At 40.5% G+C, this 144,179-nt stretch overlaps 1 protein-coding gene across 1 annotated transcript; it reads left to right on the top strand.

Annotated features, from left to right (window-relative positions):
* Positions 1 to 47,241: 47,241 nt before the first annotated feature.
* LOC128745450 (T-cell leukemia homeobox protein 3) lies at positions 47,242 to 143,943 on the top strand. The gene is made up of 4 exons (XM_053842525.1): positions 47,242 to 47,420; positions 69,590 to 70,035; positions 123,690 to 123,915; positions 143,745 to 143,943. Exons 1-4 carry the CDS (start codon positions 47,242 to 47,244, stop codon positions 143,941 to 143,943), a joined length of 1,050 nt encoding a protein of 349 aa, XP_053698500.1.
* Positions 143,944 to 144,179: the final 236 nt, after the last annotated feature.

Here is a 144,179-nt window from a genome sequence, read left to right as displayed (position 1 = left end):
AATTAAAAATAAAACTGAAACTAACCGGCCATTAATTTTCCCCCACAGTGATAAAATGACGCTTTTAGGTTCCAAATTCAATAGCTACCCCCGCGTGTCGGTTTCCGGAACAAGAAAAACTAATAGAGAAACGTTGAATCAGCATTTTACCAACCAAACGGCCCATAGATTAGCAAAGCAATTGAGCGGAAAAGCAATTTTCCGCGGCCATATTCCACACAATTACATACCAATAAACTAGATCCCCTACATGGTCCGCCGGTATGGAAGGTACCTATACTAACCATCCGTGGAGCTTTGCACATGGTCATGGCTTACGACTGTCCGACGGCGGCGGCACTGCTAATCCAAGGGTCACCATATTTATTTGTATTCGATTCGCGTTTTGATTACTTGCCCATTGTCGTGCTTCCTTCCTATGGCACGGTCGGTCTTTTGAATAACATAAATTCCCATTTGCTGACTAGCGTTAGTTCTATGGGGTTAAGAGTACAGGGTGTCGACTGGAAACGCCTAATCTGACACAGATAGATGATGGTTTACAATTGGGTATAGAATTTGCGATTATCTTAAACACAATATACAGTTTATTGGCAACCAAATGGCACATTCTTAATGCAAATTGTTGTGTGAGCAATCAAAGCTTATTTCTTATTGGTTTAACGTAATTATGAATACTAAATTTATTACACAGAATGCCGTACAATTAGAGTGATTATGAATATTGCGTCGCTATTTTATTTGATTGATACACATTTTGACCACAGACAAACAGACGAGACACTTGGTTTAATTGCAACGTCCATTCAAAAACCACTCAATTAAAAAAAAGCATATTTCGCAACATGGCATACCGCAGCGCTCGTATGTCGCTTCAAATGTTCAGTATAAAACCCTACAAATATAAGCTACTTTGCAACATGCATAACAGAGGGAGTTGGTGTACAAGCAAAATCTGTAGAAACTATGTTTTCTAAAGGATTTTCTTCTATGTGTCGTGCCAGTTCATCAGAGCTTGGACAGTTCGATTGGTACAGCGTAGCACAACGTTACCAAACTTTGTATTAGGGATATAGAGATCTCTGACATTTACCTTAAGCACACCCGCCGCGTGTACGTATTCACGATTTGCATAGCAAAATCGTTTCCCGATGCCAACAAACTACCAACACAGTCGAAATTTAGCGATCCTTATAGGACTTTACTGTTGCCGATGACAACCCGGGCAACCATTTCTTCATGTTTCTTCATTTTTCGATATATCAGTCTTTAAAGACACCAATAGAGAAAATCGATGGCGATCGTTACCATTTCTAAAAGAAATTTCTACAAACTTAATAGAAAATTAAAGTTTATTTTATAAAGATCTTCACCAAAATATCGATATCAACCGTCATCTTCGAAAATAAATATCAATTTCTGTCGCCAATTCGTTATTAATCTTTACGTAATTTTTTTTTGTTTTTATTTTTGGCTCGGGCAAGTTTCGAACCCATGCAATTTCTAAACTGTACCACTAATCCTCAGATCTACGACTACTCTTGAGGAGCTTAGATTAAAATGGCAATCATATTCTAAAGGACCCCATGCATGTATATTAACATATTGGCGAATTCGTCTATTTACGAGAGTCGCGAACTAATTTGGCGAAACGCAGAAGAAGATGTTTGGGTTCAGTGCTCAGTTCAAATGATTTGGCCAACATATTGTTAATTTCGAGTTGAACATACATCATTTATGCACATGTATACGCATCGATGCCATTCTTCATTATCCTTTATCAATGTTAAAAGATACAATGATATCAAAACAGAAGTAGTTTTAGATAAATACCTGCGAAGAAAATTGAAGTTTTTGCGATACTTTCATACTGAACAAAATTTAGTGTAATATCTTTAAAGATTTTTATCAAATTACTGACAAAGAAAATGTTTTAAATGCGAGTATCGCTCTATGAAGAAGTTCAAATATTCGTATCGATATTATTGAAAATTAAACGTAAAGATTTATCGTCACAAAGCTTTATTTTTGTATAAAGAACTACAAAGGAATTTCACGAGTGGTTTACCGGGAAGGGTGTAGTGTAAAAGTGTAGTCTCTGCATCCAAGACATAAACCAACCACATCTTTACTGCATAATGGCGGACCGCATAATTTGTGTTCGTAATATTTGGACAGCATTTTTGACATTTCCTAAATACGTCGAACGTTTTCTTTCCGCACGTTCCTTTAGTTTTACCGTGAACGTGCGGAACGAAGACATGCGATGTATTTAGGAAATGTCAAGAATGCTGTTCAAATATTACGAACACAGATTATACGGTCCACCATTATGGTTCGTAAAAAGCTGGATATGTGTCTATATTGCATTTTATATTGCCGTGTTCAAAATATTTGAGCAGCATTTTTGACATTTTAGTAACACGTCGCATGTTTTTTCCGTAAGTTCCTTTATTTTTACCGTGAACGTGCGGAAACAAAATGTTCGATGTATTACTGATATGTCAAAAATGTTGTTCAAATATTACAAACACGTCCGCCATTATGGCCCGTAAAAAGTTGGACCATACCGTGCAATAAATAACATGGAGATCTTATTTTACGGGTTGTAATTTCTATAACATTTTTGCAATGAAATGGTGAATTCAATCTGCTTAAGCGATTTTCATGTATATGCTTATTCAGCACACTGGCAGTACCGCACGTGCGTCGCCTCTCGTTTAATAATAATATAACTTTCTAAAACTTTGAAGAAAAATTTTTTGTTGTTGTGATAATTTAGATTCACTATGACGGAGATAACCGGAGTGTACGACCAAAACGCCTAAATAACCTCTAAGCCTAGATGCAACTACGTTATTGATAAGTGTCTTGACTGCAATCTGGCATAATTGGTTTGAGTCTTCGCTTACTCCGCGCTGAAGTTTTTACTAGGGAGCTGACATTTGAACATCATTTGGTCAAGAATGTTGTAATATTTATAACACCAACTGCCTTTTCGGGCCCTCAGCAACCCCTGCCTCGAATGCCAGTTCATTCATGAGGCACTAGCACCAATTGCATTTTAGGTAACATGCGTATCAGCATTGTACAAAGCGAGTAAAGAGCGAGCTGCCATTTTTACCACAACCGTATGGCGTCCTGTCAGGCAATGTTGCCAATCGAGCGAGAAGTTAACGTTGTATACTCACACGCGAGTGAGTATGAGAAGCATAGCATTCAACGCTTTACGCCGCACACGCAAGCGTAAAACAAACGGTCACCGTTGCTGTGTGCAGACATTCTGCTACCTACACACTCGCGCACGCACATCCTCACATCGTCTTCCAGCATAGCTTATTCGCGAGTCAAATAACTCCTGGCCGATTCGCTGCCCGTGGTGCATAGAGACGCACTGGGATAAAAGTTTTGCATTACTTTTTCTTCTTTGCCCTCGATTCTACTCACGGGCGGGAGGGCGAGTCTCCCCAAAGAGTAATCGGCATCAGCAGTTCAGGCAGCAACGAAGCTTAAAACACACTCGCAAAAACTTGTCGCAATCCATGAATAAGTACGAGTGAGAGTCCGAAAGGGACGCTTACGTTGGCGCTTTCGTTCTAATGAGTACGCGTGTGTGAGAAGATTAAACCGCACGAGTGTGGACTTCGCAAAACTGCTATCAGGAGCCTGGATTTGATTACAGACGAAATAAGACGCTTATAGTAGTAAATTTAAAGTTTTCAAGAAGTTCATTAAACAAAGGAGTGAAATTGATTGTTTAATATGCCCAAACGAACGGTAGCATATCTCGCCCCGTATAGTGACTATCCCAAGTAACAATTTCAGGCTGATCAAACGCTTTTATAGCTGATTTTATTCAATCTGTGGCTGAGCTAGGTTTTAGGTTTAGAAGTAAAAACCTTTTTAGAACTCTTAAACATCTAGATCTGGTAATTTTATCAAGCTTCGAGCTTGTTAATAGCTGCTTTTGAAGCTGCAATGACGCTTAATACAGGCTTTTGCGCACTTTTAAACAGCCAATTTGCGCAATGCTGTCAATTCTATTTTTAGGAGTTAATAGAGGAGAAAATAGTTTTGCAATATGCTTTTTCAGTCGCCTAATCAACATCTCATCAACATTTTTTTTCAATCTATTTTTAAATTTAGAAAAATGGAACGCGATATTTTTATTTTCCTGTAAACATTGTCGAAAGCGATATTTTTAATTTTTTAATTTCCGATGACTTTAGAAGCGGGTTGTTTACCAGAAAAGTCCGCTATTAAGCCGGTTTATCAGCCTTTGAGAGAGAGAAAGAGAGAGAGAGCTGGTTTGAAGAACTTAAAGTAGTTTAAACATCGTTTTTTCAATCGCCCTAATTTTCATTGAGGCCTCTAAGGTCAGATGAAAGAAATAATAAATAAATAAATAAATGAATAAATAACCATTTAAGTGCTTATTTTATGCAGCTTTGATCGCCTTAAAGCAGCCCGTAAACAGCAATTGCTCTTGCAATTCAGCTACCGATGTTACTTGAGATGACCCTATCACCCGTAAAGGGGTGGTTCGCGATATTCCATTCATGTGTATGTCAATAAATGAACCTGAACTCGAGATCGTAACAAAGGTCATCCGAGTTTCACAATTTATGTACATACAGCACAATACAAATACAGTGACAATACAAAGTTTGCCGGGTCAGCTAGTGTTAAATGAAAGAAAAAGTTTTCACGATTAAATTCCACTTAAACTTCAATTAAACTTAATTAACGACAGATACGTATTTCGCCTACGACTTGCAGCCATCATCAGTGTCTGTTTTCGAGCTGAATTCGTTCGAAGAGCTCGAGATATGCCAGTTTTCGCCAGAAGCCACTTTAGTCAGGATTAAATTTGCACTTAGTGGTATATCTATGTTTTGTCACGGCTCTGGAATCAGGTCTAGAATTTGGATGCAAAATTTGAACAAAAATATAGTCCAAATTCTGGTTTATAATCTGCAGGGAATCAAAAATCACCAATGCACAAGAGACAAAGATACTGTCTCTACTTCAAAATATTGCGACAATGTACGATGAAAGTTTGTCACTATTGCATGGAAGTTAGGACAATAACAAGATCTCGTAGCTGTTTATCGTGGATACAGATGTTTCATGACAACCATGTTGTTGCCTGCGAAAAAGACACACGGCTCTATGCATTGTATGTATTGTACGCAACAAAAGCAATCCTAATCATGTCGCACTGTGTCGGCAGCGGCAGTGTTTGGTAGTTTCCAAGGCAACATTGTACGCCAGACTTTGGATCAAAGCAAGCTAGTTATTTTCTTAAGGTTTTTGCTGTTTGTCCTTTTTGTTTAAGTTGATGATAAAGTATTGTCTTTAACCAGCCGACTTGCGACAAAGACATATTTTATTGTATACCTGCATCACCAACAACAAGCGCCTTTTTTTAAAACGAGTAGGGAAAGCTGCTGAGCACCTTAGAAGATACGGTACTATCAGATACCTGAGAAGACAACTCAGGGAGTGGTGTTTGGTTTGGTGGTCTTTCACAGTGGTGTGAATTCGTCCTATTATTTTGTTATCGTGATACATTCTGGTTGCTACGTAGGGTAGATGTACCAGTAATAGTGGGTGCACCACTAACAGTGATAACACGAATTTTAATTTTAATAATTTTAGCGGATTTTAGAATAATTTCAAGAGAATTTTAATTTTGTGTTGTTAAATATATATTTGTTAACAGTTTTATCTAAGGTACTTGTAGTTAAAATTTAGGATGGTGGTACAGAAAGCACAAATTCCTTTGGAACAGACCAATAAGGTGCAAATGGCTAAAAAATTCGTAGCAATTCATAGCATTTTAACAAGCCTACGCTGTTATCCACCTGCTGCTGTGCTCACTACAAGCGTTACTAAGGGCGGTAAACAAAAGTCCACTATTATAGGTAAATTTTCCACTATAAGGGGAACATTACCGCAACTTTAGGAGCAGAGACTAATGCCAGGAAAAGCAATTTTTGAGATATATTAACCAATGAATGGTATAATTTTGGAATGAACTTAAAACCAACATTATAGGGCACCATATTATCATATGGTTCAATCGAAAACTGATAGATTGAGCAGTCTAATTGTCTTTAAATACTATCCCCTGGCATAATCTCTCCATTACCATTACCGGAGCATCTACCGTACCTATGTTATTTCTGTGTATGAACAATGATATTTTGATTCCCTGATAATCTGGCTCAGTTTGAGAATCAGGACCAATATCAGATAAAAGATTTGGTCCAGAATCGGGTCCAGGCCCAACATCTAGCTTTGATTCAGAATGTGGTTGAAAACTGGTTCCACATCTGATCCGAAATCGGATGAAAAATATGGTACAAAATATTATCCAAAACCAAGTCCAAATTTGATAAAAATGTGGTCCAAAATCGAGACCAGAATCTGATGAAGGTCTAATGTTTGGTTCAAGTCCAAAATATGGCTAAAATATAATCTAAAATTCAGCCCACAATTTGGACCAGAATCTAGTTCAAATCTGTTCCAAAATTTGTTACCGAATCTGCAAAATTTGATAAAAAAAATCTTGTCTGCAAGCCATGGTCCAAAATACGGACCAGGTCCAGAATCTAAACCATAAAACCTGATCCAAAATCTGCTTGGTGGTTTAAAATCTGATCAAAAATCCAGAATCTCACCCAAAATTCAATAAAAATGTGATTCGAATTCTTATCCAAAAATTGGTTCAAATCTGATAAAAAATGTGGTCCAAAATCTGTTCCAAAATCTGGTCAAAAATCTGATCAAAAATGTGGATCAAAATCTTGTCTAAATATGTTCCAACAAAAAGTCGAAAACAAAATGTGGTCCACGACATAGCCCAGGTCCAAAATATGATCCAGGTCTTGAAACAGGTTCAAAGCCAGCTCCAAAATATAGCCGGTGGTTTAAAAACCGATCAAAAAACTGTGGCTCCAAATAGGGCTCAAAAAATCTGATCAAAAATGTGGTCCAAAATCTGGTTTATAACCTGGTTCAGTTCCAGTCCAGTTACCAACAAACTGCCGATACACGCATAACAGTCCCATTTTCTATGAAGTTTCCTTTATAAAGTCCTACAGAAGTCGAAAGACAGTAACAGCAATGCTCTCTGCCGAGTTAAAGTTGAACTACCATATACTAGTGTGTAGAATAGAATATGAATGTACACAAACACCAATGCAATGCATTGCCACGCTCGCACACATCTTGTACCACCAATACATATACACAAAGGTTCAACTTTTATCGGGAGGGGTGCGCTGTTGCTTCTGTTACTTGTCATTTGTATGGGTGCAAGGAAGAGATGTTAGTCTTCTTGATGGAATGTTTTTATGTTGGCTCCACTGATTTTGTTCGGAAACGTCAGCATCGCAATCGGAGTTATAGAAACTTTTGAGCTTTTATCAGAAGTGTGTAATTCGAACCATAGTTAACTAAATTGTGACATTCACCGGCGGTTAACCCCGCCGCGCCGTTACATATCCTTAGCGAAGCAGAACAAGCAGAGCTACAGTTTATTGAATGCTTATTTTTGTTATTGCATTTACTTTTTCGTAATAGTAGAACAGCAAACATTTTACTAATACTATTGCTTTTATGATTTTAAAGTGTTTTTGCTTAGAAACGGAGGGGGTGCATTTCGCCTCGACGGTGCTTATAACCCCAGGACTTCATTGACGTCCCCGCCAAATAGATGGCTGCAATCTCCACACTCATCTTCCCCAAAACTTTACCCTGAATGGCTTCGCGTAGTGGCGCTAGTAGATCCCTAGTAAAAGACTTACAAAAATCGTTGAATTTCTCATTCGCCGTTCCGTAGGTATTATTTTCCGCATTTTTCCAAGCGAAATTCGAAGAAATCGCATCAAACGACATGCTCGCCGGTCCATCAGAAACTCAACTCAAGGCTTCCTAGATTGCACCTGTACCATGACAGAGAATTAAATCGCTATGACAATAGCGTTGAGCTTTAATAAGTTGCTTGCAATTTAAACTAAAAACATTAACTGAGAAAATGAGCGTTCGGCGCGTCAACAATTCAATCAGCAGTCGAAAACTTCAATTTCCCATTATTCGTCACCCTGTTCGCAATGGATGGAGAACCTCCGAAGCGCATTGGCTTTTCACCCGCGCGCCATTCGCGGTCAAACAATCGCACAAATGACCAACCCGTAGTCGTAATAAAGCAAATTAAAATTGATGGACGATTTCGAAATAACTCGCCTCGATAGTCGGCCGCACTAAAACAGGATGGCGGCTGCAGATAATTTAAACGCTTTCCACCGGTGCTTGAATTGTTATTGTCGTGATGATGATTTAGTAGAACTCCGGGAGGGGGACTCCAAGAGTACCAGAAGGAAGGCTCTTTTGAAAAAACGGACCTCCGCATGTGAAAGCGCCGACGAAGCCACCAACGACGGTTCGGGCAACGGGAGAGAAACAAATATTCTCATCCGGTTCACCTTTACTGCCGTCATGTGTTCCGGAGAAAATTACCTCCGTTTAAGAAGGCTGGTGGCCGGACCGGGTGCTGCTAGAGTCTAGGTGGCAATTAAAACCGGGCCCGATTTCGAACTTCCTTCCCCTTTTGAGACCGAGACCTGCTTTGCTATATACATGACAGAAATGAAAATAGAGTTATTAACAGCTCGATCTCAAAGAGTGCGACTGGTAGGACTATACAAAGAGTAATGAGCCTCTTTAGAATCTAGATGTTTTTTATGGCCAATGCAAGGTTTGCCGTTACGCCCAACCGCTTTCGAAAAGTGTCCAATAAACCTAAAATATTGACCTGCAACCTTGGTAGGATTAGGATTTCACAGTCATCGCTAGTCGGGTTTGCTATGTCAAGTGACGATGGATCAATTGAATTGTGTGTTCCGAAAAGTTTTATTACGATTTAAAATTTGTCAAACTATCAGAGCAATACTGAGCACGAGAGCCATCAGCTCGTGCCGAGCAAGGAACATATTTTCAGCGCTTATCTGTGAATTTGAATGCGAGTCGAGACCGACGAGTCGTGTTCGAGTTATAGCTCTTCGCCAGCATTAGTAACATCTTACAAAAACACACACACACTTAATAGCTGCAAAAGCTTTTAACTTCTCTGTTAACAAGGTGTCTTTTAAATGCTAATGAGTAAATCAAAGCAGATTAGGCAAAATCAACTGTTTAGACGAAGGAAGCTCAACGCCCTCTCTGGGGGAAGACAAAAGTTTTCGAGCTGAACTTGAACTTTGTTTCGTTTCTGTTTTTCATCAAACAGAGGTGTAACATGTGACCATGTCCCATAGTAAATGTAAATAGTTAAAAAAATTGTATTTTGTATTGCATGTTAGGAGTAAGGAAAAAAATTGTTTATTTATATAATAAAACCCCCTTATCGAGACGCCGCGGTTACCATTGGCTCCACTGCACGAACCGACCGAGAGCGGAGGAGTTCTGCCGTAACGCAAGGTAGTTCCGCTTAAGCCTACAAGAGGGAGTTGCCTGCGATCAGCAAGGAGATCGGGGCTTTTTGTTCTGGCAAGCGAGGCGATCGGACGTGCCTAAGAGTGGGAGTAACGAGTTGCTACCCCCAGACGGTATCCACGTGGCGGTATCAAGAATCAATTCGTATCGACCGTGTTCCGTGAAGTGCTGTGCGTAGCCTGGAAAAAACCCCCGCTACTTAAATCTACCGCATTACACCCGCGCTGCGTAAATCGTGCGAACGAGTTCTCAACACGATTTAGTGTCGATCCGTGTAAACGCCGAAGAGAGAAGGAAGAATCCGTGTGCCCTGAAGTGAAGTGTGTCCGCGAAAATAATAACTGCTATCTCGATAACCCGTTCCCGTAAAATATCGGCGGGTGAGCCAGTGCAAGGACTCTATTCCAAAAATGTACCCGGGCACGTGGTAGCCACTATAGTGGAAGGACTAAGTGTCAGTCAGTGCGCGAAGAGTTTAGAAAATCCACCCACAAGAAGAGTTTGCCCCGTAGGCGACAGCCTCGTGTCGTACACCTAAGAAGAGCCCCGCCCGCAGAACAACGGTCCCGTGCTCGCCAAGCAGCCAAGCAGCCAATGCGCGTCCGGGGAAAGTTCTACTCGTTTTACATCGGTTAGATAGGAAGCCCCCCTGGGAGAAAACGGTAAGTCTACATGCTCGAATCAAATCAATCATAAGTAGAACCCCTTTTACTTACATTTTGGCGATCCATCGAAAATAAATTATCGATCGATTTTATTCGAGAGTTAATTTTTTTCCCTCGGACGTTGGGAGAGTTCCTATAAGCGCTTGGCGAAATGTAATTTGTAAAAAAAAATAAACTCTCGTTGTGTTAAAATCCCATTCCTTTCAATTTCGACGAGATTTGGCGCAATCGATTTTGCACAAAGGTGACCTTGATCTTAAAGACAATAGATAGTGGCGATATACTGTTGGCTCAGATAAGCGATAGGTCCGATAGAAGAGCAATTCAATTACATACGTTATAATAGGCGATCGTTGTGTGCTACTTCAGAGTGACTGTGCACATGTTTTTTCGTTTCTCGATCGCACTCATTGTTGCAGGTGCAGGCTGTGTGAGTTATTGTTTCACGTACACGTTTTCAGAGTAGAATTCTGAGGCGAAGGAAAAATGCCTTTAAATACAACTTATCTAGATCAAATGTCGGTGGCATGGCTTACCGAAAAGGAGTTGTGCGAATTAGAAACTCGAAATTTGCTTAAAGATGAGCAATATGACTTAAGCGTTAATCGCAGAAAACTGAAAAATGCTCTTCGCGGAAAAGCGAAGGGATGGGGAAAAGTTAACAAATAAAACCCCAAAACCAATTTGCTCGTATGCCCACGTATCAAACGGTATAAAACTAATAAAGATTCTTTTCCTTATTGCTCTTTCGGTCCCGCAGAGGAACATGTGTTAGAAATATGAATTCACTAGCATAAGCAAGAATTGATCGATGATCAATTTAATTTTAATTTGTTGCCATTTAGGCTTTTTCGTGATAGCAATATTTTTTTTCTTTATTCTCTTTTGGCACAGACCATATGTGATCCATAAAGGATAGCAATATTGATTTTATTGATCGTATTTAGGAAACTGAAATATTTAATTTGTCTAATGAATAATAGAAAAGCATTCTGTTTGGCCCTTAATGAGGGAAATGTCCCTTTATTCGTGCATACATTGTGACTAAATAGGTCGTACTTAGTGAATATATAATAATACTTCAACTGGCACAAACAGCAATGCTTAACCACGCGAAAAAGGTAGTGTTAATAGACACTTGGCGCCCTTTACTCTGAGTTTAATAACAATTTTATAACACGTCGTGAATAAACCTTCATATATTTGTGCCTCGAGATTAAAAGGTTTCTTCTTTCCTATGTCGCAGAAATAGTGATATTGTTTTACGTTGCACAGTAGCAACTTGTGGGCGAGCTAATTTTCAAAATAACCGTTTGATATCAAACTATCCAATAGAGGCGAACATTCTTCAATGCGGAACTTTTTCCATGATACTCGTCTTGTCAAGTGATAGCGAAGCATGGACCGAACTCCGATGAAGTTGTAGTCCTTCGGCACCTTGCCTGTCGATCATCTTAAACCCTGCGGCGGGGAATGATAATAATGTTTTAACTATCCATTTTTTCGGACTTGTGTTGAAAAGGGTAAGGCGCAGCACAGTTTCTTTATTCTCACAATATGGCTCAATCACTCTTTTCGGTGCACAGAAAGAGTAAATTGTATGCTGTGAAATGATTATTTCCAATTGCATGTAGCAAGTAGGATTAGAGTAGGAAGTAAACATCTCAGGAGTCGGGCAATTCTGCTCCACCAGTATGGGTTGGGGATGGATAATTACCACTCAGGATTTTTATTCTCGTAAGGTTAGGAGTTGTGCAACTCTGCTTTACCATTTTGGGTCGGAGACGAATAATTGCCACTCGGATTTTAGTTTTCGAACATTTTAGAAGCCGTGCAACTCTGCTCCACCATTAGGGGTTGGGGATGAATAGTTGCATTCGGGCTTTTGGTGGTCGATATAAAATAACATTGATCAGAAATTATATTGAATAGGTTAATCGGTGGTTAGACAAACCTGTATGCGTCTTTTAAAGAAAGACGGAATAGAACACGGTAGTCTAGTATGAATAAGGACCTGTGCAAAATGCGAAAGTACCAATTCTTAGGTAAAGTTGTCAGAATGGATAGTTGCGGTTATAATTTATTGCTTGCCAAGAAGGTTTAACTCTCTCAACACGCCTGATGAGAGCTTGCAGATTTATCAACTACGTTAGATGGGACGAAGATAAATAGTCGACCAGCGCTACTCTGTTATGGACAGAGTTTCGGAAATTCGAATCGCCTCGAGTGAAAACCCAACAAGACTCGCCGTGATGGCCTGCTCCGATCACGAGGGTCACCCCAATGCGCGTACTCGATTCGACGTTCCTTCTAAATAAGTATACTCATTTGTTCAATAGTGTTAATTTTTCTTTCTAATTAATTTGTTTGTTATTGTTGTAAAATTTGACATTGATTTTGATTTGCTTTGTATTAATAGTTTTGGTTTGGTTTAAAAAAAAAATTCATATATTCATTTTTTTTTATTGTGCCATGGGGGAAATGTAACATGTGACCATGTCCCATAGTAAATGTAAATAGTTAAAAAAATTGTATTTTGTATTGCATGTTAGGAGTAAGGAAAAAAATTGTTTATTTATATAATAAAACCCCCTTATCGAGACGCCGCGGTTACCATTGGCTCCACTGCACGAACCGACCGAGAGCGGAGGAGTTCTGCCGTAACGCAAGGTAGTTCCGCTTAAGCCTACAAGAGGGAGTTGCCTGCGATCAGCAAGGAGATCGGGGCTTTTTGTTCTGGCAAGCGAGGCGATCGGACGTGCCTAAGAGTGGGAGTAACGAGTTGCTACCCCCAGACGGTATCCACGTGGCGGTATCAAGAATCAATTCGTATCGACCGTGTTCCGTGAAGTGCTGTGCGTAGCCTGGAAAAAACCCCCGCTACTTAAATCTACCGCATTACACCCGCGCTGCGTAAATCGTGCGAACGAGTTCTCAACACGATTTAGTGTCGATCCGTGTAAACGCCGAAGAGAGAAGGAAGAATCCGTGTGCCCTGAAGTGAAGTGTGTCCGCGAAAATAATAACTGCTATCTCGATAACCCGTTCCCGTAAAATATCGGCGGGTGAGCCAGTGCAAGGACTCTATTCCAAAAATGTACCCGGGCACGTGGTAGCCACTATAGTGGAAGGACTAAGTGTCAGTCAGTGCGCGAAGAGTTTAGAAAATCCACCCACAAGAAGAGTTTGCCCCGTAGGCGACAGCCTCGTGTCGTACACCTAAGAAGAGCCCCGCCCGCAGAACAACGGTCCCGTGCTCGCCAAGCAGCCAAGCAGCCAATGCGCGTCCGGGGAAAGTTCTACTCGTTTTACATCGGTTAGATAGGAAGCCCCCCTGGGAGAAAACGGTAAGTCTACATGCTCGAATCAAATCAATCATAAGTAGAACCCCTTTTACTTACAGAGGATAACGACGATGTTTTATTAATGACGATTATATTTTCATTTGGTGTTTGTCGTTCGACATCTGGCGACAGATCGTCTTAGTGGTTGAACCGGAAAATATTCCCGTAAATAAGCCACCAGTTCAGCCAAAACTGACAAACGATGACAGCTAGCTTCATCTAACAGCTCAACCCAATCGCGTTCAATCGGCCATCAATCCTGAACGATTCACATCTGCCTTTAGTCAAACATTTGCATGTCTCGAAACGGATTTAGGTAACGTAACCAGCGGGAAAATATCTTCAAACAAAACCACAATGCTTCGATTCGCCATTGCTAGGTACTAATAAACCAAAGTTCTTCACAGGTAAAACGAAATATCGAACAAAATGAGACCACTGCATTAGCCAATTTAACTCTCTTCCTCCGGGGATCCCATGTTGGGAAATACAGATTATGACTTCGCTGCATTTCTCATACGCGGTGTTTAAACGAAGCGATCACGTTTTATATTCCTGTAATAATACCAAATTGAGGCAGGCTCCTCCTCTCCTTGCAGAAAAAATGTTAGACCACAAAGAGGAAAGCTGAAAAAGTCACAGATTTTCAGAACATTGCCATCAAACCGTGAATGTCCCCCACCGGCGACCACGATTCGAGCGAATGCATCGCGAAAAAAACGCACATCTGTTTTTATCTGTGCTTTTCATAATGTGATCGCCACTAAAACTATAAGCTATCATTTATCGGGAAATGAAAGACCTGTACAAAGACGATTTAAACGAAAAACGGCATTAAATCACCCGTTTGCTTCCCCTGGCGGCTATTAACTTTTCAGGTTGTACTCATTTACTTGCACCATCACCGACAAGTCGCCTTTGTGCTAAGCCAAAGTAAGAAAATCGATTTGAACCGGCGGAACGAAAGAAAGAATAATAATCAGAGAAATCATAAGCATCGGGTCAAGGAATAACTCTACCATGAGCGATTCCCATGCACGTAGCAGATTTTCTCATTTATTCTTTTAATAGTTTGCTGAAATTTGAAGGAAGGTCTTTAATTCGTCTAAATTGTTAAACCGCTTAAAATTAATGTAAAATGGCGTCTGTCCATTGTTTTTGAATTTATTTCTATCAGTATGATAGAATGCAATTCGTGATTGAAAATTATATTACGCTGAATAAAATGTTAATTTATAATAATTTCTAATCTCATTTGGTTTTAACTGAACCGATCGATAAGCGATAACGATCTCTTTCGAAGATGGAATTGAAATGTGGTTCCCGACCATATGATCGTGACTTGGCCTTATACTGGATGTAACTTCAATATCATATTTGAAGCCATGGCCTGTAAAAACAAAATGCAGTTCAGAAAACCGATCATATGCAACAGCCTATTGTTCGAAAACAACGAATTATTGCAGTACGCTTATACAAGCACCTTAGCAACCGTACACGACCGCAGAAACTGCATTATAATAAAGCGAAAACCAATCACAACAATCTGAATTCTCCGGGCAATTGCGGTTCCGTTGAATGATTGACGTTCCATAAAATAGTAGAAAACTTCTACCGGGTTTCGATGCGATTTTCCGATCACTATTATTATAATCATGACTCTTGCCAATTACAGGATGTATGCAAAAAACCTCACGTTTGGGGTCAAAATAAGATTAAAAAACACGATCCCGTAATTGAGTTCATCATGATACCCAGTGAGAACAGTCCAATTAACAAAAACAAGTTGGATAGGAACAAATTGAAGTTTTTTACTAACACACCACTCAATATGTTTGTTGCATGATACGGTTGTGTCACTAGAATCACGCTACCTTTACATTTTTTTAATCTTTAGAATTCATTGTCTAGGATTAGTAATTCGTAAAACTATCAATTTCATCCTAAAAAACAATTTTAATTAAAATAGAATGAAATCATTGCGTTTGGTGAATTATTTCGTAACGTTACTACTCCTTACTCTTTACTCTTTACTCTTTACTCTTTACTCTTTACTCTTTACTCTTTACTCTTTACTCTTTACTCTTTACTCTTTACTCTTTACTCTTTACTCTTTACTCTTTACTCTTTACTCTTTACTCTTTACTCTTTACTCTTTACTCTTTACTCTTTACTCTTTACTCTTTACTCTTTACTCTTTACTCTTTACTCTTTACTCTTTACTCTTTACTCTTTACTCTTTACTCTTTACTCTTTACTCTTTACTCTTTACTCTTTACTCTTTACTCTTTACTCTTTACTCTTTACTCTTTACTCTTTACTCTTTACTCTTTACTCTTTACTCTTTACTCTTTACTCTTTACTCTTTACTCTTTACTCTTTACTCTTTACTCTTTACTCTTTACTCTTTACTCTTTACTCTTTACTCTTTACTCTTTACTCTTTACTCTTTACTCTTTACTCTTTGCTCTTTACTCTTTACTCTTTACTCTTTACTCTTTACTCTTTACTCTTTACTCTTTACTCTTTACTCTTTACTCTTTACTCTTTACTCTTTACTCTTTACTCTTTACTCTTTACTCTTTACTCTTTACTCTTTACTCTTTACTCTTTACTCTTTACTCTTTACTCTTTACTCTTTACTCTTTACTCTTTACTCTTTACTCTTTACTCTTTACTCTTTACTCTTTACTCTTTACTCTTTACTCTTTACTCTTTACTCTTTACTCTTTACTCTTTACTCTTTACTCTTTACTCTTTACTCTTTACTCTTTACTCTTTACTCTTTACTCTTTACTCTTTACTCTTTACTCTTTACTCTTTACTCTTTACTCTTTACTCTTTACTCTTTACTCTTTACTCTTTACTCTTTACTCTTTACTCTTTACTCTTTACTCTTTACTCTTTACTCTTTACTCTTTACTCTTTACTCTTTACTCACAGCAATGGTCTTCAGTGCGTTCGGTTAACACATTTTTGAGCGCTAACTGACATCGGCAGCCACCGTAGACGAGTATTAAGTTTCCGAAATTACATATAGAGACGCCTTATATTTATTCCAATTGTCCGTGTACGTAAATAAAATAGAAAAGGGAATACGAAAAACTATTGTTCGGCATATTTCCAACGTACCGTGAATTCGGGTGAAATTGATCACTTTTTCGAGTATTTTTTAAATATCTTTGAATAGAAACATATTTAGGAAGATGATTCAATTTTAAAATAAGTACTGTAGTGCTGGCTACACGACAGTATCATCTATATCTTATATAAATAGTTTTATTTTAGATAAAACTTAATGTAATCGTGAGATTGAAAATTTACAAATAACGGGTGAAATTGATCACGTAGAAATCAAGACGATATTGCTATTAAACCATACACTCTGACAGCAATAACCTAACGTGCAGTATAAAATCTGGCGTAATCGAGATATTGCCTGTATGTAGGCAACAATGTCGCGTACAGCAACTAGCACAAAAATCAAACAGTCAGCTCTACATTAGCATGGTTGATGCATCTGCTAAATAAATATGAACGATAGAAAAGATATTAAGCCAATTTTAGCATCGTAATCGTTTGTTTTTGTTTAAACATTGCTGTATATATGTGTAAATGTACGATTTTCGTATACAATCTTCACCAATCTAGTGAATCAAATAATTTAATTCTCCTCATATACGGGAGCTTGACTGTCTCTTTGAATGTGTAGTTGCATTTCGCTATGTAAGCACAAACCGATCTCTTGCACTCCCATGCAACTGCCATATGGAGCGTTTGTAAAATTTGTGCGAAGTATTGTCTGTCTTTTGCACCCTTTTATAAATCTCCATTCTGCTTCACAGAAAGAATAAACTTTCGCAGGTGGCAGCTCCATTTCGCACCTATAGCCATCTAGAAATCTATGTTGCCTCAGTTCATGATGTTATCAATCGTTTTATTTCGTAAAAGGTCAAATCAAACAATTTCTGTCGCATAATTTTATTCATGGAAATTATCAAAGCACAGCCAGATAATTAGAGAATCGAATTAGTTCTATCAAAATTTCCTTCTGCAACGAAATGTGTGTTAACAGCAAGGAGTTTTATCGAGCATGTTGAAAATTGCGATTCGATCAAAATAGTAAATTTTAAAAAATCAAGCATTTTTCAAGATCAATCTTGCTGAAAGCCAAGTGACTTTGACCTGTAACTCAATCTTTATATGGATGGGTGCATATTCAGCTTTATGAATCAGTATAAACGTAGAATAAAGAGTTTTTTACTCGTTGGTCCAAGGTGATCAATTTCACCCGACTGATCAATTTCGCCCGAATCGACGGTACCTTAACGAAGCTAGCATACACGATACCGATTGTTTCCGAAGTATTAAAACTGGTGCCTACAACAAAACATGCGCAGCGCATTTCATCAGGCACGGCAGTCGTACGTACCGATTCAAATAAAATTCGCAGGATTTTCCGAATGCGGCACGCAGTACGGTTCAGTATTTAGACATGCCTGTTTTGATGAGTTGGTTTCAGGGTTGGTTTTCAATATTATCGTACCGATGTGGGCCGAAAGGTCTCAGAATTTCTCGTAATTTCGTCTACGAGCATTATAAAAACATTTGAAGTTTTCTAAAAAATTTTAAAATTTTCTCGGACATTGCAAAAATTATCGGCAATCTAAGAAAAATACCAGTTAGAAAAGGTTTTTACAAAATTTCCCGAAAACCATGTTCAAATTCTTAGGATAATTTTAACAATTTTTCTCTTATTTGCTAATTCTCGCGAAACTTTTCAAAAGGAACAATTTCTAAGGAACAATGAGTGATTCTCTGCGGGTCTCTACTCTATTGCTTATGATGGCGATACAAAGGCACTTTAATAGCTTTAATAGCTTTCGTTAATAAAACTTTGGTTAAAACGCATTTATGACTCCGCAGTAATCAGAAGAGAGGGACACCAAAGATAGTCTCTTGATGTCCTTTTGAAAAGTTTCGTGAGAATTCCTTAAAATCTTTAGATGACGGAAATTTCATTTCCCTACACAACTTTTACTATTTATGTCAAAAATTCTTCACCGGAATTCGGAACCATGCACCGCACAATATATATTCAGTTGTAAAAATGTAAGCAAATATTCTAAGCTATCCACAGTGGTCTAAACAGCGAAATAAGTGATCGTGTGATATAGCGCCGAAACGTGAAGTTTTTCGCATATAGTACCTTTAGGAACATTTCTTGGTATAACAAGCTTCTTCTTGTGAGAGAAATCTTTGGGTGATCAACTCCCTTAAAAGTGAGATACGAAATTTATTTTCTCGTATATTCGAGATTCTGGTTTGATACTTTCGGTGGTTGTAGTAAATATCAATACAAACAGCTTTGTCAAAGACACCAAACTTGTATCTCTTCATGGAAATTGTCTATGAAGCGTTATTCGCGGACAAACCCTTCAAAACAGTTTTTAAACCCTGACTGATTCTGGTAAACTTTTACGTGTTCACAGTGTTCTAGAAAGTTGTTTATCTTACTAAAATCAACGTTAATGTGAAACATTATTATACGCGATTTTCTGCAGTTTCGGAGATTTTGAGCATTTTTGATGAAAAATAGTACAACTTTGAGCTTAAATATTTCCCAAGGTGGCAAATGGTGGCAGATCAAACAACTCCTACTTAAAAGTACAACAAAAAACCTATAAAAGCAAGTGTCAATTGTCTATATCTGTTTGTATCCTCATAAGTTAAAGTTTTTTTTAAAATCCATCTCATTCATGTTTATAGAACAATTAAAATGTACTTCGGATGCAATAAACGCCATTTTGTTTACGTTGACAATCTCTTACTAATAAGTTGAGTTACCAGCAATTTTTTCGCCTAGTTTCGAGTCGAAAATGAATGTAGACTTAAAATTGTTTGACGCAATTAATAAGAGAGAAGCTTCCAAATAACTAACTTAAGTCTATTTTGTTCAATACCTTGGATTGGTGTATTTTCAAAAGATTACACTCATAACGGGCTGGTACCGAATGGCCGAAACACAAATGGTCGAATCACGAATGGCCGAAATCCAAAAGGCCGAATTTCAGCAACAGTCACAGAAGGCCGAATTTTCCGAATTGGCCGAATTGGGAAATATTTAAGCTCGAAGAAATACTATTTTTCATCAAAAAAGCTCAAAATCTCCGAAACTTCAGAAAATTACGTATAATAATGTTCTGCATAAACGTTGATTTTAGCAAGATAAACAACTTTCTAGAACACTATGAACACGTAAAAGATTATCAGAATAAGTCAGGGTTTAAAAACTGTTTTAAAGGGTTTGTCCTCGAATAACGCATCATAGACAATTTCCACTAAGAGATACAAGTATGGTGTCTTTGATAAAGTTATTTGCATTGATATTTACTACAACTTTGCCGAAAATACCAAACCTGTATCTCGAATGTACGAGAAAATAAATTTCGTATCTCACTTTTAAGGGAATTAATCACCCAAAGATTTCTCTCACAAAAAGGGGCTTGTTATACCAAGAAATGTTTCTAAAGAGACTATATGCGAAAAACTTCACGTTTTGGTGCAATATCACACGATCACGTATTTCGCTTTTTGGACCACTGTGCTATCCAGAAAAAAACATTACCTGGAAGAAGTTTTCATAAAATTTTCCTTTACGATGGAAAACTCCAAAGCAAATCGGAAAAACATTGTTCTAATTCTTGAATAACTTTTAAAATATTTTTTCTCGTTCGAAAATTTATTATTATATAAAAAGTTCACGGAAGCGTTATTTTTTGTTCTTGAGTTATTCACTATTCACGAAAATCTAACTATCAGCACGCTGCAGCGACGGCATGTTACTAGTGACCTACGAATGTAGTGCTCATATCTACGGATTTACATAAACGTTACGGAATAGGCTGAAAATTTCATTTAGTTACAAAAATCACGAGTACGCTACAAGCAGTGAACAATATTCGAAAAGCATAACATTATTCTTCCCGAGAAAAAAAGAAACCTTGTTCTATAATGCTCCATATGTTTTTTTTTTACACAATGAGAAGATGAGAAAATACGCAGAAAAAACAACAAAGTGACGGTGACAAGACAGCGAAAGGCTGCCGGAAATATGATGAAAAGATAGTGGAACAATGAACAAAAAATGGCGAAAATACGATGGGAATAACATGAAAAGATGACGAAAAGACGCCAAAACAACGACAAGAAACACAACAAAAACGCAATGAGACGTTCGACGTCAAACAGACGATAAAACATGCAAAAAAGATGACGAAAAGATGGCGATCAGAACGACGAACAACGATGAACGACGCAAAGCCAGATAAAATACAACAGACAGGGCGAAAAATAATGAAAAAAAAACAAAAACGAAGAAAAGACATTAAAACAATAACTATAACAAAAAACGACAAAAACGTGTCGGCGACGTCAAGCGACAAGACATCAATAATATGACAGAAAGATGACAAAAGGACGGCGAATAGACAACAATAATATGACGTTGTCTAGGTGAGATGACGAAAAAACGACGAAAAGACAACAAATAAACGGCGAAAAGACGGCAGAAATATGACGAAGAAGTGAAGACAAGTAGACGAAAACACGATAAATAAAAGACGAAAAACGACAACAATTCGGTGGAAAGACACCAAAAAAAGAGATAATAATGCCAACAGAACGATAGAAAGACTATAAATAGGTATAGAAAAGGGAATAAAGAGATTATAAAAAGACTGCAAAACAGTGACAAGAAATTAAAAAGAAACGTGGTGGATAACAAAATGATAACAAATTACTGAAAAAAGACGAAAAGACATGTGGCGACAAAAGACCACGTGTGGCGACAAAAGAACCACATGTTGAAAATAACGAAAAACGACAAACAAACGTTGAAACGACAACAATAGTAGTGACAACAATATATGACTAAATAATTACAAGAAGACGTATTGTAGACCTCCATACCTGTTTTTTATTTTTAGTAATTAAGTAACCTTCATTAATACTTTTTTGTAATTGTTGCCTAATTTAATTTTTGTTGAAAAGATGAGAGGTTTTATGCCTACTGGTATTGGCATAGCTAGAGGGGGTGCCTGGGGTACCAGGCCCCCTCCAGAATTCTGCAGGCCCCCTCCAGAAATTTTCCTCATTGGAATTGGAAACCGGAAAAAAACTTAGTGTATATGTTCCTGCTGTGTAGATATTTTCTTTTTCACTAGACATCGCAAAAGCGAAGTTGTCGTCGTCGTCAGTAGCTTAGTAGCCATCCCGGCTCATGCTGTTTCAAGCGTTCGTCTCCATTCAACTACATCTCGGGACACTCGTCGCAAATTTCCCAGTCACAGAAGTCGGCCAGTTTCGACCTGGTCGAGCCATCTTGCACGTTGAGCCTCCCTGTTCCTGATGCTAGTGCAGTTGTTAAAGAGAACTGTTTTCGTCGCACTGTAGCCTACTGACTTTCTCCAGATGACGATGGCAATCTCTCCAAATAGTGCTTGTAGCTTATGATTCATACGTCTCCGTTACTCTCCGCTTTCAGTTTGTACTCCGCCAAATATCGTCCGCAGTACCTTCCACTCGAACATAGCGTATACCTAGCGATTTGCGAAGGGCAAAGGAAGCCTAATTTCCCGCTTACATGCGCAACTAGACCCCTTATTAGTGTTATTGTCCGTGTGCACCAGCAATCCCAAATACACGAACCCATCTGCCGCTTCTAGTTCGTCGCCATCACCAGTTACCGTCCGCGAGAGGCACGCGTTTGTTTCTTTTGAGTATTTGGTCTTGGCCGCATTTATGTTTAGAACACTCGTCCTAGATTCCGATTTCGTTGGATCACCCCTTCAAATGCGGTGTTGAATAACATGCAAAATAAGCCGTCACGTTGTCCCAACTTTCGCCGCGTCTCAAAGTAACTCGAAAGTATCCCCGAGATGCACACGGAACACAACACTCTCTTCAATGTAGCTGTGCTCAGTTGCGTCAGTTTGCGCGGACCCTCATCAAGCCCGCCTGGTAGTGCCCTACAAAACCTTGTGCTATCGATGAAGGCCAGAGCAATAAGATCATAATTAAAATTTTTTTGGAAGGCACCCCCTAGGCCCCCTCCAGAGAAATTTGCCAGCTACGCCAATGCCTACTGGAAAAGACACAAAATGTAAGTATCACTCCCGCCGGCTTTTTTCTAATCCACATAAGCAAAACTGTTTAAATAGCGGATAGCATTCGCGCCTCTCACACAGAGGGCTCAGAGGACAGAGGACAAACTATTAATTTCCTTCAAATACAATCAACAACAATTCCTATGCGACAAAAAATTATAAAACGTCCGGACAGAATGAAGCGGAGTTTGTCCGTGAAATGGAACTCTAACGGATGACAATTAAAATTTTGGAATTTTTTTGAGGTCCCTATACTCCACAACAAACGAGCTCAGAGAGAAATGATAGTATGTATGTGTTAGCTCTCTCTCTCTCCTCTTTTTGTCAATATTTTTTGTTTTGTTTATGCTTGCCTTGTTTTGCTTAACCCATTAAGTCCCACACTTTTCCCAGCAGGGGTAGAAAGTTGAAACTTTCAGGAAAATTCTCTTTTAGGTCATCTAAGAAAAAGCCGCTGACATGTATTTTTAATTTTGATCCTGTGTCCCGCAACGCTACGTTGCGAAAACGCAACGCTGAGCGTTAAGAGTATACCGTTTTTGCAAACCTTCATTAATATGCACATAAATACTTCATACTTTTTTACCGTGAAATCAAATTTCGGATTTTTTTTGTGATTTTGAGTACTAATAAAGATTAAATGAACAACTAAAAGTATTACATGTTATGTTTTATGATAGATATCGAAACATTTGGGTTGGAGACCATCTTTGCACTAGACGCATAGTATGCAGTTTGAATGCTCAATACATGTCATCGCAGATAATTAAATGCCTACCAACACGTTCCGGAAAGGTTGTAACATTAAATTTGGGTCCATGAAACTGTCGTTGCTGTCACTCAATTCCTCCAGATATTCCGGATGCAAAGGTACTTTAACAATTTCATTACGCTCTTATCACAACGGCTGCTCCATCTGCCAACAAACGTTCCCGTTGCAAATTTTGAATATCGTTTCTTCCTAGCGTTGCATTTTTGCAACGCAAAGCTTAAAACTTATCTTAAAATTACAAAAATAATCAAAATTACGAAACAAAGTTTTTTTGGCAAGCCACCGATTCTTACTAACACTGATTAATAGGTCAGGCGCTAATAGAAGTAAAATCGAGTTTTATGAGCATTTTTCCTTAATTGTCTAAAAAATAGCAAAACCTGTTGTTTTGTCACAGCTGTAATTATGTTACATGTAACATCTGCCATTTGAGCAAAAACAGGTCGATTAGATTTTTTTCCAATCTTTCTTTGTTTCTCAGGGTCCAAGGTGATATCTTAAACCGGGCCTTCTCTAAAATCGAATCAAATGTGCGTTGCGTTTTCGCATCGCTGGGAGGAAATGGGTTAAAATGACGTCGAAACAAGAAGCATTTCAGGAGCGCGTTGTACATTTCTACGAACTGCCACAGAAATCTCGGCAAAAAATATACGGTACAAAATTTAAAAAGCGAATATGTAGCGGCTTCGACTGTTTATCATATCCTAAGATGCTCAACAACTATTCGCAAGCAAGTGCAAGACCAGCCAAAATTATGGACGCAGAAGGACATCGTTCTCTTTCTCGTTTCTTGAACAATAAGCCCTCTGGTTTGGCTATCAGTTAAGATGCACCAGACAAATGTTTGAAGAAAATTTTGATCCCGTTTCTACAAAAACATGCAGATGGGCAATACGTGTTTTGACCGGATAGAGCATCATCACAGTACGCAAAAAAAACACAATTCGTTCGATCCCATTTTTACCCAAAAACCACGACCCGACAAATCTGTCTCAGTGCGCCCAATCGAAGATTTCTACGGGATTTTGAGTTCCTTGGTGTACAAAAATAACTGGAGAACCACGGATTGCAAAACGTTGATTGGTAGAATTAAGTGATGCTTTCGCAAAGTTGACATGACGGCCGTACAACGCTCCTGTTTCGACGTCAAACGAAAACTTCGCCGAACAGCCGATTGCGGACCGTTTGCAAATGTACACTAATTTTTTGTTCAACAATGGATAATGTATAATATTACTTTCGGCAAATCAGGTCTTCTTGTCTTGTGTATCTTTGTCTTTTTTTGACAGCTTGAGAAAAAAATTCCAAAGTTTTAGTTGTCACCCGTTAGTAGCGCATTGGACGGTATTTTCGGCATGCTGCTAATTATTTGGCCTATTCGATTCTCGTGTAACCTGTAGCTGAAGAACCAATTTATCACCATGAAACGAATGTCTAACCATGGTAGTGTATATTGGTAAGAATTGGTGATAGTTTTTCACCTAGGAAGTGAAGTAAAGAAGGTAGTCCCAACATAGAAACAGGCTGAAAATCTAGTGCCGTAACCCTATATTAGAAAACAACACATATCGAAATTGATTTATACTTTTCAGTAAAACTAACAAGCCTTCAAATGAAGCACAAATGTCAAAAATTGGATTTAAAATTTGATTAAATTTTGCTTGCGAAATTGGGGTGAGGGCACAAATATTAGCCCTATTGCCTATACTGCCGTGAATCGCATGACAGCCCCATTTAAATAGAAAACTCCATAGAAAATGGAACTGATGTGCGATCCTGATTTCACTACAATTAGCTATATCTGTAATGATAAACAATTATCTCGGAATTTTTCTAACCTAAGTGTAAGTTCCATCTATGCTTCAATCGAAATGCGCTTAAAATATGGTTGATTTAGCCATTTATTGCAGATATGGATGATTGACGTGAAAATAGGCTGAAGTTTTTGGAGCGTCTTAGTAGAATACAAAACCTGTCAAGAATAAATAGACACAGTAGAATTAAATTGGATAAGTTATTTAACTCCAGGTGAAAATAGGACCAATATAAGCAATAGGACTAATAATAACGCTATCGTGAAATTACATCTGTAATTACGTTCCCGTTTGGTATCGTCGGTTTGGTAACGGGAACTCAACTAATAAAATTGTGCTCTACACTAAATGGGACAAACCCAATTCGATTCTGTGGACTTTTTTAAACAAAATTGTTAAGTCTTGAGTTTGGTTTTCTCAAAGCCTTTCACAAAGACATCGGGTTAGAACAATAATGTTAGAACAAACTTTCTTATAGATTTGTCGCTTGTGTATGTGTGTGTGTGTGTGTGTGTGTGTGTGTGTGTGTGTGTGTGTGTGTGTGTGTGTGTGTGTGTGTGTGTGTGTGTGTGTGTGTGTGTGTGTGTGTGTGTGTGTGTGTGTGTGTGTGTGTGTGTGTGTGTGTGTGTGTGTGTGTGTGTGTGTGTGTGTGTGTGTGTGTGTGTGTGTGTGTGTGTGTGTGTGTGTGTGTGTGTGTGTGTGTGTGTGTGTGTGTGTGTGTGTGTGTGTGTGTGTGTGTGTGTGTGTGTGTGTGTGTGTGTGTGTGTGTGTGTGTGTGTGTGTGTGTGTGTGTGTGTGTGTGTGTGTGTGTGTGTGTGTGTGTGTGTGATGGCAGAAACTCTGTAATCTATTATATTATGGCTCGAATGTGTTGAGAAACGCAAAATCGTCATTTGGAATGCTTTCAAGGCCAAAATATCGCAGGTTTAATATTACATAGGCTCAGTTTCAAATAAATAAATTACAAAGTTGTTTACAGATTTCTTATCGAATTTTGTGATAGACTTTCCATATAAATACCAATTTACATGTCAGGTAATGTTTCGTCACTAAATGTAGACTTTTTCATGCGTTTTGGAGATAAAGTTTTTGTCGCCATTTTTCCAACTTTTTTCCGCCATTTATCACAATGCACTGTTGAAAATACAGATGAAATGACAAAAACTGACAGATTATATCACACACTCATCAGATTGATGTCTTATCTCTCTTGTAGTGAGATATTAACAATGCTAACTATTGAAATTCAGCAGTAAACAAGTTTTGAAGACGAGGTATGATAAATCATACGCTAGGACATAATGGGTTAAGCTTGTTTGAAAGGTGTTACTGCCTTGTAAATCACTATTGAATTGTTTTGCGGTCCGACGTTTCGTTTAAAAGTTATAAGTAAAACATGAAAATTACGTGACACGTTTTCCTCCAGACCTGATCAACCGTTTTCAACATTTTTAGTATCAAATACAACATTTTGAGGGAAATTTTGTCGAAAATAAAAATGCAGCTCAAAAGTTATGTTTAAAAATGTGTTTCACCAAGTGTCAATTAGTCGTACGTGTCTCCGAGATGGCCGAACCGATTTCTGCACTATTAGTCTTGTTTTAATGGTAATATAGCCTCATAGGTCACTATTGATTTGTTTTTAGATTGGGCGTCTAATTTGGAAGTTGTGAGTAATCGTATGTAACACAATCAAATTTACAATAATGTATAACGATTTTAACCTGATAAATGAGATTTCAATTATTTTAGTATCAAACGAGAGGTCTCAACGCTCTGAACATATCTGCCAAATTTGATGAGAAATAGTCTTACCTACTTACTTACTTATGTGTCCATGTCCGCCGGTCCGGCAGAACAAAGGGATGAAATCAGAGATCTCCACTGCTGACGGTTACCCGCCATGGCTTTTACCTGTCGACAGGACAGGTTCTCGTCTACAGCCCGGATGTCGTTGGCTAAGCTCCGTCGCCATGAGCCTCTAGGTCTGCCTCTTCTACGCTGTCCTTGTGGGTTCCAGTCGAGTGCGTCTCTGCAAACCTCGTTCGCTCCTTTCCTCAAGGTGTGTCCGATCCACTTCCACCAACGTTCACGAATTTCTGTGGCTATCGGCCGTTGATGACACCGACGATGGAGTTCCTCATTGGATATCCAGTTATTAGGCCATCAGGCACGAATGATGTATCGCAGGCACCGGTAATGAATACCTGCAGTTTTTTGCGTTGTCTCCGCTGAGACACACCACATATCGCAGGCATACAGCAGTACAGATTTAACGTTTGAATTAAAGTGATCTGGTTTGAGCGCCAAATGTTTCGCAGACCTGCAAAGGCGCCGCTGATATTCCTGATCCGTGTGGCTATCAGTCTTTGTACCACCATCGGGCGTTGTTTAGCTGCCAAGATATTGAAAGGTGTCTACCTGGTCAACTTGTTGTCCCGCTACTGTGAAGTAGGTGGAATTGTCAGTGTTCACTACACAAATAGTCTTACCGGTCAAAAGTTATGTGTTAAAAATTTTATGAAATTGCTTAAGAAAACTTTGTTGATATGAATCAAAGAGAATGCAGAGCGGGGCCAAACCTCAAAAACACGAGCGTAAAAAATCATGATTTTTCAAGGGGTGTGTCTCTGGAGAAGTTTATTAAGCGCATCTTTTTACATTATTAGGGTGACCGAGAATCCACCTATTAGGGTGACACAAATTTTTGTTTGTTTTTTGTGTACCCAAAACACAAGGAGTCTTAACAAAAGTTGGAGAGCATATTCGGATTCGATTGACAGGATTCGATTATCCGGGGATTCGATTATCCGGGGATTCGATTATCCGGGTTTTTAGACTCAATCATCCGGGTGAAAAAAAAATATATTTTTTCGATGAATTATTTTAAACCTTAATGTTATAGTTTTCATGCTACATGATGATTCTTACTTGACAAGTATTGATTCACCTCCCTAAAGCTACAAAATTCCTTTCTTATATCCCTTTTATCGACGAAATAATTATAAATCAGAGGGGTTGTGTACAAGACACGCCCGCATATATAGGTGACGCAGGACTACGCAAGTCTCTTTGTAGTGATAGTAGCATGTATTCATGCATACATGCTATAGGCAACATATATACATGCTACATGCGTTGTATGTAACATTTATCAAAGTAGTAACATTGCATACGTTCAATTCTCAAAAGATTGTGCATTTGAAAACAATTTAACAAAATCAAGAACACAAACTATTACTTTCCTGCTACCTTACTGAAATTAAAGATTGTTTTTATTATCCATGGTTTCCCACGTTGAAAGGATTTTACCAATTCAATCCTATTTTACCAACAGCACATCTTTTCACTATACTTCTAATGAAACGTCAAGCATGCGTATTCATACAGAGCCGTATTATAACCGAACACTACAGCTGTAGCACATTTTTCCAACACAGATATCAATTTCGCCGGAGTTTAATCGTCAGGAATTTGCAATCTGTTGGGACAGCGAACTTGTGTCATTTTTTCTGGCACACTTCCCTAACACAGACATCAGATTGGACTAGGTTTAATCGCGTTCGTAAGAAATCTGTTAGCACGAGGGGGCTTTGTCACTCTCTCTGGCGTACTTCCCAAGCAAGGACATCAAAATGATTTAGGTTGAACCGCGGTGTTAAGAAATCTTGTTGAAATGATGGAGCTTTGTCACTTGTTTTGGCTTACTTCCCAAGCATAGATATCAAATTGGTATAGGTTTAGATTATCGTAAAGAATCTTCCAACCAATCACGAAGCGAGAATTCTGGTAAAACATAGGTTCATTATTTTCAATTTTTCAATAGTTTAACATCAAGAATCCATACTTTTCTTCATTTGGGTCAATTCTTAGAAGATTTTCCGATCGATTGGTGTAAGAATATTGAAAATCGATCGGAAAACCGCTGAGCTATTAATGCTCAAAACCTTTCATTTTTCGTGACGCTCGCATTTTTTTGATTTTTTGGAATGACACCCTATCTCAAAACTTGCCGTAAAAAACAAACATAAATACTGTGATAATCATCATCATCATCAACGTAATCATTAATTAAAAAAATTGCAAAAAGGTATCTTATGACTTTAAGGGAGAATGATCAATATTAAAAAAATTATTTATATGCAACACCTAAATAATGAAAATCATAACACAAAAAATAATTTTGAACCAAAAAAAAATATCAGTGGAAAAAATTGTAAGAAAGGAATTTTCTAACTTTTGGTAAAATAGATCAATAATAAATAAAACATTTATGATACCTAAAAGTAAAAAACTTGACATACAAAAAAAATTGTTCCAAAAATAATGATTCGATTATCCGGTTGATTCGATTATCTGGACTGAAAATAAAAATGAATACCCGGATAATCGAGTCCGGGCATAAGTTGCGAAATATATTGATATGTTTAAAAAAGCACTTAAGGACTCTACTCTGTAAAGTCACCAAATAATAGAATTTCGTAATTTTTTTCAGATGTTGGAATTAAAGTTAAGTGTTGCGTTTTGTATTTGAGTATGTATTTTGCAATTTTTGGATGCAAAAATAGTCATTATTATACTGTTGGCTACTGGGCGCGTGAATGCTCACTAGAAAACACTTACTTCGTGAAAACCAACGGAGTACCGAAGAACGGATTTGAATGATCATTTCGAAACACAAGGTGAATACCTAAACCTAGTGATAATTAAAAATTCGAAAAATTATCAAAATGGCGTCCTTTGTTTAAAATCGATTTTTCTTCAACTTTCCAGAGTAGCGTGCCTCCTCAAATCTCAATAACTGCTCAATCACTTTGCATACGATTTTTATTGCTTTTATTATAAAGACACATTTTCTACTAATGCACATGCATAGTATATTAAATACGCATTGATAATATCTGACACAACATCAATAAGAGTTGAATTATGTTCCGAAGACTTGTCGATTTCTAACTCAACTGACAAATAAGATGGTATAACAAAGGTTCCTTTCACCAATAGGTGGATTTAATCGGGTTTTACTCTACTCACTGCACTGCACTGTGTCGCTGCAACTACATGTGCGACAAACCAGACTTGTTATAAACACCGTCCGGTGCGACATGGTTGCCACCCGTCCACATACGCACGGCAATGGGTGCTTTCGATAATAGAACGCACTGACGTTGCTACATACTGGCACGCTCCCTGACAACGCGAAAACCCGATAGAAGTGCCTTGCCTTCGGTTAGGCACCAACGAGCACGGTACTAACGACGGACCATATGACGGCTTGCATGATTTCGTTTTTTTGCTTTCTTTCTCATTCGTTCATATTCGGTGTATGTCACTGAGTTGTCAGGACGTTCGGGCACCGTTCTCTTGCCGTGCTTTTGCCGTGCTCTAGCAAGTGCCGGCCTGTTATACTGGCGCGCCGTTTCGCTCGCAAACTAAAAAACCTATATAGGGTACGGGTGAGTATTTCCAACCCATTAAGCGGTAGCCTGAACAATATTCAGGAACTACGTTGAAACTATATTTATTCGAGACAAGATTTTTATACCAGTTAATAAAATAATATTTTCTAAATATCGGCGTGTATTTTGGTCTTAATAAAACGCTACTGAATTTGAGTTATAGTCGCGAGAAATGATGAAGTCGCTGCGACTAAATTGAGCCCATTTTCTATAGTGGTGTCTGTGTTTTTTAACTCCGACAGGCCGAAATAGCTAGCACAGCAATTAAATGCTTTTCAAAAACAGATCAAAAGAGACAAGAAAAGAGAGACCGATAAATAACTCCTCGCTATTGCCTACATTCCGGGCTCATTGAAGATAATTAGTTTTGCAGTGACAACAGCTTGCTGCTGGCGCTAGTGTATCACTGAATCGGTCATATACACTAGCGCCAGTTGTCACTCAAATACCAGATATGTCAGCACATATATTGGTAGTAGTGTAAGTAACGCACCATACGCTGGAATTAAAAACAAAATGCTGCAAATGGCTAGTGAATGAAAATTGATTTATATTTTCATATTAGAGAGGAATTTTTGTGTTCTTCCGTGATAAAAAGAAGTAGAATTGTTCTGTGATAGCATATTCACAGCTGTTTAATTTCTAAAATAAGTAAACGTGATCATAATTGTGTGTTCCCAAACCATCATCGAGAGCGGATACGCGTAAGCGATTGCTGCTAGTTTTTTCAGCCTGGTTACGTGCCAGTGGAAAAACAGTGGTTTTGATGTTTATTGAATAAAATTAAGCAAACTACTTACATTTTTATGAAAATAGTTATAACACATTATAGCCTATGAGTGCTACATTCGTCTCAGTATTGTTATATAGCGGCAAAGTTTTTATTTGGGAAAGTGTAGCCAAAAAAGGTAATGTATGCCGAAATTAGTAGCGTGATGGGAATACCCTCCCGTACCCTAACTGCTTGGAGCGATACGGTAGCGGGTGCCTTCCACAACGCCGTGTTGGTGTTCCATATCCGCTGCTGCTGCTCAGTAAGAATGATTTCGATTCGATGTAATGCTTATTGTGATACCCATAGGAAAACATTTAGAAACAAGTTAATTTTTCGATTCAAGGACAGTTTTTTCTAACTAATTGTTAATTCGTTTATACAAAGCATCAGATTATGTTTTGTTCGGAAATATTTAATGTGCGAACCTGCATGTCCCATGCGGGTTAAAAGCTATCCTACTTTCTTTTATAAATCTTGATTTGGTTAAATTACGCATTTCAATCGAAAACGGGGTTTCAATTGAGAGATGTGAATATATTATTCAAATAAAGTATGGCTCAAAAATTCGTTAATTTAATCTTTAATCGTTTCAACTTTCATGTCCATATTATTCGCTAAACGAAATGTACCTACAGAATGTTTTCGGATAGGTGCGCAGCGCAGATAGCACGAAAGAAGGAAAAAAGCAGAGTATGAGTGGGATGCTCGGCTGTCGGTGTTTCGCCCGGTGCCGCACGGTGCCCACTCAACACATATAAAACCGAACCTAACAAAAAAATTGGCACCGATGTGCGGAGTCATATTTGTTCGTACGGGAGTCAGCGAAGTGCACTGAAACCGGGTGCGTGTGATGTATGAACGAAGGAGAATGTTTTAGCACGGTGTGCGGAGCGGCGCGTGCTTTCACATGTCTGCGACAAACTACTCGATTGATCTACGCCGGCCTACTTTGGCAAACGAGAGGTCTATGGTTTCGATGTATTAAAGGTGTAATTCTCATTTTTTAACTATTTTCAAAGTACAAAAGTTTCAACATTTGCAAATCGCATGTAGTGGCTCTGTTTCAACGAGAATTTCTTACAGCATCTCACAAATACGTGGCAAACATATATTAATGGAGATAAAAACCCGTTTTTTTAAGTCAATTACAAAAACTTTTATTTAATTTTTTAAACTTCACAACAAATTATAAACAGACGAATAAAAATGTGATGAGCAGGGCATGTAGCGAGAATGCCAGATTAGCGATCCAGCAAAGGCTAATGTAATTAAATGTGTGCTGTCGACGAGGAGGCCAACGTAGCGGGTGTCAAGATAACAACCAAAGACCGTGTGTCCTGGACATGTACGCTGAATTCGGCACCGTGTCGTAAAAGTAAAAATCATTTTTCATTAAAACTAATGAATTGAAGTAACGTATTTAACGAGATTTAATAATCAATCAATTCTAGTATTCTAAAAACATCGATTTTCTAACCACCGCCTGCTGCTCTTTCTTCTATTAATACTTTATTTATCCAACCGCCACCTCGACAAATCATTTTGGATTTATTAACCGCCGCATAATTATCTAGGTCGATTTTTTAAAGATAATTTATGTTCGCTTCAATACCACGAAAGCAACTGCACCATCTTTCAACCCTCTTCTTTTCCGTGTACATAGTGAGGTTATGTTTGCATCGAAACTAAAAACCACTAGCAATAAATACAGCAGCCAGAACGAACATAAGCCGAACCAGCTTATACCAGTAGTCGGGTCCGGGTGTGCTGGGCAACCGCAAACATTGCTGCTCGCCGATATTCTCCGGCTGATGTGATGTTCGCCCATGGCAGCAGAATGGCGAATTCTTTATTCCTAACAGCACATTGATTGGAAGAGATATGGCGCCTTGGGCCTGCTGCCGCTTCCCGGGATACTTGCAAAATAAAAGCCCTCGATTCGCTTAGCATTGTTCCGATTTTATTACGCCGACGATACGTTGCTCGAATACAAAGTGTCCTGTTTTACTGTGGAGCACTTTTGTCTTATTGGATGGATTTTTTTTGCTTCGTTTATTCGAACCAAGTATGTACTATGCCTGAATGGTACCATGGAATAAAGAATGTTCACGTACTACGTAAAACATAAGAAGAAAAACGCTGTAATTCCGTTACCCAATGTAACGAAATTATAATTGTAACTAAATCATCCTCTCTTTTTTCTGGCCTATTCTTGTTTGGTAAGTTTTGAACAGCCCTAAACATTAAGCTAGTTCTGCGAGCGAAGCAATACCTACCTCGTTGGAACAGATCGGTAGTTTAGCGTCTCCTTATGCTGGAACGGGAAATCCTGGGGATGTTCCACTGAATGACAGTAGCTGTAACCTGTAAGTAGTCGTTTCGATATATTGTTGGTTCGGTTCCCCAACGAACATTCCTACATAAGAAACTGAACGAGCCGACAGAGTCAATTATTTACTCGAACTCATCGTCATGTTATATTTATTTTCATAAATTTCCATTCCAATCCGTAACGGCATGCACTTTATGCATTATAAACAAAGGCTGCAGAGAACTCATAGCTCACCGAGGAAGGCCGCCAAAAACCGTTGATCTACGACTGAAAATCTTTTTCGTTTCCCATTCTGAAGGGAAGCAAGTTCCACTTTTATGTTCTCCATCAATAATTCAACCCTCGAATTATTGTTATTGCGATTGGCATTTTATTGCTCAGGTGTAGTATTGTCTACCAGCTTTCATGAATTTTTCTTTTTTCATTCTTTTGATAAAACAGTTTTTCTATTCCACCCATCAGGCAATCAACGAGCATAGTCTTGCTGTGTTGAGCAATTTATAATTAATTTGAGAAATGAGTTTAAAATTCATGAAGCTTCGTCTTCACATAAAACAAAGCAAAAAAAACTCGGAAACGAAATTAAACTTATATCACTCTTCATTTGGCTTAATACCTTTTTACAGATTCATTTACAGCCATTTTTATTTGTTCACACGGTCACCAACACCCACAATTAGGTAAATCCGATCGCCCGCCGCTGGCGAATGAACCAACACAGCCATCGAATCGGTACTGCACCGAGTGTCGCACTTACACACTTGCACAGAGTCGTTTGGGTCGGGGTGTATTGGTGCCACTGGAGGGGAAAATCAACCCTACACAGTTTTCCAACCCTCTCTTTCGCGCATTCCCAATTCGAATGCAAGTGTTGGTGCGTGTGCGAGTACGAGTATATGCAACGCGATGGTCAAAGATGTAAGATACAATCGTCGCCGTCGACGTCGGAAACATCCCATCAAGCGAAATCGCAATCGTTAATATTTAAATCGTAATTGAATACATTATTTCATCTTCTCGTTCCGGTATCGAATTAAGGAAAACAGACTTTTATGCACGATAAAATGAAATGAGTTTTGTGTTTCTCGTCGCTCGCCGGTCGGCGGCGGCACACCTTTGAGTGTTTGTTTCGGATTCTCAATAAATGCATCTGTCAGCAACAAAGCAAGCCACGAAAAACCAATTTTCACGCGAAATTACCCCTCGCAAACTGCTACATTGTAGAACATTATAATGTCAGTATTCTGCGCTGGAAAGCCACAACAAAATGGAACCGTGGCAATCGAATGTGCATAAATCAGAAAAATTAGACTGAAAAGCAATTTGAGTACAGCAACAGAAAAAAAAGCACACGACTGGTAAACCAGACCCCAGCCCAATGCCGATCAAAATCAATTGAAATAAATGGCTTTAGCGTGATGAGATATTCATCATCGTGCCAATTCAAGCACATCGAAAACAGACCTATGCACAATTGAATTTCATCGTTCGGTTTGTTCTGCGTCTATCACGCCATCAACCAACCCCGCCCTAGATTCCGTTTTTCCACTCCTCACTACAGTTGCTCCGTGGCCGGGAGCAACTTTGTCTTTACGATCATGCGTTCGGCTCGGTGTAATCGAGGATGGAATTAAACATGAGAAAATATTTCCCATTATATTTATAATATATACCGCTAGCGCTAGTCCGTTCCGCCCCGCCGCAGGGAAATATCGAGCTGTAGCCGGTGCGTGACTTGACGAATGACGGTTCGGTTTCAAGTGGAGTAATTTCCAGCAAAGGATCCTAGATTTTTACCTCAAGCTCTATTCAACCTCCTTTCCTGGGGCCGGTGGGGTTCTTGGAGAGAACGTATTTCACTGCATAGTCGTCCGGCATCCCTGCGGCATGCTCGGCTCACCATACTCTCCCAACTTTCGTCTGGTGTACGATAGGAATCTCTGGCCTTGCCTTGCATTCACTTTACTTCACTTCACTTCACTCCATTTCATTCAAAATTGGTTTGTGTACCAATTTTAAGGCCCAGGCACAGTCTCCATCGACCTCGCCAAAGGGAATCCTCTACCGACAGCTCCAAGCTGAAGCTTTTTGGAAACTTCAATCCCAGCTAGCATCAAATCGTACATCAATGTACGAAAATTTTCGTATGTGCCTCTTATCAAATTCGAAATCGTAACTAAAGCTTAATAAAGTGCGCTCAAGTTGATTTTCAGTCGTATATAATGATGATAACTGATACACATACGATTTTCAGCACAGAATATGGAGCGAGTCGTGCTTAATCGGATATTATCGTATATAACTACTTATTTCGATGAAACGCGTATAAATATTCCTCAACACGATTTATTAGCACTCATATCTGTACGCAATGCTGATTTTTTATTTTTATATACATAGAGAAATGCCCACTAAGTCGCGATAGTATAGCGGCAGTGAACCCAACGTCCGGCCCTCCTTTGGTAACGGAAGAAGTCGTCATGATGGACTAGGAACACCGCGACGCATATTAGAAAGCTTAATGGTGGCCTATTATCAGCCTACTCTCACAGGTATGTACTCAGGTACTCGGGATTCCACTACACCTGTACTTTGCACCTCCTCAGCGCTCTACTGGTTCCAGCGTTGATTTATTTATTCTTTCTTCCGGCTACTCTACCCGAACATCTTCATTTCAGCCGCATTCCTTCACCACGTCTTTACGCAAAGTCAGTCTCACCATAGGCACCGAATTACAATCGCAATTGACTCGTTCCTACCGTCCAAGTCGCGGTAGTCCTGAGTCTAGTGCTTGTGGAGAGAATTTCCAAGCCCCTCTCCATAGCGAGTATCCTATCAGCAACGGGATTCATCGCTCTGACGAATCTTCACTTCCCAGGACGTCAGCCTTAACAAGTATCGCCATATTAGTTATCTCAAATGTCCTGGTATCAAAATGTTGGAGGAATGAACAGCTCTCATGCCGAGTACCAGTTAGCCTTCAGCAATGGCTGTTATGATGACGTCTACGCTCTCACCGAAACCGAAAATCTGGGTTGTGTCGCAATTGAAGCCTTGAGGTAAAATTGTTTATTTGGGTGATTTCAAACTTAAGCTCGATCTGTTGGCAACGCAAAGCCCTTACTTACTTACTTAGTTGGCCTTACGTCTCATCACAAGGCGTGCGTAGGATAATTTCTCCATCTGATTGCGTACATGGCAGTTGGTCTCCAGCTCCGCGGGCACCCGGTGTTCGCCAGACCTCACTCTACCTGGTCTTGCCACCTCGGTCACTGTGCCCCTCTTCATCTTGTTCCTATCGGATTCGATGCGATAAATATTCTTGCAGGATAGTTGTCCGGCACTCTAGCAACATGTTCTGCCCAACGTATCCGTCCAGCTTTAACCACTTTCTGAATACTTGGTTCGCCGTAGAGACGCGCCAGCTCGTGGTTCATTCTTCGCCTCCATACACCGTTCTCTTACACTCCGCCAAAGATGGTTCTTAGCACCCGCCGTTTAAAAACTCTGAGTTCTCGTAGGTCCTCTTCTAGCAGTGTCGACGTTTCGTGCCCGTAGAGGACAACCGGTCTAATTAGAGTTTTGTACAATGTGCATTTTGTACGGGGGCTTAGATTGTACGACCGCAAATGTTTGTGGAGTCCATAGTAAGCCCGATTTCCGCCGATAATATGCCTTTTAATCTCACGACTGGTATAGTTGTCATCAGTTGCCAGTGAGCCAAGGTATACGCACTCGTCGACTACCTAGAACTCATCCCTGTCAATTACCACGATACTGCCCAAGCGGGCCCTGTCACACTCGGTCCCGTCCGCCAGCATGTACTTCGTTTTAGACGTATTTATCTTCAATCATGTCTTCTCTGCTTCGCGTTTTAATCGGGTGTACTGATCTTCCACCGCCTCAAATGTTCCGCCGACAGCATCTACGTCGTCAGCAAAGCAAATACATTGACTGGATTTATTGAAAATCGTGCCCCGCATTTCGATCGCCGCTCGCCTTAAAACACCTGCAAGCGCAATGGTGAATAGCAGGCAGGAAAGACCATCTCCTTGTAGAAGTCCCTGCGAGATTCGAATAGGTCCGACAATCCAGCCGAGATTATCACACAGCACAGGATCCCCGTAGCCGGAAAGCCGTTTTCATCCAAAATTTTTCATAGCTCTTGTCGGTTTACACTATCATATGCGGCTTTGAAATCCTCCCAGTTGGCTTCGAGGTACGACGCTGATCTAATAAGCCAGTCGTCGTATGTTCGATTCTCGACTGGGAGAGGCTGCTAGAGTCAATAGGATCGTAGCAACTGGCCCTGCAATTGTTCTGCACTCTAACAGCTAGCTGCGAAGTCTGTCGTATAAAAACAGGAGGTCAAGTTTCGATAACGGAATGTAGCACGTAGGCTTTGCTTTGCTTTGCTTTACGGCTTTGAAATTTATGAACAAGTGATGCGTGGGGACTCGGATATCATGGCACTTTTGGAGAATCTACCACAAGGTGAAGATTTGGTCCATTGTAGACCGACCCTCCATGAAGCAGGCCTGGTAACTTCTCACAAATCTATTGGCTATTGGCGATAGTCGATGAAAGATGACTTGGGACAGCACTTTGTAAGCGGCATTCAGGATAGTGATTGCTCGGTAGTTCTCACAATCCAGCTTATCACCTTTCTTGTAGATAGGACAGAACACCCCGTATTTCCACTCCTCCGGTAGTCGTTCCGTATCCCAAATCTTGACAATCAGTTGATGCAGACAGCCGGCCAATTTGTTAGGGCCCATTTTAATAAGTTCCGCTCCAATGCCATCCTTTCCCGCTGCTTTGTGGTTCTTCAGCCGTTGGATGGCTTCTTTGACTTCCCTTATCGATGGGGGTGGCACATCTTTGTTGCTTGCTACACCAATGTGGTCACTTCCCCCGCTATCAAGGTCTTCCGCCTGCACGCCATTCAGGTGTTCACCGTAGCGCTGCTTCCACCTTTCGATCACCGCATGGTCATCAGTCAAGATAAAAAAGCAAAGCAAAGCCTAGGTGCTACATTCCGTCATCGAAACTTAACCTTCTGTTTCTTTTTTTCATACGACAGACATCGCCGCGAGCTGTTTAGAGTAGAGGACAATTGCAGGGCCAGTTGCTACGATCCTATTGACTCTAACAACCTCTCACAGCCGAGAAATGTGGTAACTACGTGACACGATTTTCTCCGGAACGATACAACCGATTTCAACGATTAGATTTAGATATATTCAGCCGAGAGCCGGGGTGGCTTTATTCCTGGTGGGGTTAAAGAGAACGGATTTCACTGCACAGTCGTCCGGCATCCTTACGACGTGACCGGCCCACCGTAGTCTCCCAACTTCCGCCAGCTGTACGATGGGAATCTCACCAGGCAGTGCCTGTAGCTCGTGATTCATACGCCTCCGCCACTCTCCGCTATCCGTTTGTTCTCCGCCAAAAATGGTCCGCAACACTTTTCGTTCATATACGGCAAGTGCACGTATGTCTTTCGTAAGCAAAGTTACTGTTTCAAGTACGCAGAGGACTACCGGTCTGATTAACGTTTTGTACATTGTCGGCTTTCTGGGACGGCTTATGCTCCTTAATCGAAGTGTCTTGCGGAGGGAAAAGTAGGCTCGATTCCAAGCTTGAATGCGTCAGCATTCTCCTGCATCTCCTTACTCGTATTACTGTCGATGGTGATCAACCACTTCCAGTTGATCGCCGGCAATAGTCACTGTCCGTGAGAGGCAATCGTTGCTGTCTGTGGAGCCTCTTCCTACCATATATATGGTTTTCGACGCATTGATTTGTAACCATATCCTCTCAGCCTCCGTTTTTAGTCTGGCGAAGATTGCCTTCGCCGTCCCAAGGTTTCTAGTAATGATATCGAGGTCGTCGACTACCAGCGAAGACTAGGAATTGGCTACTCTTGCTGAAGATCGTCGAGCGATATTGAATAAGCTACAGAACAGTCCATTCCCTTGCCGCAACCCTCTGTGCGATTCGAAAGGACTCAAGAGTGTCTCTGAAATACACACGTAGCACATAACTCGCTCCAGGGTAGCTTTGATCATCCACGTCAGTTTGTCCGGAAAACTGCCCATGGATGCATAGTTGACGTAACGACCAGCACCATGATTGTTGAGAAAACGCATTTTTATCGTGAAAAACGTTTAAAGCCATATAATCTTTTCTATAAACTTTGTCAATCGAATAATCTGTCAATTTGGTAGAGTTTATTAATCAAAACAGAACTGATGGGGTTTTATGATTCATTCCTCATTTAGGCTTATACAAATTTGGAAAAAAGTTTTTGTCCTGGTCTCGAAATATTGTTCAAGGGGGGGGCAAGAAAAAAATAATAACACCAAGCCTTCAATAACTAAACAAAGGAGAAGAAACCAGTGTTTATTTTTCCAGATTAATAAAAGTTTAATACAAAAAAGTTGTACAGTACTTAAATTTTAGTTCAAACCAAAACAACTTTCAAAGTTTTTGATCCAAGCACATAAAGTAAGTATTCTGGTAGAGATGAATCAACTTGAAAATAGTGGAGTGCTACAGGATCACCTTAGTGAGCCATAAAAATGTGTAACTTAAGGTAAAATTAATCGTCATCGATTCTGCCAATTTCAAAAGAAGTTTTTTTGTTTGAAACAAAAATTCTGTTCATGAAAATATATTTGAAGTGTTCAGATTCGCAAGAAGAATGGTGCATTTACAATTTTACGAACAAAACTCCGCTTTTGGGCTCAAAAACTGCTTCCAAAATTGGGCTTTCCGAAGAAAAGTTGATGACTGCTAATTTCCCGTTAACCTTCATTTGAATTTTGCTTTTTACTTGTATGTCGCTCGGATTTGGATAACAGTCCAAATCTGTGTCACTTACTAGTTCAGAACTCGGTAACCACGAAATAGTATCAGAATCTAATCTTCTCGTAAAAATGGCAATTTAGGTCCCTACAACTTTTTTACTTGGAACGCATGTTCTATGCTATCGACATTTTTTAAGAAAAAAATCTCTCACACCATTCACGTTTGAAACCGTTTGTTTCTTGGTCAACCTTTTAGTCATACGAATATCAGCCCATCCCCATTCCTCAGTTGATGCTGGTTCTCAACAATAACGTGTTTATCTTTGATATATTAAGGATGCTAACGCACCACTATCAGAAGCGATTGACATTGTTTGACTAATAACATTTGTCCAGTCCGGTGCTGCACTTCGGATGAGGTGCAGTACTGCGCTAGGAGTTGTTTTCCAAATATCCGGGCTTCTAACAGCCCTCCGTCGAAGAACCTTGATCTTTAATTGAAATATTCCGGACATCGGCATAACAGATGTTCCGAGTTTATTTTTTCTGTACCACAGAATCGACATGTATCACCTTGCAGTTTACCCATAAGCTTCAGATGATAGCGGTTTGGACAATGTCCTGTTATAGGATCAGACTGTTTCGACTGCCTAGCAATGAAAGTGTTATTCCAATTTAATTCCACTTTCATACATTTCCATACTAAAACTCCATTTTTAAAGCAGAAGCAGATAAAGCTCAATAAAAAAGCAATATAACTTAACATGACTTGATTTGATGTAATGGTCGGGGCCACCGTTGATCCCAATGATAATCACAACATGACAATAGTCAGAAAAGTTTCGAACAGTTCAGTGACATCCTTTCTGCATGCGTCCAATGCATGGTAAAAAATTGTATCTTTAAGTTTTTCGTCCCTTACATCCAAAATTAGGGTAGGTACTTGGACAATACGGAATAAAACGATCAATTTGGAACCCCGAAAGCACCGAAAGCTGATGTTCCGGAGTGTGTAATTTGATGTATTTTTATTTTAATCTTATCTACTACCTATGACAGCAAAATATAATCCCACAGCAATGCGGAATATCTCCGTCAAAAGTGGTAGCAAATTTCACTAATATATTGTTTAGTTGATTGATGCCTCAATCTAATTCGGTTCTTTTGAAGCAAGTTGAATTAAAATGGAACAAAACTTAAAGTAAATTGAGCCAAAAGTCTAATTCCAAGCACCCCAATTTTCGACGTCGGAACTTAAAGGTTAAGCACAATAGACGCCTGTGACATGTTGCAGGAATCAGAAAGCTAAGATGGTGTAATTACTTCAACTTTGCACGAATTGGGTAATTTAGAGATGTAAACTCGTTGAATTGTAAAAATCTGCTTACCATTAAAGAATGCAACATTATTGCACTTTATTTTTTTGCCCCTTCAAATTTCGAAAATTTTTGAAGGGGGGGGTGACATAAACTTTTTTTCAAATTTGTATAAGCCTTATTGTGTTTAAAAAATGCGAACGCCAGTTTATGCGAATAAACAGACTGTTTTTTTGAACGATTATTCACAAAACTTGGCGTAAAGCTACAAAAACAAGTAGGTTACTACGCTAATTGATTATGCGGGGAATTACGTCAACCATTAGCATTACGTGAAACCAATAGCAGAGTAGCTCAATATTCCTAAATTTCTCGAATAGTTTCGAACAAACATATGTTGTTTGAGTATTATAAGTGCCGGTTTTCACACTCGACCCAGCTAGCTCAATTCAATTTTATCTCAGGGTCGGCAACCGACCTTCGGAGGACTCGTACAACCCGACAACTTACCCGAAACGAAGCGGAACCACCAGAAGGCGTCAAAGAACGGAGAAGAATGGAATACTGACTCTATTTTAAATATAAAAGAAAGGATTTTACATGCATGCAAGCTTTTATTACCGATTCCTCGATGCAGCGCAGGATGTCACATGTTGGGGCCCATTGATGAACAACGAACGGAGGGAGAGGAGACCTACTTAGATGACGGTGGCTTTTTCTGGATGCCCGATCCCGTTGCTCACGGGATGATCGTACCGCTACTAGTTCGAGGATGATTCCGGAGGATGATGTCTTAGTAGGGGACCAGGATACCCGTGGCGAGTAAAGTGACGCCAAATCTGGTCCTGGTCGCGAAATGTTCGGCTCACGTGGTCGCCCGATGACTTTGTCGTCGAAATAAACTTCTCGGCCGCTTTCGTTCTGGTCCACTCGGTAGCACCCGGGGAATTCCCGCTCGTGCTGGTTAACACGGGATTCTCCAGCTCGTGGAACCTCGTTGGTGCTTGAATAGGTCACTTAGCCGCGTAAACGTTGTAGTGATCCGGACTACACCGGATTCTCAGGCATATTTCCTGACACTTGGCACACGTCGAGACTACCGACAGGGAGTTAACGTTCTTCCGTTCCGAGCGTGATAACGATCCATTCGCAACTGTCTCGAGTCGATCTCTCCGGCCTGCGATCAACCCGAACAAACTCCCCTCCTTTCCTCTTGTTTCCAATCTCCCTGCCTCCCTCTCCCTCTGTTATCACCACCGGATACCACTTTTTCGTGCAGACGAGAGTGGTATAATTTTAGCTGTTGATGATCAGGAACGTTTAAGGGGTTATTCATTTAGTGCGGACTTTTTGCCGTCTTTTTCGTTGCGGTTTTTCCGTTACAGAGGGTTTTAACAGGATGTTACCATTTAATGAGTGAGGCTGTCTCTGACTTAGGTTATTTCTTACGGAGCCTTTAAGAGCCTCCGTACTAAACCCCACCACCTGGTCTGGATGTTCCGGGGTGGACGCCGAAGGTCTCTTTTAGGGTCCTAAGTCATCAATCAGACAGTGTCTCCTCACTTCACTAAATGGTAACATTCACATCGATTATTTTTCCGCAAAATTTTCGTAGCCTGATTATCGGTTGGGGAATTTAAGAAGGGTTAGTACGTACTTATTCTATGTTAAACAAAAATACAAAAATATCATCAAAAGGCAAAACAAATCAAACTAACAACAATCAAAAAGAGCCAGTTAGTTGAACAAACAAAACTAATTTATGAATTTTCTTACAAACTACACTTAATAACTAGACTTACACACTACAAAAAAACAAAACCTTGACGCCCTGGTACCGTTTCATTTTAAAATGACCGGTAACAGTATTGGGCATGTGAACAACATAGTTAAGAGTGCGTAGGACCGAAAAAGTACATTTTGGTCATTTTGGTTTTTACGTCAACTATGCATCCATGGGCAGAAAACCGTGCTCGTGCATTATCTGCCATAGCTGTTCTCGTTCTACTGTATCGTATGCTTCACTAAAATCCACGAAAATATGATGCGCGGGCAGGTTATACTCTCGACATTAGCAGCACGGGCCCCCATGAAGCCCGCCAGATACTGCATTACGAATTCTCTTGCTATGAGGGATAGACGACGCAACAAATTCTGGGAGAGCACCTTGTAGGCAGCGTTGATCAACGTACATCCACTCTTCCGGTTCTCCTCCTCCCAAATTCTTGAAAATATCCAATGAAGTGCCGTTGCTTGCGGTTCGTGGCCATTTTTATAGAGTTCTGCCGGGAGTTGGTCCTTTCCGGCGTTGGCCTTGTATGAGGTTTACAACCGACGGAGGGAGGGTAGACGCTGGACGCTGGTAAACGCCGCCTACAAGGTACTTTCCCAGATCCTGTTACGCCGGTTGTTACCGATAGCACAAGCTTTCGTAGGGAATTATCAGGCGGGTTTCATGGGGCTCGCGCAACTACGGACCAAAATTTTACTATCCAACAGATCTTGCAGAAATGTCGGGAGTACAACGTGCCCACGATTCAAAGCAGCATACGATACAGTCGACTGAGACAAGCTATGGCAGATAATGCACGAACGCGGTTTTCCGGACAAACTGACGCGACTGATCAGAGCTACATTGGATCGAATGATGTGTTTCGTACGCATCTCCGGGACACTCTCGAGTCCCTTCGAGACGCGGCGAGGATATCCTGCATGCTGTTCAACATCACTCTTGAGGGGGTGATCCGACGAGCGGGCATCGAAACGAGAGGCACGATTTTTACCAAGAGTAGCCAACTTCTAGGCTTTGCAGATGACTTCGATATCATAGCCAGGAACTATGCGACGGCAAAGGCAATCTACGCCAGACTGAAAGCGGAGTCTAGGAGAATTGGGCTAAAAATAAATGCGTCGAAGACCAAATACATGAAAGGAAGAAGCTCAAAGGAAACAAACGCGCGCCTCCCACGGACGGTAACCGTTGACGGCGACGAACTAGAAGTGGTAGAGGAGTTCGTGTATTTGGGATCGCTGGTGACCGCGGACAACAACACTAGTAAGGAGATCCAGCGGCGCATCTAAGCGGGAAATCGGGTCTACTTTGCCCTTCATAAAACGCTGCGATCAGGAAGCGTACGCCGCCGCACGAAGCTAACAATGTACAAAACTCTTATTAGACCGGTAGTTCTTTATGGACTTGAAGCCGTGACGCTGCTCATGAAGGACATACGCGCCCTTGCCGTGTTCGAGCGGAAAGTGTTGCGGACGATATTTGGCGCAGTACAAACTGAAAGCGGAGAGTGGCGGAGACGTATGAATCACGAGCTACAGGCACTGCTTGGGGAGACTCCCATCGTGCATACAGCGAAAGTTAGCAGGCTACGGTGGGCCGGACGACAGTGAGACGAAAATAGTCCTCTTCAACAACCCCACCGGCACCAGGAACAGGGGGGTCCAACGTGCACGATGGCTCGACCAGGTCGAAAGCGATTTGCGACTTCTGAGATGACTAGGAAATTGGCGGCATGTGGCCCGGACCGAGTTGAATGGAGACGAGTGCTTGAAACAGCACGAGCCACCCCGGCTCTATGCTGCCGAAGAAGAAGAGGGACGGTAGCAGAAAGTAATGAAACAAAGGTGTTGACAGTATCCAGACAGAACGGGACAAGGCGTAAAGGGGAAAGAGCGGAAAATTAGGTAAGGGCGGCTCATTGAACCAACGCTTAACAAGTTGTGTACCGTTCCTCTTTACCCAAACTGGGGGATCCGCGGATCGAAACGAGCTGTAATCGGAGCCAGATTCGAACCTACTTCTCCTCCACAGGGCCAGACAAGCCAGTAGAAGTGATATGACATCTAACACAGCGTTGACAATCAGATGAATTATGTTCCTAACAGATGAATTTTCTATCCTAATAACAAGCAAGATGGACAAACAAAGGTTTCTTTCACCACCAGGTGAATTAAATCAGGTTTTTTTCTTCGAGCAATCACAATACTACCCCCACCGCAGGCATCCGCGATAATGGCAACATTCTTGCAATCAAATAAAAATGATGCTATTTCACTACAATATCATAACCTCGTTCCCATCACGGCCGTTTCCACGTCGTCTCGACTTCGGCTCGGCACAATTGTTGAGTAAAACACCACACCGTACCGAGTTTGTGCTCTGTCTCTGCTCACAGCATCACACATCGCCGCGAGTCAGCTCGAATACAGACAGAGCCATAAAATCCAATTCAAAACACTTTCATCAACAGCGGCTATAAAACCGTTTCTCTCCTGTCCCAGTCACTCGCGCAGTTGCTTGCAACTGACACCCCGCACCATCCTATCATGCCTTCAACATTACGATAAAAAGGAACTCATTTTCAGCATCAACATCACCTTGTCCATCGCCGTCGCGTTCAGTTTGGCTGCTTTTCTCTCTGTCTCTCTCCCATCCCATATCGGCTAAGAAAACGGACATGCACAATTGCTTACGAGTGCAAATCATGCCCTCAAATAAGATACCACGTCTCATCGGTACGCTGCAACCGGTTACAGTTGTTCTTGCAAATCTACTCCCCCGATTGAACCAACACAATCGACACAGAATGCAGCCGACTCGCGGTGACTGAGCAACACAAACGAGCTGCGCGCTTGTGTTTGTGCGATCGCAGCAACCAATCGTGGCTGTATTCTACCGACGTTGTTTACCTTTTTCATCGCGTACACGCGCTAGCGCCGGATGGGGCGTGGCCTACTAGGTGGAATGGCGTGGCGAGAATCAAAATCTTGCTTGCTGTGGCGTTGAAAGCCAATTGCACAATCGTTAGCCCAGTCCGCGTTCGACCAGTCAAGTCAGTCAGTGTTTTGATTGTCACTCGCGTGCAACCTGTTCGGGATACGGTCCGTACGTTTCGTGCTTCCGGGGAAAAAATCTTTCTTCTTTCGATTGTGTAGAATTGTACCGTGTGCGCTGAGGTGAGATTGGTGCTGGTGAAGATTATTTGATTGGATTCGAGGGTTAGCAAAGGTTGCTCTTGGAGGTAAATAATACGGAAATAAATTGACAGCGACACTTTTGCCAGTGTGAAGTGGTTGACTCGGTGATTTTTGCAGCCTGCGGTGATAAGAATGCTTCGGAAAGTGTAAACAGAAGCAGCGGACAGACAACCAGTGAAGCGGTTACTGTCGTGGTGAAGTGCGCAAAGCGAAAGTAACATTAAAGGGGGCTTTCCCGGTTTTTGGGTTGGTATTGTGTGCTGAGCAAACATTCAAAATTCCGCCGCTATCGATAATGTCGTCCACAACGCACGAGGAGGAAGACCTGGACCACGACCAGGAGATCAACGTGGACGCGGATTCGGACTCGCATTCGCGGATGTCGTACAACAGTGGCGGCGGGTCCGAAGATATTGACCTGGATGGCGACGGAAATGGGAGCTCCTGTTACGACGAGTCGGATGTTATTAGCAGGTAAGCCCCGGGCTCGGCGAATGTTGGATGTGGAAGAAAACGGCAGTAATCGGTGCAAAAGCTAAATAATTCGTGATCCGTTTAAAGGGCAACTGCTGAAATTCAGCTCAGCTATTTAAATTGTTCGGAAGATTTAGTGAAATTAAATTTATAATGAGCATTAGAGCAGTAGTTAAATGATATTGCCAGTTAGCTGTTATCCAAGAAAATTTTTGTTACCGAATAACCTCGCAGTAGTTATTACTACTAAGGAAAAGGAGAACAAGTAAAGAGTATAATACACAGAAGCATTTATACAGCACTTAATCAGTTTAATGTCAACGATCCATGGCGGAATATTTGGAAAATGACGATTAGCTACATTAATACGCAGCATTTGCCCCAGAATGTACTCCAAGAAATCAAATGGAACCAAAAGAATACCTAATTCCATTCAACATCTTAAAATCGAGGAAAACGAAGCAAGCCCTCCCGTACTAAACGATACAGTATCGCTGGCGGGAGTATCGTGGCGAATAAAGGTTTAGAGATACTCCGGAACCTAAATGTAGGCAAAAATTATGACCGTCTGCAGACGAGGCGACAAACAGCACGTCCGTATTAAGGCAATTTGTGTCCGTCGCTTTGCAATTTCATTTGCATGAATATGTCTGTATGCTGTATATAGAGGACGCGGCTTGAAAACAAACACACATACCACGCCGAACGCTTTCCTCAGTCTTGCTCTTGACCAGTTGGTTCCATCATTTCTTCATATGACCAATATCGCTGATGATTGATCCCTTTATCTTCTGCTTTCGCTTTATTATAATCCAACACTTCTGTGTTGGACAAAACTTGGAACGATTTGACGGATTCAGCTCTTTTGGGATGAACTGGACTCCACTGTTGTTGTACCATTACAGCCAAAACGTAACCTGACAATCATGACGTCCTACAGGAACAGATTTCTTACCAAATTGTGAACCACTTCCAATCTACTAGGAACCGTGCCGCGTGCCTTGTAGAATTTGAGTTGGAATTTGACTCGAGGTATTTGGTTGAAATCGACTCTGGCATAAGTTTCGTCCATCCATCGCGATTCGTTAGCTAGCGAATCCGAATTCTGGCCGCTGTTCGTTGTTTGACGCTTCGGTTGGGTTGTCTATTTGCTCGGCAACACTTTTCCCGGAGACCGATTAGCCGCACAGTACAGCGGTCAGCATTAAGTTTTTGTGCCAAATCTCAATCCGAGATGTTGGGATTAGCTTTGACTTTCCGAATGACCTTCAACCGCAGTTGACGATCAAGGGTTCCATTCCGAAACTTTGCGGGCTGTCCAGTTGACACTGATGGATTGTGGAGGTGGCTGTGCAGAATTATTTTTCTTTTCTCCACCTGTACAATGGCTATCTCGGAAATAAGTTAGTTTTAAACTTCGAAAAAATATATTAAACGGAACTATTTACAAACAACAAAACGCTGCCAATATACGACTACTGAGGGAAACACTATCGGCAAAACAAAGTGGATCTGTAGCCGCAAGGTTACCAAGTCTGCTTTGCAAAGCAAGTGGTCGTGGACTCGAATCTTAGTAGAATCAGGCCACTCGATGTCGCAGCGACTTTAGCATGGGTTTATTGTCATGCCCCTCATTACCCTTTCTTCATGCTGAATTTTATATTATCCCGATGAAGCCTTTTTGGCAGTGTAAAAGTCACTCTTATTGGTACTGCCCAAGCAGCAGTGTGAGTTATGTTGTACTCTTATGGTGGTCTTCAAGACCAATTTTGGTCTTAAATGCCATCATAAGAGCGCAACAAAACCCAAAATGTTACTTGGGTGGTCAGAGGAACGTAATGAAGATTCGCCAGGGCTACAATTCCAATTGTTCCTAAAGTTCACTAAAATCAATAATAAGTATATTGTTCACTGAAGTAAAAATAAATATAAATTCCCTAAGCATATTATTGTTTGTTTGGCTTCACTCATATCTTAGCGATAGAGTACTACGTGTGAAACTAGGATCTAGTACTTCGTCAGTGTTTAGCAACAAATCTAGAGTTCCTCAAGGTAGCAACTTTGGGTCCTTTGCTTTTCTCATTGTTCTTCAATGATGCTATTCAGCTATTCAGCTATTCAGCTAGAACACGGCTGCAAGTTAGTTTACGCCGATAACCTGAAATTATTTGCTACGATAGGTAATTAGGACGACTGCCGTCGTTTGCAAGATTTGCTCAATCTATTTACTGAATGGTGCAGACTGAGTTGGCTTATTATAAGCATTGTAAAGTTGCAAAGTGTGAAGTAATCAGCTTTTACCGGATTAAAAATCCAATTTGTTTCAGTTATACTATCGACGACATTGAACTTCGCAGAGTGGATCAAGTTAGCGACCTGGATGTCTTGCGGGACACTAAATTTACGTTCAATTTACACCGCGAATCAGTCATTTGCAAGGCGACTCCACAACTTAGAATTATTGCTAAGATTGGACGTAACTTTAGAGATGTTCATTGCCTGAAATCATTATATTGCGCTTCAGTTCGTCCGTTACTGAAGAACTGTAATTTGATTTGGTTTCCCAGTCATTTTACTTGGAAGTAGATGGAGTAGATGTCGTCTACTTGACCTCGATACACTCGAACACAGACGTAAAATGCATCAGGCTATATTCGTGACCAAACTCATCAACCACGCAACAGATTCTCCAAAATTGCCAGCTATGCTTAACTTTCGGGCCTCGCAGCGGATATTACGCTGAACTGGCTTGCTGCAAATACCGTTTCATGGGACCGCGTTTGGAGCTAATGAACCGATTACGGAATGCATCAGGGTGTTCTCAAAAGTCGAAGAACTGTTGAAGAACTAAACTTTTCCAAGCCTTCAATAGGACACCAGACGAACCGTTGCTTTCCAAGAGATGGCGCTTTTCTAATGGTAGTAAAATCAAAATTTCTCACTTATCTATGTTTACCTATTTAAAAAACAATTATTAATCACATTCTATTTGTGGTACAGAGTACAGTTACTCTGTTATGCTTAATTTTTCTAACTTCTGTCTGATTTTGATTGATAAAAAACAAACTTTTCCTATACCTCTCCATTGCATCTTACTACCATTCTTCCGTGAGCCAGGGCAGGTGATTTTTATACCGTTCGAGAGTCGGGAGCTGAATATTGTAGCGACATTTCAATTAGAAGAAATTAAATTTTGTGACATGGACGCGATAAATGAAAATAACGTTTACCAACTATTTGCTGATTCAGGTGTCAAACGTTATATCGCGCCTTTAGCGATATACACAAAAGAAACTGAGATGAACGAGAGTGCTGTTGCCACGCTGAGTAAATTTATTGTCACGCAAAATTGGGTTGTCTTCAATATGTACAATATGCGTTACCAAGTAACGACGTCTGTTGTATTCAACAGAGAAACGTTAATGGTTTCAATCATACTTTCACGCCTGGCGCATGCTGAAGCAGTAGTGCCAACTTCTGTTTTGTATTTTCAGAAACTAGAGACGGTGTCCCATTGCTATTGATAAATATATAGAAAAAATATTATTGCTCTTGTGTTGACCAATGCAAAATGGCGTCTGTCAACAAAAGAATGACTTATATAGTCTAGTTCCTTGAGCTGCCAAATGTCTAATTTAGACTCTTGAACTGTCACCTGCAGAAACTTAGTCAGATCGTGGAGTTTAAAGTTTACTTACGCCTGTCTTCATCGCGCGACCACAGACAAACATACATAACTCTTAGTAGAAAAATCAACAAATATCATCACGCACATTTTGCCTGAACATTAGCACCATCTATGATCGACATTCCCAAATATTAACTTACAACCGGATTATTCCTTGAAAAAGCAAGTATTTTTTATGTGGCATTCCCCTTCTTTCGTTAAAAAGTGCTACTTTAAGGAATACGGAGACATTCTCAACCAACAATAAATTTGAAATGACTGCAACAATAAATTTAAAACACAACGTGCGATGAGTGGGACAGTAAGTGTTATGTCTTTTTGTCTGTGGTGTGACGTTAGCTGCAAATGTTGCGTGCAATTTTGCATTTCGGTCATTTCATCTCAAGTGAACACACCTATAAACTCTATACTATAGACCCGCGGACATCTGACATTTGACGTTTGCGAACCTTTGAATCAGTGAGCCGAAATGAACGAAAGTGGGTAGTATTGCATTGCATTCAACAGTAATTTGAAATAAACTACAAGTAAAGTGTAAAAGACAGGTTTTTTTTCATATGTGGATTCATCACTGCGACCAGTATAGTTGATCTATTGTGATATCGCCCGGGTGTTTGCTGTATGACCTGCAACTGCATTTCTTTTTGCTATAATCGCTATTAAATGAGCGATATGCTTATTAAATTTTATGCGTGCTTGTGTGTATTGGGGTTTACCCTTCCTTCAAAGCTTGATCTTCTTTACCCACTTATTCCTCGCTGCCAGTACTATCCCATATTATAGCCGTCCCTAGCGAGGACTCATTCATACCTCTGACCAGTACCCTTATCTATAGGAGGGACATTTGCACTGTCAAGAGGCGTCAGAGGGTAAATATAGAATTCAACATGAAGGAAGGGTAAATGGAGGGCCTGAGAATAAACCCATGCTAAAATCACCTGACATCGAATGGCTTGATTCTACTAAGATTCGAACCCACGACCACTCGCTTGTCAAAGCAGATTCGATACCTTGCGGCTGCAGAGCCCCCAAAAGACAGGTTTAGTTAGCTTAACAAATGTCGACCAACATTTGAAAAGGGCGAATAACCCAAATGTCAAACAGAACAAGTAAAAGTTCATTTTCCTATGCTGCTCCGGCAAAAAATAATTCTCGCTCGGTCTGTTTGACGTTTGGCTTATTTACCCTTTCCTAATGTTGGTCGACAAATGATTTGTAAGTCCTTTATTAGCGCGTCAATGAAATGTTTTGCATACATGCAACTGGGAGCGATCAGATTTTCACTCAATGTTTACTTACCGAGCTGGACTCAAATTATCATCTCGCGAAATTCAAAAAAATCCTACCACACTGCTGGATAAAACAGTGTTGCGCATTCTACGGCTTTTACATCCGCGGGTCTATAGTACACTCCTAAATTATGCAACTCGTAAATAGGTCGGATTTAGCTAAAGTTAGGTTGAAACTACTCAAAATACCCTTAAAGTGTACAAACTCAAATTTTGAGTAAAAAATTTAACCTCACTAAACGCACTTTCAAGTTCCTACTATCAATTTTTTGGTTGAAAAACTACTCAAAATCTGAGTTTGTACACTTTAAGGGCATTTTGAGAAGTTTTAACCAAGTTTTAGGTAAATTCAACCAATATACGGGTAAACTCATTTAAGAGTGTAAGAGTGCTTGCCGTGAGCAAGAATGGCGGTCGCTTTTGTCATTTCATGCAGGTCAGAATCGGTCGCCATTTTCGCTCATGGAAAACTCGTCTCCATTTTTCTCAAATTGTCATAAAACTATTTTGTGACGTTTAAATGTCTTTAAACCAAATTGATATACTTTTGTCATAGATTTTTGGACGCGTAATCGATTGAGGTTATGATTTTTTTTAATTTCTGACCATCATATCTTTTTTTATATTTTAAAACGAGAAATACAAATATTTCAAAGCACTTCAAATTATATTTTCAGTTCATAATGCTTAGTACAAACTATAAAGACCATTCACAGGGGTTTAAATGACCCTTTCGTTGAAAAGTTGCATTTATCGGAAATACACATTGCAGTATTATAAAATATCTCATATCTCTGAGTTAAAATTTTGATACAAAAACGATTAATGATTGAAAAAAAAATAATTGTAATCTCCTCTATGTATAAAAGTGAGCGTGAGTTTGTATGTTTGTATATTTATATGTTCTGCCATAACTTCAAAACGCCTTGACCGTTTTCCACCAAACTTGGCACACATGTCCCTTGACATAAGAGAATCACCACCCGGGAGATTGTCAAAAGGGGAATCTCCTTACAAGGGGGGAGGTTCAAATAGGTTACAAGAAAGGAGGAGTGGTTATGGAAGGGGAGAGGGTTATATAGAGAGTCTTTGGAGTTTAAGGATTGGTTGAGTTAAACGAATCTACGCAAAATATGAGTGGGTTCCTAACAAGGGAGGCGGCGGCATAACTCTAGAACGCCTTTACCATTCTTTACCAAACTTGGCACTCATATTCCTCGACATATGGGAATCAGAGTTCCTAAGAAGGGGAGAGTGACATAATTCCAGAACGTCTTGACCATTCTGCACCATAATTGGTACACATGTTCCTTGGCATAAAGTAATTGGCACTGGTGGGCAGGGCTTGAAAAGGGATCGCAAGTTGAATGTGACTGCCGTGAATGCGAACTTTCCGCATTCAAACTCCGCTTTTTGAACGATCATTTGACTGTTTTTTCAATCCAGTCAATCTCCCGCTTGCGCTGCTGCCGTCTTACAATTCATGCGGCATCTCAGCAAAAGCAACCAGTCGATCTCCCGTTTTGCTTTGCGCTTTGAGAATATAAACTGCAAACTGACTGGAAGCATACGTGACGTATTTTTTCGTTTCTCTTTTTGTCTACAAATCGGCTGCTCACAGTAATAGTTTGTCACCCGGACGTCGGTCCGACGCAAGCAAAATATTCGTTTGTATTGGACGGAGTCCGACCGACTTCTTCCATGCACATGTAGTGGTTGTTTTTTTGTAGTATTGAATCATACGATTGTGCGGTTGCTTTTCGTTAGCGTGGTGATTGCCAATCATTTGACTGTTTTGCAGTCATTCACTGCTCCAAACGGTAAAGGCAACTTGATCGAAACAAAAATGTCAACAAATTTTAGAGCGCGGTCGTTCTGCTGCGTGCGATCGGCGTTTGACTGAGCAAACTGCCAGTTGTGTTATGCATAGCGTTCGTATTCCACCTCTAAACGGACTGTGTGAACTTGAATGCGCGTTGATGTGACTGCGGTAGAAAAAAAGATCGGTCGAAGCCCTGCTGGTGGGTTAAAAAAAGGGGGCGATGATTTCTAACAAGATGGGAAGGTCAAAATAAGTGCAAGGGGTTGCCTTTGGATCGATTGCAGTTACGCAATAAGGTGGGAGTTATGGAGAGGGATTGACTAAAGGGTGCTGCGATCTCTTGTACGTAGAGGAAGGTTCAAATGGGTAAAGGGGTACTTGTAACCTTTGCCTAGTCGCAAATGTTCTAAGCAATGCTCGACCTGCGGAAAAAGTTCGATTCTTCCGTTATTTTCTGGGGAACTTCAAGGCCACACACAACCTAAGATCAACAGCACACTACTTCTTACCGAAATAATAATGCAATTTAACCTATTCTATAAACTATATTTAAACTATCCATGCTAGGAGAACAGATATTCGATAAAATTCACGAGCTTGAGAAAATTGCTGCTTGTCCAGGCTTCAGACTGTTCGAGAATGTGGAAAGTTTTCATGTCGCCTACTGCGACCACCAAACAACTCCCATTACCAAGGAAACCTGTTGTTCCGGTGCCGGCATGGGGACGTTTACATTTTACGTACTAGTGTCGCCAACGGTGCGCGCTTCTATTGACAATGTATGAAGCCTTACAACAAGAGGGAATTACTGAAAAGGGGATAGTATGGTCATTGACAAGGGGGAGGGTCATAACATACAAAAGGGTTTGTCTCGCTTTATAGAGATTACTGGAAAAAAGAAAGATTCACAAGTGGCTGGTGGACAAAAGAGGGAGAGCGAGCTGACAAACGGAGTAGAGACAGCCAAATGAAGAAAAAGGGGTTTGTAACTTGCATTATGAGAACTATAATTACATTAACAGATGTACATGTGCTGAGTGATAACGAGGCCCCGAGTATAATCAGGTACTCAGCTAGTTATTTAATATATAAATCATTATATGTTTGTATACTTATATGTTTCTATCCACCGCCACAACTCCTAAACGCTTGGACTTTTGTTTATCAAACTTGGCATGCGTGTTTCTTGAAGAAACCCGTAAAGGGGGAGACGGCAGCCAATAAAGCGAGAACAAGAAGAGAAAGCTTTGTTTTTCTTGCCTTAAGCTTAATTTACGGACTGAAAACAATGCAGACTGGGTGCCAAAAAGGTGCGAGCAACCAGATAAGAAGGGGAGGAGTATCAAAATGCGTTGGTTTGGTTTTGTGCATTATGAAAACGGTATTCGGCACGAAGACTGATGTATAAGCAGCTGGGACCCAATTGGGGGCGCTCTGAGCAAGATCGGGCACTCAGCTAGTGTAGTTAAAACATTTATCGGAGCCTTCTGCCGGTATGGTCCGAGGAAGAACTACCGGTGGACTAGTTAGAAGGTTCCATATACCTGATCTACAAGAAGAGCCAACTCGAAAGCAGCGAATATCGAGGTATAACCATCCTCAACTTGAACTTGGCGTACAAAGTTCTCCCCTACATCTTGTTTCAAAGGCCGAGACTGCTATTGCAGAATCCAACGGATCGCAACGAGTCAAACGGTTTACCTTCAGACAGTTAGTTTAGAAATTTTAAGAACTCAACTTGCAGATGCTCTATCTGTTCACTGACTTCCAGGCAGCATACGATACTGTAAAACGAAAGAAGTTGTGGCGAACTACGTTTAAACGCTAGATAGTTTGAAACATAGTGGAGAATTGTCAATTCTACTGTTCTATATAGCATTGGAATTTGCTGTTTGAGATGCCTGACAGAGAGCGTGGTAAGCCAGCGGGTGTTGCTGTTGCGATAGTGCTATCATGAAGACACATTCGAGGTAATCAACAAATTTGTTCACATTGCACAGTGGTTTGAATGCTCGCAATCGTGAACTTTTTTAAGATTTCTTTCCATAGCGTTTTTTTTTCAATATGGCGTCTTCGGAAGAATTTCTTTACATCAATAGACGCAACGACCGGTGGTTAGTATTAGTTCGGAACTCAAACACAGGTGGCGCTGCAAAATTTAACTTTCTAATTTAATGATATAGAGCTATAGTATGTTCGAGAAAGTTGTAGATAATCTTATTTAGAAGGTTTCTGCTGAAAACCATATTCCTGTAAGTATCACAGTTTATGAGATATTAGGCGTCTTTCATGGCGGACCCCCAAAAATCAGTTTTTTCATTATAGCTTCAAAACTTCGTGATTTAGGGAAAAATAATGTTCCGCAAACATTTGCATCTCTTAAAAGCACACACTTTTGTAGAATAAACTAAACACGTATCTTCTATACAGAGCGAGCTAATGAACGATTTAGGTAAAAAATAGCCATATTTCGTATAAAAAATTGCAAAAACTGGCAACCGAGATATAATTAAAGTGAAAGTACATTCAAAACTCATCTTAAAACATGTTAAGTTATTCGTCTCTGAGTATCTTCATCATTTAATTTGGATCAGAAATAATACCTAATTCCATTAAACTCCTTGAAATCAAGGGGAAGGGTGAAAGCGTGGACTTCCCGTACCAAACGCTTCCCATATAGATAATGATTTATGTACAGTATGTACAGTATCTTTGCTAGTAAAGGTTAAGTGATACTCTGGACCCTCGGAATGAATTAATGACATTTAGATCAGAAGTCAGGCAGCAATTGGCCAAGGATATAGCGCCTTATTTCGCTCTCTGAAAAAAAGATTAGTCTTCCAAAAATATTAGTTTAAATAATAACTATAACACTTGAAAATAAAGTCGTGTGGTTTAATGGTTGCCTAAAACTACAGTTGGAAGGTAAGGAACTGGAAATCACACGACCCGCATCTCTTAGCTTGGCTACTCAATTATACAAATTGAAGTATTACCAGGAATGACCACGTGGAGGCACTAGGTAGGAGCTTGGGATGGCTAGAGCTTTGTCGGGCGCTTTTTCCTAGATGCCTTCTTCATTTCCCTCTGATGCAGGTGCATGATTTAAGTGCAAAAAAGGGGATGTTACCATTATAAAAGCCGGGCCACGTAACAAGAATGCCGATTGAACAGCACAAAGCCCAAAAGAGGCCGACAACGACTTCAAGGTAGTCCCCGTATGCGTTGGATGTGCAATGTCGATGAAAATGCTGGAATAACGAGTGTTCGGGTTAATAAGAGCAAAGCTCACAAGACCAAGTGAGGGGAGGCATAGGATAGCTGCAGAATGCGCACAAGTGTTTTTGCTTATGGGTCTGTCCAAACCTTTTTGGTCCTTATACAACAGCATTGGAGAGACTGTTAGAGTCGATAGGATCGTAGCAACTGGCCCTGCAATTGTCCTGTACTCTAACAGCTGGCTGCGAAGTCTATCGTATAAAAAACAGAAGGTCAAGTTTCGATAACGGAATGTAGCACCTAGGCTTTGCTTTGCTTTTGTGGCGTAAAATAGCGTTAAGTAAATTATTGTATCGTAGTTTTGGTATGTATTTTGTATTTTGTGTATTTTATGATGCTAAAAACAAATATTTTTACCAGTTCCAAAATCAGTGTGCGGCTTGAATTCGTTAATTGGGTCACAACTGCACTCCAGCTGATTCGCTAATTGGGTCGACTGACAGTTGTTAGAAATGCGTTAGGTATGCGAACCATCAAAATCCGTTCTAAATTGGAAGAGCTATTAGCGTTCAAAATCTTTCATTCTTTCGTAACGCTGACTTGGATCCAAATTTTGACGTTAACACCCTGCGGTAAGGCGTAGTTCTACGTCAAAAGATGATAGTCAAAAAGTAAATGAAAACTGATAACATCATTCGATTGGGCGTTCGAAAATCTATGAAAAGAGTGTTCGTATATAACTTTACACAATAATTTGGTTTAGAGACATTTTTCACTTTGAGAAAAATCTAGAAGCGTCACTGCAGGGGGGATTGATAAATCCGTACAAAACTTGGGGATACTGAATGTGGGGTCGGATTACAAGCTGTGTGATTACTTGAGACGGTATGACTCATTTATGTAATAAATATTTGGTGTTTTGCGAAATACCTATTAATTTGTCCGAAATGTATCGAAAAAAAAATTTGCCTAATGATAGTCTACAATAATTTATATTTTTATATTTTTGGCTTTCAAACTCACATTTGAAATTCTGCTGAGCTATCCTGCTGAAATAATTTATCTAATCACAGTTCCTCCTAATCATATTGCCCGTTATATAGCGCATATAAATAATTTATTTTTTTATTTAAAGCGCATTTTAATTTTTTTACAGCTTCAGAAAAATAATGAAAATAGAACATTATCTGTTTTCTCATACGTTCAATGGATGATTATTCTTTTACAATCTTTTCATATATTAGCTGACTATAAGTAAATATTTTTTTATACGATGCATTAGTAATTGCCGTTTTTTGCTTTTCTCATACAAATCTCGAACCCCTTCGTAACTAAATTACTGGTAGCTTGTTTTATCGATTCGATTGTTCCGGCTCGCATGCATGGGTAACGAATGAACTCATTTTTTTTCGACTTGTTTGATTACCATTATCTACACCTAAGCAAGCTCTGTAATTACTGAATTTAAACTTCTTCGATTACAATTCAGCCATAATATAGTTATAATATACCAGCCAACGGTTTCTTCCGATTGTGAATAAGCTATATAGTCTATATAAAATCTCCTTTAAGGAAGTAGAACGTTTGCACACACAAAAAAGGCAGAATTGTAGCAGGCAATCGAATAAGCCGAAAAATGCATACGAATTAAATTGTATGTAAATCTAAGCGTGCATTTCAAAGGCTGTAAAGCAAAAGTGCTTTTGAGTTTCAACTGAATCGTTTGCTCAATCTGCATAATTGATGTATGAAAGACGAGCAATTACTTTAGAACAATTTTATACGCCAAACCATTCGAGTACAAATGAAATGCTATATTCAGAGCATCTGGTTATCTCCAGCGTGAATATTCCTACCACCGATAATGTTATTGGGTAATGGAATATGAATATTGTACTGTTTTCATATGTTCTTGTTAATAGTTTTTGATCATTCAGGTAGAATTATTACTTGAAAAATGAAATGGTCACAAAATTGTCACAGAAATACTTTTTATGATACCAGTACGATAAATAATTGGCAAAGATATCAGAATATTGTCATATCTCGTTTAACTTTTCAAAAGGACTTAAGTAACTTTAGAATAATATCTCATGTTCCTGTCTTTCGATTACTACGGCATACATAAATACATTGCAATGAAAATTTTCTTAACGATTAGTTATAGCTAGTGACGCTAACAACCAATTCATGTAAAGCTGTTTTGGTTTTAAAGGATAGTTTAGAAGTCGTGCCTTTTTAAGGCAAGAAGCTGCTGTCTCACTATTAATTACTTTTCCCTATATAACCTCGTTATTGCTTTGTTTTGAGGAGCAATATTCTGAAATTATTTTTGTTATTTTACTACCTATATCAGCAAAAGCAAGATCAAATTTTGATATAAAATTATTTGATTTCCATAACATCTGCTGATATTAGCAATACACTTTCATCTACTTTCAATCAAAATTTAGTCGTTTTTACTCAGAAAAAAGTTGCAGTCAAATGTGTGTCCATTTTTTTTCGAATACAGCCTTTAAGCCCAAAAAATTAACAGCCACTCTCGGAAAAAGAGTAAACAAAATTCATGCTAAGTTTTGCATGAAATTCTTCTTTATAACAAAGAGAACAGACTAAGAACGAGAAATGTGTAAAAATGTTTTTATGTAATAATGCGTTAATTTCTCATTGTTGCACCCCTTGGCCAATAAGTGGCAAACTCAGACATGATGTCGCTGCCATCGCTAATAACTATTTCATACTATTTCTGAAGAGCGTCACCGGCAGATTTTACACACAAAAAACAAACGATAACACTTAAGTTATTTTTTAAACGGGGGATAAGTTCCCGTACAAGAAAACCGAGTAAAAAACCCGCGTTAATTCCAAAAATGATGTATAAAAATCATACATTAATTTAGAAATCATCATAAAAAACCGCGTAATTCAAAAATCGTAAAAATAAACCGTGTTAAAAAATTATATACATACATGCATACATACCCACATTCATACATTAGTCGAATGCAATCGACTCTTTGACTGATATGTCTTAGTTTTTATTGGATATGCACTTAAATATTTAAGTTTGAATAACTTTTGAATGAAACGTCCGATTTTCAATAACGTAGTTTTGTTTAACAGGTCTCTACAGTACTTTTCAAATGACATTAAATTGAAGAATGTTTCTTATTGAATTCATACTTACATGTAACATAAATATGTTATGAATACTCTACGTATCACATTTCTTTGTAACTCTCAAACCACAAGTCCAATCTTTTTCAAATTTGGAAGTTAAAAGTTCAACGACCGAAACTAACTAAATTTTCGAATTTGGCTCTCGACAACTTCACGCAACAACATTAACTGTTTTGCAAGCCCGGAATCTGTTTATCAGCAATCCATCGTAGCCGAGGGTACCTCAAATGTTAGCGTTCCAATAAAATTCCTTCAGGCGAAGAGAAGCCTCTGCTTCGGACACGCTAAATGCGGACTCTTCCAAAAAGTACAACCGGTCAGGAAAAAATAAACGGCAACTAACGACCGTCGGGTTCTTCATCGCCAAACGTTAATAGCGGAACCACTCGTCAGCGGATTATAAAACACGAGCACACGAGCGAAAAATAGAACATAAATTGCTACCCAAGTTTCTCAAAAAAGGAGCCTTAAGCCAACAAGTAAAAAAAATCTATTTTAAAAAAGCGCCCGTTGGAAAGCGGTTTTGTCCTGCTCTAGATTTGCTTTCAATCAGCCTTTGAAAAAAGCATTTAAAAATACAGAAAAAAAACTTTTTACATTTCTTTTAATAAAACGTGTAGAATAATTTACAAAAAAATGGATATCTTTTACATACTATGTACTCTGCCATCCCACACTGAAACAATAACATTTTAGTGACTGTTAATGTTCTCAACAAGCTTTCGTCTCACAGACAAATTAAATTTATTTTGTTTTTTTTTAGAAAAATGTTTTTTTATATAATACCAAACCACGAATGAGTACCCAGTCGGACGGATTTTTGGTATTTTACGATCTGTAACTTCACCTTTTATCTACACTCTTAAATGATTTTACCTGCGGATAGGTTGGACCTAGCTACACACTTAAACAATTCGGTAAGCTTTACCGAAATATAAACAGCTGAACGTTTCGGAGGTGGATATCGACGTTTTCGGATCTTTAGTAACGTTTGGTATCATAAAAAATTTGACCGAATTCGGTACTTCTTTTAGTTATGTAAAACTTGGTTAAAGCTACTCAAAATGCGCTTTAAGAGTAAATTCTGAATAGTTATCGTATCTTTTCGCACCTAGCCATACTGAATGCATAGTTGCAAAGCATAGCCACTAGTAATCTTTAATTTTCAGTAATCTTTAATTTACAGTAATCACAAAAACATGTTCACCAAAAATTATTGGTAATCATAGGCAATCAGTAAAGTGATTAAAGGTAACTTTTTTCAAAGGTGCGTTGCAATCACACCTGTTGAAAACCCTTTGCGTGTACGCATAAAGCCTGGCTAAAAGTTAATTCGGACGCATAGATTAATTCATAACTCGGCACTGGAGTGTCACGTCACAGAAAAACCCATAAATGACAGGATTGCAGTATTTTTATTACTGGCCCTGTAATTGTCCTGTATTCTAACAGCTGGCTGCGAAGTCTGTCGTATAAAAACAGAAGGTCAAGTTACGATAACGGAATGTAGCACCTAGGCTTTGCTTTTGACGTAGGACTGCGTCTTACTTTAATAGGGTGGCATGCTACGAATGCAATCGTGACACGAAAAAGTGATAGATTTTGAACGCTTATAGCTCAGCCCATTCTGAATATATTTTTATAGTTCGCATACCATTCGAGCCATAAAAGATATGCCTTTCGTATACCTTTCGTGCAAGTAACTCCTGGAATTTTCACGTAAAGTTGAACAATTTTTATAAATTCAATACAGTTTTCAGCACATCATTTCATTATCAGTTTTTGTTGCTAAGTCGCTACAGCCACGTCGTTGATAAAACGGAAGAAATTAGAAAAAAGGAAGGACATTGAAAATTTGTTTGAATGAAGCCAAGACTACTTGATCACATCATCTGTTTCTATGCAGCATGTTGCACCATCGCATCGTCAGAATGGCACCAACAATTAGTGACAAATTGACCAAGAAGGGCAAGGCAAAGAAATAAGTCACGCCATAAGGAGAGCTAGAGCAATTTTTTTCAATAGGCAATCAGCAGCATGCAGCTGTTTAATCAATGACATCTTCAAATACACTGCCGCTAGGTTTTCCGGTATGGCTCACTACCAGAAGTGCTTCACGATTACCTCTCGCGGGCTTTAGATCTCTATTAGTTTACTGCCATCTAATGAATTGGGTAAGCTGGTTGTCTCTGAAGCTACCAAGGTTCTTACCAAATACACTTACTCTGAATTAATGATGTAGAATAAGCTCTATGAATTATCAGTCAGCCTTTTCAAGGGCAAAACGGGACTTTAAATTATTTCATTTCTTCGCTTAGCAAAACAGTTGTTTAACCAGGATCAGCTGGTTAAAAAAGTCAGATCCTGGTTAAAAAACTGTTTTGCTAAGCGAAGAAATGAAATAATTTAAAGTCCCGTTTTGCCCTTGAAAAGGCTGACTGATAATTCATAGAGCTTATTCTACATCATTAATTCAGAGTAAGTGTATTTGGTAAGAACCTTGGTAGCTTCCTTATTAAATCAATCAGAAACCCTTTCCCGGGAATAAAGCAAAAGCTGATGCTATCTACCGGCTGCAGTTTCTTAGGAGTCCAAAACCCAATGAGAATTATTTTTTGTAAGGCACTTGTACTTATTATAAGCTAAGTAATTATCCAAAATCTGCTAATTGACCTGAAGATTATTAACGAATCACAACGGGTAAATAGTACTGTAGGCTTTTGTGCTCTGCACCGGCATTTTAGTGCATCAACTTTACGTAATCCTACGTTAAACAGGGTCTTGAAAACAACCTTTCACGTTTTTTACGTTTTACAATGTTACATTATTGCATTTCTCTGGTTCTGATAAAATCTCGAATTTTTTTCTTAATAGAATTCGTCATAACCTCCACAGTGGAAGATGCGTCTGATTCCCATCCCAAGTAACAATTTTAAAGCCACTTGGTTTTACTTGAATTTTATAAAGACTTTATTGCGGTATTAATCATTACCTCTAGTTTTATTGTAGTATTGCGCTATACCAAGACGATACGAGTCCAAATACACTTGGAGCTAGGTATAAAACCAAAATAAAACTGTTAATAAAGCAAATTTATTGTGGTTGCTTATATTACCACGATAAAACTTGTTGGATACACCACGTCTCTTATAAACTTACCATAAGTGTAGCGTAGCAATACAAAATGGCGCACCAATCAAAATTGATCTTATCGCGATTGCTCTGACCACTCTGACCAAACAGTTTTTTTGCTGCTATTATGAAGAATACTAAAGTTCAACACCAAAATCTTTTTTTTTTTGCGAAGCCATATTGCCATATTCTAGTATTTTATTTAAGCTCGCAAACAAAATTTCAACAAAGCAAAGTGTAGAAAGAAACTTATTATTATCGCAACTAGAATGATTTAGCTAGATATTAAGATTGACTAACTGAATAAATTCATTTTGTTAAGACCACCAGTTTTCGATTTGATTTAGCTTTTACCAGAGCAAAAAGCGAAAAGCGCTATTAAATTATGGCAGTGGCTGTCAAGCAGCGAAAGCTTAATCGGTTTTATTGCTGCTTTCTGCAGAGCCGTGATACGACTAGTTGAGCTTATAACCTAACTCTTATACAGCTTATGAAAACATTCTGAGGAGTAAGCCACTTGTTCAGAAAGTAGTTTTATGGCGGTCATCAGAAAGTTCTGGTAGATCTCATAGTTTTTTAGCGGTATTATGAAATTGGCCATGAAAACTACTATACGAACCAAATAAAACTTGGATAACAATTGGAATGTTTTTTTCTACTTTGAACGCATTTCTTTTGCGCTATTGACTGTTCCCTCGCTTCGCCCGCCTTGACCCCTAAATCAGCTAGCTAAATCAGGCCAGAATATTACGTTACCCATAGCACAATCGGTTTCTTCAAGCATGTATAAATTTGATGTCATTGTTGAGGAAGTGATAAAAGACTCAGTCTTCAGTTCACAGCTATACATTCTTTGCCAGATCATGGCCTTTTTTGCGAATTTATCAGCAAACATGAATTAAAACTTGCCAGGTACATCCCCTCACCCAGTTGCAATTGCGATGTAAAATTGTTGACCGGGAAGTTGCTTGAAATCCATTTTCACGTAGGTTTTGTCGTCCATTAAAATACATTCCTTGAATTTGGACAAAACGTGCTCGTACAAACACCTCAAACATCTAGCATGCTTCTTGGCTACCAAATTCAAGTGCCGATTCGGATGTTTACTGACACCGTAAGACCTATAGCTTTCTCGAGCGAGGTTATTCCACGTGGTTTGATAGTTGGCATCGCACTTTCTAGCCATATCCAGGATGGAAATGCCAGGATTGGGCTTAACGCACCTGAATAGCTTCCCCCTCTGCTTCAGGGTTAGGCTTTAGGTTCCGGTTTTCTTAAAAGTTCTTTGTCGCCTTTCCACACCGATGTTCTCCTTATAACCTTCTGGAACTGTTGATTTTGGCATTTTTCGCACTTTCTCCAACTTTGATCCAGAACACTTCCAGATTTTCCAGGTGTTTGTGCAAAATAGTTTTAAGTCGTTCGAGTTCCATTCTGTACAGTTTCGCAACATGATGGAATATTTTGACGAAACTTGCACCAGTTGTTCTTCATAAACATGTAAACAAAGTTATGTCCAATGGTTTCAGTTCCTACCTGAAGCACGAGGGGCGACCAAATTTAGTTTTAGCCAGGCGTTACGCGGCAAAATTTGCGTGCGGTAACTGTCAGCAATCTCTCTATAGTGTTGCACGGGTTAAGCCAACTTCACTTCTTTGGCGTTTATCGGTGGTTTTTTTACATGGACTTAGAATATGAACTAAAATGTTCAAGTGAATATTGTTAGCAGCAGATCTCCAAGAAGTCAAACAAGAAATCGGGTTGCTGAAGACCAATAAAGCCGCTGGGAAGGACCGGCTATCAGCAGAGCTTTATAGACATGGCGGAGAAACGCTAGCAAAGGCTCTACACTGGGTTATTTCAAAGATTTGGGAGAAGGAAAAGCTTTGTTCCATCTACAAAAAGGGTGATCGGTTAGACTGCTGCAACTATCGCGGTATTATGCTGGTAATCGCCGCCTACAAAGTACTCTCCCAGATCCTGTTACGCCGGTTGTCACCGATAACACAAGGGAACTATCAGGCGGGCTTCATGGGGGCTCGCGCAGCTACGGACCAAATTTTTATTATCCGACAGATCTTGCAGAAATGTCGGGAGTATAACGTGCCCACACATCACATCTTTATTGATTTCAAAGCAGCATACGATACAGTCAATCGAGACAAGCTATGGCAGATAATGCACGAACACGGTTTTCCGGACAAACTGACGCGACTGATCAGTGCTACATTGGATCGAGTGATATGTTTTGTACGCATCTCCGAGACACTCTCCCCAAGTAACAATTCAAAGCCACTTGGTTTTACTTGAATTTTATAAAGGTTTTATTGCGGTATGAATCATTACCACTGGATTTATGGTAGTATTGCGCAATACCAAGAGGATACGAGTCCAAACACACTTATAGCTAGCTAGAAAACCATAATAAAACTGTTAATAAAGCGAATTTATTGTGGTTGCTTATATTACCACGTTAAAACTTGTTGGCTGCACCACGTCTGCTATAAACTTACCATAAGTGTGGCGTAGCAACACAAAATGGCGCACCAATCGAAATTGATCTTATCACGGTTACTTGTCAAACCGCAATAAATCTGTTAGTTTTATAGAGCTATTAAAATGGTACCACCCTAACCAAACAGTTTTTTTGCTGCTATTATGAAGAATACCAAAGTTCAACACCAAAATCATTTTTTTATGCGAAGCCATATTGCCATATTCTAGTATTTTGTTTAGCTCGCAAACAACAATTCATCAAAGCAAAGTATTTTGCAAAAAGAAGGTTATTATCAAACGGTTTTCCTGTCAGAGGAAGCAACTAAAATGATTTTGCTAGAAATTGAGATTGACTAACTGAATATTTTCAATTTGTTAAAACAACCAGTTTTCGAAAATTGCAAAATTTCAGTGGCGCGCTGATTTAATCGACCTATCATATCAAAATGCACGATGAAATTAAATGCGCATATAGTGCAAACCAACGAAATTGCTTAAAATTAATAAATATTCTATGGGATATTTTATTCTGGTCGCTATAAACCAAATCGTTCAGAATGATCTGTCAGTAAAACTAAAACTTTTCTGTTCACGGATATATTTTCAAGTTGACAAAGCTACCGAACTTATCTGGCGTTTACAAGTAAAGCGAAAAGCAAAACGCGAAAAGCATAAAGCGAAAAGCTTTTTTAAATTATGGCGATGGCTGTCAAGTAGCGAAAGCTTAATCGGTTTTATTGCTGCTTTTAGCAGAGCGTGATACGACTACTTGAGTTTATAGCCTGATTCTTATAGCGGTTATGAAAACATTCTAAGGCGTGGGCCACTTGGTCAGAAAGCAGTTTTATAGCGGTCATCAGAAAGTTCTGGTGGAGCTCATAGTTTTATTAGCGGTTTTATGAAATTGGTCATGAAAACCGCTATACGAACGTAATAAAACTTGGAATTGTTACTTGGGTCGAGTCCCTTCGAGGGTTGGGACAAGGTGACGGTTTCTCCTGCGTGCTGTTCAACATCACTCTTGAGGGGGTGATCCGACGAGCTGGCATCGAAACGAGAGGCAGGATTTTTACCAAGGGTAGCCAACTTCTAGGCGTTGTAGATGACTTTGATATCATAGCCAGCAACTTTGCGACGGCGGAGGCAATCTACGCCAGACTGAAAGCGGAGTATAGGAGAATTGGGCTAAAAATAAATGCGTCGAAGACCAAATACATGAAAGGAAGAGGCTCAAAGGATACAAACGCGCGGCTTCCACGGACGGTAACCGTTGACGGCGACGAACTAGAAGTGGTAGAGACACGTTCGTGTATTTGGGATCGCTGGTGACCGCGGACAACAACTTACTAGTGTTGAAATCCCTTCGTAAAACGCCACGATCAGGAAGCGTACGCCGCCGCACGAAACTAACAATGTACAAAACCGTTATTAGACCGGTAGTTCTTTATGGACTTGAAGCCGTGACGCTGCTTACGGAGGACAAACGTGCCCTTGCCGTGTACGAGCGGAAAGTGCTGCGGACGATATTTGGGGGAGTAAGTTAGCAGGCTACGGTGGGCCGGACACGTCGTAAGGATGCCGGACGACGGTGCGACGAAAATAGTCCTCTTCAACAACCCCACCAGGAGAAGGGGGGGGGGGGGGGGAACGTGCACGAAGACTCGACCAGGTCGAAAGCGATTTGCGTATTCTGAGACGACTAGGAAACTGGCGACGAGTGGCCCAAGACCGAGTTGAATAGAGACGAGTGCTTGAAACAGTACGAGCCACCCCGGCTCTATGCTGAAGAAGAAGAAGAAGTTAATCCAGAAGAAATCCAGTCGTATTCTACCTAATTAGGCTATATGAATGCTCTTCATAAAAGTAAAAACGCTTTTACGCTCGTACAATTTTTAATTTTATCAAATTGAACATTTTTGAGCTTCAATTTGACTATTTGTACTGGAACGTAGAATAATGAAACTTTCGCGAAGAATTAATATATATATAACTTACGGATCACTTTCTTCGGCCTACTTAGATTTTAGACCTACCCTTTGTTCTCCATATCCTGAATACTTCTTCTATTACTTAAGCAATAGAATGTAAATGTTTACTGTGAAAAATGGAAATTTAGTGCTGTGTTAAGAGGTGCACGCTCAAAAATAACGCTTTTGTTTATTTAACGTGATTCCGTAACCGTTGAACATTTTTATTCATAGTGACAGCATACTGTATGGTATGTGGCAGCCTGTCTGCTGTATGTGGAACACTTAGAATTCACATAATTAAGGTACATAATGAATATCAATGGTCCGAGTTAGCTGCCTTGAGGAATTCCAGATGGAGCAACCAATTCACATGAACAATTATCACCGATTTTTAGTGCTAACTGATGTCCGGCTGTGAGATACTGATGTGAAGTGAGACTCGAGCATAACTTGATTAATCTGTGGCTATCAAAGACTATTTTTTAGACTTAACTAGAAATATTAAAAATTTTACTTTAATCTACTTTGACAACGACAAAAAGATTTTTTATTGAAAAATATGTAAAAAGTCCCCAATTTCAAACTACTTTACAAAATGTAGATTTACGAACCGTTTTTTCTAGACAAATATCAATTGAATGATTAATGACCATGCTATTTCCGTTGACTTTCCTGTTTCTGCTATCTCACTGTTGAAAACTTTCCCCTACATATTTTGATAATGATACAGCAATTGCCGCTATAAACTTGTAACTAGTTTAACCAGGTAAAGGTATTTGTTCCATCCTTCCTTTTAATAAATTTATTCATTGCATTATGAAGTGAATTGTCGTAAATCTTCTGCCAATTGCCACAAAGAAAAATTGCTTTGCAAATTAATCCAACCCTTTAACAACATTGCTACTTTACCCAACGAATTTATAATGTTAAACTGATTCATAATAAGCTCTCACACTCTAACGCTTTACTCGACACACGCTTATTCTCCAAAAAAATAAATACAGTAGTCGCCACGTCCCCTCTGCGAAGAAGATAGAAACCATAAGCCAACGGCTCCAGCTCATCCTCGTTTAAATATTAATCATTTGGCGTGCTACGCTCCCTTTTGCAAAACATATTAGTCAAAACTAGTAGCAAAGCGATTCTCCACGCAAAAGCCCATGCAAAACCCATCCGGCCGCACTATCTATAAAATTATCTAAATTTAAAATTCAATTTATTATAAGCAATCCGCATTAGGAATTTATGAGATTCATTCCGATTTAATTGAGGAGAAAGATTAAAATCTTGTTCGGCGCTTGTTCGGTCTGCCAACGGAAAAGGTGCGTGATGAAAGTAATTTAGCTTCTCGGTTTTTTTTCTCCTTTTTTCAGCGATCATCATCACCATCCACACGACCATCATCACCACCACAACGCCCGCTCCGAGCATCAAATAACGACCTCGTCCTCACCGACGACACGATCACCGAACGAAAGTCTGACCTTCAGCATATCCCGGCTTCTGTCGAAACCGTACGACAAGGACGGCCACCACCGGACGGATCACAGCGGGGGCGACCACCTGTCATCGGATGGCGACGGCGATGGCACCAAGTCGGAACATCACATCACGGCGAGCAGCGGGCTGCACTACACGGCCGGAGCCCTGTACAGTTATCCGATCTATCCGGGATCGGCCGCTGCTGCTGCGGCAGCCGCCGCGGGCCATGTTCTTCGAGTGCCTCCCCAGCGAGGACCATGCAATCCGCTGGCCTGGTCCCTTCCACCACTACATCCAGCCGCTTTGGCCCACCAGGCCGTGAAGGATCGGCTAGCCGGTGAGTGTTTTGTGCGATTGTCTCGGTGGGTTAACGGGAAAGGAACTTACTTCTAAATTCATATAACTTCGCTACTTCGTTTCAAATGTACGCGAGTGTATTTTAAAAATAATTGAGCTGTTTTTGTTCTGAACTTTTGTGTAGATAAACAAAACGATGATATAATCCTCATCTAAGGAGACTCTATTGACCCTAAACAAGCTGAACGTTATTATTACTGCTGTTGTTTCCAATCTCTACAGCAAAAGTTTGCCCGGCCTTTCGACACGGATGGGTGCGGAAGATGACACTAAATTACAGACCTTTGGAAAGACCGTCGGTGATGACTCGTGTATCGCGCCACCGCGCCTCGTTTAAACAGATCCCCGGAACCAGCTGGCGGATATTGTACCGCCGCGCCGTCGTTAAACAACCGGCGTCATGGGATGACAACCTGATGTAAATTGGGGTCGTTTGATGTTCGCTGTCCGAAGGTGGTGATTATCATGATGGAGATGAATTTAATGGCAGTTCGTGTTTTGTTCCGAGATCTGCTATCTGATGTTGTCGGTCAGTCCTTCGGGCTTTGGGTCAAGTTGTTACCATTGCTTTCGGCAGTGACACTGACATGTTCAGCTGGGTTAGGTGTTATTAACTTTTTTTTGGGACCGGAAGTTGACATTCAACTTTGAGCTAAACCATCAACAAGCCGGGAGTTCTTGTCGGTAGGATGAGTCAGCATCCAAACAGCTGATCGTCATCGTCATCATCCCCAGACAGACGCCCTCGTCTGTCCGATATCGAAACGAGACATGATATATTAATTTCAATTAGCGTCAAACATACGTGAACGATAACAGAGTCGGAATTTAAAGCTTGCTGGAATGTTTCAAATTGATCGTACCGTGTGCAAGGGCAGGAATGTGTTGACAAATTCTCAGTTTTATCTTCCTTTTTCGACGTACTACGGCTCACCTCAGGAGGTCATCAGCTAAACGAAACATTTTCTGAATGGCCTGGTGGTTGGCTGCATCACCGGATTGGAAAGTTTTACTCTAACAATGTTGTCCCGATTGATTTTGTGTACAAATCAAATTCATTGCTTCGAGCCGAACATTGAGGTGCATACCCTGAATCGAAACGAGAGAGCAAAATGGGTCATAAAATGAATCGAACAAAACGGAATCTTCAACGGCGACGAAGGACGACACGACGGATCGGTCGATCGGTTTCGGTATGCTATCCGCCACAGTGTGACGAACAAGTTTCCGCACTTAACAGAGATTACGCAGGTCGTTGGGAGAACGCGGGTGGTATATTGACCTCTTCGACATTTTTTTTTGCTTAGCGATCAACGATCCACGACTGCATCTTCTTGGTTCCATTCATAACAACCTTTATCGATTGGTTTTGATTGTTTGGCGTTTTATTTTTCTGCATGCACAACAGCAGAACAAGGACAATGCAAAAATGAAAGTGCATTCAAATGTTGTACGAAATTCGCTCAAGGGTAAGGCAACTATCACCAAGATATAGGCTGAATATGCGAGAGAAATAATGACGATTGTAAAATCCTAAATTACCGTTTGTAAAATTTCTGACCGCGTACAGGCAAATCGTCAATACAGCATTTCAACTTTTTTGTGTGTCTTTCAAGTCTTTTTAGATGGGGGAAAACATACCGGAATTAAACAGTTAGTCGTCTAAAAAAGTGACTCCCACTAGTTTATTCAAAATACATGGTTAATCTTTTAATAATATCTGTGAGGCCTTGCTTGCACCTAATTAAATTTAACTAAACATTTTGATGTCTGTCAAATTTATATTCACACTTTATCGTTTATATACTGACATTATCGTACGTCGCCTTGAAATCAACAAACGAATTGTGAATCTGCAAGTTATACTCCCATCACTCGTCTAGTAACAGACGCAGGATAGACAGCAACTCTCACCAAATCCAGCTGAATATTCACCGACAGAAGACTCCACTAACGGTCCCAATCTACAGAGCAAAAAACAGGAGAGCACTTTAAAGACACAACTGAATGCCTCGACAGTTTTTTCACTGGAGTCACTGGAGATGTTGTTTTTTAAAAATAGGGCCTTCCAACCACTCCCCCGCCATTTGTACTCCCATCCAAATACTGACAATGATCCAGTGGATTCCTTAGCACAGCCACTCGCTCTCCGCTCTTAGAATTTCAGCCGGGATACCAGTCTTTTTCAGCCGCCTTGCTGCTGTTCAGCTCACTAGTTTGCCTTCTTTATCTCCTCCTGTGTTGGTGGCTCCAAAGCTTACCATCACGCATGGCTCCGTGCGTCGTTCCTGACGCGCCTTATACCTAGCGCGATTTTTAAACGGTGAGTGCTTTTTTGGCAGCTTTTTCTCTTCTGACTTTTTGCCACATTTCACAAGCGACATCTTGCCTGGCGCTTTTCACCTGTCACTCTCTGTGTGGTTCGGCAGCAACGCGTCGTTTCTACCACCTCCCTAGCAGTTGCTTCAACGGCACAATGGATGTTCCACCACAGCCTACTCTGCCGTTCTGCAATTCGTTGGTCAAGCTTTCTCTCAGCACGACCATTGGCGACCTTGCACAAATATTTGGAACCCATAAAAACAGACCGTAAAAACATATCGATCTGGGAGCTAAAGTCTCCATTTGGATGCCTCCAGGTATGTTTTGCAATATTCAGACGTGAAAAGTAGCCGCGGTAAAGTTTATGCGTCTCAAACTGCTATCAATGGTCGACAGCTGATGGCTATATGTCTTCCAATGATAGAACGAATGAATTCTTCCCTCCCGATCTGCGCATTCACATCTACGATGACAATTTTTACGTCGTGGTTTTTGTGATGTCTTGGCAAGACCGACCCCGGCATCGCCATTTTTCTGTGACTAAAATCTAAACGTCGAAAGCACTGCGCGGAAAATCACTTCCTAGAAACTCTACGGAGCGGCCATTGTAGTTTGGGGTCCTGCATCGAGGGGTCCATCATTATGGGTGTACTGTCAAATTATATGTGAGGGTGTATGGCTGACACCGAGCTACACACAACTGACTCTCATTCCATTTAACGACAAGGTCGTCACAGTCCATTTCTGGCAGTCAGTATGGCACCGAATATCACCCTTCCCCATTGGCGTAGCTAGGTAATTTCCCTGGAGGGGGCCCAGGGGGTGCCTTCCTTTCATTATGATCCAGTTACGCCGGCTGTCAGCGATAGCACAGGGTTTTGTAGAGAAATACCAGACGGACTTCATGAGAGCCCGCGCAATTACGGACCAGATGTTTATCATCCGACAGATCTTGCAGAAATATCGGGAGTACAACGTGCCCATGCACCACATCTTTATTAATTTCAAAGCAGATACGATGCACTCGATCGAGGCTAGCTAAGGCAGATAATGCAAGAGCATGGTTTTCCGGATAAACTGGGGCAAATGATCAGAGCTACATTGTATCGAGAGATGTATTTCGTGTGTAACTCGGGAACACTTTCGAATCCTTTTTACATACTATTCAACTTCGCTCTTGAGGGGGTGGTCCGACGAAAGCGAAGTCTAGGAGGATTGGGTTAAACATAAGTGCGTCGAAGCCCAAATACATGAAAGAAAGAGGCTCGATAAATCAAACACGTGCCTCACACGGACGGTAACTGTTCACAGCGTCGCTTGCCGGAAGCGGGAGGCACACCGGACAATATTTGGCGGAGAACAAACTGAAAGCGGAGAGTGGCAGACACGAATGAATCACGAGCTACAGAAACTGTTTGGAGAGATTCTCATTGTCATCTGGCGAAAGTCAGTAGGCTATCGTGGGCCGGACATTTCGTAAAGATACCGGACGGCAGTGTGACGGAAACAGCTCTTTTCAACAGCTACATCAGCACCAGGAACAGGGAGGCTTAACGTGCGAAGATGGCACGACCAAGTCGAAAGTGATTTGAGACTTCTGAGACTGGAAAATTGGCGACGAGTGGCCCAAGATCGAGTTGAATGGAGACGACTGTTTATAACAGCATGAGCCGGGGTGGCTATCAGGTTACTGACGGCTACTAACGATGACAACAACTACGCGTTTGCGATACCTAGCAAAAAAGGAAAACATCAACGCGGTGGGAATATATACACTGAATGTTTTTCCGGTTTTTCAATTACAATGGGGAAAATTTCTGGAGGGGGCCTGCAAAATTCTGGAGGGGGCCTGGTACCCCAGGCACCCCCTCTAGCTACGCCAATGCCCTTCCCTTCCCTTCTTCAGTGTACAAACATGCTCCCATAGACTAGGGAAACCGTCACAAAAAAATAAAATTAGTTCAACTAACTTGCTAGCCGTAATAAGACCTTGCAACTCGAAGCACTAAACATTGCATTTTATAGGTTCTATTACTTTTTGGGGCATAAATTACACTAAATACTGAGATGTCTGCCTAATTAAAATGCATCACTAAATTTTCACTTTTTTGCCCTCGATTTTTCATTAATTTTTTCGGCCGTTCCAGACGTTACAGACAGTTCCAGACAGTACAGTTCCAGACTCGCGAAACTTAACTTGAGACAAAGAAAACTTTAATTTACCACCCGAACAGTTATTTGGCAAGATATTATAATGATTTTGCCCAAACTGTTCACTTGAATTGATTGAAAAACTTTACTTCGTTTCGTTTGCAATTCCGAATCCGCGACCGTCGTTTGTACGTTACCAAGGAAACGGGTGTATATCTGGAGTGATGCCATATTTATGTTGAGCATGAAATTGACCAATAATTTTCGCTATTAAATTAACGGTCGTAGAGTGTCGAAAATATACTACGAAAATTCACTGATATAAAATTCACCGTAAACAGCATTTTATGTGATAGAATTACTGTCGGATCTTGTTCAACAGCAAAAATAGATACGCGATTCTACGTTTCATAATTGTTCATAACTAGCAACTCTGTTCTCGTCGTGAAAGTACTGAAATCAGTAAAAAGTGCAACTGGACTCTGACGACCTTCATCTTAAGCTGGCTGGAATCACACGAACCGTCAGCAATCGGCAACAGGAAGCATAACGGAATGGACGCTGACAGTCCGTGTGATTCCGGCTTAACGCGGGAAGCTGTCAACCGAGTCCGACACTTTCTCTCTATGCCGGTAACTAGCCAAATAATGTGTCATTAACACACATCACACATTCCAGGCAAATCCTCTAATTGGCTTTAAATACCAGGATGCCACATTCTCCCCCTACATAAAATGAAAAATTCAGTGTATATTCAAACAGGTCAATTACCGACTATTTATATTGGCTGGTGCGTTGGCAGTCTTCAAATTATTCTTGTTTGTTATTTTAAAATTCGTCAACTCTCATACATAGCTTACTTACTTACTTTATTAGAACACGCATAATAGTCACAGTAGATACCATATCTTGTCTGACCTTTACCTTCCTAAAGTCAATAGTCATGACTCACGTTATTTTACCTATGCAACGTTTTACCAAACATTTGCCTTAGACCCGCCCAGTTAGCTCCGGAATACGATGCTGGCCTAACAAGCCAGTCGTCGTATGTTCGTATCTCAACTGGGAGGTGCCGCTATAGAGTTGGTAGGATCTTTGCACTCTAATGACCAGCTACGAAGTCTGTCGATGAAGAAGGGTCAAGTTCTGAAGGACGTTTATACCCATGGCTTTTTTTTGGCCTTAGACTCATTTCGACTTAATGTTCATAGGAGTTGGTCTTGAGCTTTTCCCGACTCATTCTTAATATATGTTGGTCGTTGAGCTCTTGCCGGCTCAACTTTAATACTTTAATTGGCATGGGATTTTTCCAGTTCTATCTAAGTATATTTTCTCGAAAAAAAAAACCATTACACAAAGATAAGAATTATTGTAACAGTAGAATATAAACCAATATAAAAACCCCAACATTTATTGTCATAAAAACCTAGTTTTGTCCACCATTACCTTCATAAACTTGAGAGACTTCACCACAAAAATGGTAAATCGCCAAGTATCGTAACAATAAAAAACCTGAATTAATCCACCTAGCGGTGTGAACTGGCCTTTCTGCTGCAACAATAATTATTTTTTATTTCTTAGGAACATCTATAGCAGTGATGGCTAAACCGCGTCCCGTGGGGCGTGCGACCCTTCGTGATGATTCGTGCGGCCCGCGGACTAGTTTGGGAGATAACGGACTTATGAATAATTTTTTTGATGACACAAAGGTCACTCAGTCGTAATACCTCGTGCATATTGTAGATCTGATTGCTTTCCAGTTTAAATCTTGTGGTGATGGTGATTCCTAAAAATCGGCTTTTGCTGCCGCCTATGTCACCTTTTGTTATGCGCGAAAATCGTCAGAGGTCATTGCGGCCCGCGGACTCGTGGGGTGATCTGATATGGCCCGCACCACGCCTATGTCTGGGCATCACTGATCTATAGTTAAGTTGACTATATTTTTAAATATGTTCCTTGTTCTTCAAAATCCTTATTTAACAGTGAAATTCATAAGAACGTACTGCGTGCAATATTTTCTCTCCTAGCGTGCGTAAATATTTGTAAGGGTCATTTAATTTACTTTATCAACACCTTATTTAGTTTTATTATAATTAAGTGATTCCTAGAAATATATGGATAATTTTTGCACACTTCAATCAAATATGTAGAAATATACAAATTAACCGTTTAACGGGTAAGGCTTCAAAGCCAAATTCAATTCGTGTTGGGGCAGGTCGAGGTTCACCGTGGCTGAATATCACAACTCAATGTTCGTTTTAACAAAAACGGATTTATTTGGCACAAAAGTTTATTTTCGATTTAACCAAAATGATCTTTCTTCGGTGAGTGCTTCACTACCAGTGATCGGTGGCGACAACTGCAATTGGGCCCACACTGGTGAGCGGCTATATCGGGAGCGAGAGAATTATAATTTTAGTGAACTGAGGGTTCGGACAATATTGTCGAATGCAAAAAATATCTAAATCAAACATCGCCGCCACCTTTGAAATCTTCAAATTTCAAATTTAAACTAATAATAACTTAAGACTATCGAGTTTACAAATCATATAATTATGCACTTTCATTCGTTGGAGACTGTATTGCAGTTTCATCTGGCAATAGACAAATCTTGGAGATGGGCCTCATGAAGGTTCCATTGCGTGTTCGCAAAGTTACGACGCGAACAAGGTTGTCTTTTCCTGGATGTACTTCCACGATGCGCGCGATTGGCCAGCGAACAGGATGTTGGAATTCGTCTACTACAACAACTAGCCGGCCAGGCTGAATTTCCGTGTTCGGATGATGTCCACAGGTATCTCGTTGGAGCTCTTGAAGATATTCCGTCTTCCATTGATGCCAAAAATTCTGGAATAATTGTTGCAGGCGCTGGTAATGATTAAGACGAGTAAATGCAGTTTTCCGTAGGTCGGCATCTGGCAGAGCATGCATGCTTGTCCCAATTAGAAAATGCGCAGGTGTGATAACTGAGAAGTCTTCTGGGTCCTCGGTCATGGGAACAAGCGGCCGCGAGTTCATAGCAGCTTCTATTTCAGCCAGGACTGTTGCCAAGTCCTCGTAGGATAGACGAGAATTGCCCAGCTGTCGATATAACTGTGATTTTGCAACTTTTACGGCTGCTTCCCATAGCCCCCCAAAGTGTGGTGCTTTCGGCGGGTTTAAATGCCAAATGATTTCTTCATCGGCGCAGGCTTGATAAATTTTCTCGATCTCTTTAGGATCAGTCAACATACGATACAGCTCGTGGAGCGAATTCTTGGCTCCAATGAAGTTTTTTCCGTTGTCGGAATGCAAATGTGCTGGTCGGCCCCGACGTGCGATGAAACGGCGAAAGGCGTTGAGAAAGGCTGGTGTCGATAGATCGCTTACCAGTTCTAAGTGAACTGCCTTTGTGGCGAAGCACACAAAAAGACAGATGTATGCCTTCGTGGGCAATGCTCGTTTATGGATTGCTTTGATATATACGGGTCCTGCGTAGTCGACGCCAGTTACGGTGAACGGTCTGCTTGGGGTGATTCTTGATGCTGGAAGTTGGCCGATCTGCTGACGCATTGGGACGGGATTTGCTCGGGTACATTTAAAGCAATTACGAATCACACTCCGTACTAATCGACGACCGTTAATTGGCCAATATTCATCTCGCATAGCAGCTAATGTAAGGTTGACGCCACCATGTACCAATTTTTCGTGAAATGATCGTGCTATAAGTTTGGCTAGGGGATGGAAACTTGGAAGCAGTGCTGGGTGTTTGGATTCAAAAGACTTTACTGCCAGTCTGAGCCGCCCTCCCACTCTCAAAATACCTTTGCTGTCTAAAAATGGGCTTAAAAGTCTAACAGAAGATTGCCTTTTCACAGGTCGGTCGTGTTGAAGGTCTCGCAATTCATCTTCGAAGTTGTCCTTTTGCGCCAATCGAACTAATAAAGTTTTAGCCTGATGAAGGTGTTCAACAGAAAGCAGAGTAGTTGAGTTTGGACCGGTAAAAACCACAGGAACAGTTCGAGCTCTGCAGCGGGTGTTGTCGACAAATCTTTGACAATAAGCTACCACACGTACTAAGCGGTTAAATTGGGAATAGCGTTCAAATAATGGATTGTATCTCGGCTTTATTGTGGCAACGGCTACTAGTATGGTTTTACGTTCACTTTCTGCATCTTGTGTTTCAATTTGCTTAGGGATGGGCCAGTTCCTTTCTGGAGACGAGAGCCACTCTGGTCCCTTTTTCCAGAGCTCGCTTTGCAGAAAAGCGTCAACCTGCATTCCCCTGGACAAAAGGTCAGCCGGATTATGAATCCCTACTACATGATTCCATTGGGCTCCGTGAGTGGTAGTTTGGATTTCCGACACCCTGTTGGCAACGAAAGTTTTCCAAGCATTGGGAGGCGATTTAAGCCATTGGAGGGTCACGGTGGAGTCAGACCAGAAGAAGCATTTACACATTTTGAGGTCCAACGCTTCAATGGTTCGTGTGTAGAGGCGGGCAGCAACAACAGCTGCAGATAGCTCCAACTTAGGTAACGAAAGTCTCTTCAAAGGAGCAACACGGGTTTTTGCAGCTAATAACTGGACGTTCACCTTACCAGTGGAGTCTATAGACCGTACATAAGTGCATGCCCCATAAGCAACTTCCGAAGCATCAGCAAAAGTGTGGAGTTGAATATCCGATTTTGGTAGAAAGGCATATCGATCGATTCTAAACTCCGACAGCCGAGGTAGATCGTAGTAAAATTTTTCCCATTTTAATTTTAACGAATCTGGTACAATATCATCCCATGAACACGCTGTTAACCAAAGCTCCTGCATCAGTATTTTACCTCGTACAACTATTGGTGCTACCAGACCAAGCGGATCAAACAATTGAGATATGGCAGAGAGGATTGATCGTTTCGTCACTAGGTTTACTTCTCGGGTTGCATGGCAATCGAATCGGAATTGGTCCACAGCAGGTTCCCATAAAATACCCAACGTTTTCACCGTTTCATCCGAATCAAATTTCAGGGCAGATTGGGTTCCAAGTTGTTCTGCGTTCAGCCCTTTTAGTAATTCTAATTTGTTTGAAGTCCATTTTCTAATGGGAAATCCTCCCTTTCCCAATAGTTCTGTCAATTCGCCACGCAACCTGTATGCTTCAGGAATGGAATCAGCACCGCCAATAAAGTCGTCCACGTAAAATGATTTGCGCAGTGCATGCTCACCCAGGGGATAAGGTTTTCCTTCGTCTTCCGCAAGCTGCTGAAGGGTGCGCGTGGCTAAAAAGGAAGATGGACCTAGACCATAGGTAACTGTTAAAAGTTCGTATGTTGAAAGTGGTTCAGAATTGCTGAAACGCCATATAATCCGCTGCATAGGTGTATCGTCAGTGTGAATAAGTATCTGGCGATACATTTTCTCTATATCAGCCACTAGAGCTACAGGGTACTTTCGAAAGCGAATTACCAAAGTCAGCAAATCGTCCTGCACGACAGGTCCTACACATAGAGCATCATTCAGAGTGTATCCTGATGACGTTTTGGAAGAGCCATCAAATACGACGCGAGTCTTCGTGGTGGTACTTTGTTCTTTAATGACCGGGTGGTGTGGAAGGTATAAACCATTTACGGTTGTATCGATTTCATCGATAAGGCGCATATGACCCAAAGAAAGGTATTCTTTCATGAATTCATCATAACTTTTTTTCAACATTGGATTATTTGCGAATCTGCGTTCAAGTAACGAAAAACGGCGCAAGGCGGCAGGTTTTGAGTCTCCAATCAGTCCGTCGAAACCTGGACGTTTGGGGTATCGCACAATATATCGCCCGTGCTCGGTTCGAGATACAGTAGATTGATAATGATCTTCGCACGCTCTTTCTTCGTCAGATAGCAGCGATCTGGGACAAAGTTCTTCTGTGCACCAAAAGCGTTCCATACTGTGTTCGAGAGGATCCAATGAAATGGTTACCGTTTTGCAGCACGTAGTATCAGCATTTGAAGGTATGAGATGAGCTCCGCCAGCAACTATCCAGCCAAACACGCTATCGACTAGTACAGGAAGGTGTTGAGGCAATTGTATACGAGTTGCAGATGGAAAGCACTCAAAGAAGTACTGAGAACCCAAAATTATGTCGATTCCATTAGAGCAGTTAAAACTAGGATCAGCCATAAAAATATCATTTGGAATGTTCCAACCGTCCACTGGAATGGTTTTTGCAGGAAGCTTTGTAATCATTCTTTTAAGGATTAGGAAGGTGACTTCGCGGGAGAAATCTCCTTTTCGGGAGCGGATTTTAGTCGACACTGACTCGGTGGAGTGCTCAGGTTTCTCGGCGATTCCTTGTACAAGAATATTAGTGCGCTGACGCTTCAAACGCAATAATTGTGCTAATCGGTCGGATATTAAGTTGGGTTGGGACCCGCTATCCAACAAAGCGCGAGCATAGTGCTCCTTTCCATAGACATCCGTAACGCACAGAATAACAGTCAGCATGAAAACGGTAGGAGATGAATCTTGGACGACAATATTATGTTGCATATCAGTGAACTGGGTTATAGCTGGAGCACTATTTACTTTTTGATGATCATTGGAATAGGAGACATTTGTTGGCCTAGGGTTACTATAGGTAGCAACATTTAATGCTGTTGCTTGACTGTTTTGTCCAAAATTATTGGAATATCCGGGATGTAGTAGGGAATGGTGTCGCTTTCTGCACACTCGACATGTGTAATTAGAGTTGCAGTCACGCGCAAAATGATCTTTGCGGAAGCAATTTACGCATAATTTTTTCGAATTCACTAAACGAAGCTTTTCAGCAATCGGCATGTTACGGAAGTGAGAACAATTCACCAGCAAATGTCGGTTGTCACAAGCATGGCACTTTGGAGAAGTATTTTCGGTAGCAGAATGAGATGACATCCTGATGGGTACGGAATGTTTACGAAAGACGGAACCATTCATGTGCGATGCGGAAGTGGATGGATTGGCATTGTTATTAACGGATATAGATTCAAGTACTCGAATACGTTTCTCCAAAAAATCAACAAGACAGGTGTAGCTTTGATCCTCAACGGTAGCAGCATGATTTTCCCACGCCTTGATCGTATCATTATGCAAACGTGTACACAAAAGATGTTCTAACAACGTACTCCAGGCGTCAGTTGGTTCGCCAAGCTGCTGCAGGATTTTAATATGACGTTGAAATTCATCCAAGGTAGAATGTAATGCTACGGCTGTCTCTGTCCTCATACGCGGGATATCCATTAGGTCCTGAAGATGTCGTTTTTTCAGTAGGTATTCATTTGAGTAGCGACTAATTAGCGATTCCCAAGCAAGAGGATAGTTCGCTGCACTAATTGCAATAGCTTCAATTAGCTGCGCTGCTTCTCCTCTGAGGGCTGCACGGAGATAGTGGAATTTCTGGATCATAGGCAATTCGTCATTGTCGTGGATAAGTGCTAAGAATGTATCGTGGAACGTTAGCCATTGTTTGTAGTCGCCGTCAAATTCGGGAAGTGAAATAGTAGGCAATTTCAGATTAGACAAGGTGGACGAAGCGCGAGAGGGAACGTCTGGAGGGCGGCTGAGTGCAGGAAGAGTTGGAGGAGGCAGTTTAGATCGCAGAATTGCTTTTATTCTAAAAGGCTTTGGTTCATATGTAGCACGAAATTTCAGATTGGTACTCTTACCATCGGTGGATATTTCCAAATCTTCGAGAGTGGATTGAGTTTCTTCGAGGGATGTCCACAGCACGTCCAAGCTTTCCAGGCGAAGCGGCACCTCGAGCTCATCCCGCCCAGCGTCGTATGTTTCGATGAATTTCTCAGCTCGTCCCAGCTGATCTAATAATGTTGTTCTTCGGGTGTTGAGCTGCTCCTTTCTGCGTAGGATATCACTTTCTCCACCGTTTTGATCCATAATCCAATTTCGAGAAATACCTGCCAACAATTAAGACCAGGTAGACCTGGATGCGAGCAAATAATGTGCTTGGAATGGTACTAACCTTACCCAAGGCTTTTTAGTGCCTTGAAATTATTTTTTATAGTAGCAAACAGCAACGATCGACGCCTAGCGCGGCTCGAATGAACGCTCAAAATTTTTGATGCGATGATATCGCCGATACTGGGTGTACAGTCACAATTGGTCGATGAGTGCCGCCACCGTTCCACGAATGAACACGATGGCCACTAGGGAAACAAACGATGACGATAAAGCTGACGACTAGTGTTGGCTCCGATATTGATGACAGCGCACTGGATTGTGCTGAGGTACGATGTGATCGTCTTTTAATTGGTAGAAATCTCAGCAACGATGAAGCAATTGATGCATAGGAAAGAAAGAAAAAATCTAAAAGCACCCACAGGTGTGTTTGCGAGATTTGGACAGGTACTTTACCTATTGCCCAATAAAATTAGGCCTTGTATAAATAATTAGCTGGATCGGTTGCGGGAACAAATGAACTAATCTGGAAGATGCACGCTGGCGTGGTTTGGTCAGGAAAAATGCAATGGCGTGCTCGGAGGAGTGAACAAAGGTGTCACGAATTACAATGCAGCGTCACAAAATCACGATGGCGCCGGCTTTGGCGTCGGTACGCTATTCAGGCGGGTTGGTAAAGCTGCTAACACACAACTTATACCGGATGATGGATTTAACTGGAACGGTGCAGACCTCGATCCTGGTCACGGCACCAGAAATGTTGGGGCAGGTCGAGGTTCACCGTGGCTGAATATCACAACTCAATGTTCGTTTTAACAAAAACGGATTTATTTGGCACAAAAGTTTATTTTCGATTTAACCAAAATGATCTTTCTTCGGTGAGTGCTTCACTACCAGTGATCGGTGGCGACAACTGCAATTGGGCCCACACTGGTGAGCGGCTATATCGGGAGCGAGAGAATTATAATTTTAGTGAACTGAGGGTTCGGACAATATTGTCGAATGCAAAAAATATCTAAATCAAACAATTCGTTTTGAATTGACCATTCAAATTAAAAAATGTGTTCAGAACCGATTTCTTGATATTCTGATATTAATGTCACAACATTATGACTATGCGTCAGAGTTACCATCTATTAAAAGTAATTCAGGAAAATTTTGAATTTTGCTCGGCTGAGACGGTACTGTCGAATGAATCAAAATTGAGTCAAAATGATCGTACCATCCCTGCCTGAAACTAACGATTTGAACGAATCTCTAGCGTTCATATTCGGGTTGTTTTCTACATTTATTCATTCTCGACAATAGTGATTGAACAAAAGCAAAGCCAGGGTATAAACGTCCTTACAAACTTGACCCTTCTTTATCGAAAGACTTTGCAGCCAGTACAGTACAGCTACGAGGCTAACGAATGAAATCGTATGTGAATCATTCATTCATTTTAAACTGTTGACAACGGTATACGAAATTACAATAAACGTAGACATTGATCCGTAAGTTTCATTGATTTCCTTCGACCAGGTTTTGCTTGATTTTAAAAAGTAGGCAGTTTGAAAAACTAAACTTTCAAATCTAAAATATCAGCCCAGAGCGAGTATTGACTGACGGGTTAGCTGAATAATCGTTCGGCACTGCAGAATACCAATGAATTGTTTTGAAGGGTAGCAAATTGAGAAAGATAAACACTGTCAGCAGTTCAGTTGTGACGTCCATTGGCTGATAGATAAAAGAATATTACCAGAAGTAAAATTCCATGCGCTGAATGCATATTATATTCGCCTTCATGCAGGGCAGTCAATTTTTGCGAGTAATGATCCGCAATAAAAGCTATTGTTAAATTTAAATTTAATGTAATTCGACCCGACAGCGATGGCTTTTCGCCGGCTTAACTTTATTCCCAAATGGAATCCGGTCAGCTTCGCTTGTTGCTGCTAATACAATTAATTACCTCTTTCCATGCGAAACGTTCGAGGTTCGAAAAATACAACACTATTCCGGTGAGAAACTATGCTACCACAAAATGTGTAAAACAAGCCCTGTTAAACGCCAGCCAAAGCACTTTCATTCGGATTAACACCCGAATTGCCAATATTTTGCACCACAAAATATATTTCATTTTTCTTACCTCATATTTCATCACTAAATTTATTCCGAATGTTAAATTTGGCAAATAGATCGCCAATGTGATGACCTGCCGTTCGCTATCACACATAACTGACTTGCTCATCCCATTAACGCGGGAGCTGGATGTTGTCAACCGACTCTGATACTTTCTCTCTGTGACGGTTACACGCTACCTGCAACTACCCAAATAATGTGTTATTACAACACATTACACATTTCAGGAAAATTCACTAATATACCACTGTTTGGGCACTCTCCGCTCGAGCCTGTCGTAGATCTCGTTCAAGCAAGCCAGCTAGTGCCGGTTCAGAACATTTCAGTACTACGGAGTATCCGATTGTTATTCTCCGATATGTTGATGTTCTAATGCAATTGATAGGGTAAATAAACCATTAGTGAACTGTTTTTTTTCCTTGTTTTTCCTTCCTTGTGAACTGTTTAGTGATTGAGTTGTTTTCTTCCTTGAATTTATTTAAACTGGTAATGCTAAATGCCTAACCCAGTGGTGCCCAGGTATAAGCGTGGCCAATTCAGATCGCCCGACGAGTCCGCGGACCGCAATGACTTCTGGTCATTCTTGCGCATACCAAAATGTAAAATAGGCGGCAGCAAAAGCCGATTATTAGGAATCACTACAAAATTTAAACCGGAAAGCAATCAGATCTACAATATGCACGAGGTACTACAACTGAACTGAGTGACCCCTGTGTCTTCAAAAAAAATATTCATAAGTCTGCCATCCCTCCAATTAGTCCGCGGGCCGTACGAATCATCACGAAGGGCCATCACTGACCTAACCGATGGCACTAACAATGTTAGTAGCTTTCGAATAAACCTTAAAAATATATCAATTTATGTTTCAAATCTTTATATTTTACATATTTTTAATACAAACTAGAATGTCTGTGTTCCTTTCATCCCAAGCAACAATGTGAGTTTTATTGTACTCTTATTAGGGTTTTCATGACCAATTTAGGTCTTAAAAGGCATCATAAGAGTGTAATAAAATCCATTAATTGTTACCTTGGATGGACCCTTGTGGTTTACAATAGGATAACGCCCGTTCCATTACAGGAATTCTAGTGTATTTTGCATGGAGAGGGTCCACTGATGGCGACATATTTTGCATTGTTAAACGTATAATGGACCCTCACTTGTCACTCACATATATCGATTTTAAAGCATTGATAATCAAAAGTAACTAAAATTTTATAAACTGAAATGTGCGTTATGTTTAGTACTTCCTATTTCATGTCATATATCCTCAGAAATAAGAAGTAAATACCAATAAACACCGAAATTGTCCCAGAGGTCCATTATAGGTAAGGGTTCACTATAGGTTAACTTACCCTACGTTCGATGGATGGTGCTCTACGCCCAACGCGATATCTCAGCTGTTATACCGTCGGAGTCGCCATGCCGACATATCGTTGATGGGACTGCTATAGCATATATCTTAAACACAGCACAAACAAACAGACATAACGCTCACTGTGCCATTCTTCGTACGCTGTAACAGCAATTGCAAATTGATTGTTGGTTGGGAATGTCTCAGTATTGGTGTTGCACCTGAAAACCGCAATAATCGACGTGAGACACTCGGCTTTGTTCTTTTTTTTGTGTCGCAAGTACGTCGCAGGTGGAGCGCTGTATAGCGCTCCTGTTCCGACATCAAACGGAACCTTCGCCAAACAGCCGATTACGGACCGTTTTCAAATGTTCACTAATTTTTGTTGACGTAGGACTACGTCTTATGGCAAGTTTTGAGATAGGGTGTCATTCCAAAAAATCGAAAAATGCGAGCGTCACGAAAAATGAAAGGTTTTGAGCGCTAATAGCTCAGCGGTTTTCCAATCGATTTTCATTATTCTTACACCAATCGATCGGAAAATCTTCTAAGAATTGACCCAAATGAAGAAAAGTATGGATTCTTGATGTTGAACTATTGAAAAATTGAAAATAATGAACCTATGTTCTACCAGAACTCTCGCTTCGTGATTGGTTGGAAGATTCTTTGTGATGATCTAAACCTATACCAATCTGATATCTGTGCTTGGGAAGTAAGCCAAAACAAGTGACTAAGTTCCCTCATTTCAACAAGATTTCTTAACACCGCGGTTAAACCTAGACCATTTTGATGTCCTTGCTTGGGAAGCACGCCAGAAAGAGTGACAAAGCCTTCTCGTGCCAACAGATTTCTTACGAACGCGATTAAACCTAGTCCAGTTTGATGTCTGTGTTAGGGAAGTGTGCTAGAAAAAATGACACAAGTTCGTTGTCCCAACAGATCGCAAATTCTTTACTGCGAGAAGATTAAACCTCGGCGAATTTGATATCTGTGTTGGAAAAATGTGCTACAGCTGTAGTGTTCGGTTATAATATGACTCTGTATGAATACGCATGCTTACCGTTTCATTAGAAGTGTAGTGAAAAGATGTGCTGTTGATAAAATAGGATTGAATTGGTAAAATCCCTTCAACGTGGGGAACCATGGGAAATAAAAACAATCTTTAATTTCAGTAAGGTAGCAGGTAAGCAATAGTTTGTGTTCTTGATTTTGTTAAATTGTTTTCAAATGCACAATCTTTTGAGAATTGAACGTATGCAATGTTACTACTTTGATAAATGTTACATACAACGCATGTAGCATGTATATATGTTGCATATAGCACGTATATATGAAGAATCGAATGATTAGAAGCATGAATACATGCTACTATCACTACAAAGAGACTTATGTAGTCCTGCGTCACTTATATATGCGGTCGTGTCTTGTACACAACCCCTCTGATTTTTCAACAATGGACAACGTATCTTTAATTTTAGTAAATCAGATCTTTTCCAAGTATCTTTGCCTTTTTTGACAGCATGAGAAATAAATTACAACATTTTAGTTGCCACCCGTTATTTTGGGTGATTTTAATTTGAAATTTTATCCAACTACACCCGAAAAATTTGTTCCTGATGACTGATGACAGAGATGTGGTTTAGCTACTCGAGTATGTATATGAGCCATTTCCAAGTATCGCCATCATTTGACTCAGACCTGTGGTGTGATGAGGCGCTAGGTAGGTAGGGATTTACGAGAGTCAGTGTTACATTTAACACTCCTGCCCATTTCAAACAAATGCTACTAACGTTTATATTCATCGCTAGCTATTTTTTCTGTAGTGAAAACATCATTACAGCCAGATCCACAAAAGAAATAAATATCGGATTCTTTGTTTCATAATTTTCATACGGGTAAAATGCCCGCTCGTAGCAACCTGCTCTTTCGGAAAAAGTGTCAATAAACCATTTTATGGAACATTTGACACAGACACGTTATGGAACAACCATTTTTTATGGAAATTTTGACAGAAGACAGTGGCCTAATACAGGAAAGCAATATCAACATCAGCGAATCCATTGTCTGCTGACGGTTCGTAAAATAGTCTAAAGCAAAAAAACAGCATGAAGCATAAAGCAAAATACACAGCTGAAAAGAAGTGGGTTAAAACATAGGCCAATAAATGCTTATGAATTTTCTTTAACGATTTCTTAACTAGTACGCACCTCATAAAAACGATACTTCACGTGCAAGTGGCGCTGTTTTACATGCAATTAAGGGGGTATTGGATTTTAAGACTGCAAAAAATCGATTGTTTTATTGATTATATCAAAAGATTAACATTAAGAATAGGTATCTGAATTCGTTTGTTTGAATAAATTCGAAACTTTGGCAGCGTTGCAGCGTTTTGAAATCATGCCATCTCCTTCTGCTAATGCAGGCAGGAGTGAGGAATGATTACGTCCATCAGTATCGATTGATCGGACCAGTGGTACAGTCAGTAGACATATATGATTTGACATTTGTTTGTCACCCCTGTTTTGTACCGAATGTGGCGCAAGCTGTTATACAGCGAATGAAAAGCAGTTTTTATGATTCATGTTTGAACCTTAAAATAATTCTCATTTAGGTAAGAATTGCCACAAAAATTTGATGTTGTGGAATCACTTTTCAAAGTGTATCGAATCAAATCAGTGCCTTTATCGATGAATAGCACACTGCCACTGGTTGAAATCATCTGAAAGTATCACCACTGATGAACTAACATCATGACACATAGAAGAAAATCCTTCAAAAAAACATCGTCCTACTCATTTTGTTTGCACCCTCTGTTATGCATGTTGCAGAGTAACTTATATTTGCAAGGCTCAAGCGCTGCGGCCATGTTACGAAACATGTGTTTGCGGTGGTTTTTGCATGGATGATGGAATTAATGCAAGAGTCTCGTCTGTTTGTCTGTGGTCATAGTATTAACGAGTACTCGTACTCGTCTACGTTGTAAACTTTCAATTTGACAACTAAGTTTTGAATTATAAGTTGAATTTACCTTCAAGCTATGTGCCGAGTTCTTACAGTTTCGGAAGCAAAAGAATAATGTAATGTTCGGAGTTAAAAACAGAGCAAAATTAAAACTAAACAGCATGTGTATAAGAAAACCAAATGGACTTATTTGCCAAGCTATCGACGTGCAATTAAAGTAAGAAAAAAGTAAAACAGAACGATTTATTATCGAAAATATGTAATGACAAGCTTAAAGCGTTGCCGCATTCAATGGCGATTCTTCTCAGGCTCCATCTTTCATTGGACTCTAAAGTGTTGTAAAAAGAATTCTATATTGAATTTCCGCTTTTGTAGTTGCAAGTTTCCCCACAAGTGCCAACTCCATCGTGGCAACTGGAATAACAACAAACCCAGATGATTAGCGAAAGGTACAGTAATTTATCATAAGTGTTTTGATTATTTGCAAGGGACATCAAAATTCATGTCACATTCCCTCTAGGAATATCAAATGTCAGCCTACAAATGATGGCAGCAATTAAAATAGTCGGCTTTTCTAGTTTACAATGATGATAATATCATATCGTTTTTATTAGTTATAAAACTTGATCATGAGCGGACCTAATAATGTAATGTAAGTGGACCTGTTTTCTAGCGTATTATTTCCACTCTCAATTCATTCCGAGCCCAAGTGTGAGCCCATGTTGTGAACTCGACGAGATCACAAAATCACGGAAACTGGGCACTCTAGAGTTGCGTTCTCTTCGTTTAGAACCGAGATTCTTGACAAGAATGTTTTAAACTGGACGAGGCTAGGAAAAAGCGACCTAATTTTTTATGCTGAATGCTACGCACCAAATCGAACTCACCGAAGATTGTAATTTAGTTTAGTTAAATAATTCCATTTCTACGTAAATATTGTATTTAAATAATATTGAATTCAAAAACTATCCAAAAGCAAAAGTGAAAACTAGATACACAATGCGGAAATTTTAATGGAAGGAAATGGTAAGATTTTTATAAAATATTATTAGTTCCCTTCAGTAAGCTTAAAATAGTCTGTTTTACTAGTTGGCTTTTGTTCTTTGGTACCTAGTCTACGTTTCGTTTTAATGTTCGGGCGCATTTTTTCTGTTCCTTCTTTTGTATTTAAATTAAATCTGAGTTTACGCTTTTTCAGCAAATTATCAAAAATCCTAAAGTAACAATCTACCTGTATCAAACTGTAGTTGCAATTATCTGGGACAAAAATTCAATTTAATCCCTGCTATGATGTAACTCTGTATGAAACAGTGGAAAGGCGACAATAAACCGATAAAATTAAAAATAAACGTAAAAGCAAACACACACACACATGTTGGAACGAAAGATTGGACAACCAATAAATTTAAGTTAAGGAAAAAATTAACTTTTTAAACTTTTCCGAACAATTAACTTTTCTTAGAGTTAACTTTTTCGAGAGTACGCTGTATTTCCAGAAAACCATTGACATCTGCTGAGCAAAGAACCAGGTACTTGTCACTTTTTCTTAGCAAAATAATTAAAATCAAATATGATTCTGCGTGTTAAAGAAAAGTTTCAATTCAATTGCACAGAGAGCAGCCCCACCTGCACGTGAAACATTATTTCCTGTGAGGTGCGTACTGGCTAAATGGCTAGGAAATCGTTAAAGAAAATTAATTTCTTATGCATTTCTTGGCCTATCTCGTAACCTATTTCGTTCGAGCTGCGTACCCTGTTTAACGCAAGAAGAGAGGGCTAATTATTATCCATTGATTTTCTCTTTGGTTAACAACCATCGAAACATTATTGAATGCAAAAGGTTTCGAACTGGTACTTCAGCTAATAAACTTAATGCGATATGCATTTGTGCAAGCACATTATTTATAATAGAAAAAATTGTTGAATGGAAACGGTCCATAATGAATTTTCATTTCAAACATTCAGTTCCACTTAGAAGAATAACGTCATAAAGCTTTGTTTGCAGATCTAAAAAAATCAGCTATTTGCCAAAGAAATTTAGACAACTGCAAAGCAAACAACTGCTTATCAATTTTTAATAAAAATATCCAAATCAGGTTTTGATTTAGCTACATGTAAAACTGCACTTTCTGAACGCAAAATATTTCCTGTGAAGTGCGTCACAGAGAACAGACATTCAACTAAAAGGTCGCCACTTGGATAAAATTAGCTGGGAAACTATAGTGATAATGTCGCTAAAAGTGCATAAAACAACAGCCACCTTCGGACGCTAATGTAATGTTTATAGTCCATATATATACTAGTGCCAATAACAGGATGTTGCAAGTGTGCGAATCATTTAGTTGCAAAACTATAGTGATGATGTCGCTAGTATATAAGGCGATTCGCTCCGCTTGGAAATTTGACTAAAACGCAAAGCCGCTGCACAGTGGTCCAAAAGGGAGAAAAGCAACTTTTTTCCTAGTGTTTTTAGCTTTCATTTTATCTTTTATGGTCTTAAGCACTTTTGTTCGTATGAATATCCCCCTTAATTTAAAATTCTAAATCTAAAACTTTACACTTTAAAAACTGGTTTTTCATACTTAGCTTTTCTTAGTTGCATTTTACAAGAATACAACGTTCTAGGCAATTATCGAAGCTCTCAAAATACATGTTTTTTCAGTATACCACAAACCTCTTGGACCTTTACTTGCTGAGTTATCGCGTATTCAAGCTTTAAATTTCCATAGCTTCACGAGCCCATGGGGTAAAATGGGGCAAGCGGATTTATGAATTTCAGCGCTTCACTTTAAAGCTAAAGTCAAGTACTATAAACTTGTATATGTTCCGCTTGTCTCCAACCACCCAAATGAGAGCACGGTAAGCATACGTTTTATGTGTTTCGCGTTCGCGAAAGGCTCGATATACGTCCATTCTTTTTGTGTTCGCAGATAGAGACATGGTTTCTTCGGCAAAGTTATAGAAAATATAAAGGAAATCAATTTTCCTAAAGAAATGACATTTCTCTCTCTATCGAGTGCAAAGTTATATAGCATTTCCTCTGGAAATTTTTTAAAAATAAGTTAAAGAAGTTTTAAAGAATATGTCCTATAGTTCAGCACTCGATAAAGATAGAAATTTTATTTCTTCAACAAAGTTGCTTGTTTTTATAATATTTACAACTTTGCCGAAGAAACTATGTCTATATTTCCTAACAAAAAAAATTATTTTTTTATTTTCTTTACTTTTCGCCACTTTTCACCCTTTCGGAGTACAGTGCGCTTAGCAATAGAAATAATAGTACTTGTTTTTGCTTGTTTTTTACGCATCACACACACACACACACAACACACACACAACACACACACACACACACACACACACACACACACACACACACACACACACACACACACACACACACACACACACACACACACACACACACACACACACACACACACACACACACACACACACACACACACACACACACACACACACACACACACACACACACACACACACACACACACACACACACACACACACACACACACACACACACACACACACACACACACACACACACACACACACACACGCACGCACGCACGCACGCACGCACAGAGAGAGAGAGAGAGAGAGAGAGAGGGGGGGGGGGGAGGGCAAAATAAGATAGATTTAGAAGCAGGCTAACAATACTCTCCCGTTCACTATCCAGCTTGTTCCGAACCATAATGGCGGACAACATAATCCATGTTCGTATTATTTAAGCAACCCTTTGGACATTTCTGTTCACACCGCACATTTCCTTTTCCCTCGGTCTCACGGCAAAACTGAAGCAACGTGCGGAAAGACAATGTGCGATGTAAACAGAAATGTCTAAAAGGCTGGTAAAACAATACGAACACGGTTTATGCCATCCGCCATCATGCATGGCTCGTAAAAAGCTGGATACCATGGATCCCCGCTAATTTGAAACTAACTAACGGGCCTCATTTTCAATTTGAACTACTGGCTATCCTAAACATGCTGAAACTTGTACGATATTGCTTTTCTGCTTTTGGTTATTGTCTCGGTGGTTTGATTTATGTAGATGGCGGTTGCGAACAGCGAATATTTCATTCTTCGATCGGATTTCTATTAGAATTGCTGAGAAAACGGAATGCAAAACAGGTTATACACACTAGATCAGTACACACAACTCATGCTTATGTGTATTGTCTTCATACCAAACGATGTCATGTGTTGATTTGAACCATTTTTTAATTTTCACTTCGTGCAAACAAAATGGGAATCAAACTAAAAAGTGATCAGATTAAAAACGGTCAAACGAACGGGAGCCCACGATATATCTATTTACAGCTTTATACGAGCCCTAATGGAAGGCGGCATAATCCGTGTGCGTAATATTCGAACAGCATATTTGACATTTCCAGTAATACATCGCACGTTTTCCTTCCGCACGTGCCTATGATTTTACCTTGAACGTGCGGAAACAAAATGTGCGATGCATTACTGAAATGTCAAATATGCTGTTCGAATATTACGCACACGGATTATGCCGCATTATGGCTCGTAAAAAGCCATTTTATCATTGAAGATGCTGTAATTTTATTGTGATAGCTTATATTATCATACCACGAAAAAAATAGTTGGCTGCAGCACATCTCTTATAAACTTTCTGTAAGTGTGGCGTAGCAATACAATATAGCGTACCTTTACAAAATTTATCTTATAATGGTCTTATACTTGTCATATCGCCAGAGGTTGGAAAATTCGCAAAATGAATATATACGCCAAGCATCGGCAAACGGTTTAATCATGTGAAAAAACTACAAGGTATACAGCCCTAAGGGTTGTTCGAAAAGCTGATATAGGACTATATCAGATCATTAAATCAAAGACTAATGTAAACTTCATTTCTGGCATATGTATGTTTATAAGAATCTGTGAGTACCATTATTTAAGTGAATGTTTAAAAAAGAAGAGCGAAATATTCAGATTCAATTCTTCATTGAATGCAATTGTGGCTTTGAAAATATGTGGACGGGACCACTGAGACTGGGGGGACGATTGACAACTTTACCGTTGGTTTCGAGAAAATATTCGATCGAAAAATCGCGACGGACGGAGCGTTCGGAAAAAGTGGTGTTGATCAAGCGAGTAACAAATTGAAGGTGAGTTTATTTGATAGTGTGTGATAAGTGATAATTTGCTTAAAGCCAAACGTGTATATAGATTGTATGAAATATGCAGGTTGGCTTATCAGAGGTTTGTGTAGTAGCGGCGTGAAACTAGACAGCTTCGTGAAGCTGAGGTTGTTCGCAGTTTACGTTCCTACATAAGCCTCCCACCAAATTCCGGTCCGGAATTTCATTACCTAAACGCCAAGGTTCAAACTCATCCGCATCCATCGGTATCAACCTAAGTCGTCTAACTCTAAGTGACTCTAAGGGACGTCACTCCATGACGAGTTTTCACGGTCACCACCCTCACCAATCCATCTTGGCCGGGGTGTGTCAGCATAATTCGTCCTAGTGGCCATTGCTTCGGTTTTTCGTTCTCACCAACAATAAGCACAAAGTCTCCAGGTTTCAAGTTGACTGTTGACTTCTGCCATTTTTTAAATAACTGGAGCGATCGAACGTATTCCTTCTGCCAGCGCTCGCGAAATTCTTGTGCCTTCCGTTGAACAAATTGCCACCGAGTCATGGAACTGATACGGCGTTCAAGTTGGTTAATTTCAGGCGCAGTGGTCAATGGTCGTCCAATAAGAAAGTGAGCCGGAGTTAATGGTTGCGGATCCTTAGGGTCGTTGGTCGTGCAATGGGCCGCGAGTTCATACAAGCTGCAACTTGAGCAAGCAACGTAGAGAGCTTTTCGTACATGTATATGTAGTTGCCTGATATTTTCGACAAAAGCTGCTTTGCCACCTTTATTCCTGCCTCCCATAGGCCACCATGATGAGAGGAGCCAGGGGGTATAAAGCTCTATTCCACACCTTGATCGGCGAAAAAATCCGCTACCGTCGTTTTATATTCAGCTGAGTTTACAAGTGCGTTCAGCTCTTTCAGCAGTGTCGCAGCAGCCCGAAAATTTGTAGCGTTGTCGCTATACACACGTGCTGGTAAACCATACCGACTTGAAAATCTTGTAAAGGCAGCTAAAAACGCTGGTGTAGTTAGATCAGACACCGCTTCTAGGGCTACGGCTTTGGTGACTAAACAAACGAATGGAGCGATATAGCCCTTGCTCGAGGCGATTCCTCTTGATTTGCGATTAGTTATGCTGACTGAACCGGCATTATCAATGCCCACTACTGAGAACACAGGTTGCGGCTCTAAGCGATTTGCAGGAAGCTATCCCATTTGTTGGCGTAACGGGGCAGGTCTCACACGAGTACAAGTAATGCACTGCCGACAGATTTTACAGGCAACAATCGTTCCATGGGGAATCCAGAACCGACGGCGAGAGATTGCTAATAACGTTTGCGGTCCGCAATGAAGATTATTAATGTGTTCGTCGTGTAGAATTTATGAAGTCAAAACTGAGTATCGCGGAAGTAATATTTTTTGGTTTGTGTTGTAGCATAGCTTTGACAACCGAAGCCGCCCACCCTGAGGACTCCGTCCGAGTCAAGTTGTGGATCCAGTTGGTAGATGGGACTTCCAGATGCAACCGACCTACCTTCCATTAAGCGCTAAATTTGATTCGCGAAGTGAGTGTGTTGCGTGTGTCGAACGTATATAATTAGAGCTCTATCCAGCTCAGCAGTGGACAAATGTTCGGCACCACGAAAGGCGAAACGAAGAAGACGAGCTGTGGCTCGAGGAAGCATTTGTTTGTTAGGATAATAACGAGCCAGCATGTCGTCTACAAGTTGATTTTTATGGACGGAAAGGAGGCCTACTGCTGTAGCCTTGCGTTCCCGGTTAACTTGACTGCTCTGTGTAGTACTGAGCTCGATGGAAGGTAAAGAGTGCTTCGCAACGCGATTCGCCACGTAGGTTTTCCATTTCGAGGCGCCACCGGCTATCCAAGCCAGTACGACCTGAGAATCACTGTAGGCACGTATCTCGTGGAACTGGATCTGTAAAGATGCAGACACATTGTTGATAAGTTTAGCCAGTATGACCGCTGCATGCAGCTCCAACCGGGGAATCGAAGACCAGTTGTTTCCAATCGGCGCAATTTTGGACTTGGCACAGAGTACATGAGATGAGCGGTTGCCGGCTTCATCAATAGAGCGGACGTAGACGCAGGCGCCCATGGCCCTCTCGAAAGCGTCACTGTAGCCGTGCAGGAAGAGTCTCACCGGTGCTCGTGAGTCTATCACGCGTCTAGGGATCTGAAATGAATTGAGAGACGACAGATTCTGTGCTAATGTTAGCCAATCGTTCATTAACTCACCCGGGGGAGTTTCATCCCAGTCCACCTTCAGCTCCCACAGTTTTCGCATCACCAGTTTCGCCATGACGATGACGGGGGCCAGCAAGCCCAGAGGGTCGAATAGGCTGGCGATTTCGAATGATATGATGCGTTTTGTGGGCTGAATGCTCTTGTAAGGTTGATAACAGAACAGGAATTCATCGCTGCACGGCTGCCAGTGGATTCCGAGGGCCTTTATAGTGTCGTCTTCGTGGAGCTCGATGGGGATCCTTACTTCGAGAGCGGCTTCAGGAACGCCTTCTAAAGCTGAGGAGTGGTCCGATGCCCACTTGCGGAGATGAAAACCCCCAGTAGCAAACAATTCGGAAAGTCGTTGTCGCAATTGTTGTGCTTCTTCGGGGGAATCTGCACCGGTCAAAACGTCATCGACGTAAATTCCCAGCGAAGCTTTCTGGAACGTATCAGGATCTGTATGTGCAATTTGGCTCAACAATTGCTGGACGCATTTTGTAGCCAAGTATGACGCTGGCCTTGTACCGTAAGTGACGGTATTGAGTGTATATTCATCGATTGGATCCTCTTCCTTCTATCGCCATAGAATCCGCTGATAGATTCGATCCGATGCAGAAATTTTCACCATGCGATACATCTGGCTGATATCCCCAATGAGGGCGATTGCCGGAATGCGAAAACGAAGGAGAATGTTTATTAACGAATCTTGCAGCACCGGTCCGGTCATCAAAACGTCGTTCAAAGATTTCCCGCTGGCTGTTTTTGACGAAACGTCGAACACGACACGGCACTTTGTCGTGGAGCTGAACTCCTTCAGGACGCAGTGATATGGTAGGTATACTGCCCGTTTGGGGGATGGGATTTCAGCCAAACTCATATGTCCGGCATTTAGGTATTCTCGCAAAAACGCGTGATATTCAGTTTTCAACGAGGGCGATCTGTTTAATTTTCGCTCTATGTGTCCAAGTCGCTTGACGGCAATGTCACGGGATGCACCAAGGGAGCTAGGATTTTCACGAAATGGAAGGCGAACTTCGAAACAGCCTGACTGATCACGAACGGTATTTTGCTCGAAGTGTGTCTCGCAGTTTCTCTCCTGTTCACTGAAATGAGGTTCCGGGTTGATGTACTCCTCGATTTCGAAAAACCTTTGCAGCTCATGAGAAAGTGCCTCACGCGCTCTAAAGGAAACACCGCACCTGAAGCAAACACCGTGCTAGAACTATTGCCAGAATGCTGTAAACAGGCATATTGTTCACCTAACTGGATCGTCAAAAGTAACTAAAACTTTGTGATTTCTGTGTAATTTCTTCCAATAATATCAAAATCGACCCGGCAACTATGAAAGAGCATTTCATTTATGAGTTGCGCGGTGGATAATTTTCAATGAAACTCACAAGGACTGTTCCGTCCTGGCTCAAGCAAGTTGAGAAACGGTTGTAATCCTAGTAGAAGGCTAATTTTCCCAGGATGATGAAATTGCGGGTCGGCCAAATAAACCGAGTCGGGAATTGGCCAGTCACTGACGTCCACCGGCCGCAGCGGAAAATAAGCCGAAATTCGGTCCAAAACTGCACATGGAATTGTTGTACGATGAATTAGAGCACCTTGAAGCCACGGTGACCGACGTGCCCATGTTGGCATGCGAGCTAGTTGCTGATATTCCTTGGACATCCAAATCGATTGGTGATTTTTCTATACCTAGACGTTCGCAGAGGTCCTTTCTAATGAAACTCAGGTGCGAAGCACAATCAAGTACCGCGCGGATTGCGTAGCGACGACCGTATTTATCGAAGACATCGACTGGGGCTGTCAGTAACAGCACAATAGACCCATCCAGATGGTCGGCTAAGTTGATTGACGAGATAAGTGCTTGAGATGCAGCCGGGAATGTACGATTAACTGCCGACGATGACGAACTATTAGATTGCTCGAATGCTTGATGGAGAAGTGTATGATGCATTTGACTGCACTTTCTGCACGATCCAGCCTTGCATGGCTCGCCGCTGTTATGCTTCAGGCAGTTTTGGCATAGCTTAAGCCTGGAAATCATCGAACAACGGTCAGTTAGGCTAGCGTGAACAAACTTACCGCACTGATATGGTTGATGACCGGCTTTCGTACAAATGCCACATACCGACGATGGCATGTCAGTAGCTACGAGTGCGTTTCCAATTACAGCACCAGTCAGTGTAATTGGAAACGCACTCGACGCGGAATTGGAAGTTGTGGGTTCAAAATCCACCTGGACAGCCAATTATTTTTCACAGTTTGCATATCATTTTTCGCAGTTTATCCAATGTTCGTTCTTCCCAAAAAAAACAGATTTACTACCTCTTTAGAAAATACAAAATATCATGACCAGTATAAGTCGATACAAAAATCATAAAAGTTGCATCTATTTTAACCCACAAAACCGTGCAAAAAAAAGATCTTAGTGTACGCTTAAATATTATTACGAAGAATGCGAACGTTTTGACATAGAAAAGATGTTACTGTTCCGTTTAGTAAATTCGCGTAGTCCGAGATTTGCTGCTACTTTGAGTTAGACGCTGTTGCACGCCGCTCCTAACATGGGAAGATAGCCACGTAGCGTAGGTCCCGCTTCTTAGTTTGCATTCGCCCACCGTTCCCACCGAAACCAGGATGAGATCCGATCTTCCCTTTGCCTGACCATTTCCCCGTTTGGCACTAGGAAGAGATTGAGGCAGCAGCTATTGGATATTTTCAGTAGATATAGCTATCTTTAATTGATACAAAACTGTACGAGGAAGTCATACCTTCACTGACTGTAAGTATTGTTTTAATTGCTTATATTTAATAGCTCGAATTCCGACTGTCCATATCCTGTGGGCGGAGCACTCGATCATCAATGTTTGTGTTGCCCAGACAAAACGGCATAAAAACGACTTTATTTCAATATAGCTAACGGGGCTATCTTTCAGTTTTTTTAATAAACACTCAAGCTACCATCGCCTCTGGCAGAAGCAAAGATACCACAGTGATATCGTAAACATACATATTTACATCGTTAAACAAATTAATGCTCAACCCTACATCGCAAATTCAGAAAAAAAAAATCTGTAAAAATGGGAGCAATAAAAATGGGAGAAGTCACAAAGCTAGGTCACATAGTTTTACTTCAAGAGAGAAACTAAACTGTTATCGGTAACAATTTAAACATTAATGTCGGCATGTAATTACTGTTGCTACTTGATGTGTACTTGTTTTTTTTTTTTTTTGTTGCATCGAGCAAGTAGGTCTTTTGACATTTCCATCGAAGTATTGCATATAAAAAACACTAATGAGCTCTAAATCTTCAAGAAAAAAAATCTTGACTCTTCGAATTTACTGCACCCATTGACAGCCATTGACAACCCTTCCGTACAAATTCATGAATAGGAAGAAAGCCTCATTAGAAGGAAATCCCTAGAATCATTCGATTCATCATTTAATCTATTATCTTTTATTTTCACAATAAACTAAACATTTTCACCTCCTCCACCTGCCTTTTGGGAACGGTTCGAATTGGATTATTTCACAGAAATGTGTTAGCAGCCCATTCATTATTGGCAGTATAGCTTTCAATGGAAATTTAAAGCATTTGCTATCATCGAAAAGATGATTAGCTTCATTACCGGGACACCGCATTTGGTACGAAAACAAAAAAAAACGGTAGCCAAAACTCGTAACACGCAGTTTTATTCGAATATTATTGCTCGTAAAATGCGAATCATAAAACAGGAAACAGACGGCCATAATTGTCGCCGCTGCCGGCGGTAAGCTGTCGGATTTAATTGTCGATTGTACACATCGGAACTGCCAGCCTAAGCCAGCATCACTGGCCGTTGTAGCCGGAGTAGCATGTACCATTCCTGCAGGGGAGCCTGCGCACACTCATCTCATCGGGTGGGGGATGTAGAGAGCTCCGACGACGTACCGAAGCGACGTAGCGGCGTGTCATTCGTTCTGTCGATTGGATCGGAAGACACGCCAACTTTGATAGCTTGTGTGTGCGGTACAGAGCATGCCGTTTTGTTTTTCTTCCCCCCCTTTCGGTCGGTATCTTTATCTGGGGGCGCATCGTAAAAGGTGCTAGTTTTATTTGCCGCAACGGCCAGCAGGAGATTGATCTGGCTCGGCTCGGCTCGGCTCGGCCGAGATGCGTCCCCGACTCGCTGCCCGCGCGGGGGTCTTTTCATTGCTGCAGCAAAACGTTATCCAACCGCCGGCTGGTGAAGGCTTCTGGTTTGTCGTAAAATTAATTTGACGGTAGCTACCGGGTGGAGAAACGAATCGTTTCTATTAAATCGGTATCAATCATTTTGTGCTGCGCTTCACAACTTTATGATTTGGGTGAGCCAGTTTTTTTCTTATTTATTTTCATCAAACAGCAACAACGGCACTTCGGCCGGGACGGTTCCAAGCGTAGGTCCGCAAACAGCGACTTATTAAACCCACCGGATTTATGGAGGTTGTTTGTTTCGTGATAAAATGCGTGTTCTTTTCTGTGTCTTTTTTTCGTTTTCGGACTAATTTGGGTTGTCGCGACTGTCGGACGCCGCTCGGAAGTGACTGTGGGTTGGCGTTGGGTAGCAGCAGTAAGCGGTCGACAGAGCAGGAAAAAGCAGTCCTCGGATAGGAGAAATTATCATCAATTGGTTTTCTTTGCACCTGCGGAACACAATGTTTATAGGAATGATCTAGCTAATTGAAAGAATCAAAGAATGTCCGATGACAATTCACAACTTAGTAGCCCGGGGCATGACACTGAAAAGGCGTTTCTTCGAAGATATTCGCTCGAAATTGACACACGCCCAGAAGTCATCCGTGCATTCCTCACTCGCACGCTCGCTCATCTCATACTCGTTTGTTACTTGTGGTTGTCATCATTACACAGGTTTTTTTTTATTTTTTCTCGTTTACTCAATGTTTCTGTTATTTGGTGTATCATTTACGGTTCGTTATTTTATCTGCTGTGTTTCTGCCCAACCGGTCTTTGAGTCTTTGTTCCACCAGCAATGACGAAGACGACGACGACGACGACGCCGCCGACAACCACTGCACTGCACTGCAACGCAACGACGTCGACGACGTAATTCACCGTCACCGGTTTTGTTTTGTTTCTGCGTGGCCTCTCTTCTTTTAATAAACAGTAGCAAATTAAAACTGGCGGTTCGTGATTAGTTTTATCTTCATTTTTATATTTCGGTTACTCGAGGCCATTTTGTGTTTCGCAAGTGTATACATTTCAGCACGCAACCGAATGTTAGGAACGGTTTTCTCGGAAACGCGATTGAGCGTGTATAACTAACATGTTAGAAGGTTTGAGGGCTTGATTGGTTCGTGATTGTTCGTAAATCGTTGCTCGTTGTGTCATTTGTATCCAGCTTTCCACGAGCCGGAATAGTGCCAGTGCTAGTGATTGGATACTGCCACCCGATTTTTTAACATTTCACGCAGGTGCAATTATTAGCTATAGCTATGCAAAAAAGAAGGAGTGAAGGGTAAAGGAAAAATTAATTGTTTGGTTGTTCAGCAATAAAAAATATTGTAACTTTAATGAAGAGCGAAGCTAGATGACGAATTTATGGTTTTTCGATTGAAAATATGATAACTTTTTAATCGTTATTTTACTTTCAGCAATTTTAAAAGCTTCCACACCTTCTATTTAGCCATTAGCATAATTGCGTCTGCGGCGTATACAGCCATTTTTCATGTTCATGATCTATTTCTGTGCAATAATTTTTTTTTCTAGTAAAAATACCAAGCGATTAACTTGAAAACTTTGAACTTCTGAAGTACATCATGAGAAATTAAATACTTTTTTTCAGTATTTTCCGATTATATCAGCCCCTACGTGAATTTTGGGCTGAAATAATCGGATTTTTTTTTGCTTATAGAATGCCTAGTTTACTAATGAATTATATTCTATCTATTTGCATTATTAGGGTGGCCATGTTTCCACGTATTTAAATGTATACCAAATATACGATGTCTTTATAAAAGTTGTAGAGCATACTAAAACAAGTAACTTTGACGAATATAGTAACTATCTATCTCTTATGGTTGTCGAAATATAATGATTTGTTTGTAAAAAGCACATAAAAATCGATTTGTGTCAATAATCAATAACTATTGCGGATGCAATCAGATACAGACAACTGTTACATGCTTTACAGGTTTTTTGTTGTACTTTCATGTGTCAGTTGTTTGATCAGCCACCGTTTACCACCTTCAGAAATATTTAAGCATAAAGAAATACTATTTTTTACCGAAAAAGTTCAATACAGTAATGTTCCGATTTTGTCAGCTCCCGATTTTGTCTACCTCCCTTTTATCAGCTTTTTATCCCGATTTTGTCAGCCTATAAATTTTGTTTAACTTTTGTGCTTTTAAACATCTATACCTATAAAAATGGATTTCTGTCTGTCTGTCCCTATGTTCCTTATAGAATCGAAAACTACTGAACCGATCGGAGTGAAAATTTGCATGTAGGGGTTTTTGGTGCCAGGGAAGGTTCTTATGATGATTAGAGACCCCTCCCCCCACTAAGAGGGGGGGGGGGCTCCCATACAAATGAAACACAAATTTCTGCATAACTCGATAACTAATCAAGCAAATGGAACAAAATTTGACATGTGGGTGTTTTTGGAGACAAGAATGTTTTCTATGGTAAATTGAAACCTCTCCCCGCTTCAGGAGGGGGGGGGGGCTCCTATACAAATCAAATGCAAATTTCGTCATAACTCGAGAACTAATTAAATAAATGGAACCATATTTGGCATGTGGGTATTTTTGGAGGCATGCATTTTTTCTATGTTGAATTAGGACCCCTTACCTTTTTAGGAGGAGGGGCTCCCATACAAATGAAATACAAATTTCCTCATAACTCGAGAACTAATCAAGCAAATGAAACAAAATTTGGCATGTGGGGGTTTTGGAGGCAGCAATTTTTTTAATGATGGTTTGAGACCCCTCATCCCTGTGGTAGGGGGATAAGGACTCTCATACAAATAAAACAGAAGTTTTTGCGTAACTCAAAAACTAATCGAACTCGAGAAATTTTAGACTCTTTCATAAAACATTAATCAATAACAATACCACGAAAAACTATCAATAGCAGCGATAGATATTTCAGCGCGAGACCGCGCCACAGGCCGCCAGTGTTGCCGGCGACTTGCTGTCGGAAGCGCCGGTCACTGCGGGAGGCAGCCCCCCGTAGAGATCACCTCTATCGAGGTTTATTTATTTTCCTAGATCTGCTGACCTCTATTACTTTCCTTCAGTTGGGTCACCCTTGCGAAATGGTACTTCCTACGAAAAGATTTTCCGTGAAATGGTACATCCCGCGTAAGGTTTTTCGCGAAATGGTATTCTGCGAAGCTCTAAATTCCGCGTTATGGTCAACCGAGAATTGGTGTTCCGCAAAATGGTATTCGGCGAAATGGTTTGTAATGATGGCGAATATTTAAATGCTATCCGCTTTATTTTATCAGGCAAAGCAATGGGGGGAGTTGTTTTCTACTTTGCTATGAGGAAAATTTGTATTTTAAAACACCCATGAACTCCCCAGAAACTTGCAAAACTCGAGATTGTGACGAAGGTTATCCGAGATTCACGATTTATGTACAACACAGTTTAATTTGTGGCAATACGAACTTTGTCGGGTCAGTTTGTGATTTATAAAACTTTTCAGCCTGCTTGAAACTATTCCGATTCTCTGGGAGAGTTTTTGAATAAAATGATGCTTTCCTGCGAGTAATTCGGGGTCAAAATAAGGATATTTTTTATAGTAAAAGTTCTATAGTTCCTAAACAAGCAAAGATAGAGGTATGCTATATTCAGCAATGTTGTATATTGTTACTATTACAAGGTTGTACTTGTAAAACAAGAAAAAGTCATACAAGAACTACAAAAACAGCTAAAATAGAAAAACTGATTTTAACTACTTTTCATTTATGAGAAATAGGATCTTTCAATCAGAGATAGAAGGTTACTGTCTTCAGCAAAATTTCTTGTAATAATACGCTGTAAAACTTTGCAGAACACATCAATGTGTTATATTGAAACTGAAGAAAAATAAATTTTTATTGCACTTTTAGAGGGATTATTCAAAATTTGAATTCCGCTGGACGATAGAACTTTTAATTTTAGGAACTCTTCCAAAGGTTCCATAAACCTAAAACCAAGTTTTCCCGCTCAAAGCTAATGTGCACCAAAAAAGGCTCTGGACCAGTGTGCTGTGCCCGGTTTATTGAGCTTTCGGTTGACCAATTGAGGGTTAAAATTTAATTTTTAGTAGAAGTCTTCTATATTGGTCTTAAGGTCTAAAGTCTTGAATTTTGAAAAAAAAATTCGAAAAAAATTTTTCCGATTTTGTCAGTTTCTCCATTTTGTCAGCCCGAAATTCTACATGGGGCTGACAAAATCGGAACATTACTATATTTCGGAAAATCTAGAAAATAGCGTATGATATTCCTCCAAGATAAGATAAATAACATTCTAGAACACGTGAAGATTGACCAGACTAATTTAGAGACAAAAAACTGTTTTTAAAGGTATGCCCACAAATAACGCCTCATAACTAATTTCTATGAAGAGATACAACTATAATGTCTTTGACAAAATTGTTTGTATTGATATTTACTACATCATGGCTGAACACATTAAACCTGTATCTCTGATATGTGAGAAAATAAAGCTCGTATTTCACTTTTAAGGGGATTAATCACATAATGGTTCCCGTCAAACGAAGGGTTTTTTTATACCAAGAAATATAGCCAAAGAAATTATATGCGAAAAAGGTCGTGTTCCGGCGTAATCTCACGCCGATCACGTATTTCGCTGTTTGGACCACTGTGCAGCCTAGTCTATAAAGGTAAAAATGCCTGAAACTGGAATCAATAAATACCTCAAAAAAAAACAAACAAAAAATTTATTTTTGAGGCTAATATAATCGGTGGTAGATATAATCGGGAGCTGATATAATCGGAACCATACTGTACTAGTTTTGACTTAGGACTTCCGCTTACCGCAGGGTGTCAATTCAAAATTTGTATTTAGGCTGGCATAATGAAATAATGAAAGATTTTGTACGCTTTTTGATTACTCTGCCAATTCTCTGCGGGTTTCAATGGCTCACGGAGAATAAAAATGTAGTTTCAACCATATTTATGGTTGTTTTACGCACAAACAAAAATTTCGTTTTGTTTCAAACTGAAATATATGATTAAAATGAAAATATTTATTGTTATATCAATCTTAACTTCAAATTTGAAAATACTTTACTTTTAATTCAAAACTGTTATTTTCTTGATTCAAACAGAATCTCGTTTTGAAACAAAAATATTTTCAGGTTGTTATAAAAATATTTTTTTGAGGCTTAAAGCAACAATAATTTTGTTTGAAACAAACTGGAGCTTTTTCGCTCCGTGCTTGTATACCAATCGATTCATAAATCATGTAGCAATTCTGCATACAAGAACCCCACTCGTATAAACAAGCCTCTTCTGGAGTTAAAAACCGAACGATCCGGACGGATTCTAAGGTCGTAATTTGCTGGCTAAACTCCGACCGTCGGCGTTAAACCCCGTACGTCGCATCATAGGGTCATCGAGATCCTGGAAGAATCTAATATACGAGAATGAAACTAAATTTCGAGCAAACAAAACGTCACAAACAAGGGTACAAGTTTGAAAGGCCACCCGGATTGAACCTGCTTTAGTCGCTGGTTTCAGGGACCGGAATTTCTGTCGAAATCGCCAGAGTACTGGCTCGCCTCAAGCAGTCAAGTAGAAAACACCACCGAAGAGCTTCGCCCTCAATTCCTGTACCATACCAGAGTCGAAGAGTCGGTAATCAACTTGAGTCATTTTTCCGTTTGACGGAAGCTCCCCAACAAACTTTTTTTGTTTAGGAATAGCTTTTTCAACTATTGTATTGCTAATTTCCTGGGAACAAGTGCTTGATAAGCTATTATACAACAAAGATGTTACTTGGGTTCTTCACTGTACCGCTCGTGTTCTTCGTTACGTCCGCTTTGCCTGCAGTGCGTCTTCCTTGACAACAACAATCTGCTCAGGATACGAGGTCGAACACATGCCTGTCCATTTATCATCAGGGACGTTCGCTCAACCAACTGTTCTCCCTCGCGAACACACAATCACCTGACTGGAACTGCTCGACTTTCGCAAACGCTTCAACCACCAGATCCATCAAACAATACTAAACGAAGCACGACAGCGGTTCTATATTCCCAAATTAAAGCCACTTAGGATAAAGTGGTCCAGAATGCACCGCTTAAGCAAAACGTCATTTTGCAGAGCAACGGCGTGTTTATTCCACGTTTTTCAACTTCTAGAAAACTTTGGGATCTTTTGTACACTTACTCCCGGTGAAATTTCCTAACAAAAACCAGTATTTTTTGTTATTTTTAACGATTTTTGGCAAGAGTCAATATCATTATGTGAGGCAAAACGCCAAAGCCCGTGGACAAAATGCACCAAGTTTGCGCAGCTAGGCGTTAACAGCAATCTTCAGCGACCGTCAACTTTCAAGGCCGTAGCAAAGCGCTTCAGAAGACTTTGAAGAGTGTCAACCAAAAACAACCAAAGTGTTCAAGACACCCGATACGGAATGAACTTTCGTCCCGCCAGCGCACATGAGCGGCGTTTGGGAACATCTGATTTAATTTAATTGATTTTTAATTTCATTTTCAGCATTAATTCATCTGACCAGTATCAGTATCATCACTAGACGCTCCTACTTGAATAAAACGATACTTTACAACTAACTATAGAACATTTAAACTTCGTAAGCAGCGTCTAAAACTATCACTAGAACAATCAAAATCAAAAAGACTATACACACGATTGAACAAGCAAAACATAGCTCTAATTGGCTCATTTTGGCCGTATTCAGTTCGTCGGAAGTCCAGGCGAAGAAATTGCATCTCTCGAAGCGCACGTGGAGTGACATTGAAATTGATTTGAGAGAGGATGTATGGAGAGTCCAATTCTCCCACTAAAACTTAACTGATGAACAGAACTCTTTCAGTTTTTCTCCTTTTGTCGAGAGTTTCAATGCGTAGGTAGGTTGCAGCGGTCTTGATACAGCGGAAGCACTAAAAGATTTCGCCAGGGTAGAAATCTCAAAGCATACCGTAAGAATTTGGCTTGTACTGCTTCCAAGCTGAAGGAACAAATTCCAGTGTAGGGGCTCCAAACTACAGCAGCATACTCTAAGATAGAACGCACAATAGAGAAGTACAGGGCACGTAAGCGATCCTAAATATGAAGCCCAAATTTTGATTGGTTGCAGATATTAAATATGAGTAGTGTTCCCGAAGAAAGGTTCGTATCAAGAAGCACTCCCAAGTATTTGTTTATATATACTCTTTCCAGTACTTCGTTGCTGATGCGGTAGTTCCATATAATAGGCTTTTTCTAAAAGAGATGGCCCATTCTTTAGACATCAGTCCACAAAAATGTCGATTAGTTTTTGTAATTCAGTCTTCAATAGATTTGACCGGCACAAACACTTTAAGATCATCAACGTGCAGCAATCTGGATCCTCGTGGAAGTACAGCACAAATGTCGTTAAAGAATAAGGAAAACAATAGCGGTCCGAAGTTGCTTCCTTGTGGAACGCCAGAATCATTACAAAACTCGCTAGAGGAGACATCGCCTAGTATTACTGAGAGGGGACGATTAACCAGAGTGGACTTTAACCAGTTTACAAAATTAGACGCAGAATGTTAAGTTGAATCTGGACAAACTGAAAAGGGGAAGGCTGCCAACTGACGAAATCCTACACAGTACGCTTTAGGAGATCGAGAATGTAATCGACTCACGACCGTTAACCACCATTGCTGAGAACAACGATGAATCTCCCTTAACCATTTTCTGCAGAGTTTCATCATCAAATACACTGAAACCGTTGGTGCCGCGCGATGCCAATCCCGCTACGCTTCGAAACAGCTGGAAACAGTCACAAATTGTGGCCAAAGAATTCTGGCGGTAGTGGTTAAGAGATTATCTTCCTGTTATAACCAAACGCGTGAAGTGATTCATGAATATGGAACTGATCCAGGTAGACGATACAGTGCTCATCGCAGACCTGAAAATTCCACGTAACAGCTGGTCTTTTTTTTAACGAGTAGGGAAATCTGCTCAGCACCTTAGAAGATACGATACTATCAGACATCTGAGAAGACAACTCAGAGAGTGGGGTTTGGTATCACGAACCCGCTAATGGGGCGTGAGGACCCAGATCCACTAAAACCCTACTCGAGTCTCCAGCCTAGATCCCCCCTGGCACCATCTTATCGTTATTACTTCAGGGAGGGGCTATTGTGCTTAACGCACCCTCTTAGACAACTACTGGACTATGGTAGTTAGGCTATTTACTCGCCGTTGATCGGCTCTCCAGCGGTTTTGTAGCTCAAGTACAATCTGGGTTGCAGCCGCATTGACCGCTCCCCAGACGTCCGAGCTAGAACACATCCTTTGGACTAAGTTGTCCGGCGTAGTGTCCTGTCCGCTCACTAACTGCATGTTGTTTTTCGCGCCCACGAAACGAGGGCATATAAAGAAAACATGTTCTGCAGTTTCTTCAACATCCACGCATTTGGGATACGCGAGGGACTTCGCATGCCCGAACTTGTGCAGATACTGTCTAAAACAACCGTGCCCTGACAGAATCTGTGTCAGGTGGAAGTTGACTTCGCCGTGGCGTCTGTCGACCCACCCGGGTACTTCCGGAATAAGTCGGTGTGTCCACCGGCCCTTTGTGGAATCAGACCATGCCCGCTGCCATGTGGTCATCGAGGCCGATCTTGTGGTACTCCGTATGCCACTAGTTCCACGTTGATTGAAGCACTCAACATCCTCACTGATGATGACGCCAATAGGCATCATACCCGCTAAGACGCAGATTGCGTCATGTGAAACTGTGCGATACGCACTCGCCACTCTCAAGCACATGAGACGATAGGTGCTTTCCAGCTTGGCTAGATAGCTTTTGGGATAGATTTTTACCTAACGCCGATGACCACACCGGCCCGCCATATCTGAGTATGGACTGGACCACGTTGGCTAATAGCCTTCGCTTGCTGCCATATACCGCAGAGCTATTAGACTTCATACGAGACAATGCCGAAATAGCTGTGGAAGCCTTCTTGCAGGCATAGTCGACGTGGCTCCCGAACTTGAGCTTTTCATCGACCATGGCTCGCAGGAGTTTTGAGCACCGCGTTGACGAAATAGTGCAGTCCCCGACGCTGATATTTGCTTGCTGCAGTGACTTGCGGTTGTTCACCACGATAACCTCCGTTTTATGATGCGCTAGCTCCAGTTTCCTGGAGCGCATCCAATCTTCGACAATGCTTATAGAGTGGGCAGCCGTCAACTCAACCTCTCTGATAGATTCATCGTATACTTCCAAGATGATATCGTCCGCAAAGCCGACAATCACCACCCCTACCGGGAACTTTAGCTTCAACACCTCGTCATACATGACGTTCCACAACACCGGGCCCAGTATGGAGCCTTGCGGAACTCCTGCGGTGATTGGAACGCACTTCTGACCCTCCACCCTGTTGTGGCAGGCCTTTAGGACGAGTAACCTGCAGGAGCGTCCCGCGGTAAAATTTGCCGTACTCGGCGTGGGCGTTAAAGGTTAATACACTATCAGAGAGCCTCTTGCGTATTCAGGGGTGGAATGAAAGGAACCTTCCTCTTCTGTTGGGTTGAAGCCACCTCGTCTGTCGACTCACTACGAGTCGGCGTGTTGAGGGTAGACGAAGAACAGGGCTAGGTGTTGCTCCCCTATTCTCCTCGCCACCTCCTTCGTTTCTTTGTTTTTCGGCAGAGAGAGTATGCTCGGTAAGAAATGGTCCACTGCATTAGTGACCGGCTTGATGCAGCAAGGGCAAATTACTGTGGAGGGCGCCCTGGTACTCCACAAGCTCCGTTGCGGCAGAGAATTTATAGAACCCCCTCCACCATTCATCCCTCGGCACGGGTCGCGTCACACTTAGGATTAGGGGTTTATCCATTCAAGTCTTTACGTAATAGCCATGGATATCGGCTATTGAATCCATCCTCCTTTTAGGTGCATTGGACCCTCTGCTTTGGTTCTTAGTAGTCTTACCTCCTACAAGAATCGTCTTGCAGGCGGAGAGTTTACACTCGGCCTTCGCATGAGTGCACCCTTCTCTGTCCGCATACGACCCTAGTTTCCACCGGTTGTCCGATTTCCACTAAGGAACGTCTCCCGGATGGCACCACGAGGAGGTAGAGACAGGAGTTGCTGAATAAGAGGCTGTGGAACTTCGTGGTGGTTCTGGAGCGCATTATTCAACCATTTACCATCCATGCCCAACTATCTGGCCTAGTGGCGTCGCTGTAAACAAACAAAAGGAGCACCCATGGGGAATCCTATGTCACTTTTTCTATGTGAGCTCTTCATAACAACCGATAAGACGAAAAGCCAACTTAGTAAGCAAGTAAAGTTTGAACTGCAAATGACGCTAGCCTCTGTAAAAAGAGTAGAACCGGACCCTCGGCGAATTTCGGCTGTACGCCGTCGAGTTATTCCGGTAGAATACGTGGCCCAGTATATTGGCCAAGCGCTATTGCGACGATCAACGACAGGCGATCGCAAACCTTATGACGTGCATTGCATGTCACGAATTCCACACCAAACTGCCACTAGGAGCAGATGGGAGATATATTTCACCACAGATCACATTTAACGGGAAATTAGCAGTCAGTAACTTTTCGTATAAAAGCCCAATTTCGGAAGCAGTTTTCGGGTCCAAAACAAGGGTTCTGTTTTTAAAAATATATTCGCTGTATTCTCTTTGTCAATCTGAACACAGCGAATATATTTTCATGCATGGAATGTTGGTTTCAAACAAAAAAACTGCTTTTAAAATTTACAGAATCAATGACGGCTAATTTCACCTTAAGGATTTGTTTTCTAATGGCTGAAATTGCTTGTGATTTTTTACAATCGACGAAGGAAACGGAAGAAGAAAGTAATGGAACAAAGGTGTTGATAGTATCTCAGGGGAGACAAGGCGTGAAAGAGGAAAAGAGGAGCAACGTTTAGTAAGTTTGTAAAACATTCCTCTTTACTTGGGGGGAATCACCTCTGCCTAGCTGAGGGATCCGCCGATCGAACCAAGCTATAATTTATGCCAATTATAATCGGTTTCAGGCCTAGCCCCTGCCCCAGCCACGGGTTCACAGATATTGACGAACCTTTGAACCACAGTGGACTGGATAAAATGGAAACTCTACAATCCCCTTATTAGGCGTACGAGTGTTTCAAATTCCACCAAAATTCTACTGAAAATACTACTAAATAGTAATCGAAGAACTATGAATTCTATTAAATTGATAAAATAATAATATATAGTCTTGCGTCAACTTGACATACATACATAACATGTGATGTACACCTACACAAGGACAATAGATTTTATCTACGGTGGAGGGAGATTCTGAATAAAATAGGAAAATTTACAAAACAGAGAGTACTCTATATGTGGTACTTATCACAAAGATTCACAACAGAAAACAATGGAGTGCAAAACATGAAATTCTCTATTCAACCGATTTCTCATTGCTATGCTTTTCCAGATTTTCCTTTCAAATATGCTCCGTTTTGTTGCAATCACGTCCAGAACACTTTTTTCCTGCTTCGACTGTGGGTGTCCACTTTCATCCAAATTTCACTCTGCATCAAAAACCCATAAAGGCATCCTTCTCTGCCAGGTCCGGGCCGGTTTGTTTCCGACGAACACATTATGATACGGGGAAAAACGTGTCAATTTTCATCCGAAGGGCAATCAATAAAACCGGTTGATCCCGCAAACGGACGATTATCGATAATCTTCCCACCGAATTTGATATCCATAAATGATGCGCTTTCTCCGGTGTGGCATATTTTCCCAGTCTCGACCCTACCCAAAAGCAGGGAAAAGTGGGGTTTCGTTTTGATTGATATCGGGTTAGGATGTTTCTATCCTGCGCCAGCTCAAGGCAGCCGCCGGCGGCGGCGGGGCAGAGAAAATAGATCGATTCGACGGGGCGGTTTCTTCGAAGATGAGGATGAAGCCGGTCATAACCGTTAAATTTTACAACTTTATGAAACACTCGTCGAGGAAGGTACACCATTAGAGATATTATATGAATTGGAGCATAATCTTTAAGGCAAATAGGGTACTCTCAGCTTCAGCTTCTTCCTAAGAGAGTCGAAAATGCTCCGCATAGGCTGTGGACCGACCGCTGGCAAGCAGCTGCGTGTCAGGCCAGAACGACAATCTTGAAGGCGCTTTCGCAGTGGAAATTGAAAGGGGCAATTAATTGGGATTACAGTCTCGCTCGGCTGGCTATCGACTTAAGACAGCTAAATGTACCTATCGAGTTCAAATCCTAACGCTCCGCTTTGGCAGACTTTTATGCCTGCGCCACGACACCACGAAGCTACAAAAAGAAAAAAAGCCGGACAACAATATCTCGAACCGACACCAGCTTTGGTCGAGTTCTAATTGAGTTGTACATAAGCTTTTGCCTTTGCTCTCTAATGGTCAAATGCATTAGAGCTTGTCTACAGACCGCGTATTGAGCCCACCGCAATAGATCCTGCCACGGTGAATGGTTGTTCGCGAGGCGTTATCATCCCATAACTATAAATAATATATTTTATTTCGCTGATAAAGCCGGAAATTTACAATTCACTCGCTGCGTGGCACACGATCGGCTGTGAATCTGAAGCGGCGGCTCCGGTGGTAAGTGAATTGATTCCGAACCGCGGCGCACGGACAGCCAAACCGGAGAAGGAGCACGAGTTAGGAAACTTTTAACACGTTAAGTGTTTATAGAGTGAGCAGCAGAATCGAAACAGTTTAGCTTGTATTATTTATAAAATGTTTGCGTACTCGAAGTGAATATTTGGCGAGAATTTATTGGCAGACCCTCGGGACGCAGCGCATTCAAATGTACAGATATCCGTTCCTTCCGAGCCGCGTGTGGTTTATCAGGGCCACTTTTCCGAGGTTGGGAAACCCAACAAACATATTTATTGGCCTGCCGGGCAAGCGTTGCAAAATAAAAATGTGTTTATTTACCCGTTTTGCAGTCGATTTTACGACCCTCCGCGCGGTTGCCGTAAATTCCGATACACAATTCGTTTTGAACGCTCAAAATCCTAGCACCGATTGGGAATCATTTACGAATGACGAAACACGAGTCCGAGTGGGGCTGGAAAGATATGTAGTAAGTGTCCCATTCAGCCGCGCAGACGGCAGGTCAAATTAATTATTGACATGACAGCTCTCCTCCACGTTACTCCGCAGAAAATTTATAACTCTCATTATCGTAATCGGAGTCGTGTTCGTATGCTTTTTGCTTTTTGCAGTTCGATGCATGCCAAGCTCTGAGGCGAACATTGCGGCGCGATGACAGCCGCCGGCTGCCTGCGCGGCGGCGTGGCCCTGCGACGCACCGCAAAATGGTGCAAAAAGGGTGAGCTGTAGATTGATTGTTTTGTTTCTCTTTTTGAATGTCGTGATCCGAAAATGACTGCAAAGTAATTACGTACCTACCCTGGCCGAATGCTGACGTTTTACTGCAACATGGTGGGGATGTTCCCCCCCCATTTCCCCCTCCCACTGCCATGCGAAAGATACTTTACAACATTTCATCACATGTGTTGCACTAGTTAGGGGACTAAAACTGCCAAGGAACCGAGCCAATTACTGGAGACACATTTATTTTAAGCGAACGTTGTTACTGTTTGATAATAATTGATACGAGTGGAATGTGTATTATTACGAGGATTATCAAAAGCTAGTGGTTGAGGTATGTTTGCCTGTTCTTTCAGGAAATACAAGTTTTGTTGGGAAAGAGTGTCAACGGTAAAATTGCAACACATTCGCATTGCTTTAACTTTTGGTTGCACAGTGGTATTAAAGCTCGAATTCGTGAACTTTTTTAATAACTCTATTAATACTGATTTTATTAATATGGTGTCTTTGAAATAATTTATGTACATCAAAAGACGCAACGGCTGATCATCAGATATAGTTCGGAATCAACCCGTCCGTGAATTTTGGGCTGATATAGTAGTAGTAGTAGTAATAGGGGAAAGCCACCATCATTTCAAGGACTTGGCAATGTATGTGGGTAGAATTACAGTAGATCCAAATTTGATTATCAAATGAATTTCACACTAATGCTGTTACAGAAGGGCCAAAAGGGATTGGGCGGACCCACAAGCAGAGGCACTTGTGCGCATTCCGGGATTATAAGAGTCGCCTTCCAGCATTAGGATCCTTCCATGTAATAATCAATTTCGCTGTACCAACTTTAACCCACGTTATGATTTGTTTGTCCGTGAATTTTGGGCTGATATAATTTGAAAACGGATATAATCGGAAAATTTTTTTTTTGCTCGAAGTTAACTAATGAATTATGTTCTTTTAAATATGTACCACAAATATGATGTCTTTACAAAAGTTGTACAACATACTATAATAAGTAACTTGGTGGAATATGGTAAGTCTCTATCTCTTATGGTTATCGAAATATAATGATTTGTTTGTAAAAAGCACTTAAAAGCACATTGTAAAATAACTGTAACTTTCGAGGATACAGATACAAACAACTGATACTTGCTATTACGGGTTTTTTGTTGTACTTTTATGTGTGAGCCGTCTGATCTGCCACCAATTGCCACCTTAAGAAATATTTGAGCTCAAAGAAGTACTATTTTTCAACGAAAAAGCTCAATATCTCGAAAAGTTTCGAAAATAGCGTCTAACGATGTTCCACTAAACATGGATTTTAGTAAGATAGATAACTTTCTAGAACACTATGAACACGTAACCCACCAGACCAGAATAAGTTAGGGACAAAAAACTGTTTTCAAATAACACTTCATAGCTAATTTCTATGAAGAGATACAGCTATGATGTCTTTAACAAAGTTGTTTGTATTGATATTTATCACAACTTTGCTGAACGCATCAAATCTGTATCTCGAATATGTGAGAAAATAAATTTCGTATTTCACTTTTAAGGGGATTAATCACATAATGGTTTCTGCCAAACGGAGCGTTTTTTATACCAAGAAATATTGTCAAAGACACCATATGCGATTCAATGCGTTTGCAATTCAATTTTAGACGTATCGTGTTGAGTGTTGAATTAGTATCTGAAAACTACACGAATTCAAACATCACGCATAGCACTTTAGATCACCGCACCGCGTGCAACAGAGACGGTCTGACACGTATGAAAAGTAACAACAATGTTTTTCATAAACTACGGGTTCGCCTCCATTTTTGCTTGCATAATTCTGCAAAATTTGAGCCGTTTGAATTTATCCTCAGGCAGCAGCTCTTGAACCTGTAGTGTGGAAAGGATGCGTTTTTACCGTGTTCACACGCTCCATACCCTCCATACCCTCTATGTGACACAGAGCTGTGGCGCAACTTGACTTATGCTTGTCAAGTCTTGGGATCATTTCTCACAGTCCCACAGTGATCAAATTTAAAAAAAAAGTGGACATTAGCAATTGGGTAAAAAATGCGTAATTTTTCAAGGGGGATGTCTTCAGAGAAGTTTAATAATAAAATATAGCGCATCTTTCTGCACAATTAGGGTGACCGTAAATTCACCTATTAGGATAATACGAATTTTTGTTTTTTTAAATAAGGCCATTACAAATATTTTATAAAGTTTTTGTCCTTCCGGTGTTCGGCCACTGAAGAGGGGGGGGGGGGGGGAGGCGAAAAAAACAAAGTGAATTTTTTAATCGAGCAAAACAAACATGGATTTTAAGAATTTTTATTTAAGGTTTAAACGTGAAAACCGAATCTATTCTTGCTTATAATATATACGTTATTATTTTTTATGCAAATATATACGAAAAAAGACAAAAACGAAGGAAAATTTTCTTGGACGATTTTCGGAAATTCCATTGTTCGAATTTCCATTTCTGTTTCGTGCTAGAAGCGTTAATTCAACTCGGAGACTCATTTTTCGAGTTTTTCAGACTGTAGAACCCACAGACAATTGATTTTATAAAAAGAAATTTGACTCATATCCTACAAATTATTTTTTCCCCCCGATTTTTCAAGCTAATTTCCAAAGGGGGAATGACAAAAACTTTAAATATGATTTGCAATGGCCTAATACAAAAAAAATTCTTCAAAAAGTTGCAGAACATACTAAAATAAGCAATTTTGCTGAATACAGTAACTATCTATCTCTTACCGGTTGCGAAACATAATGACGTGTTAAAAAGGAGCGCTTAAAAATCAATTATGCTCAATAACTTTGCACACGATTTTTTCACTGCTTTCAAATGTTCTACAAAGTTATTCAGTATGCTAAAATACATATTTTCACTGAAGACTGCTTTTCGTTTAATGAGCTATAAAAAAAATTTATCAAAAAATAACACATTTTTCAATTGATTTTTCTGAGATTCCTTTGGAGTATTCCTGATGGAAATATTTTTTTTTTATAGATAAAATATAGTACTTTCACCTAATGGTTGTTTGGTTCGTGCGAAGCTGCCCGAAATTGAAAAAAAAATTTAAATATTGCAAAAAAAAAATTTTTTTTTTTCATTTATTAAATATGCGTTCTAGCGACAAACAGTCTTCAGTGAAATTATGTATTTTAGCATACTGAATAACATTGTAGAACACTCAAAAGCAGTAAAAAGATCGTGTGCAAAGTTATTGAGCATAACTGATTTTTAAGCGCTCCTTTTTAACACATCATTATATTTCGCAACCGGTAAGAGATAGATAGTTAATATATTCAGCAAAGTTGCTTATTTTAGTATGTTCTACAACTTTTTGGAGAAAAAAAATTTTTTTTTAAATGATTTAAAAAAACAAAAGTTTGTATCACCCTAATAGGTGAATTCATGGTCACCCTAATAGTGCAAAAAGATGCGCTATATTTTATTATTAAACTTCTCTGAAGACATCCCCCTTGAAAAATTACGCATTTTTTACCCAATTGCTAATGTCCACGTTTTTTCAAAATTTGACCACTGTGAGTCCGCAAAATTACATGGTGAATCACTTGTCATAAAAGTTCCTGTTTTAAAATCCTTGTGATAACAAAACGAGTACTTCTGGATTTGTGTTTACACACTTGCATTACAAAATTTACAACCATACACCAACTGGTCTGTCGTTGTTCAACAATTAGCGACGCCCACCACAGCAAAAGTGAATGTCCGCGCGCTTTTCCGGAGAATACATTTTGATGCTGCAATCGTTTTCAGAAACGTCCTAGAGAGACCCGAAAAGTTTGTTTCGTTGTTGTTTTTCATGCGCGTCCGTGACCATGTCCGTCGCACACGGAGATCTAGCTTGCTATGCGTGATGTTTAAATTCGTGCCAAAACGAAACTTTTAATATTAAATTGCAATGAAACTAAAAGAGATAGCCGTTTCACGTCAAAGAACGAATTGTTAAACGGTTCCAGAACTTCAAAGTGGTAGACATTATTTCTGTAGGCGAAATTCCAGGAAATTCTTAGTAACACGTTTATTCGTTCGCTTTTGAAAGGCTACTACTAATTTTACAGTAAATGTCACTCTTATATATACTTCTACTCTACACTATGCCTATTATATCTCCTATAGTTCGGCCATCTTGACAAAATACACCGTCCTCGATGTACATTATGTGATTAGTTGCTGCTCCAACAGTCACACCAGTAGTCGCACCAACGGCTCTGGTTTCATCATAAAAAATAGTCCCATTGTACAAATCTACAAACAATTGCTGCACAATCCGTGTCTGCTCGTCCGTTGTTGATTTTCCGAAGTATTCGAACCCGATGCCAAACCAACGATAAATTGAGTGGTGAATTTCGAAATACATATCACAAATCTGTTAGGGTGATAAATTTTCCGCCAAAGGCTTCATCTCCGTTGACGTTTCATACTAGCTCAAACAGTCAAACGAACAGTTGCATCTGGATTTTCATAAAAAAATAGTCAATAGTGGTGATTTTGCTCCGAATGGACATCTTCCTTCGATTGCCTTGAGGAATTTCCATTCGCTGAATAGCTTTCGGTTCTCAAAAAAAATTCTGCATCGTTGATTCATGGCACTCACGGAGAATAATCCCACTTCTGATAATTGTAGGCGATATTCCAGGAAATTCTTAATAACACGTTTATTCATTCGCTCCTGAAAGGCTACTACTAATTTTACAGTAAATGTCACTCTTATATATACTTCTACTCTACACAATGCCTACTATTTCTCCTACATTTCAAAGATCTTTGCTTCTGAAAAGTTACTACATTTTTGAAGTAAGAAGCTTAAGGACAATTTTCAGTACAAAATTTTCTTCTCAGCATATTTTTTATTTTTTATAACCGATTTTAGGCAAACAGAGCCGAGAACTGAACATGTTTAATAACTTTGTAATGAATGAGATTTCACCATATCCGAAAAAGGATTTTTCGACAAATGTGGTCTTCTATCACCCCCTGAAATATTTGCACCGCATTACCTACCACCCTGTATATTAGTAAATTTTATTTTAGTAGATATAGACCGGACAATTTTCAGGACAGCAGTGAACGTAGTTTTCCACTAAAGTCGCTTTTTACACGGTTTGCTTTTTACGCGATTATTTTTACGCGAATCTAGGAATTAACGCGGTTTTCTTTACGCGAATTTTTTTAATTTACGTCAATTTCGCAATTGACACGGTTTTTACGCGAGTTCCGGAATTTACGCGGTTTTGATTTACGCGGCACGTATCCTTCACGTAAAAAGCGACTTGATTAGCTACTGTATCGACTTTTCATGGTATCCATTCGAGTTATTTGCGGATTAAGAACAGCACAACATAAATCGGTGAGAGACTTTGTGTTGAGCCAAGCTTAATACTGATTATTGGAAATAACAGTGATGGCATTTACATTCAATATTGTATTTTCTTTCTGATCATTTTAATCATTCATTTCTATTTATGTGGTTCATTTAACTATGTATAATATAATATCAAATAATCTATCACAATCACTAAGATGAGAAATGTTCGTTTTTAAATGCAAATTTATCCATAAAGATATTGGAAGAGACAAATGTCTCAACACAATTTAAGATCAGGATAGCAGGTGTAAAAGAAAAATCCGCCGGTGCTGTGTGCAGACATTTCGCTACTCACACACTCGTATACGCACATCCTCATATCGTCTTCTTGCATAACTTATTCCCGAGGCAAAAGAAACTCATACGTAATCGACTCAACGACGAGCGACAACCGTAGCTGTTAGCACACATACTCGCAAAAACTCGTTGCAGTGCATGAATAAATAAGAGGGAGTCTTAAAGGAATGCTTATGTAGGCGTGTTCGTTAGAATTAGTACGCGTGTGTGAGAAAATTAAACCATTTGAGTGTGGGCTTCGCAACACTGGTTTATATATTATTCAGTTGCCACATTTTGTAGCTTTTCAACCTATACAAGTACAAAATGTGCCATTTTTAAGAAGAACAGTCGATCGTAAGTCAAGATGCGGAGAGAAAAAAGCATCCTAAAGTAGTCAAAACAGTTGAATAAATGATTAAAGCATGAGTAAATATGCAAAAACATGTCGATCTTGAGGTAGTGCCAAACCTCATGGGTGAGGTTAAGACCAAAGTACCGGCATTCGGATACGGAGGCGAAATAAAATAAAATAAAGACTCTAAAGCTAAGTTTGATTATTTCATTTAATACCCTGAAAATTTTATAGCGATCGGTTAAAAACTTGAATTTTGCGAATTAATTTCCCTTTACGCCAGAAAAAGTGACAAAACTCCCTGGTCCCAGCAGGTTGGAGATTTTTTACATACGATTAATCCGACCAGTTAGCTTCGAGGTACGATGCTGATCTAACAAGCCAATCTTCGTATGTACGAATCTCGGCTAGGCGGTGCTTGCTAGATAAAGTGAGTAGGCCGCCCCGTAATTTTCCTGTACTCTAACAGCCGGCTGCGAAGTCTTTCGATAAAAAAGGGTAATGTCTAAAAACGGTATAAATCCAAGGCTTTGCTTTTTTAATCCGAGGCCAATTTGATATCTGTGTTAGTGAAATGCGCTACAACTATTGTGTTCGGTTGCAATAATGTATGTGTTAGAGAAAAATTTAGAAAAGTCTTGGAAAAACGCAACTAAATTGTTTCAAACGGAGAAGAGGCGCCAGCCTCAGCGATAGACATAGTTAAGAAGGCCCTCATGCAGCCAAAAAGCTATAAATCTGCTGGAAAAGATGACATCCGAGTGGAGCTAAATGAGACCGGAAAAGCTGGCCACTTGTCTACAGCGGCTAATGGTTAGTATTTGGGAAACAGAACAGCTACCGGAGTAGTGAAAAAATGGGGTTATCTGTCCGATCTACAAAAAAGGCGACAAGTTGGACTGTAAGAACTATCGAGCGATCACCGTTCTCAATGTCGTCTAGAAAGTGCTGTCCCGGATTATTTTCCGCCGTCTATCACCAATTGCGAACAGGTTTGTGGGAATTTATCAAGCCATCTGAAGGACGGTCAACAACGGATCAGATCTTCACACTGCGGCAGATCTTCCAAAAGGGCCTCGAATACAGAAATTCTTCACACCATTTGTTCGTTGACTTCAAAGCCGCATATGATACCATCGCTCGAAAAGAGCTTTTGAAAATTATAAACGAAAACAGCTTCCCCAGGAAGCTCATCAAACTAATTCAATCTACGATGGGTTGATGGCTGTTCGAATTTTGGGCATGAAACGTGGACAATGCTCGAGGAAGATCTGCGAGTGCTCGGAGTTTTCGAAAGACGAGTGCTAAGAATGATCTTCGGCGGCGTACAGGAGAATGGAGTATGGAGACGGAGGATGAACCATGAACTAGCACAGCTCTATGGCGAACCCACTATTTAAAAGATGGCTATAGCTGGACAGTTACGACGGTCAGGGGATGTTGCAATAATGCCGAACAACTACCTTGCAAAGATGATGTTTGCTTCAAATCCGGTAAGAACAAGACGACCAGGGATGCAGTGAGCAAGATGGTTAGATTAGGGGGAGCGATGCCTGGCGGAGTGTACACAGTGTCCAAGGAATCAGCGAGCGGTAACCGCGGAGAAAAGGAAAAAAAATGGTCCCAAGTTACTGCCTTTTAAAAATGTAACACAAACAAACCATTATATTTCGCAATCAGGAAGAGATAGACAGTTAATTTATTCAGCACAGTTGCTTATTTTAGTGTGTTCTACAACTTTTCTGTAGAATAATATATTTTGGACGCTCCTCTTGAAAGACACTCCCTTTGACAAATTACCCAATAGTAACTGATCGCATTTTTTGAGGTTTGGCCCCAATTTGTCAAGCCCAGAAATAAAATCGTTTAAAAGTATTAATTCAAAAATTCAAATAAATTTGATTACACACAGAGCCACTGGGCTATCAGAAGGGCACCAATGGTTGCCCAGTTTATGAAACTAAACTGAGTTGATTGGTATATGTAACACTGTTCTGCCAGTCCTAATTAAAAAGCTTACTTTTGAAGCGAAATTATTGCTCTTTCTTGCTGAGCAAGACAAAAAGGAAGTACTCTGCTATGCACCGTAAATCAACTCGAATGGCAAAATTCCAACTCACAGCGGATTCCTCCGGGCACACCGTGTAGGTACTTCATTCTACTGGAGAATTTAGATATCATTTTTTTTTTTGCAAGTCTATGTCTTCCACTCAACGGTCTATAAAAATCAATGCCGCAGACGAAATGACATCTTTTACTCGTTTAATGCGCCATTTACAACTCGCGCTCGGATCACAGTCCAGCGGGAATATTGACCAACTGTGGCCAGAGGCGAAGAGCTTTTTGTTTCGTTTATTTATTTATTCTTGTTTCCACCACCAATGAGCTGGCGGCAAACAACGAGTATTAAACATTAAACTTGCTGACGCAGGAAAAAAAACATGACCTACAATGACGGCTACTTTTTAACCCATCGGAGAATGTACCGTTATCTATATCGGCACGGAGGGATCTTCGTATCAGGGGTTAGTACGTTGCTGGCTGTTAATTAAATCTCAATATTTCTTTCAATGATTCTTAATTTTTATATTTGGTCATTGCAAGAAATTAGGAAAAACCTATTATGGTGCAATCCTATTCAGTTTAGATAATAAGAAAAAAAAATTGTCGAGGGTCTTGGTGTAATTTCAATTGTGAGCCAATGGAAAAGAATTTTCAGTTTAAAAAGTAAAGGAAAAAATATTTAAACTTTCCTTACATTTTCTTTATGTATAGTATTTCTGTTAAAATATAAACACGAAAATTAAACTCAATAGATTAGTGTACAGCGTGCAAAAACTGCCAGCAAAATGTGCCAGCTTTGTGTGTAAGCTGGTTGTTTTCAACGGGGACCGCCCATTTGGCATAAAATCATTTGACATAATCAAAAGGGGCCATTTGGCGTAACGGCCAGTTGGCATAATTCCTCAAACATCATTTTATGAGCATATGGCCGCTTTCTTAGATGGCAGCCACAGGCCGCAAGTGTTTGCCGGTGACCCGCCGTCGGCAGCACTCTGTCTATTCGTTTCACTAGGTTTACCGACTATGTGTTAGTTTTCCTTAGTCCTCGCATGGATTAGTCTCTGGAAAATAACACATCTACCTCTTGTTAGCAAGACCTAAACACTAAAATCTGGTTAAATTATCAATTATGCTAAATGCCCATTATGCCAAACGACCAGTACGCTCGTCCAGTATCGTTATGCCAAACGGGTTTATGCCGAATGGCGTTATACCAAACAGTTTTATACCGTATGGGGGTTCAGCATATCAGCAAAAATTCCTTCCAATCAAATACAGTCGAGACGAAAATAGCTTTTTTTCCACCGTTTTGCGATAATTTCGGTTTGGATCGTTATGAACAAAAACTAATATTTGTTTTTTAAATTATTCATACATTTAACCCCGGCTTATATTTCAAATAAAAACATTCACAATCACCGGCCATATAGCCTATAATTTACCTTATCGAAACGCCCAACGGTCGCGTGCATGAAACTCGAAACTGTACCGATAAATTACTGCAATTGAAGGGGTTGATAGCAAATTCCGCAATTCCATGGAGGTGGTCGCGACTGTTGACTGTACGTTTGCCGTAGCAGTCACGACAATACGCCACGAATGGTCAACCTCGCGGCAAATAGGTATGTTAACCTACCGATAAAACTTAAACGAGGTTTTAATGAAACGGAGATTTATTTTTCACTCACCGTCAACATCGACCGAAGCACACATTTCCATCATGGCCGCCCGTCGGTCACCCAGCCCAGGTAAACGTACATTAATGGCATTTCCGCACTTTGTTCTTTTATTTTCGCCCCTCCAGCGTTTCCCATTGCCCGCCGGATCGGTCATCCGTACCAAAACCGAACGCCACCGAAGCGGAAAAAGCCCCGCACCTCGTTCACCCGCATCCAGGTCGCCGAGCTAGAGAAACGATTCCACAAGCAAAAGTACCTGGCGTCCGCGGAACGAGCGGCACTAGCGCGAGGCTTGAAGATGACCGACGCCCAGGTGAAAACGTGGTTTCAGAACCGACGGACCAAGTGGAGGTAAGTTTGATGCGCCATATTCATTTCCCATTTAAACGAATCTGATTCTGACCCAAGCAAATCCCTTGCCGACGATTGCAAATCCTTTTCGGAGTTAGAAACAAATCCCCTTCGGAGTTGCTTTCAGGCAAGCATCAACTTTATGGTTTTCGCAGAAATTTTGAGGTTAGCTCGATCGAATCTTCTCTTCGTCTTAGCGTACACTGACAGCGAAGATGAAAGCGCCCGAGCGAGCGGCAGCAAGGGACTAATACCCAAGTTGATGCTTTGAGTCCGTAAGAAAGCCGTCCCCAAGGATAAAACTTCTTCGCCGTGTCTGTTCCTTACAGGTTGTGCCGGGAGGCGAGAAGATAAAATTTAATGTAATTACTCCTATTTAGATAATTAAGTCTGCTTGCACCGAAAAGTTTCCCCAGCCGCTTCGCTGCTGCCATGGTGGTGGTATCGAAAGGTTGTTTTAAAGATGGCCGCCTCCAGCATTCGTAACACGCGGTAGAATTAATTGATTTTTGAATGCCTTCTGAGAACCGCTGCTCTCCGTCATTTTCGGTGTGATTAATTAACGTTACTTTCTTACCCGTTTGCGTGCAGGCAAGAACCGAAAATTTATTAAAAACATCGATTCGACTTGTGCCAGAAAAGGGAACGACCACAACCGCCATGTCGCCGCGACGACTAAAGCAAACTTTTATTACTTTCCGTTTTATTATTATTTAATTTATTCCAAGCCGTTTGCCGAACGCTACCATGTCCTTTATCCTGCGCCATCGCGCGGTAGTTGATTACAGCGAGCACGACGACGCGGCCGGCCATCGACGAGGAGAACATGCGATGCCAACTGCACCGGTCCGGTCGGTCGGTCGCCCGACTCCGACGAAAGCCCAACAGAACAAAAATATAATGAAAGCATGAATTATTCAGAATTCGTAATTAGAAATGTTAATCTCGTAATTGTTGCTCACCTAATTGTTTCGTATAAATTACGTTAAAAAGCCCGCCTTCTTTGTTAATATTTCTCGCCTGCTCCTGCTGTCAGACACAACGCATTCGAGTTGGCCTTTCCCTTGGTTTCACCGCGGCGAACGGCAATGCAATTTGCGTTCTCATTGCTCGCGGGATGTTCCTTTTTGCTTGTTTGCTTTTACGCCGTCATCGTCGTAACCGTCGTCACAACGCCAGGATGCTGACCAACCGGAATCCCGTTTTTTTTTCTGTCGTTTTCTTGTTTCTTCGCGGTGGAAAACCGCCATCGCCTGTGATGCGATTCGATTATGGTAAAATTATGTTATTTTTAATTGAATTTCAATTAAACACAATCCAGTTCGGCTTCCAGGTTACATACCGTCGGGCCGTAGAAAGTGCAAAAACGTGGACGTCGAACTAGAATCTCTACGGAATTTTTAATTGACAGTCGGCCGTGTGAGCCATCGATACGGCTTTGATTGAATAACCGTTGTCCAGTTCTTCCGCGAAGGGAGTTTCGAGCATTCTTCGCGACCGTTGATTTGATTGCACTTTTTCCCGATTTGGCACTGGACTGCTGGCTCTGGCTCTCACCGGTGGTGGTCGAATGGCCGCAAAAGACGACGTACTCCGGGATGCAAATAGAGTACAGACAAACTAATGCTGTTTACACACTTGTACCGCTTGTTAGCTGTCAGCTGACCCTCTCGGTTGTAGTTTCTCTAGCTGTCTTTTGTCCCCCCGGGTGCATGTCACGATAATTTGTCAGGTTAGAGATTTGTTGTGTTAGACGACTTTTTTCTTTGCTTGTCGCTTTCTACCATTAGTTCAATTTATTTTTTGTGTCTCGTCACAATATGGTAATTTTCTTTAGAATTTCCTATCTTAAGCTCTCTTCCTTTCAAATCACATTTCAACTTTTCGCTGAAAGAAAATCGATTCCTGCTTGTCCCAGATTTTCCGACCAACATACTTTAAAATGCACCAACCATAATCGTCCATCATATGCTCGCACACCACCAGCATCATCTCCTGTCATTATGACGTTTTAATACCGAACAATTTTTCTACGTGGGACAGAGGCTGTAAGTGCTCTCTCAACTTTGAGACCCATTAAAAATGCAAAAACCTTTCTTCCGTTTCAGTCCCCGCTTGGCCGCCACAGGCCCCGTCTAGTGGAGTGAAAGTCTTTTAAAGTGTCAAAAAAGTTTATCCAGCAGCTCTCACTTGTTCATCAGCGGAAAATGTCGCCTCCGAATTCCTCCACTCACAGGAAAACCCCAACAACCCCGACTCGCAAAGAAAAATGTTAAAATCATCCTACTTAAATAAAGTGGTTTCCCTCCACACGGGGCACGGCGTCATACTTCCGCAAAAAGTGCCCTGCTTTGAGCGAGAAAAACTCTTTCCTGACGTCCCCGACGCTGAGCGAAAAATCGTTTGACTAAACGAGCCCCACTTAATATTTAATGGCGGCTCATGGTGGCTGGTAGCGCGGCAGCAGCACCGGCAGGATACACCTTCATCCTTAAACGATCGATTCATTCCAAACACCCCCGACCATCGCAAACCATCCACCATAGTCCTATACTATACTCCAGTCAGAATCGGGAAAAAATACCCTGTTAAGGTCCACGCGTTCCGTGTCAATTAACACAACAATGGCGGCCGACTCCGTCAGTGAGTTGAATGAATATCGAATTGCCCTTTGTTCCCGAAGTCATTTCGTATTTATTGTCTAAACGAGCTCTGCTCCTGGTTGGGTTTTGAAAAAAAACAGGCGAATGCATAGGCACATTTGAATAATTTATTAGGGCGCGTTTGAAAAAAAAAACTCATTTTATTACCTCCACGCAAGCGAGCGAGCTACCTCTGGCACGCCCGAAAGACCGACGAAGAAAAAAGCCGAACGAAGCGAAAGCAGAGCATATGTTTACTCACTTGCCTACTGACACAATAGAAGGGAGTGGTTCCCAGCCCTAAGGCAACCAGCAGCCTAAAGAAGAACGGCAATCAGTCAAATTAACCTGAAAAGGAAGGAAACTTCCATCCCAGCAAGTGGGGTCACATACCTACCTACCTACCACGCAAAAAAAAACGCAACCATGTTTCGAATCAGTAAACACGCACAACCAACAACGGTTCCTGATGTGCTGAGGCTGTGCGTAGATCGATGACACTCACTGCTTGGATGAATAAATGATGTCGTTTTAACCTTGAGAGCAGGCCGGAAATCGATTCCGAAGGACCCCAAACTTTTGCTTTCATGTAATTTCCACTTGGCGGAAATTCGTAATTTAATTTAAAACAGAAATATTTTGCATCCGAAACTTTTTAGAATTGAATTCTCCAACATAGATAAAATAATCAATCACTTTTCAGTACAAATGAAATTAAGTTCGATGCACATGACTTAATCCTATCCCAAGTAACATTTTTGTTGTATAATAGCTTATTAAACTATTGTACAGCTGAATTCCGTGGTGCAAGTGCTTGATAAGCTGTTATACAACAAAAATGTTACTTGGGATTATTCTATTCGTTTTCTATCGACATCCTTCCACCAATTACTTCCTTATTTACTTATCCGACGTCTACAATGTCTGCTAGGATTCTACATTCATCTTTATGAAGTCACAGTCTTCACAGAAAATGTGTATTTTAACATACTGAAAAACTTTGTGGAGCAATTCAAAACAATAAATAAATATGATGCAAAGTTATTGAACAAAATTGACGTTTAAGTGCCCTTCAAACAAATCATTATATTTCGCAACTAGTAAGAGATATAAGTTACTATATTAAGTAAAGTTGGCCAATTTCGTGTGTTCAACAACTTTCCCTAAAAAATTTTTTTGGACGCATTCAACAAAACAAAAGTTTGTATCACCCTAATACGTGGATTCACACAAACCGTAATAGCTTAAGAAGATACGCAATATTTTATTTATAAAGCTTGCTTCAGTTAGTATTGGAACAAAAACAATTGCGTGCATTTATTATTGAATTCAAGATCTTTACTTACACAAATGTAGCATTTCCTTCATAGTTTTAAGAAAAAATGCGGATAAAATTATTCGTCACGGTTTCGAAGGAATTCTCGAACTTTTCCTGTAATATGGCTCACTAGGCGGCGCACACTTTCTTCGTCCATCGTTTTGGCTATCTTATTCCACCAGAATTTCATCTGATTGAAGCCTTTGAGAACTTTTCCCTTTGCCTTGAGTCTCCTCTTCATGATTACCCAGTATTTCTCAATAGGGCGGAGCTGGGGGCAATTGGGTGGGTTAGGTCTTTCGGAACAAACTGGACCCCTTTATCTGCAATCTGCATACCATTCTTGATCGACTTTGCTGTAATGACAGCTTGCCAAATCTGGCCAAAACATCACGGTATGGTTGTGGGATCGAATGAACGGCAAAATTAGTTTTTGGAGACACTCCTTTTGGTACAGTTCCGATAGTTCATTGTCTTATTTCTAACAAAACCTTCCGTTTTTCTGCCACATTCCTGCCATTCTGCGAATGCCCTGCCAAATCATAAATTTTCGTGCAAATTTTTCGGCAAAAACAAATTTAAATTTGCTTGGAACAGCCCCCCGAGCCGTTGCCAAGTAAAATGTTTGACCTGGCATTTGCCCGAAGTCAGCATTGACATAGGTTTCATCGTCCATCAGAAGACACCTGCTGACACCGCTGGGTAGTGCGACGGTGTAATCACCCACGGTGCAATCGACTGAACGCGGCTCGTTCACTGACAGATAATAAATAATACAAACAAATGAAGAAAAGTGAATCTAAGTTTTTACAAAGTAGTTTAATAAACTTTATTATTATTTTAATAGTTATTAAATATCCCGCAAGTGCTTTATATATTGAGGAGCTAAAGTGGATAAACCGTTAAGACAGTTTGTGGAAGAAAATAACCTACACATATTAAACTGATCGCTTAGCAATACAGTGTTTTAATAAGCCAAATTAAACTAATTCATTGCTAAATTTAGAAATTGGTGATACAAGTCTGCACACCAGATCAAAGGTTTGAACGCGCGAATCTCGCTGTTCTGCTTGTTACCTAGTCTGAAAAGATAGAAAGATTAATAGGTCAATCAATAAGTAATCGTACACGGAGAATAAAAATGTAGTTTCAACCATATTTATGGTTGTTTTACGCACAAACAAAAATTTCGTTTTGTTTCAAACTGAAATATATGATTGAAATGAAAATATTTATTGTTATATCAATCTTAACTTCAAATTTGAAAATACTTTACTTTTAATTCAAAACTGTTCTTTTCTTGATTCAATCAGAATCTCGTTTTGAAACAACAATATTTTCAGGTTGTTATAAAAATATTTTATTAAGGCTTAAAGCAACAATCATTTTGTTTGAAACAAACTGGAGCTTTTTCGCTCCGTGTACGTACATACCTGAAAAGAAGTGATAAAGTAGATTAAGATGTATTTTTTAAAGTTTACCAGGAAAAGCAAAATCAAGAAAAAGTAAAGGAAAAAGTGAAAGAAGGGATAATAGTCGAAAAAAGGAAATTCCAGTGTGTACGAAGGGTAATAAGGAAATTACTTTTATTGTAAGTCAAAGAATCAAATGAAAATTTATGAAACTGATAGATGTAATACAACTACAGTTTGAGCTGTACAACAAAATACTACTACAAAAAAAGTTTACCGTTCTATCCGAACAACATACGTCGAACTTGGTTAGCACCCGGTCGTATAGTATTCGAGCACGGATTTTGGCCACACTATTCTGTTTTATTATTCGGCTAGCTCGATACGAACTACGGGCAGCATCGAATTTTCTGACCAAATCACGTTCCGACAGATTGGAATTCCTCTTGATGGTCTTCAAAAAAAATCCAACGCAGTTTCCGGTCGACAGTTCTACTCCGGTGATTAGCTTGAGGCTTTCGAATCGTCGTCAATGTTTCCTTATACCGTTTGATAACGTGTTTGATACGGTATTTCTGGACAATTTCAGCTGTTTAGCTAGCCTAGGTGCAGACCACAATGGATTCTCCAAATAACTGCGCACATTTTTTCCCTTCTATCGGCTACCATGTTGTTTGTTTACAAAATACAATCGTTTTGCGAAATGTAAAATATACATAGGTGAAGCTAACAAAATTTCCGACACGTGAACGCCAAGAACTTCCACATCCGTCCACCAAGAGCGCACCAATATGAGTAAAAATTTGTTCCAATTCTAATTGAAGCATGCTTTAGGGCTATTCAAGTTTATTCCCCGGCCTTAGAGTTAGTTTTATTCTGTTTAATGATCAAGACTGCTTCTAGTTGCTAGCGAGATTTCAAAAAACGAAAAAATCTGACAACCAAAATCGATACAAGTGATAACAAAAACGCCGTGTTGATTTTGTGGCTCGTTTCCGTACACTCGTTACAGAACGTTTAAAAGTATACGTAAATGCTCTGATTGTGGCAAAATCACGCAAAGGCGCGGAGATCGTCAAAGAAACGGAGAAAATACGCAAAGTCCAGCAAAATTGTGACAGTGAATGTATGCGGTGTGGAAACAAGCAATTTTTTTCCTATATCGTTCCTCGAAAATGAAATGCAGTTGCAGTTTGATACATCGATAAGAAGATTTGGCGGAAGATTGAGAGTTCAGCTTTAGTTCCAGTAACAGTGAAAGCAAAAACAACTCCGGGAAATGTTTTGCCTCTTGTGGGTGAATTCTGTTGTAACATTACCATTGGAAATAAAACTCGCAATTGGAACTGCTCGGATCAGATTTGATGTATAGTCTGGGACTGTAAACAGCAGGCTTGCCATTTCCTCACTCATTGTGCAAAAAGTGCAACCTCTGCCACAAATGATAAATACATCCACACAAAGAGAAACAGACCAAAAATAAAGAGAAATATGAACTAACTTAAGTTTCTCATAGTGCGAAAAATGAGAAACTTTCGAAATCGCTCGTACTGCAGTTCCTACGTGTAAAAGTGAAACAAAAAGACCAGCGTCAGAAGCAACAGTTTTTTTGTGTCCATATCATGGACAGCCAAAAAGTGTATTAAAATTTTGTTGCTCAGTTCACTCCTCAATGAGTAGAACAATGTGCAGGTTACAGTACAGTTGAAACAAAACGGAGCACAATAAAGCGCGACTGAGTAAAGTGTGAATTTTTCTTTTCTCTTCTTTTATTCTGAGGAGGAATCATCCCCGGTTGACGATGCCGATGAACACATTTTGTCGTTAAGTATCCAGTGCCCCAGTATCTGATAATTCCCTAAAGAAAACATTCCCGAAGTAAAAAATTTGACCTGTGCCAAAAAATTAAAGTAAACCTGGAACTGAGAGATTAGTACAAACCAGTTTTTTCTCGAAACGTCCTGTTGCGTATGCAACAGATGCCGTGAATCTACGGAGACCATTCGACGGGACTGAATTCCGTCTAGTAGCCTCTAGCCAATATCCGTTCCCCTTCCGGAGGACGTTTTCGCCAAGCTGATGAACTGTGAAGTAATTAGCCAGAATGATCTCTCCGACGCTTTCCTGCAGGTGGAAGTTGATGAAGCTTGTCGTGGACTGTTAAAGAAAATCACTCACCGAGGGCTGTACTGCTACAACCGTCACCCACCAGTTATGGAGATCGCTCCAGGATTATTCCAGCAGTTCAAGAAAACATCCGGCTATATGGACGGCGTCATAGTCCCTGTGTGCAATTGTATGGAACGAAGCCTCCAATACGTAAAGCCTAGTAACCGCTGATCCACACTCTGTTAACAGTGATCTAAGCGTCTCCTCACACGTCTATCTCTCCATCAATCATGACCCGCCTGACGTAGCGTACCACTGAAGGCAGCTCATCGTATCTCTACCGGCGTCTGAGGCCTTACCGGAATGCAATGACTCCGTAACCACCGACTTCCCAACCCCAGTCGAGTCATTCCTGCCAGCAAATTACAGCCGTCCCGGTCCTGCGTGTGGGTTTACGGAACGGGGTTCCCAGCATTCCAGACCAGGCAAGTGTAACAACTCCTATAATAATACGTCCGATGACGCAGTCCCCGTTTCCAGCTCTATACCTGACCCACAACAGAACTCCAATCCGCTGCTGATTTACTACCAGAACGTGCGCGGACTTCGAACCAAAATCGATTACTTTTTTATTGCTGTAAGAGGGTCGAACTTCAAATTTCGAGCGCATTTTCCGTCCTTAGAAGTGATCGCAATCAGCAGAATAGCAGAAAACTTCGCGGTGATGCGGTGGTGTGTTGATCGTGCGCTCCAATAAGCAATCGATTACCGAGACGGCTGGACCTATTATCACGCTCGATGCTGGTCACTGCTCTTGATGTTACATTGAGTTTGCCAAGCGTTGTCGTGTTTGAGAATGTTTTATCGATGGCAACGGTTTAGACCTCAACAGAACTGATGGCCTAACTAAGACAATTGCACAGATCGACTGGTGATCCTTGTTATTTTCTCCTGATGTTGATCAATTCATTCATACCGTGAACAGCTTGATCGCCTATTACGTTTCGGTACATCGACCCGCTCGCAAGCCTCCATGGAGAAAAGGGCTTATCCGTCGATTGAAGCGTGCAAGATCTGCTGCTCTGTGCGCATTTCAAAAATCACGTTGTCAAGCTACTAAGTGACATTTTAGCCATGCCTGCAGTGATTTGGCGAGCCTACAACAGTCTTCTATATTACCAATATACCCTACGAATGCAAGGAAACCTTCGCAGAAATCCGAAGAAGTTCTGATCATTTGTCCACTCGAAGAAAATTGAATATGGCCTGCCTGTAGATCTGTTTCTGGCCGATCGTAAAGCCAACGCTGCGCTCGATAAATGCATTCTCTTTGCAACACACTTAATGCAGGCTTTTAATAGTTTTTATGCCTCCTTGACAAATTGCCTCAGCTGTTAGAAACACTCCTAATAAAGTCGTCAACCTCTACGTTTTTCTAGTAACTGAGGAGATTTTGGAGACGTCTTCGGAAAACTAAAATATATTTTGATGGCTGGATCTGAGTGTATTCTATCTTGCATCCTGAGAAAGTGTTCTATTGTTCTCGCTAGACCTATTTAACTATTGTTCAATGTTTCAATCCAACTTCTACCCCATAGCAAAATTCATCTAACAGGTGACAACTAAAATTTTGGGCTTTTTTAGGCTCCCGTACTCAACAACAAATGAGCTCAGAGAGAAATGAGAATATGTATGTGTTAGCTCTCTCTCCCTCTCCTCTTTTAGTCAATATTTTTGGTTTTGTTTATGCTTGCCCAGTTTTGCCTAAAATGGCGTCGAAACAAGAAGCATTTCGGGAGCGCGTTGTACACTTCTACGAACTGCCACAGAAATCCCGGCAAAAAGCATACGGTACAACATTTAAAAGGTGAATATGTTGCGGCTTCGACTGTTTTCCATATCCTAAGATGCCCAACAACTATTCGCAAGCAAGGTGGTGAAAGACCAGCCAACATTATGGATGCAGAATAACATCGTTCTTTTTCTCGTGCCTTCAACAACAAGCCCTCTGGTTTGGTTATCAATTAAGATATGCCAGAGGAATGTTTGAAGAAAATTTTGATCCTGTTTCTACAAAAACATCATGCAGATGGACAAAACGTATTTTGGCCGGATAGACCATCATCGCATAATGCCATAAAAACACAATCGTTCCTGAATACCCGTTCGATCCAATTGTACCCGAAAACCACGACCCGACAAATCTGTCTCAGTGCGCCCAATCGAGGATGTCTTCGGGATTTTGAGTTCCTTAGAGTACAAAAATAACTGGAGAGCCACGAATTGCAAACAGTTGATTGGTAGAATCAAGAGATGCATTCGCAAAATTGACATGACGGCCGTGCAACGTTCCTGTTCCGACATCCAACGGAAGCTTCACCGAACAGCCGATTACGGACCGTTTTCAAATGTTCACTAATTTTTTCAATAATGGACAATGACAATGACAGTAAATCAAATCTTCTTCAAGTATAGTTTTCTCTTTTTGACAGCTTGAGAAATAAATTCCAAAATTTTAGTTGCCACCCGTTACCATTGGAGATAAAACCCGCAATTGCAACTGTTTGGATCAGATTTAATCAACAGTTTTAGATTGTATATAGTGCCGGTGGACATATTTTGTCGTCAAGTATCAGTGTTCCAGTATCTACTAATTCCTTAAAAAACATTCTCGTTGATGTTCAGTGAAAAATTTGGCCTTTGTCAAAAAACTGAAGTAAACGTGGAACTGAAAAAATAGTGTAGACCAGCAATTCTAAATCTCGAGCTCGAGAATCAAGAGCTCGACCGTCTCGAGCAATTGAAAATCATTTTTCCGGTAGATTATTTGGAGTGGGCCGCTTCGATAGTGGTAGTACGCAAGGCAAACGATCAGGATCTACGGAGACTATTCGACTTGGCTCGATTCCGCCTTGCAGCCTCATCAATACCCGCTCCCCCTTCCGGAGGATATTTTCACCAAGCTGGTGAACTGTGAAGTACTTAACCAGGTTGATCTCTGCAACGTTTTCCTGAAGGTGGAAATTGATGAAGCAAGACGTGGTCTGTTAATGGAAAACACTCCCCGGGGACTGTACTAGTACAACCGTCTCCTATTCGGTGTAAAGATCGCTCCAGGGTTATTACAGCAGCCCATCAACACGATGCTTGCTGACGACGTCGTAGTCGATGGTGAAAATGAAGACGAGCACGACCGTAATCTGAAAGCGGTCTTGCCGCGCATAAAGGATTTCGGATTTACGATCCAAGCGGAGAAGTATTCATTCCGCACAAGTCAAATTCAGTATCTGGGTCACGTCACCGATTTATAGGTTTTCGCCCGGATCCATCGAAAATCGAAGCTATCGCCTCCCACTGACGTCTCTGAAGTCCATTCGTACCTCGGTGCAATAAACTATTATGGGAAGTTTGTGCCGAACATGTGGATGTTGCGCTACCATCTCGATAATCTGCTCAAGTCGAAAGCAAAATTCGAGTGGAATCAAGATACTCAGCGGACATTCAGCAGTTTCAAACGGATTTTCTCGTCATATCTGCTCTTCACCCACTACAATCTACACGTAGTCCTACGTCAAAAGTTTCCACTTTACCTAAATGGTTTTAGTACAGTAAAAGCCTAAGTAGTTTCCAGTCTCTCAAGTACTCCAGTACCAGACGGGCTTTATGGCGGCCCTACGGATCAAATTTTTACGCTGCAGCAAATCCTCCAGGAATATCGAGCGTACGACGTGCCCACGCATCATCATATTTTCCTGGTTTTCAGGGCAGCATACGATACAGTCGAGCGCAAATGAATTATCGCAGATAATGCACGAGAACGGTATCCCGGACAAACTGACGCGGCTGATCAAAACTATACCATTAAGCGAGTGATGTGCTACGTATTTCGTATTTCAGGAGCACTCTCGAGTCCTTTCCAATTGCGCAGAGGGCTGCGACAAAGGCATGGACTGTCCTGTATGTTATTCTATATCGTTTTTGAAAATGTGATCCGACGAGCAGGCATCGAAAAGAGAGGAACGATCTCCAGCAAAAGTAGCTAACTCCTATCCTTCGCAGACGGAGGCTAGTAGGGTAGGGTTACAAATCAATGCGTCGAAATTCAAATATATGGTAGGAAGAGGCTCCAGAAAAAGCAACGTTTGCCTCCCACGGACAGTGACTATTGACGACGATGAACTGGAAGTTGTTGATGAATTCGTTTATCTGGGATCTCTGGTCACCGCCGACAATAATACGAGTAAGGAGATGTAACGACGTATTAAAGCTGGAAGTCGAGCCTACTTTTCCCTCCGCAAGATGCTTCGATCAAGGAAATTTGAAAGACTATACTGGGCCGGCCATGTCAAGAACAGAGGGGCCCAACGTGCTAGATGGCTCGACCCGATTGAAGCCGACTTGCGTGTGTCGAGAAACTCCACGAATTGGCGACAAGTAGTTAAGAACCGAGTATAATGAAGACGTATTCTAGTTACGGCAAGATCTACCCGGGCTCTACACTGTTAAAAGAAGAAGACGGATAATATTTTCAGCGAACCAGCGAACATGAAAAAGGAATTCTACTCATAATCAAAGACATAAAAATTCCTCCGAACGTTTTTTAAAGGCAATTGAATCATTTTTTATTTATTTAGGTTTCCGTCAACAATTTTCCAGTTAACTTGGCTGCCGTTCTACATTTGAACTGATTAAACTTTAAAAGAATCGGAACGTTAATCACATTCATCTTTCGAAATTTTGAGAATTCATTGTGAAACATTCCCTCTTGAAAGAAAATATGCACTGTCAGAAATGACTTTTGGCTTCGTTTTAGATGATTTTGGCTCAATCAAAAAAAAGCTCAATTAAAACGTAGCCTAGTTAGGGATAGTTCAACGAGCAAAAATTAATTGTACTTTAAAATAAATGAAGTGAATAACAATTCTGAGCAAAACTAGAGTTTTGTTAGGTATTTAAATTAACCACCGCTTTTTCAGTTTTTCGTGAATTAATGTAACAACGTTAGGGGCGGTTTCACGTTTGCGTAATGTTACTATTAGTTGAGTAACATAAATAGAATAATGCCGGTTGACGTACGGCGAACATTCTGCCTTTGCTCCCAAAGCTGTTGATCGGTTAACCAGTAAAGCAGAGGCTTTCCCTGCCGAAAGTCGAATCGTTGAATTGCGAGAGCCGAATATATGGCCAAAAAAGGCAATCAAATTAATAGGGCCGCCTTTGCGTTCGTTGTGGTGCAAACTTTTTTTCTCCGGCAAAACCACAGCACATGTGAACAATATCAAATCAATCAGCATGAATATTTCACGGAGAGTGACATAATTCGATTAGGTGCTTGCAGTGTGCCGCCATGCGGCTGCAGCACCGTCGCTCGGCACCGTCGGATGGTAGCTGCCGGGAAAACAAAAGCCAAACCATTACTCACTGTGTCACATTGATGCTTGCACGTGTTTGTTTAATAGCTCGCAGAACAAGTACCCGGCTATTTACTTTTATTTAATCACTGAATCACTTGATTAGATCGCTTTCAATATCGTCTCACACAAAGATACACCTACTGTTGTAGAAGTCACAATGTGCTATCTGTGTTTATTTTTTAGCTGTCGAGCTTGCAATTACAGCTGGCATGGTAAAGATTTCGCTCGCCCACTTCCCGCCGGGACCAGACTGCTATATGAATAAATGATGGAACAACAACCGAACGCTACATTCCCGACACACGAGCTATCCGGCTGAAGTGCTGCTGCTTTAGGGTTAAGATGTTGTGACAATTTTCTGCGAGATACCTTCGCCTTTCGAATCCCCCTGACAGGTCGGACTGACGGTCGGAGAACCGTAATTTTACTTATTCAACGAGCTTTTAGAGAAACCTCTAATATCCGGTACCGGTTGGATTCGGAATGGATTGAACGGAATCGGTAGTTGGCGCCTCCCAGTCGCTTACCGTGAGAGGTAATCGATGGCAACCATTCAGTTATTGCAGCGGTTAGGGCAATACAATTGAAAACATTTATTTTACTACCTTGAAGGCGAGTCCCCTTCTGGTCGGGTAATGTAGAACCGAACATTCGGTTCGAGTGCTGGAGGCACTCGTTTTCGTTTCCCAATCACTCGATTCGTTTCAGTTCAGGCTGAAAGGTGTGACAAAACTTGACGCCCCCGGCATGTTTCACTGGGATTTAATGCGATTGGAATCGGATTTGTCAAATAAACAACTCAATTACCGGAGACCGTCCGAACGTATCTGTATCTCTCGTACTACGGAACCTTTCTCTCCTGCTGCGCCCGCGGGAAAACGATGAAGACAGAACAGATCGACCGCCCGCCCGCCTAAGTGACGCTAGTTTTCAGTGTCCTTCATGCATGATGGTAGAGTCGTTAGGTCCGAGTTGTGCCAACTGGGAAATGTAACCGTGACAACTACCTAATAGAAGATTTTCGGTTGTATAAAAAAGGAATCATCCGTATTAAGGCACGAAAATTCGATATCCCTCACCTTGCTTCAAACCATCTAACGTCACACTAATCTAATGTCTCATCAGCTATACTGACACTTGATTTTACATCAAGGGTAGCACTTATCAGCCTAATCAGTTTTGTTGGAAAAACATGTTCAAGCATAATCCACCCGAGCTCGTTTCGTTTAACTGAATCGTATGCCTCCTTAAAGTCTATAAACAAATGGTGAGTCAGCAAATTCAATTCCCGGAATTTATCGTGGATTTGCCGCAAGGTGTCCGTTGGTCCGTCGTGGGTCAACCTTCTCGAAAACCGCACTGGTATTCGCCAACAAAGATTTCCTGCACAGTCTCAGTCTATGAAACAAGATACGGAAGAGAATTTTGTAGATAGGGCATATGAGACCTTCCAACCAGTCCGAGGGAAGCTCCTCCTAAGTTCATACCTTAAGTATAATCTGATGGATTGCACAATATAGCCGAACGCTCCCGACTTTCGTTCGGCAGGGACGTCGTCCTTTCCAGTTACTTTTTTAACCTCAACCAAAGTTGGTGGATGCACTACTTGTCCACCATCTTCAATCGCTATCCTGTTTCTGTTCACAGCTCCATCATCTAGTTCACCGTTCTCCGCCTTCGGAAGAACGCCGGAGTTTCTTACGACGGTGAAGTCTCTTTTAACAGCTCTAGCATCTCGGAATCTCTCTCCTTGTTGCAGCCAATACGTGAGTTCTGGCTCGATGGTTTTTGGCAGCCACTCGCGCACGCTCTGCGTCAAACCACTCACTGGACTGGATGGGGGCAAGCAGCACCTATACAAGTTTATAGTACTTGATCCAAGCTTCAAGGTAAAGCACTGTTTTCATGTCTCCACTTGCCCCATTCTACCCCATTGACTCGTGAAGTTATTGAAAAATAAAGCTTGAATATGCGATAACTTTGTAACGAAAGGTCCTAGAGATTTCCAGTGTTTTGCAAAAACGTTTGTTTTGAGCACTTCGATAACTGTTTGGAACAATATATTCTTGCAAAATACAACCAACAAAGCCTTAGCATGAAAAACTAATTTTCTAGTGAACATGCAAAGAAACTGTTCTACAGCTCTATAGAGTAGGGCGGGGCATAAGTGCGATGTTTGAAGTTGTCATCAATTTTCGTGAGATATAAAGAATATATTTTATAGTGATGCAGTAACTCAATGTCTTCACATTCAACTATAAATCATCTGCGGTAATAGTGTTTTGTAAAATAAATTCTTCTTTCTTCTGATCAAGTGCTGATTCGCACTTTCACCCAACTAGCGGGGCAAAAGTGCGAATACCGCGGGGCAAAAGTTCGAAGCTAGGATCCATGAAATTAGCCCATCAGTAGTTAACAAAACCATATTATCTTCAATCTGCGTTATGGAGAAATCTCGCTCACCGACTTTGAAAACAGGGTTTTGAGAAACGCGCGTTCAAACCCAAGAAACATTTATGCGTTGATTAAACATTTAGCAGCCATTATTATTGAGTCATAGCTGAATATTCATCGAATAAAATTTATGTAAACAATTCTACAATACTTATTCAAATAGGAATAGGAGAATTTATACAACCTATTTCATTTGAGGCAGACAAATACATAAACTCTGTGCGCCTTAATTCCAGCTTTACGCAAATTGGTTATTTAAAAACGCGCAAAAGCCTCTATTAAGCTACATTACAGCTTCAAAGCAGCTATTAGCAACCCTGAAGATTAACTTAGATGTTTAAGAGCTGAAAAAAGGTTTTTATTTCTAAAACTAAACCATAGTTCAGCCACAGGTTGAATAAATTCAGCTAAACAACGTTTGATCAGCCTGGAATAATCACTTGGGTAGCTGCTTTCAAAGCTGAAATGGAGCTTAATAGAGGCTTTTGCGTGTTTTAAATAACCAATTTGCATAATGCTGTTAATTCTATTTTTAGAACGAGAAATAGTTTTGCAATGGTATTTCAGCCGCTTAATCAACGTCTAATCAACCTTTATTTCGGAAATTGAACCGCCATCTTCTGATTCATAAGCACTCACCGTATGATCCGCCCCATTTGCATCTGCAGAACAGACAGTGAAAATATCTTTACACTTGAAGCAGTCGATAATGTCGATAACTGACATATATTTTTACTGCCAGTCGAATTGCGAAATTCTGTGATCTGACAGTATGTGTGCTGTGAACCGAATGAAAGCTTGGTATTAGTTTGTAAAGCCACTTTAACACCCTTAAGCAGCTTTAAAGTAGTTTGAAAGCAGTGAGCCTAATGAAAGCCTCTACTGATTTATAAAGCCACTTTAACGCCTTTAAGCAACCGTAAAACAGTTTGATGTTTATGGCTGTTTAGAAGCGGATTGTTTAGCAAAAGAATCCGCTATTAAGCTTGTTTATCAGCTTTGGAGGAAAGCTGGTTTGAAAAAACTTAAAGTAGCTTAAACATCGCTTGGTCAAACATCATTTGTGTGATGAAGCCTGCAAGTCGTAGGCAAAATACGTATCTGTCACGAATAAATATAAATAGCAGAATTTAATTGGAAAGTTTTTAATTACAGAATATGGCGGCTCAATTCCCGAAAGATGACGCAATGCATTTTAATTAGCTTACATATATGAATTTACGTTATTCGAGATTAAAAATATAGCTTATGACGCCAAAGCAAAATAAATATGACGCGTTCCATTTTTTAAATTTAAAAATAGATTTTTTTTGGCTGCATAAAGGTTGATGAGACGTTGATTAAGCGACTGAAAGAGCATTGCAAAACTATTTCTCGTGCTAAAAATAGAATTGACAGCATTGCGCAAATTGGTAATTTAAAAACACGCAAAAGCTTCTATTAAACTCCAGTGCAGCTTTGAGAGGCGCACAGAGGTTATATTTATTTATTTATTTATAAATTTTATTCGATGCATATTCAGCTATGGCTGAATAATAATGGCTGCTAAAATGTTTAATCAGCACATAAATGTTTCGTGGGAGGGCTGTTATTAAGATGACAAACCGTTTATTCAGTTAGTATAGAACAATTATTGAGAATATTGACGGATTGTGGAGAGGTTGAAGATGCGCCTAATCTGCTTGTGACACTATTATGCGAAGCAACTGATTTACAGCGCATTCGTTGGCTGCTTAAACACTTATAGAATACAGTGGCCTTTGCTTAAATTTATTCAGCGTCTACCACCTGTATTCAGAGTCAAATCAGTTGTAACCAAATCAGTAGCATTGTAATTCAGCTTCGGCGTTTGTTGGGACGTTTCGCGTTCCTTCTTCAATCGCTCTGACACATAGTTACAAATATGCGTATAACTTTGTTAATATTTGCCGGATTGGTATGACATTTTCTGTATGTACACTTAAATATATGTACACTACGAACATGAAATAAACAGAAAATTTATTTTTCGAAAATTCTAACTGCTTAAGTGGTTTTCTCAAAGCCTTCTTTAGTATAGTCTAATAAGTGCAAAAAAATGTGTAAAAATAGGAGAAATTAAGGAAAATAGGGACCTTACCGATGACAAACAGGAAAGGGGTTGGCACCACGCGATTCTCCCGAAAGTTTTACATGAGATCACCTATATTTTATCAGCCTACAGACCGTATCTTAATTGCGTCTGTTTTTTTTTTTTTTGCTCGTTTTTGTCCATAGTGTGTCGATATACGACCTTAGTCGTATTCCGCCTGATACAACGAGGAGGTAGGGATAGGAGTCGTTAGATAAGAGGATGAGGACCATTGCGAGGTCTATTTTATGTCTGAAACATTTATTTCATATGACTATTTTAAGCATGTCAATAACCAATAATTTAATAATTCATATTGCTTCTTGTAAACATAAATCCGTCACAGAATAATTCCCCACAGATTCTGCGCTTGGCTTAGATCCGCATTGCGGGCTGACCACCAACTAATTCAACTAAACGAGTGTCGAATCAGAAATCGCGTTATGTTGCTGATACATGATTTTTTCGTCAGTATTTCGCGTTGAATGGAACTAAACAGCTATCAACGTTGAACAGCTAAGTTCAACGTAATCTAACGACATTCTTTATGCCAGGTCAAGCTTCCCAGACGCACAATACGCAATCCAAACGATTGAAGATCCTCGTTGAAGAAATAACGCTCAAGCTTCCGTCTTCTAGGTTCAATCACTCCCTCTATTTCTAGCTCGAAACACTTCCTTTCGCGCATTTTGAATCTGTCTAACTGAGTAAATTCTCAAGAACTGACATATCCAAAGAAAAAAAACGTGGCAAAACACGCGTAAATGGTCACTTGTTTGGTCACATGTTTTCAGCACGTGGTTTTGATGGATGCAACGAAAACACGATGGCAGTAACCGATGGAAAACGCATGTTGCACCAATACTAACCAAGACACGCTTGGTTATGTATATTGTTTTCACCGTAGATATCGTTATGTGCATGAAAATGAGGTGCGGCTATAGAAAATACCGGCCGCTAGACTCCTAAAAAAGACAGGTTTACACCACTTTAAAGAAATCCATGGGCTTGCTTATATTTTCTATAAAAACGCACAGAGCAATCGGTTTTACTAACCGGTAATATCGGTAAAATCAAATTTCAAAACATTTACCTCGTTTGGCTGTCGAACAGGTTTGCTCATCTCTTCCAGGGGGGGCTGTTATTGGGCTGCTGTAAATAATTACCCTGGCAACGGTGGCAGGCAAGCAATAAACGAAATAAAGTCATTCCAAGCGTAATAAAAGTCTCGACACACTATTGACAGGTAATGAGTAAATGAGTATGAGTTTCTATATGTGCATGTGAGCGAAGTGAGTACGCAGATAAATTATTCAAAACAAATAGTATTCCATGTCGGCCGGCTCTCGGAATGGGGTTTTAAATACGGGACCGCTGCACCGCATAAAACGACTAGCTGGTGAGGATCGTTTTCAGTTGATAGCTCGAACTTTTATGCATAAATAATTCCACAGCACATCTCGTCGTTCAGCCCGAACCGAACGATGGCCATCGCCATCGGTGCCATTGGTTCATGCAAGCCTCCATCAGTCGAGAGGGATCAGCCTAGGCCAGTTGACTGTCACTGAATAATTGAAATCTATAAAATTAATTTCGATAACAGTTGACTATTTTGTCGAGGGGTTCGGATTGGTTTCATTTAGATAACTGTCATCGAGTGAGCCGTTTGATACAGGAACCAGCAATAATCAAATTTAATGCTGATTTAAAGCCTCGTACGCCACATAAATCATCCCCCGTCGTCAGTGCTGACAGAAATCAGCATACACACGGCGGTTTCCGGGCGTCAAAACACGCAACCAATTAGATTTCCCCGACAGCACGGACCCCATCTATCTTTTCGTAGCTCCAGCGGTCGTTCGGTTGGCGCTAAGCGGAAATTTTCATATTTTATAAAATTCATTAAACTTAATTCGAAAGCCATAAATTAGTGCGATAGCGGCAGAGTAGGCTCTCCACTTTAACCCGTTTCGCGAGGCATATGCCATCATTTATCTTCCTCTTTGCCGCGGGGTGTTAGAATGTCAGTCCGGATGTCTATGCTTTGTTTAACGAAATTAACACCTGTTCTAGCACGGGTGGCTTTCGGGCGGCTTTTTCTGGTCTTGGGTAAGATTTGCACAACATCAAATTAGTACCTAAACGACGGAACTAATAAATGATGCTTGAGACAACATATGGAACCCAGCCAGCGAGTCCGTTTTGGTTTGTTTGGAAAGTTTTCAACAAAGATTCTGAATAAACGGATAAACATATCAGCTTAGAACGGGAAAACGGCGCCACATGCAATATAAACACCAATAGACCATTTAAATCGAAAAATATCAATCTAAGAACTGACAGTAACCATGACTTCAATTCTGCTTACAGACGCCAGACAGCGGAGGAACGGGAAGCGGAACGGCAAGCGGCGAACCGGTTAATGCTGTCGCTGCAGGCGGAAGCACTGAGCAAGGGCTTCGGACAGCCACCACCGTCGGCAGCGCCCCCAGCGAGTGCACCCGGAGCCCCACTGGCGGCCCTGCACGGGCTGCAACCGTGGGCCGAAGCGCATACCGCCGGCTGCTGAAACGATGGTTGATTTTCACACGAGCAGCAGCAGCAGCAGGTTGCGTTTAACGATATTAGCAATTTATCATAATACTAGTAAATGACAATTTCTTTGTGATACATAGGGAAGCCGAGTTTGTTATCTAGCGTTAAGGAGCTAGTTTTTCGTTTTTTTGTCTCTTCGTCTTTTCTGTAAATAGTTCAACGTAAAAAAAACAGTAAGCAAGAATTTATTTTACTATGTAAGATATATCG

Source organism: Sabethes cyaneus, chromosome 1, assembly GCF_943734655.1.
Source record: "Sabethes cyaneus chromosome 1, idSabCyanKW18_F2, whole genome shotgun sequence".
Lineage (NCBI taxonomy): Eukaryota > Metazoa > Arthropoda > Insecta > Diptera > Culicidae > Sabethes > Sabethes cyaneus.
This window is presented reverse-complemented; position numbering and strand designations above follow the sequence as displayed.

Coding starts and splice junctions, on each gene's coding strand:
- LOC128745450 (XM_053842525.1), top strand. CDS start 47,242: ATGTCGTCCACAACGCACGAGGAGGAAGACCTGGACCACGACCAGGAG. Junction 47,421..69,589: donor GAGTCGGATGTTATTAGCAG/GTAAGCCCCGGG, acceptor TCCTTTTTTCAG/CGATCATCATCACCATCCAC. Junction 70,036..123,689: donor CGTGAAGGATCGGCTAGCCG/GTGAGTGTTTTG, acceptor TCGCCCCTCCAG/CGTTTCCCATTGCCCGCCGG.